Genomic DNA, 105,925 nt, shown 5'->3' with positions numbered 1-105,925 from the left:
TTAATTCGTAAATATTCGTGACTACTCGTGTCATTCCGGGACAATTTAATTTCATTCGTCATCAATCGTTTCTTTCCGTAACATAGAAGAAGTACAGGCAGGCACTAATGGTCCAATGTTTTCACTTGTTGTGGTCAGGACGTCGGTTATTGCTGATTTTGCTTGTAGTAACGATTATCACAGTGGAAAATACTTCACGATCATTAAATGTCATGATGCCTCAAATTGATATTTTCCACAATCGTCAAGAGTAAGGGAAAAAATCCACGTCTCTGTATGTGTTCCGGCATTATGCTATCGAGAAACATTCGTCACCACTCGTATCTTTCCGTAACTTACAAGGCGCCGTTCGGCTTTTCACGGAATGAAACGAGATCGCAATATATGCTCTGTACAACTCATTGGAATAGGCGTTCAAACGTTTGAGTGATAATATTTCTGTGTTGAATTAACAACGCGGACATCGTCTGTGCTACATACATCTCAAGGCGGGTTTGCCTGTGGCAGATCCAAACATGGATTTGTGAAGCAGCATATAGTAACGCGGTATTGAACCAATTCATTTGGTTAACATTTGGTTATCGATGTCTTTCTTCGAACAAAAACCGACTCCGTGGTGTAGTGGATAGAGTGTCTGCCCGGAGAGGTCGGTGGTTCGATCCTCGGACGCATAATGCCAAAAGATGTTAAAAGATGGCACTTCTTGTTATCCTGCCTGGCTCAGAGTCAGAATACCGTGTCCGCGTGGTATATCCATGTACAACTGCGATACAAGCAGCCAGAATGTCGCTGTATAAGTCCAATAATCTTGAACGCGACGTTAACCCCATTTCGCCCCCACCTCTTCAAACACAGACCTGCAGGCATTTCAGCTAGCAGACCTGCTGTACTAAGTTAAAGGTGAATATGGATGGCCCGTTCTTCAAATCAAAACGATGACAAACCTAGATAAATATAAATATAGTCAATAGATCCCATGAAAGTCTATAATAGTTGGCAAGTCTAGATCTCTGCAGTTTCGGGAATAATGTCTCTGGGCTCCTTTTTTATTATACTTCAGGGGCGGTCGGGTAGCCTAGTGGTTAAAGCGTTCGCTCGTCACGTCGAAGACCCGGGTTCGAATCCCGACATGGGTACAATGTGTGAAGCCCATTTCTGGTGCCCCCCGCCGTGATATTGCTGGAATATTGCTAAAAGTGGCGTAAAACCATACTCACTTACTATTATACTTCAGTAAGATAATTTAACAACTGTAAAATATTTTATTTCAGGGACTAGATGTTGGTCTAACATACACGTGGAGACGACGACGATTGTCTCGCTGCTGCAGTATTGTTGAAAACGAATGTCATATTTTACATATTTGTAACTCATATTCTTGGTTAAGATCGGGTTATCTGGAATTATATGTTCCATGTCTTATAAAAATTATGCAGTATGGGCCTTGACGTCAGAATAAACCTTTGAAGGTGTGGACTGGCCAGTCAGGTGACCACCGTACCCCGACAGCGTGGATTGTTGTGCACAATGTCACTCACTGGATTGTCTGGTCAAGACTCGATTAAGTACAGGCTGGACCCTTGAAGATTCGGGGTAGAATAAATCTTCAGCAACCCATGCTTGCCGTAACAGGCGTCTATGCTTGTCGTAAGAGGTGACTAACGGGAGGTTAGGCTCACTGACTTGGTTGATGCATGTCATCGTATCCCAACTGCGTGGATCGATGCTCCTGATGTCAATCACAGGATTGTCTCGTCCAGATTCGATTAATTACAGACCGCCGTCATATAGCTGGAATATTGCTGAGTGTTAAACAACAAACAAACAAACAAACGATTAAAATTTTCAGCCTATTGACAAGAAAGTATACCATACTCTTTTTCGATCAGTATCAGTGTTTACAATGACACTGCTAAATAACACAATATTCACCTCACTTGATCATATCGCTACCAACACAAAACTGCACAGTCATTGTTTCGTATAACGATGTCTTCACGCAGCGACTGATAAGACGAGATCACCTCAGCAAGATTGGTATCAACAACAGATATGTACTACTCGATATATAACCGAAGGCCGTGACCTTTACGACGTTGGCTCTATGTCTTGTGGCGTTCATAGTATTTTTATGACTCCTCTGCTATCGTTTATGAGTAGACGATGATGATATAGGTATATGCACGGCATGTCGGTGCCGTTCAGATAGGTCTCGGGCAATATACACTTCCTCCTGCGTCAGTGGTTTATGACAGATCAGTCGCATGGTTGGGCAGCCCTGTAATCCACCTGCACGCCCGCTGGGGTGGACATGGGACACACTTGGCCTACAAGGTGTGAAAAACGTATTAATATCGGAAAGGTTCAGCGAGTGTGCATTTACAAGACCGGCGACGAAACACATGCAGCGCCAGACAACAAACTTTAATGTTGAAACTGTGAGTGGTGCTGCGGTGGTGTAGGACATGCTTAGTCAGCTTACCCTTTTATCGATGGATGCTACATGCTGCGCCTTTCTCGAACACCTGGTGTCATCACTGTTCATGGGTGGCCCATTCATACAATTCTCACCATTTTTTGTCTTTTAATCCCAATTGAAAATGTTGCGGTAGATAATAGAGATTGGATATTCTCTGGTGTTGTTTTTTTATTTCATTGGTGGGGCTTTAAAATATATGGTTATTTATCTATGGAAATTGGTTTGGACGATCTAGTCGTGGTTGGATCGTGGTTAAAGCATTCGATTCCCCACATGAGTACATTTCTGATGTCCCCCGTGATATTAATTTTGCTAAAAGCCGCTTGAAATCATACTCACTACCTCACTATAATTGGTTTGCCTGCTCCAGGCCGACCTATTTCCCTCACCCCTCTACCTTCTCAATTCATTACTCAAAACAAACAAGCTTACCCAATACACACTCATTCACTCTCGCCAACTCACTTACATGAACGAGTGAGTATTGTTTTACGCCGCATATTCCAGATACATCACAGCGGACAACACCATCATCGTCTTCACACGATGTAAAGAATAATATTCGAACACAAACTCTTTTATCGGAACAGGGACAATCCAGCTGCTTAGTCACTGTTTTCATTTTATGGTCGACTATAATCATTAACTCGAATTCATGAAACCTGTCTGATAAGATCGTTATGCACTCCACAGGTTCAATAATGTCGGCCATGGCATCCAACATCACAGCAGATACGACTACAGCCGGAGACCCGCGATCAATGAGGGATGCTTCTTAATGACGACACAGATGAGAAGGGGGTTGGGGTTGGGGGGTAGATATTTCTCCAGGGAAATACATTACGTAATTCACTCGCTACACAATATGTTTGGAGGTTCAGATTTCTTCGTTGTTATTGGTGCTTCATGAATTAGAAATTTTTATTACGACAAATTGTGATATTTTTTTAAAATTCAAATCACCATTCATGTTTAACTTTGAAGAAAAAACATAACAGTGAGATGAAGAGTGAGAATGATTGAGATGCAAGCAAGTATTTCATCAATGGAGCAGGGTTGAATCAGAACTTTCAGTTGCGCTTTAATTCATCGAGGAAAACGCCCCTGCGGACATCCCATTCTGCCTACAGTCCCAATGTGCCTACATCCCATTCTGCCTACAGAAATATTTGTAGGCGCAATGGGAACTATTTTTTATCCCCATTGGTGTAAATGGTACGGCCCGTTATTATAAATAGTATGACCCGTGTTTATCTAAGAGAGATAACGGTGATGTGAGTATACACGTTAATGTTAGACGCTGTGTGAAAATGATAAACACTTATACTACCAGGACAACCATGTGCAATGATATTGTGTGTGTGTGTGTGTGTGTGTGTGTGTGTGTGTGTGTGTGTGTGTGTGTGTGTGTGTGTGTGTGTGTGTGGCTGCTTGTACTAATTGTACTAATGCCAGCCCACTGAGATACCATGCCGCAGTTTAATATGTATACCCCACTCAGACACAGTATATTAACTCCGAGCCGACCAGTCCTTGTTTTAGCCGCTTTATGCCGAGCGCCAGACAGGGTCACAACAAGTACCACCTTTTAACGTCTTTTGGTATGACGCGGCCGGAGATTGGACCCGCGACCTTCCGTTCTCCGGGCGGACGCTCTACCACTAGACCACGAAGACGGTCTATTTTACACAAAGAAGAGATGTTCACAAATATCCCTATATAAACATAAGCAAGAAACATACCCTAGAATCATATCAATTAATTATTTTGAAGACAAATATATTTTATTCCAAACCTATTGATCACAAGCGAAGCTTCTTTATTCGAAGAAGACGATGTCATCCCATACATTACAACAGTGCTGCAGAGGAAGGTCTGCATCAGTAACCTGCTTCTGATGGAGCTTATGCGTATATGTGTTTAACACATTTGCCAGTTTAACCAGAATGGTTTGATATGCCATGGCGTTTACAGTTACAGGTACTAGATACAGCTACACTTTGTTAATCCGGATGATAAATGTTTTGACTTTTCACCTGTGTTTAAAGGTTTCTCTTTTCACCTGTGTTGAAGGGGTGGAGGCCATATACTTTAAAAGATATGTTGGTGTAACGAAGCCAGCAAGAATATGTTTTATTACAAATAGGAAACATATATGTTTTTATAATGAATAAGAAGCAAATGCGTGGATTTAATTCCAAATGAATTGTAAACTAATCGGAAATACCTTCTCTCAGCCGATGGAGTGAGTGGATTAACGCCGCTTTGAGCAATATTTCGGTTACATCACGGCACAACAGTCTAATGTGGGAGGAAAGCGCAAACAGACGTCAGGATGGATGTTTTTCTGTTTGAGTCCGTATTCCAGTAGAAACTATCATCTATACCCTAAACTATTTATATAGTGAGTGAGTTGGATTTAACGCCGCTTTTAACAGTATTTCAGTTATATCAGCTTGATGTGGGAGGAAAGCCCGAACTGATGCAGGTCTCAGACGTTTACCACTTCGGTGAAACTATTAATATAACGTATGTCTGAGTACGAGAGGGTGATCGTATCTTTACGTCGCTTTAAGCAATATTTCGCAATGTCACGGCGTCGAAAGCCAGAAATGGGCCTCACACACTGTACCCACTGGGACTTAAGTCCGGGCCTTCGGCGTGAGAGCCAACGCTTTAACCACTAGGGTAGGTCTGACTGAAGAAATAAGCCGTGATCATCCACACTGGCATATTTGTCTAAATGCCTCCCAAACTACGACAACCGCACGGTACAACACTGGTTGAGGAGTTACACGTTCATAGTAAAAATGACTTACGTGTTCGTTTTGTATCGCAATACAAATCGCACCGTAGACAACATGGGCTCATTCCACAAAGTGATCTCAGCGCTAAGACGACCGTAACTCCCATACCTTAGCATAGACTTGCGACAATCGTTGTTCTAAGATCACCTTGTAGAACGGGTCCCTTGACCCGTTTTATAAAGATTTCGTCGCCCTAAAACCAGCGTAGCCTCCACAGGTTACCATAGACTCACAACAGTCGTAAGGCTCAGGTGGCCATTTTACGAAGCTGTCTTAGCTAAGACAAATCTTAGCGATTATCGACAAAGATTACGACTGCCAGAAGAGCTGTTCTTAAAGCTGTATTAAACCCATCGCAACGTTATCACAAAGACACAAATCGTAGCTGCGACAATGAGCTCTTTCGTGACGGAGGTAAAATAAGGGGTTTCCCAATGACGTCATCGATTATACAGGGAATTCCTTAGAGGGAAATTAATGTATGCATCCATATCTATAAATGCAAAATAATAATAGATATTTTAATGATAAACAGTCATAAATGATAAACAGTTGACGATGTGATTATGTCGGAGAAAACTATCGTCTTAGCACTAAGATCGCTTTATGAAACCGGGCCCATCAGTATAAAGAAGGGGCAATCATATTAGCCGGGCATCGCTTCACAAAGCAGTCTTACGCTAAGACTACCATACGTCTATCACAACTCATATACTTACAACAGTTTAAATTTCAGCAAGGTTACTTTCATGAACAAAGTTCAGACCCGCCATGCTCACGCTTCCCTCCGTGTACGCATCGGACCCATACTAGACTTGGATTGGATGACAGTATCTAAGCCCAGTAATACTTCTTCATGACATTTCCGTGCACGAAATTACCTTTTAAGCTTTAAGGCACATGCCTTACAGCTCACTAAAACCTTCGCGGTTCTACCATTTGGGAAACTGACCACGCCCTTAATTTAAAGACCATGTACATACAACAATATAATCTTTAATATAAAATGGATACATTACATTATACTCAAAGTCAAAAACAACTGTGAAATTTTGTGACTGTCAAATTTTGTAATAATTAATTAAGATGATTTTAATTACACTTCTGTGTACTTAAACCATTTGTTTGATAACAGTGTAACACTTTGATTCATTGTGGGGGCTTAAAATAGTCGCACCTATTTCCGTTTCCTTTCAAAGTGTTTAGATATTATATACTTTTCATTAATGGTGAGTAAAAGTGACCATCACTTGTCTAAAGGGCACAGACAATGTCAGGAAAGGTTTGTTTTTTTCAATTTTGAGTTTGTTTTAACTGTATATTACTTTGAAAAAAGCTCTTTGAAAACAGTTGACACAATTTATGGATAACATTTGCTTTATTTTACTGTTAAGCAGGGCTGAATATAGAATATGGTCTAGAATATATATAGTAGGTGGAGGATTAACAGTAACAAATGCATGCATGAGGGAGATTTAACATTGGAAAACATTAGTGAATTTCAATTACAGCTCAATATTTCAACGATATCACGCGTGAAATAAAAACAATTCATACGTTGTGTAAAATGTATATGGTTCTATGTGATTGTAATTGGTTCATTTGGGACATATTTTAACTATTGTGTGGATGTCAAAATCGGCAACTGCTTGTTAATTGCAATTGATGGCGTTTATCTGTTATCTTCCTTAAACGTTTATCTATACCCCAAGGTCATGGTGTACGGGAAAACGTTTCAATTTCTCTTACGTAAGACGATGTCACACGTGTTTCCTCATTGAAATTATTTCATCATTATTACTTATATAATATTCACGAGGTAGAATATGACGATAAAACGGATAACACGAATGACATACTAATAACAGCGAAAACGTTGTAATTTCTTTTACGTAAGACGACGTCACACGTGTTTCCGCCTATAAATTATATTGTCATAGTTACTTTTGTAATATTCACGAAGTAGAATATGCAGAAAAAAACGAAGGATGCATATCATCTACATGACGAATAATCCGCCAAAAGAATTTAATGACAATGTCTAGAAACTTAATTGATAACCGATATCTCCTGTAACGAACAGGTTCAAGGTCATTTTGACGTTGCTATATGTCGGGTGTTGATATACAAAGGTATTTTTAGTGTGCCTGTTAAAAGCTGATTATCGCGAATTTCTTACACGACTTGATAATACCAACATTCGACAAATAATCTCCGAATTCATAACACTAGCATGAACCGGCGTATGATTAACCCTTTTCCAAGAAATAAAAGCGTATTTGAGCAAACACTTACAGACTTTTCAAAAACGATTTAAGTAATGCCTAAATATATATACCTACATCCGATTATCCAGTCGCATTTATCCAAGGTTTTACGGGGTCGTTGATCAATGTATTAGAAAGTTCGTAATCTCGTCTTAGAACACCTGCATGTTTGAGAACTTTTAGTGAGGGTCCAGTAATAGCCTGTGACATACCTGTGACCCCGCGTTCTGCTTGGCGCCCCCCTTAACAATGGTCAATTAATCCCTGTAATAAAAGTTACAGCCTAATCACGCTTAAAACCGCTAAGGAGATTATCGCTGGGACACTAATATTTCTTTGGATTTAGTTGATAGCCTACAGGCATTTCCGGTCATTATTTGTTTCGCCATAGTGTACTTCGAGTGAGGTTCTAAACCATATATGGAATGCATAAGACATGATGAATATATTGAGGGATCTTACAGTTGGTACTTTGTAATTGTGACTTTGGGATTTACTTTGGTAACGATTGCGGTTTTTTTTCTACAATTTGTGAAAATGACATCATAATATTTGTTTATACATAAACAGGCCATAGTTAATATATAGTTAACATGTGTTTGTTTGTTGTTTAGCAATATTCCAGCTATATGACGGTTTTCTGTAAATAATCAAGTCTGGACCAGGCTATCAAGTGTTTGACATCATAAGCATCGATCCATGCAATTGGGATACGATGACATGCATCAACCAAGTCAGCGAGCCTGACCACCCAATCCCATTAGTCGCCTTAGTAGCATAGTCGACTCATAGGGCAAGCATGGGTTGCTGAAGACCTATTCAACTCTGGATCTTCACGGGTCTTATAGTTAATATGAGCCCCGAATCGGCATTCGATATTCCAGACGCAATTCGACAGAAAGAGCGTCGTCACAATTTATGAACGCATGACTTCGTGCATCTTAATGTTATTCAATGGGTAGAAAATCCGGATATCGGTTTCCGACCTCTGGTTTACAGGAAAACATCCCCTGACTCACGGAGATGTGTCAAAGTTTGACCTGTGGTTTAGATACAGCCCTGGATCGCATATATCCTTATCATCAGCCCAATCGTTTAGCCTTTAGCCCGAAGAGGGGTATATCGTGCAATATGCGCCGATCATCGCCCACACAACAACACTCTGATTGTCTGAGAGCCATTGTTGAGGGAGACACCGACTGAATGCTACTGTGAGTTCCGCGCGCCACCAGTCATAATGGCCATTATGAAGGAGACAACAAGTAGTTAATGGAGGCGAACTAGAAATGCAAGGTTAAATGGTCGACCCCAAGTGGCATGACGCCAAATAAAAAAAATACTACGCTGAATGATATTTTTCTGTCATTAAAGGGATATTTTCTAGACTTTTGAACTTCTTAACTTGTATTTGCATTCAGATCAAACACGAGCGTTTGACATAGATCCGCGGCAGAATAAGTCGTGAAGTGTTTCCGCTGTTTAAGCATATCCTTCCGCGTGTCACGTGGGTCATTAGCTGAACACGCATTGAGGTTTGCGATAGATGTTAATAAGCGCGCTTATCTGTAGTGATTTTCTGTTATATGGGTTTGAGTTTTTTGGGCGAGCACAAAGGTGAATAATTCATTCATTCAGGACAAACATAAAAAAACTCAAGTCCCTTTCACCACGTTGCCTATTAGTCGTGCACTAACAACGGAGGTAGTTTTTACCAGATCAACGGTTTTAGGAACGTTGCTTGTATTATGATCGTTGTTCAGCTCAGCTGGCGTTGCCCGAGGTTCGATATATGCAACTGAGAGAACGAACAGTGGTTTATGCAATATCAGCAATATATCATTGTAATGGGGCGACCGGCAAATAAACTCCCCGTCAAAGGGAAGAATATACCCATGATGCAACAAATAAGAAATGTTTAGTCGATGTAGTTGATACGGGTATATATCATAGTTTATATTATACTTATATTACCCTGTGCCCATAATTCATTATTACGGTAATTACACTGCCGCGCAAAAGAAAGTATACACTAGGTGGCTAAAAAAAGAAGCAAACAAGAAATTGTTATTCGAAGGTGAAGTATTTCACGCGGGTATCAGAATTGTTCTGCAAATTGCAAACTGTTTTCACCCTAGTGTCGTTTTGATAACGTTTGTAATTTTTTGGTCACATCCAGTTTTCAAGTATACACTTTTGCCCGGTAATTTAAATCTGTCTTGAAGCAGGTACCCATGGGACGCTGTCTACAGGATGCAATGACCACAGATTTGAGAGATGGTCTATCGTCATCAAGCCAGGAACAAGCATCTGCCATTAGAGCCACCCCATCACCAGTTGTATAACTCTGACCGCCTCCGTGGTCTAGTGGTAGAGCGTCCGCCCGGAGAGCGAAAGGTCCGGGTTTCGATCCCCTGCCGCGTCATACCAAAAGACGTTAAAGATGGTACTTGTTGTTACCCTGTCTGGCGCTTGGCATTAAGGGGCTAAAACAAGGACTGGTCGGCTCGGAGTCAGTATACTGTGTCTGAGTGGGGTATTCATGTTAAACTGCGGCATGGTATCTCAGTGAGCTAGCACTATAAATCGGCATCAGTCCGGACTAGTACCAGCAGCCACACACACACACACACACACACACACACACACACGTGCATGCACGTCGCTATATAAGTGCAATAATCTTGGACGCGACGTAAAACTCAATTTCACCTCACCTTGTATAAATCTGTGGACACTTAATTGCGGTACAGAAGCGGCATTCGCCGAGCTGGGTCACATTTTACGAAGCAATCTTACGATTGTCGTATAAGTCTGTTAAATTATGGGAGTTACGACACGTAGCGCTACGATATATTTGTGAAACGGGATCCAGGCTTGTGTCCCTTAGCTGCCAGGATCTGCTGTCCGTTTGAATCTTACATTGGCCCTAAATATGATCCTCGGTCTGTCAGCTTTCACTGGAGTTTGTATAAATGCCTAGGGCCTGTGTAACTGGGTTTTGCTTTCATTTGACCCGACAAACAATGTTGTATTTTACCTGACTCGGACATTCACACACAAATGCCCTCTGGTGACGATTAGGGGCGGTCGGGTAGCCTAGTGGTTAAAGCGTTCGCTCGTCACGCCGAAGACCCGGGTTCGATTCCCGACATGGGTACAATGTGTGAAGCCCATTTCTGGTGTCCTCCGCCGTGATATTGCTGGAATATTGCTAAAAGCGGCGTAAAACCATACTCACTCACTCTGGTAACGATTACCAATACCGCTTTCAGTCTCCCCTGACTGTGCACCGGAAGACAGGGTTATTGGTTCTACAATGGCGGTTCCAGGGCTGTGACCACAAAGTGCATTCCTGATATTGAAATAGTCGTCTGGTGGACCCTCTCCTCCCCTGATGGAGATCATAATGAAAACAATATCTCACACACGCACACGCACACGCACACACACACGCGCACGCGCACGCACGCACACCACCACCAGCACCACCAGCACCCAAAGTGGTCATTTTGAGCTGCTCTCCCCAAAACTGTTGACCATGCCCTTTTCGAGAACACCCGATGTCGTCTCTGATTTGCAGAGATCCAGCCTTTTACGTCCAGTGGAATTTGTTTCGGAAGATAATCGAGACTGCTTATTCTCTGGCGTTGACATTTTGAATATTCAGCAAAACGCCTGATATAACCTTTCATGCATGTTTTTGAAATCTCAAATCAAACAGAGGCATACGGAAAAGTACGCAATGTAGTCACAAAGAAGGCCGAACAACTGTCGGCTTCGACTGACTCACCCATACTGTCCCGAGCAGGGTCCTTGACACTGAGACGGACATGGAACAGGGAAAGTCCCTCCACATCTCCAGACTAACCCATTTCAACATGGCGGTTCTTAGTCAGATGTGATGAAACCTCATCAAACCTTTATCTCCAACCATCCAGACGCTCTCCAATACACTCCGTCTCACCACGCTGTAATCAAATCAAGAGAGTGATGCGGAAACTGCCTGCCCAAGCCTTCTTTCTCACCACCGGACCAGCATGACGTCATGCTAACTCATTCAGATGCATCCCTCATCTTTAACTTCATTGGCTCCATAGTAGCCATCAGGGAAGGTGGCCTTGTGGTTGAAGCGTTCGTCGGCACGCCGAAATCTGGGTTCGGTTTCGAACAGAGGTTTATTTTGTGGAGATTATATACTAATGTTTCATTTTATATTTTCGTTGGGTGGTGGGGTAGTCTAGTCCCGTCAAAGTCCCTGGTTCTATACCCATGAATTGATACAGTTGGAACAGTGTGCCAAGCTGAGTAAAACCTTTATAGCTGTGTGATACTGCCACTGTTTAGGCCTTCATCGTACATTCACTCACTAACAGGCACACCAGCCTTTAAAACATATAGGGGCGGTCGGGTAGCCTAGTGGCGAAAGCGTTCGCTCGTCACGCCGAAGACCCGGTTCGATTCCCGACATGGGTCCATTTCTGGTGTCCCCCGCCGTGATATTGCTGGAGTATTGCTAAAAGCGACGTGAAACGATACTCACTCACTTAACAAATATAATGTGAACCAGGTATACATATGGTTCATAGTAAGAACACCGTCGGTGACGATAGCTAGGTTCATTATGATAGATATCCCGGATCCTTTCGTTACCATCTACTATTTTTAGGCCGAGAGAGAGAGAGAGAGAGAGAGAGAGAGAGAGAGAGAGAGAGAGAGAGAGAGAGAGAGAGAGAGAGAGAGAGAGAGAGAGAATTGAGATATTCAATCAGGAACCGAGTGAGTGAGTGAAAGTTTCGGATTGACCAAGTAATAGATGACAATCCCAGGGACCAAACCCTCATCTGAAACCTGGCTGGTTTAGTGTGTAATCGTACCCCGATGGCATGGTTCTATGCCCACGCTGTAGAAGCGTCTGTCTTTCCTTCCCCAGATAATTATTATCGGCCTATCCACCGCTGTGACACAGTTGGGTAACGTTGCCTACGACTACGTCAAATCCGTTCTTTCGCTTCCCGCAGTATTTCAATCAACCAACCGCTGCTAATTCAATCCACTAATTTTCAAAATTTAAATCCTCGACCCACCCCATCCCAGCCCGCGAAGTCATAATCCCAGAACTCCCAAACACCTTGTCCCAATCTGTTCGCTCTAACTATAGGGCGATCGATTAAGAGGAACAGGCGGTTAGCCATCTGTCCGAGGAGTAATGAAATTCTGTCCGGGGGTCCAGTCGCTCTCCTCTCCCCTCAGACAAAGGTACAGTGAGTGGGAACAACCATCCATTACCTGCGTGGGGTGCAGGCATAACTAGGAGCAACACTTTGTAGGGATGTGCCATGGTCCTTTCACTGCTGTCCTTGGACCGATGTATACTGTTGGTGATGTTCCATTATCCTTTTAGTGTTGTCCTTGGACCGATGTATACTGTTGGTGATGTTCCATTATCCTTTAAGTGTTGTCCTTGGACCGGTGTATACTGTTGGTGATGTTCCATTATCCTTTTAGTGTTGTCCTTGGACCGATGTATACTGTTGGTGATGTTCCATTATCCTTTTAGTGTTGTCCTCGGACCGGTCCATACTGTTGGTAAATAATGGTAAAAGGTTGTTAAAAGTATTTCTCCGTTGGAATTTGAGGCTATATACCTTTTTGTGTTTTGTGTAAAAACTTGGCAGAGAAATTTACAATGAGTGGTTAAAAGATGGTACTTTTTGTTACCTTGCCTGGCGCTCGACATTAAGGATATAAAACAAGGACCCATCGTGAGTATACTGAGTGGGGTATCTATGTTAAACAGTATATGGTATCTCAGTGGGCTTGAACTATAAACCGGCATTAGTCCGAACTAGTGCAAGTACACACACACACACACACACACACACACACACACACACACACACACACACACTATGTAAGCTCAATAATCTGGAACGCGCGACGTTAAACCCCTTTTCACCTCACTTCAAAGATGGTGTAGACGTCATTTGTGACTCTACGACGCCGAACACGAGCGTTAGTTTCTGATCGATATCAATTCTTAACAATACATAATCAAAATACAAAGTATATTTAAAGTTTGGCTCCTAAGAACCAGTATACATACCAGTCTTATTGTAACTCCATGGATATGATATATGTATGCGGACACAGTTAACCTCGTTTCCCACTAAACTGCCATGGCACGTCGGCTAAGTCTCATTTGACATTACAGCAGGAAATACGTAAAAACAAACCCCCAGCCTTTATGTTCCTTTTTTTAATTAAGCAATTGCATTTTCCGCATCAGTTAATTCCATGTGAGGGAACCTAATTGGAAACTATGAGTGAATGGGCAGCATTGCAAAATTGGCACAAGACTCAAAGAGCACGAGCTCTTGGACGTTCAGGCTTCCGGAGTCTGTATTCTAAAGTTATTGTTGACGTGACCTTGTGGAAACTGCATTGAAATCTCGTTAATTCCTGGACACATTCGAACATATATCCAGTTATCCGTAGTCCGAGACAAGAATACCGATATTAAACTGAGATTTGTAAAGTATTACTGTTGAGACCATGGGTGATATTGAGAGTGAGTGAGTGAGTGAGTGAGTGGGTGAGTGAGTGAGTGAGTGAGTGAGTGAGTGAGGGAGGGAGGGAGGGGTGGGTGAGTGGGTGGTTGGTGGGTGGGTGGATGAGTGAGTGAGTGAGTGGGTGGGTGGGTGAGTGAGTGAGTGAATGAGTGACGGACGGACGGATGGATGGATGGATGTTTTACGTCATGTCACAGCACACCATCAGGTCTCATTACAAAGTGATCTGATACAAAACATAATTCGTTATTTCATTTTAAGAATCCGCTTCGCCTTTGTCGTTCAGATTAACTAACAACAACAAACTGACCAGGAGATTGTGTGACAAATCCATTTCGATATGCTCACGTATAAATTCCTAAAACTCTCACGATCTCTTTCCTTTACGTTGTTTTTTTAATATACTGAGTGAGTGAGTGAGTTGGGTTTAACGCCGCTTTTAACAGTATTCCAGTTATATCGCGGCCTGTCAGCTCAATGTGGGAGGAAAGCCCAAAGTGATGGAGGTCTCAGACATTTACCACTTCGATGAAACCCACGAGCACGGGTATGGTGCTGACAAACCTAGAAACATAATCGGGGCGAACCGGGATTCGAACCCATAATCATAGGTTTCTGGCGTGCCCAATGGACGCAACTCTGCACAGCAAATCGCGGTGCCTTAGACGACTGGGCCACACGTGCCCCCTTTAATACAGTGGTTATACCAGAGGATCCACATGGGTGGGTATGGTTTAAGCCGCTTTTAGCAATACCCCAGCAATATGAAAGCGGGGAACACCAGAAACTTGGATTCACACATTGTACATTAATGGAATCGGGTGGTCAGGCTCGCTGACTTGATTCATGCATGTCATCGATTCCAATTGCGTGGATCGATGCTCATGATATTAATCACTGGACTCGATTATTTACAGACCGCCGTCATATAGCTGGAATATTGCCGAGTGCGGCGTTAAACAACCAACCAACCAGCTAACATTGCACCCATGTGGAGAATCGAACCCGGGTCTTCGTCGTGAAGAGCCAACGCCTTAGCCACTAGGCTACCCGACCGCCCCTTTATGTTTTAAAGGCTGGTGTGATATAACGAACTATTTCTAACAGCGGCGTAAAACAACATCAACATTTGCCCACCTGTTGGATTAACAGTGTCACGGTGCCTGTTAGTGAGTGGATGTACGAGGAAGGCCTAAACAGTGGCAGTATCACACAACTATAAAGGTTTTACTCTGTTGTATCCCTGAGTTACCCGAGCCCATTTCTGGTGTCCCCCGCCGTGATATTGCTGGAATATTGCTTAAAGCGACGTAAAACCATACTCACTCACTCACACTGAGTTACCCGAGCCTTTATCCATCCTACCCCTTGCTTCATAAAGTACTGACTTGTAGTTGTATGGAAACTTTGCCGTGAAAGAAAATAATTGAAATCCAAACCCTAGCATATTTTTATTGATTCGAAGGCATCTAAACAATGTTCAACAGCTTCAAGTGATTATTAACATGTTTTCAAATAATTTTCAAAAATATTCATCTGATGAAGGAGCATGAAGTTGACCTGAAACGCCATTACATACAATAAAAGAAGCTGTTATCCGTCAGGTTTCCATGTCAACGTGTTCTTTCCACTTCTAATGTATCTAGACCGCCTCCGTGGTCTAGTGGTAGAGCGTCCGCCCGGAGAGCGGAAGGTCCGGGGTTCGATCACCGACCGCGTCATACCAAAAGACGTTAAAAGATGGTACTTGTTGTTACCCTGTCTGGCGCTCGGCATTAAGGGGCTAAAACAAGGACTGGTTGGCTCGGAGTCAGTATACTGTGTCTGAGTGGGCTATTCATGTTAAACTGCGGCATGGTATCTCAGTGAGCTAGCACTATAAATCGGCATCAGTCCGGACTAGTACAAGCAGCCACACAAACACACACACGTACATGCACGTCGCTATATAAGTGCAATAATCTTGGACGCAACGTTAAACCCCATTTCACTTCACCTAATGTGTCTAAGACTTGATTTTCAACATAATCTATGCTTGAACGTTTGCAATATACTAATTGAAAAAAATGTTTTAAAACACCAGTGGCGACTAGTTGATTCAAGGGAGACCATAACACCTGTTGCCTTTTTTTCTATGACATACCCAGTTCAAAGGGCCAGTATGCATTCATATCGCACGAGAGTATGGCGTATATATTGTATTCCTTTTAATAATACTTTCTTGATTAAATACCGATACAGCTCAATAACTATCGGTAACCGCACAGCGACCTAGAAGACCTTCTCGGTAAACGTTCCTTTTCTTCAACATCCAAAACAATATTCTTTAATCTTCAATTTTATTAGCCACAAAATGACAAAATAGCCATTCATATTGTCAACTCACGAAATAAAACAGACTTGCGGTGGATATAAAAAGTGTAGTGTGTCGTTATAATTCTAAACGAGAGCCGCGATTAGAATAAAAAACTGGAAGAACCCGAGCGCTGTCTATTCATCAGGTCTGTCGGGTGCGATTCAAGGTCGGGCCTCTCGGCGATTTTAATATGAACAATAGGAAAATTCCGATGAATCGCATTTTAAAGGAACAGGTGCATACATTGGCTCGCGCAGAGCACGCGCTCAACTCGTCCGTGATTCTATCGCTTGGCAATAAATCAAACATCAAAGGAGAATATTTTAACAAAGCATCACTGAGGAAAATTTAAATTAGGCAGGGCGAAGCTCGTAACAGTCGCGTGCCTATTGTGTTCGGGGCTTGGATTCCCTCCGTCGTTTATTTTATATAATTATCACCATGATCAATAATTAGTCTAGGGGGCGGGGTCGCCAGTGGAGGATATATAGCGGGTGAGAAGACGGCAGATGTGCCCAATCAGACGACGAGCTCTGGTCAACAAACATTTTTGAATCCAACCGTCAGTTATCAGTGTGATATGACTATATCGGGTGGATGTTATCACCGTGATGTGAGACGAAGATTGTGCTTTTGATTCCATGATACCGATTGTGACTACAGGAAAAGGATATTTAAAATGATAGCAGTTATGAGATCGCCGAGGTAATACTTTCATCTTTTATTATTTATTGCGTAATAATGTATAATGATTATTTTTTATGGATTCTTATTTAATACAGGAATGCTTTTCAGTAAATATCAAAATTGTATATTTGTGTTAAATTTTTTAATCTTTAATTTATTTTGGTGTGTATAGTAACGCTTTAATTCGAGAGCATTTGGTTTATGTTTGTAGATAATAAAATACATTATGAACAGGAAATGTGCACATGAGTTAGATTTGTCGAAATCATGACGATCATGTTCTGCGAGCGGAGCTCGTTTGGTTGAAAAATAGCCAGGGCATTATTACAAAGCGCCAGCGTTACACCAGCTACAGGCAACAACACCACGTGTTTTCGGAAAACGAACTAGTTTTCATCGAATGCTTTTAGAGAAATGTCAGGAGTAATACCGTTCTGCATCGACAGCTAAATTTGTTTACATTCACAATCTCCAACCGGAGATTCTATTGGCTATACCTGCGATCTAATTACGGAGGGGTTCTTTGTGCGAGAGTTTCGCGGGCTTTTTGATAGGTGACTTCCGGGGAGTCCCCGATGTCGATTTCTCTCGGCTCTTACGTCACAGCCTGCCATTCACCGCCATCTTTGAACGATACAGGCATGAAGTAGTCGACTCTCAAGAACTGTGCAATACACTGAGAGTTTTTCGAACAGGGATTAAGGATATTCCTCACGGTAGATGCTGGGTAGGTAAAGTTTTTGCTTCGGTCGCTCTTTGTTAGCGTAAATAGGTCAGCGCCCCCTGTGCATTCCTTTACATGCCGATTCGGGGCACTCGCTCGCCTCGACTGACAAACCTTACCGCTTGGCATCCGATCGGAAAAAAACTCGGGTAAGAATTGTTTTGTGTTCGTATGTCACCTGAATCTATTCACGCGATGTGGGATGTATACAACCTTCGTCCGTGGTATATTTTGCAATAATATGCAACGAAAAAGCAACATTGTTCAGAAGTGTTTGCAAATTGTTACATTGTTGACTTTTGAACGTGTTTGTTCTATCTTCGACACTGACTGCTTGCGGGGCAATCATTTCGACAGATAGGGTTGGTGGGTCACATTTATTCGACATCACAGAACCAGAAACATTTGTTCTCAGTTGTGGGCATTTCAGTACGCCTGTCACAATTTAGAAGACTACGAAGTTATGTGTGTGTACATGACGGCTAGGATCTAGATTCGGCACATGTTTTGGGCAGGTGCAATGCATACTTGCTCCTGAGATTTTGACATTCAACACAGCGTTGAAGCGAGAGGCAAGGGGCCCCCAGACCAGCTTTTTACCCCTTACTAAACCTCTGGCCTGCCAGTGAGAATGCTGTCTATTTTTAGGAAATAATGGAGCTCTGTTTCAACCTTGTTCCCTTCTTTATCTGGGAGGTGAGATTTGTGCTTGAAAGGAATACATTTGTTTGCAACTTTGTTTTCACACATGCAATGTTTCTTCCATATTTCATTTAACGTGATGCTCTGTAAAAGAACTGAAAAGAAAAGTACATATTTCATAGTTTGTAATGTTTCTCTATAATGGTACAACTTAAACATGTTTATAGGTATACAAATTTAATGTTAACCATGTCAAGTTTAAAGCAACATTTATACATAAGTGTTTCCATAAGTTTATTACGTATACTCAGGTTGTTTTTAGAGATAATATCTTGGTTACCAATAATGGTTTGTCTAAAAAATCAAACACAGCAAGCTTATTTTGTGATAGTCATTCTTGATACTTATAAATTATTGGATTATGAGTCATTGATAATGTGCATTTAACTCATAGGTTTGCTCCTATGCAATAAAACTTTACGAGTTTATTGCTCGTCATATAACACACCATACAAATGCTATTTTGAATGTTCTCAGTGTCATAGAAGACTTTTATCTTCATTATTTAATACCCCTTGTGATATCATAGGTGTGTATAAACAAACTACAACGTTGTTGTAGGTAACTTGCTAACATGGTACGGCTGGGTTTATCACTGCAAATAGTTTTAATGTTTATACGACCAACCTGGTATGATTGCGTATTGAAATCTATGGAGTGGTGAATAGTTTTATGTACTTTCTAAGCACCAATAAACATGCTCAACTGTTATTTGTGAAATAACATGATCTAAAAAAAACCCTCTGTTTCTTAAGTGTGCTGTAACCTTTTATCAAATCTACATTGAAGTCATATGGTTTTTCTTAGGTAACCATCACAAGATCATTTAATTTTAGAAAATACAATTTCCTCTTTCTCATAGGAATAACCTTTCCATTTTTGTAAAGGAGCATGTTAAGAAATGACACCTCCGTAGTTAGTGCTGTGTGTCCCCCCACAAGCGTAAAAACTTATGTATGTAATTTCTTGGTTACCCATAACGTTTTGTGAAAAAAAAAAAAACAAACACAGTAAGGCTATATCATGAAAGTCATTCGAGATACAAACTTATGTATTATGAAGTAATTTCAGCTCTGCAGCAAGTATACAATGGCGTTAATTACATTTTGATTATTTCAAAATCAATCAATGCTACCACTTGCACCTCTTGGATGTTGCTTCATTTGTGGTATCAGTCTGACTGATTTTATCTGCATCAATTCCTTTGAACTTTCCCCATGTAATGAAATCTATCCCTGCTTCTAAAGACATCTGTTCTCCCCATAAGGAGGTATTGATTGATATATCTTCCTGATCAGTAGCGTTGGCATGTATGATTGATATTTGTGTTTTCTGTGTCAGTCTTCGATAAAAAACTAATGTTTAACAATCTTTTCCTGTGTTTTTTGGTTTGCTTGTATTACTTTCATTTCATGAGATAATGATTCAAGACACCTAAATGTGAATTGCAGTTTTTATAAATTTCATGCAAGATTTTATTCTGTTATGGTGATAAGAGTTAAAGATGCGAACGCAAGCTGTTTCAACTCGTATTCTTGAAGCCCTGATAGTGTGTAACATGGATAATTTACTCATCCATTCTGACACGCTGTCAATGTTGACTTTATTAAAGTCATTTTCTGTGGACAAATATAAAATTGCAGCAGAATTGTCACATTTTGCATTCTGCAGTATTTGAAACATACAGTTGTTGCAGCCCTTTTTGTCAGAAATTCCTTAGATCGCAAATATCAATTTTTCATGGAAATAATTTTCAAGTATTATTCCACTGTGGAAAGAATATTAAATTTGAACACGCTGACTTTCCAATACTTGATACATTTTATGCACAGTTGTTTTTCTTTCTTCCAAATGTCTTCACGGGTCTCGGCTTCCAAAACCTACAGCTCCCTATCCTGAAATCTACATATAAGTAACGGTGATGTGAAGCCAGCAAGTCTACAACATTTTTGTTTAGATGCACACAAATAGTCCATATATACCATAAAAGTTGATAGCTTTTAAATTTAATACCCAAGAGTTGTTAGCTTGGATGTTTTCATCGCGCAATATCACTCCAGTGAATTGCCATCTAACTTTGTTTGGCCGCGATCTTTTCATGGTTGCATTTTGATGTATTTGTTTTTCAAATTCAACCTAAAAAGTAATGCTCTGCATGAGGAAGCTGTTTTTAAAATTGAGGTATTTTACAGTTCATGTACATCTGTTCAATATACAGTTCTGTCTTCGAAGAAATTTTCCCACACGGCCAAATTTCGTTCTTCTCTTTTGAATTAATCGAGACTACACTGTTGGACAACTGTCATATTCATCATGCATCTTGCTGATGCAGAGCTTGGTGGATATGATGTATGGACTCAGTTCAACAAAGTGATCTCAGCGCTAAGATCTTTGTGAAACATTCCTGATAGAGTAGACACTTTATATCCAACTTCATAGTCCACAGCTTATTTCTGACTAGTGAGTTTTGTAAACTAAGTGGGTATTAGGATAATACAAATACTCCCCTTAGATTTCACAAGTCTTGAACTGGAGGCCATGTCTACCCCCGACTGTACGTTCATCTTAGATTGTTGAAGAATATGATCTTGAAACAACCTTTCCATTGCTTCCTCCATCAGATGAGACAACATCCGTTGCATTGGGTTAGAGGAATGAAAGATGAATCTTTGGTTAGTGATGCTGTGCTTTGAGAAAGCTTCATGGTGTGGATTTGGAGCATTATGAATATGCACATGGTCTGTTTTTGAGTTGATTGTGTGGAAGACTACATTATTTTAATGGTATCTTTTAAACAAGATTCCATCATCAGCTGCCAAGGTTTGGTCTGCAGATTATTCTTTTTCTATGCATCAGGAATGGAGTATCTATAGTTTTAAAGTTCGCTATTGTGGATGAGTGTCTGTCCCTACAAAAACATGGTATTTGTTGTTACCCTGTCAGATACTAGGTATTAATGGCTTAAAACAAGGAATGGTTTGGCTTAGAATCAGTAGGCTGTGTCTCAATTGGGTATCCATGTTAAACTGTGGCATGCTGTCTCAATGGGCAAGCACTATAAAACCTACATAAGTCCGGACTAATACAGCCGGACACGCACACATGCATGCACATTGCTATATAAGTGCAAACACCTTAACAGGATGTTAATCCCCATTTACAATACACATGCATAGTTCCCTTTCTGTGATCCCGAAATCTTGTGTCTGTGAATTACATGCCCAATAACAAAATTTCTATCATAACGAATCCTGCATCGCTTCAGGATTGTCCTCCACATCAAGCTGACGCGCCGTGGTATAACTGAAATACTGTTATAAGCCAAGTTAAACCAAACACACTCCAATATCAATACATGATTGGATTGAATTACGATTAAAAAGATCGGTTTTAAAGATCCGATAATTAAGACATTTTGTAAAATGATCACCTCAGTACAGAATGAAAATTATCACATATCATATTCGGCCTGCCTGCAAGAATCATTTCAGCAATAGCGTTCTGCTGTGGAAGCTCTCCCCGCAATAGGCGTCTGTCTCAATACATGGTTCTGCTTCAACTCTTAACAAGCTCAGCGATAATTACCATGTTGTAAAAGTTGTATAATAACAAGAAGAATCCGGTAATGAGGCTATGCTCTGTTCGTCTCCTACCAGGGGGTTTATGGTCTTTGTGTAATCTTTCAATTTACGACTTTAGCGGTGGACGTTCCAATTTGCAGTTGCTTTTTCTTGGCTCATAGAATCACTCTGATACTGGTTTTATATACGAATCAAAAGAAGTTAAGGGCCACCCAATTCTTTCATATTACTATTGCTAGTCTGTCATCCCAATTCTTTCATATTACTATTGCTTGTCATGCTAAAGATTAACTGAAGTAATATGAAAGAATCAGCTGGTCCTTAACTTCTTTTGAGTGGTATTTTTTGTAAGGATTTCTGTATTGAAGATTCATTTTTGAGGCTGTTTGTTGTCCATGGAATGCCTAACATCAACTTGAAACTGGCTTTCGGGACTTTGACTTATTTTCCAATATCAACTTTGTATGAACTTTTCTATATCAGTTGCCTGAATGTTTCCTTCAGATTGTATGTAAAACTTGCTAGACTTTCCAATGAACTAGATACTGTTGAAATGCTTGCATTTTGAAGGGTCTTCGAGTTATATAACAGTGTCCAATATTAACTTTGTAATGGAGGTTCTTGTTTGAATGCTTCCATTAAGCCACTTTCTATACCTTTGATGTTTTTAGATGAACTGGATACTGTTGATATTCTTCAATTTTGGAGGACATTTGAGATACAGTGATGTCCAGTATCAACCACAGTGATGTCCAGTGTCAACCTTTTATGTGAGGAGTTGTTTGATTTGGTTGTGTGATTCTTTTGAGAGATGGACACTGAAGGTGTTTTTAATTTGGTCTACAGATTCAGTGACGCAAACTGTGAAATGTGTTTGTCACTAGTACTGTGACCTATCTGGTGGAGATTGGATGGGAAGGTGTGGCCTTGTTGGTCTTGGACACTGCTGGCTTCAGACTCCACCAAAAGTGGGGTACCTTTCCAACCTGCCAACTATGGCTTTTCTTGCACAGAACTCATGATATAACTGAATACTGCTCCATATGTCTCAAACCACCTCCTTTAAGTTTACATTGTGTTACATCAATGGTGAATAAATTTTGAAAAATATTTTTTTTTATCGATGGTTGTGCATTTTTTCCATAATCCATGAGATAAGCAATCTTATATTCTCACAATACTGCTGAACCCCCGAGAAGGCAGGCAGATTCACAGCAATGCTGGAACAAGGTGTAAAGGCATGTTTCCATTAAATTTGCTCATTTGATGATCCTATTGATTCTCATGGCTATTCAATCAGTACCTAATCAAGTGGACATTTCTCTGTAAAGGGAAAATACTTGAATCCCCGGTTGAATCCCCGTTTGAATCAGTATGGCAGTTCATATCCTAACCATATAAAGAATGTAGTGCTCTAAAAGGGTTTAAAGACGTGTTACCAAAATGGGTATGAGCTCACTGAATAATCGCTGAGAGCGTTTCATGAATGATTCCGCAGAAACACTCTCCGATTCCTCTTGGCATGGAACGTGGATTAACAGCTTGCTGACCACGTTCTGATTGTCCCACCTCCGTATGAATATTTGATACACTTGTAACAGTTCGATATATTTTTTTCAAGGCTAACCAAACAATTTTTTTTCACTGGGATGAGTTCAACACCCTGATCCATATTTTATTCAACTGCGGATCTTATTTATTGGCTAGAAGAACACGCATCTGCAGAGATTTTTTTGTTCAAGAAATGGCTTCTTTTTGTTGCTGATGTTTATTCAACTTTGTTTGCGGAGTTGAATGTTGTATTTCTTTCTATACACTATCAAAAACATTAGGCTTTAAATTAATCAATATAAATATCAAAAGATGATAGCATTGTAAATAATTTATTGGTACCTAATTATTAAATATCATTAGAAGAGTCATAAGGATGCCAAGTCTGTGGAACAAGTGAAGTTTGAGTTTTGAAAACATTGACATAGGAAGCGCATATATCTCTTCTTACATTCCTAAACCTGTCACATTTATCTTGGTGGAATTATTTATTATTATCTGTTCACGACAAACATAACCTTTTTCTCACCGATTCCCACGGTGGAAAATTCAATAACACCTTGCATGCTTAATTAAAACCAGACTGCTAATCTTGACGCAATTTCATGGTGCATAATCTTATCACAAGTTTCTCCTGACATTGACTACGTAATCAGTCCTACACCTTGCGAACGGTTGTAGAAACAATCTCTGTATAAGCAGAGATTTATCCTGGGACGCACAAAACTCTCTCCATTCATTCTGAGCCCAGTTCAAACATTTTCCATTCCCATGTTATTGGAACAATTCGGCACCTGAGATAAGTTTCAGTGTGTGCCCCGCCTCCGCAGTGCCCTATTGTTTTCATAGTCTTACCTGTTTGTTTGCAGTGTTTGTGTTGCCCGCCCATGTAAACAATCCAGAAGCCCAGAGTGCGAGTCCCCCTCGTGGGGCCAATGGTCATAGAAACCCTCATGTGTTTTTGCTCAACTTGTTTTAGGCATGTCTGGCTTGAGGAGCTTGTTATTGTATTTTTGTTTGAAACGTTTATTAATTCTCACATCTAGCTCCTAGATTAGACACATGCCGTTCATTGGGTTTGCATCCTTAAACAAAAATGTGGGCTATATTGAATTAGAGCCTGGTATTTTAAGTGTGGTTAATCACTGCGGTTCTTTAAGACGCGGCTTTAAAGTCTCCGCCATGAGAGATAAAACTGACAAAATTGTAAGAGTTTTTCAAAATGATTTCTGTTATGTTTGTGTTTGCAGTTTGGAGACAATTTGTTAAATTTTTAATCTTAATTTCATCAATTTCAGGTTTTAAACTTTTGATTTGTAAATTGAAAATCTGAAAAAGTCTTGAAAGATGTATAACTGTTCATTCATCATGTTAACGTGTTGTAAAAACTCAATTCATTTGTATTGCTAGATGCACAAAGCTAGATTCATCTGTTAATGTTACAAATTCCCATTTGTTTGATAGCCTGGGTATTTCATTCAATGAGGTATCATTTTTTTCTTAATAATGTAACAAGTTTGGAATGGAGCCATGCCACTTTGAAATACAATATGCGAGCGTGTTGATCTTATTATGCATGTGTACAAACACATACATTAATTCACATGTATATAAATTGGCCTTCAGAAGACACCTTCATAAATCATTCTGACCATTTCTTATCAAGGTGTTTGTCCATATATGTCAAAACACATTACTTGCATACGTGTGAAATTGTACAAAGCTGAAATACATAAATGGAAAACTTCTTGAAAGGTTTGGTTTCTAAATAAATTGAATTGTGTTTTTTTCCAAAATTTGCACATTTGGTATGCAGCACAAACAGGTTGATATCTCCAATCAAATATTTAGTCTCTGGTCATACCCACATGTGAACGAATTTCTTGTGTCCTCCGATGATATTTCTGGAATGTTGCTTAAAACCACAAAAACCATACTCACTCATTGCTAATAGTATATCATCATGGGTTGTAAATCATTTTTTAACCGCCACAATGTTCAATTTTCGGTTTTGATATGTTTATGAACATGATGAAGGGTGTTGGATACACAAGATTATCACTATAATTTGTTAACAGAAGCAGATTTGCATTGTTAAAACTTCTGAAATTACCGATTTCGGATTTCTGTCTGAGAACTGGATACAGTCTGTTTTCACATAGGTACATTTCGTACACATGTATGGATCTGAAGTAAGACAGATTTATTTCTACATTGCAAGTAGTTTCTCAGCTTTGAAACTCCACATATATTCAACGTTAAAAATGTAGTGAACGAAAAAAGATTCTTAGTCAATAATCCGTTTTGAAAAAAAATGTCATTTGTTTTATGCTAACTTGATAAGATAAGTCTTCTCGTCAATTTCAGTTAACCCAGTGATAGGTAGCTGTCTTACAAACTTTTTGCATCCTTTCAGTCGTGGAAAAATGTCAAAGTTAGACTTTGTCGTGGTGCAAAGTATTGTATATATGGATTTCATATCACATGTGGACAATCGTGGAGAGACTTGAATGATGTTATTGCCGAGCCTTTTGACATCAAATTGATTTCAGCTTACTGATTTACATCTAGCATGTATAACAGGTTTAGGCTGGGAATGGAAGTCATATTATGTCAAATTATGTGTTCGAAGTGAGTCTTTAGTGGGTTTGTGTCTTGTGTATTTGTTTTTAATGAGACTTTTAATGAAAATTACTTTTTTTCACTTATCCGTCTGCTGTGTTTTAGTTGACTAAATATCTGATGCGAAGTAGGTTTTGTTTATTATGGATTGTCTTCATTGTGTTGTGGGTAGAGCGGAAGGTTGGTGGTTGATCCCTGAGCATCTCATGCCAAAATATGTCAAAAGATGGTACTTGTTGTTATCCTGCCTGGCGCTCGGCATTATGGGGTTGACGCGAGAACTGGTTGGATTGGATTTGGTATACTGTATCTGAGGTTCGTATTCATGTGAAACTGTGGCATCGTATCTCAGTGGGCTAGAACGATAAAAACAGCAATAGTCCACACTAGCAGCCACACACACATGCTTGCACACCGTTATATAAGTTCAATTATCTTGAATGTAATGTCAACCTGATTTCACCTCGTCTCACCCACTGTTCGATGTCATGATTGACTTGTCAGTTGACTGTTTCTACTGAGGCCATCATCAGACCACAACAACATTGCTCATGCTATCAACCACTGGTTTGATTTGATTATTTACAAACTGCCTTGCTATTGAATATTGCTGACTAGCATAAAACAACACTCACTCAGAAGTTACGTCGACATATTAACACAAAAAGTCACAGCATCAAAGTACTTATGTTTCACTGAACTTAATTTGGCATCGTTCATTTACCCTCTACCCCACAAAATTGATGTGTTCAGTGGCGAAAGAGTACCGAACTTGTACAAGAAGCCGATAATATCTGCACCTGTCTCCCAATTGAAACTGATGTAGATTAATGCTATCTCGAGGCAGAGCACCTTATGCTGGGCTGTTATCTGTCAGATCATCCTCCCCTCGGGGTCCCTCCAAGTACTCTTTAGGATCTTCTTCTTTCCCTCTGTAAAATGGGAATGGATAATTAAGACCTATATGGTTTTCATGATTGAAGCAATTAACTGTCCTGGTAAAGACAAGAGGATTTATTTTCCTGTTACAGGATTAGAGGGAGCTAGAGTCTGTCCCGAGGCCGTATAGATCTGTGGTAGATAAATAGCCTGGGGTGTTTTCACAGGTATGTCACAGTAGTGTTGGGCAGTTTCACACATTGGGTCGAGTTATAGGCATTTGGCATGGAATTTGGGTAATTTATGTGGACATAAAGGAAGGTTCGGGAATCGGGTGTGCACAGTGAGGTTGGTTGTTTTGAATGGATGTTTCATATCAGTGGATAATGTGTGTGAGTATGATTCTGTAAAGTGTTTTCTGAAATGGGATGTCATTTACGAATATCAACAAAACAGTTTTATGTGAAAGAAGAAACCGCCCTGCCACAAATTCATAGAGGAAATTTTATTTTATTTCTATATTTTTTCATTTTTATTTTAACTTTTTAATTTGTTTTTCATGCCTTCTGGTTCACACAATCTTAAATGTAATCATCTCTGTTTTTTATTGGGTCTGACAGTTTGTGAATAAATTTGCTGGTTTGTTTATATTAACATTAGAAAAGTGTCGACCTCTGAAACAACGAATTTGAAGTGAATACTTAGATATATGTACTCGAAAAAGGGTGATCACGAGGAACATTGATAATGATTACAGCAACATCTCTTCTATCATATCTATTGTATATTGAGCTCACGGCACGATTTATCGCGTGACTTTTTGCTTACTTAATAATCATACTGCCATAAAATGCGGTTCCGCTACATTTACCACGTTGGTTATGATTGCTACACGTAGATCCAGTCTCTTATATTATAAGGATGACTGGTTTTTGACCTGAATGTGGGTTAAGGGGCGGGATGTCGCTAAATAACCCTGCTGCTTTGTCAGTTTTCATAAATCAGGCTTAATAATGATAATAGAGCCATGAATCAAGCCTCTGGTGCGTATGATTTCAGTACAGAGTTTGTAAAGCCAAATTTCAATGCCAATTCTCCTTCTAACATAGCCGTGAAGATGGCGATCACAGGAAATGCTCCCAAACTTTTTTGTTTCCTTTTTCCACCAATTTTTACCCCCTGTAAAGGCCTAATCCTTTCTTTTGTGTTTGAAAATAAGCTCTGTCACTCCCTTGAATTTTTGAACACTCAGAATGAATACTTTGTAGTAATGCTGGTTTGGTAGGCTTGATGGAGGTGTGGATTCAGTAGAAGACAGGTCAGTACTGGTATCAAGCAATTGTTTTAAAAATTTTGTCCCTTGAATTGCCATTTAGTGCCAAATGAAATTCTTCATTGGGATGAGTCTGGGTATCAAATATTCCACAGCCATAGCTTGGGATAGTGTATGCTTGCCTTGTATGCTAGGTGATACACACACATCTCATTTCTTAAGATTTACCTTTTCACCTTTAAATACTGTCAAACAATGTTGTGTCAAAGTGGAAGGGACCTGCGTCAGTACTTCAAGTGAGCCAAGGTTCGAGACAACCAAAATTGATGAATAAGGAAGGAATACACAGGGACTAAGCTTTTACTTCAAGACAACCCTAGGTTTGACACATCAAAGTTCGACACAACAGTGTTTGACTTTTTTTTAATTTTCGAAATTAATATTTTTCAACCATGTTTTAGAGTGTTGATGGTTTGATGATGGTTTTGAATTGATGTAAGTCAGTTATCAAGAATCCTGTACATCACTGATGAAATAACTTCTGCGGAACAGCATCTCCAAATATTCCGGAGTTTCTCACACACTATGAATACTAAAGGGGACACCGTGTGTATTCACTTTGATTTATTCACGCGTTAAATGTTTGAGTAGGACTGGAATTATGGGCTAAATAGGAGATGGAAATGGGTTCATCTAACAATATCTATGTAGCTCATTTGGTAGCAAGCTTTCACTCTGGCATTCAACACTTTGTCAAGAAAATACTCATGTATTTTGGCTGATTGTGCTTATGTATGACAATTTATTGTTTCAATCTTGGTCATCCTCTTCGTGTTCATCCATCCTCTGGTAGGGATATGTAAGCTTCTACCCAGGATGCAACTGCTCCATCAGTGTTAGTCATAACCTTACCCAACCTTCAGAGATGCAACTGAACCACCTCATGTTGGACGGCCTGAAGATTGCACAGGACAGCACAATCCCTTGCATCTTACAACAACAGCTTAATAATTTCCCTTCTATGGAACACAAGTACTCTCGAGACTATTTTAGGGGATATTTTTCTAGCCCTAGGGGTTTGCTTGTGCCTGCCATCAATCATCGAGATTGATGTATTGAGGAAAGACAATAGGCAATCGCCAAAACATCAAGTCTCATTGTTTTACATTGACAAGGGGTCTGCTGCCAGGGCCCTAGGGCATCCCAACCTGCTGTTAAGTCTCACCTTGAGCTGAATGGTATTTTTCAGGGCTTTATGTCCCCTAGGGGTCCTTCTGTGGGTGGTACAGCCGTGTTGAATGTGGTGGAATTCTATTTTGCAAGCAACTCTTTTGTATTCTTGTTTTAGTGGAAAATGGAATTTCTTGAAAACTTATTTGGGTGCATGTTTTGCAACTTTTTGTGTTCAATCAGAAGCTGAAATAATTTTCTTCTTCTGTACTGCAATTTGAATTTTGAATTTTTTTCAGAATTGGTGATTAGGGTTTAGCTGTGTTTGTTCAAATGAGCCACGGCCTGTGATACCTTTTTTGATTGTTGGTCTTAGAAACTGAAAAATACCCAGCCAATATGTCTGCTTGTCTAACATTTAACATCACATCAGATTATGATGAATTTTATGTATATTTGATGGGCTATATACTATAAACATGGAGTCTGCCTGGTGACAATCGACTATCGTCACATTTTGTTACGGATAGAAAGAACAATATACTACAAAATGTTTGACTCTTTGTCTTGCTCATCCCTTATGACCAACAGTTAATTTCAATCAATATCTTACCGAAACACTTATTTTGTACACGTCATGAATTTGGCTTTTGACATGCTCAGTTTTGCAGTGTCGAGAAAGACCCTTCTTTAAAGATAGTGCAACTATCTGATCTGTTCCGAAGAAGCCAGACAGTAAAAACTATATGGGACAGTTGCTTATATTATTATCTTATTGGCTCAGAATTGTCAAAATTATCAGTTTGCTTCTGAGACGTGTAGTCTGATTCAGTGTGGATACAAGATCCACAGAGGCAAATATAATCTAAAGATAAGCATATATTATTGCAGTTTATATTTAACTTGCTGAGTTGGTGCCAAAACAGTCCACAAGATCACTCAAACTTGATTTCATTCCCCCCCGTTTCCATAAAACAAGTTCTAGTGCAACAGATATAAATCTTAAGTCACAAATCACAATGGCCGATAAACATCGCCCAAAACAATTATCTGGAATTCCAATTTCCTATCCAAATAGGGATTGGTATAAATTTCTCTTTTGCATTAAATTGTTCCTCGTTGCATTGAAATGGTCAATGATTCATAGAAACCATGAATATGAAATGGAAAAAAATATTTCCGAATGTTTAACATTTTTATCTCCTTGCGATCACACGATTATTGATTGGTTGACTATTTCTGAGCATTTAGTCGTAAACTTCAACTTTTATTGCAAAAATGATTACTTCTGTCTCACAGCATCTATTGCACCCTTTTGAGGCGATTTGTTTGGACGTGTGAACATTTTAGTCGCCTCAGCTGATCCTTGTTAATTTAATCAATATTTAGTCAGGCCAATTTAGCATGTTTTACGACAGCCCATTTTAAATTTTCCCATGCAAAGTAGAGATCCCTAAAACCCCACTCAGAAATTTCAAAAGCATTAATCAAAGTAGCCCTCATTGGATGTAGCTCCAAGAGATGATAACATTATGCAAAGATATGATATGAATACATTTCAAGTTGGGTTTTGTGATGAATGCATGAATCATCCCACGTTGTTTCTTCCATTGTCTTTCTGGAGATGATACTGTATATTGAAGTGGTAACAAGTTATTTATAAGGTTCCTGTCACTGTCTGAGTCACTTGGGAGGAATTCCCCAGTCGATCATCTCTGAGGGTTCAGTGGTTTTAATTAAATATATACAGTTTACTCTTTCCCCTCGTTCACAAAGTCTTCAAGCTCACTGGCAAGTTGAAGGTCTCCTAGACTTGCTTAGGCTGTTGGGTCATATTTCAGGTTTGAAATGACAACTGTTTATGTTGAATGAGGTTCAATGTTGATTGGCTTCTGTTAAGAATGAAGTTCACTGCTTTCAAGAGCTTTTTGGGCCATGTTGTAGACACATTTCCAAAGTCATCTTTGGATAAGTGATATTGTTTTCATGTTTAGTTCAGTATTGAGCCCTCCTGAAACTGCCTTTTTGTCTTCAAACTTGGAGGAATGGTGAAGCCCAGAGGTTAGGGTGTTTGCTCATCGCATCAGCCCCAGGTTTGATTCCTTTATTGGTACTTTGCATGAAGCATATTCTTGATAAAGAAGCATAAAACAAGACTCTTAATTGGGATCTGTATGTCATTCAATGGTTAGAAAAGGATATGATACCTCTTCAGAAACTTACTGAGCCTTTTGAATACTTGGAGTGATATTTATGTTGGTGGCAAGACTCAAAATACAGCTGAAAGATGTCATTAGTGTTCCTTCAGCATTTCTACAGTCGCATCAGAAGGCAGCTCTACCTTAAAGGTTGCTCCTGCAAGTTGAGAAAGTTTTCTCACCAATTGCCGAATACATAGCTGCCAACTGTTCAGAATATTTAGTATTTGTTACAAATTTGAAACTAAATTACAAATTTATCCAAATGATATGCCAATCTACTAAACAAATCATAAGGACTAAAGACAGGGTCATCATATAGCCTTACACTGTCTACTACGAACACATCTTGTTTATTGGCTTTATTGGTTTATTGGTATAAAGTTTATTTATCGTATTGCATCTGTCCAATCCACTCGTATTATCAGAAGTAGCTGTAGTCTAAATAGAAACTAAGTGAAAACATTATGAAGTTTCAGATCACATAATATATTGTACTGCAGACAAGGTCATTGGACTTCAAGGTCCTGACCAGAAGTTCGTAACTAAATAATAATATTAATTTGGAAAGTTGGCAGCTATGCTAATATCACGTTGATATAAGGGCTGGGATGAATCTGAAACTAGTCCCATGAGCGACAATAAGTTTACTGTTCATCAAAAGCCTGTTTAAAGTCTAAATGCTCCCTGCATGTGGGTGAGTACACTGCCATGCCTCTGTTGAAGGATTGCTGAGGCTCATTATACTCCATTGTTGAGAACCAAACATACCTTAGAAAGGCTGTAGAAATGACCCTTGTTTGGATGCTAGTTTGTGTGTGCCTCTTGCAGGCTTGGTGCAAAGCTGAAAGAAAGTTTTTCTCGTTTTGTAATCGCTGTGGCGAATAGTTAACCCTGTGCGCAAATTTACAGTTTTGACATGTTGACTTTAAAATGAAATCACTTCTGATTACAGCAAAATGGGGAATTATTTTCTGGATGGTTCGATGGAATTTCATGGTTATGAATTGAGAATATTTGCTCATATCGGGATATGTATCGCAAAATGGTTCTTAACGAACTTCTTGGATATGTGGTGGATTTTGTGAAAGGGTGGTTTGACGTAACTCTTTTGTTCAAACTCTTGCTGATGTTTGTATATTTAAATTTGTTTAAGTTATGTTAACAAGCAACCGAGTTAAAAAACAAATTCTTGAAAAATTCCTCACATGTGGTATCTCATTTAAAAGGCCATTTTCATCTGGAGCTGAAGAAAAGGCACACTTATATGCTCATTAAAAATGTTATCTGAACATTTTGAAATTCTATCACCACCCATCCTCAACCACCTCTGGCTAAAGAAGCAGTAAGCAGTCACGCTTGGCCACCCCTGCTGTGTATAATCGCACACATCTGGAGGTCAGGCAGTCCCTCACAGCTAAGCAAGGGAGTGGGGTGGCCTTTGTGTCGGTGAGAGTTGACCCCTGGGAGGTCAGTAAGGAGGTCAACTTCCTGTGATTAGTCAAGCTGTTAATTGAATTATAAACCCAAGCATGCTGCCTACCCTTAATTGTCAATTGATGAAGGTAGGCGATGTGTTAAGCTATCCTGAATGGGGACTTCCTTGTCTCCTTGAGAACTGATAGTTTCCTGATGAAAGGTAAATGGCTCGCATTGGCTGAGGGAGCCGTAAATTTGCTGTATGACAGAATGTTCCACACTGGTGTAGATGCTTCAAATTAAGGATGTGATGTATCTTCCCATTAACCAGAGTTGCTGTCATTGCAGTTTGTGCATGGGTTCTGATTTGTAAGGAATATATGGGCTAAGTACTGTCCTGATGGTTTTGTTGATGCCTCCAGAGGCGACTTTGTTCACTGAAGGGTCCAGTGACTGAACATTTCAGCATTCAGATGCTGGCTCGATGCTCCAGATTGCCCTAGAGATTTTGAGAATGTTCACACATTTTCGACAGTCCAGAACAGTTTACAGACTATTGACAGAGAATTTATGGGGTTTAACTGAGGAAAACATTGATTTGAAGGGTCTGTCGTGTTGCATGGACCAACTTGATAGGCTATCACTCAGAATAGAATTTCCAAATCTGACACATCTAACAGATGAATTTTGATAAAAAGGTTTAAGCTTCAGATCGAAGGAAGTGGTTGTATCAACAAGAGTAACACTTGTTCCACAGTTCTAATGATGTTGTCCACTTGTTGATTTCTTCGTGGCATCATTCACTGGTTATATTTAAGGATTCTGTTCCAGAATTGGCAGAAATTGATGTACTAGAAACTGACTGTTGTTGATCTTGTTGTTGAACATAGCAACTTCTTCAGTTTCTGATATAGTATGTGTGTTGAAATGAAGGGTACCTCTCCCATACAGTGGGATTGCAGAACTTGAAGGTTTTCCCTGAAATGATTTGTCAAGTACTCCAACAAAGTATGTTCTGCAAAGTTTTGTGAAAGTGCAGAGTGCAGGAACATACAGCCCTTTGCAAACACAGGTTGATCGTATACAGAAGGAAGGATGGTTGTTAAATTGTAAATTTCTCTACCAGGTGAGATGGACTGGGGCTGAAGGTCCCGTTAAAGATTATTGTATATATAACGTGTATGCATGTGTGTGTGGCTGCTTGTACTATCCCGAATAATGCCAGTTTTATAGTGCTAGTTAAAACCAAGCTGTAGTTTAACATGAATACCTCACCCAGACACAGTATACAGACTTCGAGCCGACCAGTCCTTGTTTTAGCCCCTTAATGCCGAGATCCAGACAGGGTAACAACAAGTGCAATCTTTTAAAGTCTTTTGGGAAATTGTGATGCTGAACAAGTCCACCCTGTGTGTACTGGCTTGTCTGTCTGTATCGTGTGGTGATGGTAACTGATGTTTACAAGATGTTGACCTTGTGACAGGAGAAGTAGACACTCGTCATGGCAGCTGTATGCTTGATGTAACCTACAGCCCGAAACAGTTCATGATGAAAGTAGACCTATGTCCTGTATTTTTTGTTATGCGAACGATTTAATGCAGTTGGGATAACAATGATGACCCATGCTCTGTAGGCTGTAGGGGTAGCCATGATAACCTGTGTGCGTAATACAGAGGGGATAACAATATGTCTTCAGCAACCCATACTTGCTATAACAGGCGACTATGCATGTCGTAAGACTATCAGGATCGGGTGGTCAGGCTTGCTGACTTGGTTGAGGCATGTCATTGTATCCCAATTGTGTGGATTGATGCTCATGACATCAATAACTGGATGTCTTTTCTAGACTTGATTGTTCACAGACCGCTGTCATATAGCTGGAATATTGCTTAGTGTGGGGATAACCCATGGTATCCCATGTAGTAGATGTAGTAGATAACCTATCATAACCCATTCTCCACATGCAGTAGATAACTAATGATAACCCATCTCAACATGCAGGTAACCCATGATAACCATGCTCTATATGCAGTAGATAACCCATGATATCCCATGCTCTACATGCAGTAGATAACCCGCGATAACCCATGCTCTACATGCAGAAGATAACCCATGATGACCCTGTGTTTCAGTGTGCATAATGCAGTAGGGATAACCCATGATGACCCTGTGTTTCAGTGTGCATAATGCAGTAGGGATAACCCATGATGACCCTGTGTTTCAGTGTGCATAATGCAGTAGAAATAACCCATGATGACCCTGTGTTTCAGTGTGCATAATGCAGTAGAAATAACCCATGATGACCCTGTGTTTCAGTGTGCATAATGCAGTAGAAATAACCCATGATGACCCTGTGTTTCAGTGTGCATAATGCAGTAGAAATAACCCATGATGACCCTGTGTTTCAGTGTGCATAATGCAGTAGAAATAACCCATGATGACCCTGTGTTTCAGTGTGCATAATGCAGTAGAAATAACCCATGATGACCCTGTGTTTCAGTGTGCATAATGCAGTAGAAATAACCCATGATGACCCTGTGTTTCAGTGTGCATAATGCAGTAGGGATGGCGGTGAGGACAAACAAGGAAACCACCAGCTTCAAGCTGCTGGAGGAGGACAGCCTGGAGGAGAAGCCCACCCCTCACATGAAAAAGGTTGTGGGACTTGTACTGGAGAAGAAGGACCTGAAGGATGAGGATGTTACCAACAGTTTTCGCAATGTTAGTGCATTTTCACCTTTCAAACGCAATAAAAACAAAACAATTTAATGTTGCTTCCCAAAAGATATATCCCCAGATATAATTGTTACTAAGTTTTCCGGTGGCATCCAACCAATGAAGGTCCAGAAGAATTGGCTTTCAACATCAAATGCTTGTCAAAAGCTGACTAAGGGGATCGGATGGTCAGACTCACTGACTTGGTTGATGCATGTCATCGTATCATAATTGTGTAGGTCAATGCTCATGATGTTAATCACTGGATTGTCTGGTCCAGTCTCGATTATGTACAGACTGTGGTCATGTAGTTATATGTAATTTTTGCTGAGTCTGGCACCGAACAAGAAACAAACTAATGACACCCAAAAGCCATGAGCTGATTCCACTGTTCCCTGTTGCACTTGAGTGGCAGTTTGTTTTCTTCATACTGAAGGGGTGGTCGGGTAGCCTAGTGGTTAAAGCGTTCCCTATCACGCCTAAGACCCGGGTTCGATTCTCGACATGGGTACCATGTGTGAAGCCCATGTCTGGTGTCCCCTTCTGTGATATTGCTGGAATATTGCTAAAAGTGGCGTAAAACCATACTCACTCACTCACTCTTCATACTGTAACTATGAAAGATATACTTATGAGTAATGACTTGGATAAAGATTCATGGTTTGTCAGCAGCATTCCCATTTACTTTTGGGTCTAGCCAATGTGGTCAACAATATAAAACCTGTATGACAGAATTTTCTTCCACATAAAGCTGAATAGACGAGTAAATGAATGAATAAATGAATGCATAAATATTGTTCAAAGCATGCCTAACAAAACTCACTCACTAATTACTCCAGACTTAATATGATGAACCAAATTCTGAATTCTGAATCGTGTTTGAGAATACTAAATTTGTCTAAGTTTTGAATTAACCTCTGTCTGTTTTTTGGAAGGACTGTAAATCTTGAAAGTGTGAAATTAATGTAAGTGGTCTTTATTTCAATGTATTCATCTTCAGTTGTTAAGGCTCTTAGGATAGCTAGATTTGTGATTTTGTGGAAATTAGTAGAAGCAGTTTTTAGTTTCTTTTTTCAAAATAGTGAACACATAGTGGCATCATCTTGATGTATAGGTCAAGACAATGTGACTTTATTTTGACATGATCCTTATCAACATATACGATATCAGTTCAGTTTGATTTAAGTGGGTGAGTGAGTATCGTTTTATGCCACTTTTGGCAGTATCACAGCAGTGTCACTGCAGAACATCAGAAATTAGCTTCACATTGTTTCCATGTGGGGAATCAAACCTGGGCCTTTGGCACTCAGCAAACACTTTAACCACTTACCTTGTTTTGAGCAAGGGATGACTCGACATATATCATGTGGTGCGCCTGAGTTAAAGTATTTTTGTAAAAATTCAACTTCATTTTACCACCATACAGAAATGTTGAATAGTTAGAGTAAAGACATTAATAGCTGGAGTCCCTAAGTCTAAATGCTATTGTTGATGCTAAATGAGCATGTCTACAGATGAGGCAAGAGGCATGATGGCCTCCACTCCAGGTAAACACAAGCCTTTATATCCCCTTTAGACATTTCATGAAAGCAAGTGTTGTAGCCCTTTCTCCATTGTATGGCTTTCCCCGAAGTATGTGGAGCCTACAGCACTGGTCGTCAGTTGGGGTGAGTTTTGAAATTCCATATGTGGCCAGAGAAAGCAGCCCTTAATCAGATAAGTTGGCGCACCTGAGGGGGCCTTCTTACCTGGCTGACTCTACAGCCTTAACGAGGGACAGATACCTATACAGAGGCAGGGCCCCGAAGCGTTGCCCACCTGTACTGTAAACTAACCTGGCTGCTTACATTAGGAGGAATAAGAGTCTGAACCATATGGTTTATATATGTGTATGGTGCACAGTCTCTTTGTTTCTGCTCTGTGAGCAATTGTTCATCTTGTGAGTTTGTATCACTGAAACCTTTTGGTCAACTTATACATTACCAGTCAGCTTTTCAAAGCATGCAATAATCTTTGCCTACTTGTATAACTTCTTTTTTTATTGTTAATGATTATTATTGCATTTTGTGAAATCTGGACTTTGTGCAACATTTACACAAGGTTGCACATTTAACATTTCTAGAAACGTTATATATTGTTTTTTGAACATAAAATTTAATACATTTATACACTACACTCTATTCATAGTGACAATCCAGTATGTCATTCTATTCAAATATACTCTTGACATTTGAGAATCAGGTTTGTGTGATGGAAAGATAAAAGATGTATCTATGAAAAATTTTGTATATATATTAAATGATATTTTTCATTCTCTTTAATTGTTTGAAAATATATACAAACTTGTTTGAATAGTTTTAACCTTTGAGCTCAATGTTATCAAGGGGAATGAAACACTAGATCTGCTGTTTTCAAAGGCATATGTATTCTGTTCCAAACCCAATCCTTTCAGTCGACTTGCTGCGTCACCCAAGACGAAACTATACACTTAAACAAAAAACCAAAGCTGTCTTACTCAACCAACTGCAAATCTGTGCAATAACTTTCACCAAAATAAAACCCCTGTTGCTTTTCGGTGGAGAAAAACTATAAATCGGGAAAGAAAAAAACTTTGAAAAACGACTTCTACTGTAGGGCAATTTGGTAATTTATTGTTTATGAGTTCCAATAATAGATTATGAGAATAATGATACCAGGATGTTAGAAAAATCTATAAAAAGGGAGTAATATTAAGTTTGTGGTTGTGTTTTATCTCTTAAAAAGCGGATTCCCTGGGGAAAGCATTAGTGATAAATGTGTGTTTGGTGTAAAACAGTGGTGGCAGAGCCTATGGCTGTTCCCTTTGTCCTGGAAGCCTCTGATAGGAAAGGTCAGGGCCTGTGCTATCTACTGCTCTGCTCAAATAGCATGGGCCTGCATAGACTTGGCGAAGGGAGCATTTTTTGGTAAACATATGTCTCGAGGATCTGATAAATGGACTCAATTTCACCAGAACTACTAAAATAATTTTCTTTATTGTTGCCTGATAATGATAGGATTATGTTTGAAGCGAGATTAGGAGCTTGAGGTTTTTCCTAACCTGTGGTTAAGTTTCTGACTTTCTTGTGTTGAATTGATCAAGTTTAGATATTGACAACAATTGGGAGAATAAACCATTTTTTTAAAGACAGACATTTTTCAAGCTAACAGAAAACATGTGATTTACATGAATGAACAATTTTTTATCTATCTTCTGAAAGAAAGTTGTCAGTTTTGAAATTCTTCTATAAGTTTAACCATTGATGTTGCCATATTGGTGCTGTTAAAAACCCTATTCTGTAACTGCAAAATAGTGGATAAATCTAATGCCATGTTTTAAATCCTATTTTTTTACGAATTACTTTTCTCTTCTGGTAGAACACAAAAACATGTTAAAAAAGGACTTGGCCGATCTAAATTGTTCCGTCATGTTAATAATGTGTTTATATTAGAAAAGAAATCCGCCCGATCTAAATTGTTAGTTGTGTTTTCGAAACCTTAATAATGTGTTTAGTTTCTTTCTGTTCCAACCCTGCAGTCTTGTTTCATTAACGTAGCTTACGAGGCTGTAAGACTGGCCGTATCAAGTCTAGCTCCCTTCCACACAGCAAGGCCAAGCAACACAAGATAATGGGGGTTTAACTTACACTTGCTGTACAGGGGCAATGAAAAGTTGCCTGCGTCTAATCACAGGATGGACATTATGATGGCGACTTCCACAGACACCACAGACACCCGGAGCAGGGAGTCGATAACACACCCACGGAAAGTGCTATGTCAGCATAAATTCACTATAGGGCCGGGGAGGTCTTTTTACCAGACCAGTTTGGTATATTTGTGAACTCGTTATTAAATCTTGAAATGTTATCACTATTTTGCCTAGATGGACGTACTTGTTTGTTTTAAGAGCAAGTCTCGCACCAAAACCCTTATCGTGGGGATTGTGTGTACTGAGGCATCGTTGCGTTATCATTGTGTATCAGTTATATTGTTTTTCTATTCATTAGAATACAGTTTCAGGGCTCCAGATCATTTTTTAGCCATGAAGTATTTACGCTCAAGTTATCATTCATAGTGGGCATTGATAGGTTTCTTTAGGTATTCACTACAAATATATCTAGTCTATTGTGTATTTTTACAACAACAAAAAAATAATTAGATATTATTGTTTGAAATGTTGTTACAAGTGACTTAAAATGTTTCGATTCAAGTGCTGCCTCAATTATAGAACATGTTGCGTAAACTTCCAACAGCGATCCTTATGTCTAATTATCAATAAGCCTGAGGTGCATGTTTTTGTGCATTATTCACAGCTGTAGAGGTGATCTATGTGTGAAGCCTGCATCGATCAGTAGATAAGGTCTACCAAGACACAGTTGAAAAGGATACGTTGGTTGATTATGTTGTACTATTGGGTTTTGAATTTTTCCATGTGTATTTGAATGAAAGCAGCGCAAAATTAATTGGGTTATGGTGATTTATATTGCATATTTGATGAAAATAAGCAGGTTATCTGGAGTTTGAGCTGTGACTGGATTCATTATGTCTTCTGCCTTAGAAATGCAGTTTTTTTTCCTAAAGACTAGTCCAGTGGACGAGTATAAACCTTATTTCACTAGTCCTCAGAGTTTGTACCTTGTCCTTCTTGAACAAGGTAATAATTTTATCTGTTTACAGTTTTATTCTGGGTGGTTGGGTAGCCTAATGGTTAAAGCGTTTGCTCGTCACACCGAATACCCAGGTTCGATTTCCGACGTGTACAATTTGTGAGGCCCATTTCTGGTGTCCCCAACCGATATTGCTTGAATATGGCTTAAAGCAGCGTAAAACAATACTCACTCAGAGTTTTCAGTTTTATTGAGTTCCAACTGTAGCAAAATTGAAACAATGATCTGGTTCAGAATTCTATCCCTCATGTCAGTTAGGACTACAAACCTTGGATTCTTGCTTGTCTTCATCACATATTAGTAGTCAGAGCTAGTGAACAAACATAAATTTCAAAGGCTGAATATCGTATTGATATATTTACTTGTAGATCACTCGGAAACGACAATATTGACAACCTCCTCACTTTTGATTGTCATCCTGCCCTCGACTAACACAAATGACCAAAATACCAACATTAACCTCAACTCACCCAAAATATTATACTGACAAGAAAAGGTTAGGGATCCCGAACATTGTAGGGGATATATGTTTTGTAGTAAAGACTGAGCTCCCAATTTCAAAAATATTATCCCCAAAAATATTCAGGATCCTTAATTTTTTTTGTTCAGTATATGATGTTTATCTCACCAAATGCAAATTTTGTAAGTGTTGAAAATCAATTGATAACAATGTTTCTAATCAGGATACAGATTCATATATCAACCAGTCATTTTCTGTATATTGATTTGTATAGTAGAATGCGAATTTCACGATTTGAAACAATACAATAATAAATCTTTGTTCAAAGAAAACGTGGGAACATTATGTAAAAGGTTACCAGGTACTCTTAACTCGTTTATGATGCAACTATCAATGTTTTAGTCCACACATACGGACACTTTCCTCTTTAATTAAGTACAACTATACAATATACTGAGTATTTCCTTTTAGACCTCACAAAACTAACAGGCCAGGCACACCGAGGGGGATGGTGTAGAAATGTACGCCCATTTTTGAGGTCGGGTTACTTCAACCAAAGATTCATTTCAGCTAATTGCTCCCTCAAACAATGCTAATGCTTTAAAGAATGGGTTTGCACCTGTCGAAGACTGGCTATCAATGTGAAATGCTGCCCTGAGAACAGATATTGTCCTTGGGCAGAGTCGTGTTCACGGTTCTGATTGGCTGGTTTTGAATTGTTTCTCACCTTATATGGCCAATGAGCATGTGTTATGGTTGTTTAAAGGGGAAATATGTGAAATTGATGAAGAATTTGATCTTCTGGAAGGCAATTGACAATAGTGTAAAATGCTGTAATGACCTTTGTGGTTAAAAAGACTCGAATGCTTTTTGTGAACTAATTGACCTGAAAAAATAAGGTGTTAAAACTGTAAGTTTTACAGCCATTAAGAGTACACGACTTGCACCGTCTTGCATGCTGCCTCTGACTGCAGTGGAATGATAATTTTAAGAATATATGATTGAACAATTTAAATTTACTATGTAGAGGCACAAAATGGTGTTTAAGCAGTAAGGTTATATTTGCCTTATTTGGGAGGAATCAGTGAAATTGAAAATAAAAAAGTTTTGTGAGTGGAGTTATTTTATCATTAGGTTGGTCGTAATACCTTTAGTGTAAGTTTATGTCCTAAAAAGTAATACATTGATGAAATTATACAATCAGAGAAGTACAGAAGAAATCGCAATATATGTCGATTTTCGGAATTAGAATCAACAAACGAGTTGTATCTATTTTCCAGAATTAAGAGATTCAAGTGATTTCTCCAACTTAGACCTTGTTATGTTTGATATGATTTCTCTATAATTTTGCGTAATGACTTTCAGTTGCGTCAGTTATACTTAGCCAGAACGATTGGCCAGTGAATTCCTGGCTCAGAATCAACTGCAACAATAGCAAGACGTTACCATAATGCTTTAAATATACTATTCAACGTTTGCTGAAGACCACACCTTTAACTCAAGATGACTATTTTGGTCCTTAGCAGATGTTGAATAGTGTATTAAAGAAACAAATACGGCTATCACTGCTTTAGTGATCAGCAAATAGTCGGACAATATAACCAAGCTTGCAATGAATAGCACAAAATGTGGTCATTATTTCTTCACAAAACTTTGCACACACATTGTCCTTGCAGGCAAGTGGTGCCATATGTTATTTGGTCAATCTTTTTATTATTTTCATTTGGGCATTTTCATGAAACCAAGCTGGACTTGGACTGGCAGATTTAACTGATGGTTGAGTTCTCTCCCGGAGCATAACTCAAGATCTGTTCAATACTTCATCAGAATAGTCTCCACACATATCAGCTTGCGGTGAAGTGTATAATCAATGAAAGTTACTCTGTTTCTGGAAATTTTCTAAACTGTTGAATAATACTTCACAAACTTTCAACATGCCAGGGGATATGATCCTGATGATTCTTGTAGAAATAAGTGGTTAAAACAGTATGCATGTCGAAACCTGGGTTTCCATACTCATCAAGCAAACATTTCAAAAATTGTAACAATACGATGGAGTTTTAACCTCGGCGAAAGAAAATAAGCTTTCATATATTTGTGTGTCCTATAACATCGAAGTCGGTCTGAGGAGGGTTTCTACAGTCAGTGAACTTCCATTGCTATTCTGCCTCTTAGACAACTGTTGCCGTAGGAACTAACACCTGATTGTACTTGCTCCTGACAGGTTTTCCTAGGACCTTGCCAAGTTTGCCAGAGGGTACAAATAGCTCTGCCCAGCTGTCATCTCTCAGAATCTTTTACAGGGTTGTCGATTAAATCTATGAGTTATCAATAACAGTGAGAGCTTTGTTATGTCATTTGGGTACTTCAAGATGTGTGTTTGCTGTAAACAGGGATGAAGCCCACACAAGGATTCTATGGCATCCGTCACCGATCATGCATTGATTCTGGAAGCTATATAGTTTATATCAATCACCCATGGCTTGTCCTGAACGGGAAGGTCTCGGCGAAGTCTCTTCCCTCCCTCGGGAAGACCAAACACCATCTTCTCTCTCAAATTACATGACGTGAAAACTCTACAAATCCTTATTGAAAAGTCATGTTTCTAAACACGACAAGCAAGCCTTAGTCAAATAATGTTTAGAAATACAAATAGAAAATACACTGTAGGAATACAAGGAGAGAGGACTCGAATTGAAGGAATTGTGTGATTCTGTTTGCTCACTTTTGGGCCTGTCTTAGAGCTGCTTGCTAAGTTCAGTCTCTCGTCATTGTAATTATAATGTTTATATAAGAGTGTTTCTGCCTGTGTGGCGAACTCATCTCTCACTGTATGTTTGATTGGAAGCCTGATCTTGCTTGTTGCCAATAGATTAAAATGATGAAATATTCCCGAAGGTTTAAATGCGAGTATTGTTTCTTAAGCCATATCTGGCGGCCATCTTCTCGCCTCTTCATTGGGTTTGTGTGAACGGTTACAGAAGCGTCCTGGGAAAGTTGGCTGAAATTATCAATTGACGTAACCAGGGTTATACAACTTGGGGGTAATCTGAAATTATTTCATTAAATCGGTTTGAACAGCTAACTACATGTTGAAATTGATTCGCCTCAATTTAAAAGATGGCTAAAACGAGTCTAGGTTCATGATCACATTCTGAATGCAGCTTGAATGTTTGTTATTTGAATAATGTAATAACGTTTGGATTTCTGCTAATCATCAAATTTAGACAAGTGGAGACAAAGGAATATTATTCTGGATCTCAACCAAACATTTTTCATAAATAAATGTCAAGCAGGACCTAGTCTGATGGGTTAAGATACGCCGTAAATTCTCTTCTTATGGTTGCAACCGTAGTGGTTATAGAAAACTGGGCACATTTGCACAAAGCGAACTTTGGGCTACAGCAATAACTTCCTTAACATAGACCTGTGAACATCCATGTTAGAATAGGTCTTCAGCAACCCATGCTTGCAGTAAAAAATGACTGTGCTTGTCGTAAGAGGCAACTGACGGGATCGGGTGGTCTGGCTCGCTGACTTGGTTGATGCATGTCATCGTATTCCAATTGCGTGGATCGAAGCTCATGATGTAACAAATGTTATATAACAGAGGGGTACTCAAAGTATGTGATCTAGACTACCAGTTGTCGGACTTTCATTTTTGTGGAAGCCTCGGTGGCTGAGTGGGTTAGATCGCTGACTTTGTGTGCAGGCGATTAGGTGCCTCACACTGGCAAGTGTGGGTTCGAATCCCGGATGGGACTCAACCCAAAAGAAGTACTAGAATCTGTATTTTACTAAGGAAGTGTTATCCCAAATATAACATTTGTTACATTTGTTACATTTGACCACTTTCTAAATGGCACTGTGTATTCGATGCTCATGATGTCAATCACTGGATTGTCTTTTCCAGATTCGATATTTTACAGAACGCCGTCATATAACTAGAGTGCAGCTTTTAACAATAAACAAACAAAACAAACAAATATATATATATATATTAGACATGCTGATACCCAAGAAGCATGTTTTAACCAAAGAGAACCATAAATCATCCCATGTTGTCTAAACATGGCGGTAATGAACCATACAAAGGTGAATAGGCTCGCATGTATGTGCAACGTAGGGAAGGTGAGCTTCTGAATCTGTTTTTGTTGCATTAATGTTTCAATGACTGTGCATTCAGTTTTCCAGTATGTGTCAGATAGATACTGAACTCTCTCAAGTGTACTACAGAAAACCTTTGTAATTTGAGGTCAGGATAGGGTTAAGAAAAAATATGAAGATTATGCAAAGTTATCTTGGCTCCTAATCTGAGCAAAGTCAAGTGCTCTTGACCCAAAAGCTTTCAATGTAATGTTTGGTCCTGTTTGCATACTTGAGTACTTATAGAAGTCTCAAACAATCACTCGGGCAGGGTTGTCATTGTATTGAACTATTCAGGATGTACTTAATATTTCAGAAACATATTCAGGGCATTAAGTGTTTACCAGGTCCAGTATTCAGGTCAACCAAACTAAGGTGCTGATACAAGAAAGACATTTTACATGGCATTTGGTACTCTTTTATTCTGTCTCGGTGACCATTCATTTACAGACAGTCATGCTCCCTGTACTTTAAATGGCAAGATCTTTGTTAAATTACTTATCAAATAGAAAGTATTTTCACAAATTTGTTCCCTTATCAGGAAAAAGGTAACCAATTTCACATACCTGCATTGCACTTGATGCTTTTATATCACTCAAAAGAAGTAAAGGAACTCCTGATTTTTTCCCATGACGTATTAACTATAGTAATGTGAAAAAATCAGGTGTTCTTTAACTGCTTTTGAGTTGTAGAAATGAAAAGCTGGAGTATTATGTAACAAATGTTATATTTGGGATAAAACTTTCTCAGTAAAGTACAGATTCTTGTACTAAGAAAGTGTTATCCCAAATATAACATTTGTTACATAATACTTTTACCAGCTTTTCATGGTGAAAAAATGATTGACAATGGCCTTGAATATACTAATCAAACATCATTCTTTTTCTGTACTTTATGGGGCGGTCGAGTAGTCTAGTGGTTAAAACATTCGCTCGTGGCGCGGAAGGCCTGTGTTCGATTCCCGACATGGGTACAATGTGTGAAGCCCATTTCTGGTGTGCCCCGCCGTGATATTGCTGGAATATTGCTAAAAGCGGCGTTAAACCATACTCACTCACTCACTCACTCACTCACTCACTCACTCTATTATAATTAAATGCCACAGAACATTCTCTTTGAACATGAGATTACAATTTGACCGCTGAGTAGGTGCAGTCTGGTTTGGATATGTCAGAGGTTGTGTCCAACTACAGTCTTCAGTGTTTATCAACTTATTGATCCACGCCATTTGTTTCTTTTAGTGGAGATACCTCTTGCTTCTTTCGTCTGAAGACTTGCTGCTGCATGAATGAATATTCTGTGAACCGGTCATCTTTCTTGATGGTTCTTTGCATTTAATTCACATCCGGCATTTTCTCATACTGTTGTTTATCACCAACCCGTGATGGTGTATGATTAGCCTGTTTATTAGGCATACTTGTCTCATCAACAGTCCGTCCAGTAGCGAATTCTTTATGACTCTTAAGAACACTAACTTTTCATGCATATCTTTACAGCAATGTACATCATGTAGAATGAGTCAGGAATGGCTATATATGTGTTTCTCCACAGACAAGTAGATTCCAAGTTGACCGTGAATGAATTATGTCCCTTCCTTCCATTTCATATGGAAGATATGCTCTAGACAATTTATGAATGCATTTCTCGTTACTGAAGCAGGTCAGGGACTTTGATGTGTGAGAAGGTCCTCATCCCCCTCCTCCCCTGACCCTGTGTCCCCCCTCCGACCCTGTATCCCCTCCTGTGTCTGCTTCCTGCCCCACCCCCCTGTCTCCCCTGTCTCCCCCTGCTATAGTGTCAGGGGTCTCCGCCCAATGGACTGGTGAATGAATCGTGCTGATCCCATGAATCCGGCTTTACTTGAGGGTAACAAGATATTCATAATCTTGTAATGAGGCAAAGCCCTCTCCTGAAATCAGACTTAGCTCCTTTTCCTGAGTATAGACCATTTCACTCTCCACCAAGATGTCAAGGCCTGTATCCCCCTGGTGTACCCAGACTCTTGGGTCAAACTGATGAGGACTTCTTTGTGATGTTGACTGAATAAACTTACCCTTGTTCACAAAGTAGGCTATCCTACGTCCCTTTCCACCTCACCTCATCTCACCTTGCCTCACCCACCCCATGCTTTCCCACCCCATGCTTTCCCACCTCACTAGACCACGCCACTCTTTACCCCATTCCAACCAAATAAGGGGTGGTCGGGTAGCCTAGAGGTTTAAGTGTTCAATTGTCACACGGAAAATCTGGGTTTGATAACCGACATGGGTACATTGTGTGAAGCCCATTTCTGGTGTGCCCCGCCATGATATTGCTGGAATATTGCTCAAAGCTGCATTAAACCATACTCACTCACTCCAACTAAATAATGTAAGTGACTACTCGAACAGTATCTACTCCAGCCTGTGTCCAAATTTCAATTTTCTCATTCCCTTTATAAGTAACTGACTTTTGTTAAAAGTGAATGGACAGTCCTGTCTTCCTGTCAAGTCTTCAGCTGATACCTCACCCCCTTCCAACCTCACCCCTTCCAACCTCACCCCAAACCCACTCCACAACACCCCTCAAGCCCCACCCTGAGTTTTAAACAGATTCATTCATCCAGTGTCTCAACCTCAATATTTCATTCCTTTAAAAAAAGCTGACTCATCAGAAATGGAATCACAGACTCCTCTGTCCCATCCGCTGCCCCCTCCCCCCTCCCCCTCAGTCTGTGAATGACCCTGACAGCCACTGTGAGTGTAGGGTTACAGTAGGAATGTAGACCCCCTCTCCACTAGTAGTCACATATTTCAGAGGCCATTAACAAAGGTCAGACTCTTGTAACCCCTCGAGTGAGTTTCCTGTATTGCCCCTTATTAACCTCCTCCCTGATTCAGAGGGACAGTAACTGCTTCACAGTATCTGTTTTAAAGCTCCACGCCCCACCTGCTGTGCAACATACATACTGCCGAGTAGCTTCTGAATGGCCACAATAAATTAAACATTCAGTTTTCATCCAAAGATTTCAAGGTTAAGAAATGTGAGTTGGGAGGCATTTTATATTTTCCTTTCATTTTTTATTTTAAGAAACCTTTCGAGTGATCTGTTTGTTAACTGTTGAGGGATGTTATTAACGGGAAACAACATATTCAACTTGTATATTTCTGTAACGCCACGTTAAATTAACAATAAGATTTTCATCAGAATTATTTAGAAATAGGAGACTGGAGTGAGACATTTTAACATTTTAACTGAAGAAACCTTTCAAGGGAGCTGTGTTCATTAGTTGTCAATTGATGTTATTACCATAAAGCAACATACATTCCATAGGTTTATTTCTGTAAGGCTTCAATAGATTAACAAGCAGATTTTCACCCTAATTCTTTAAAAATGAGACGGATAGATGTTTTACTTTTTTTTTATCTGAAATGTCTTAAGCCATCTGTCTTCGTTAATTTCCGAAAGATGCTATTTACTTGAAAACTTGAAAGTTATGTGGGACAATGTTGATAGTTTTTGCCATCAAACAAGGAAAAAGGGAACAGTCAGTTGCTTATCAATAAAATGTGTCTTCGAGGGTGATGAATATCTAATGAATTTATCATGGGTCAATAATATATATATGTGCATATTTTTAAAAATGTACGCAAAACAGATTTCATTTTATGCACATGCTATTTTTACATATACTTGTACTGGGTACAGGTGTTTGGCTGTTCACTCCATCTAGCTTAATGTTTCTTTGTTTTTAAGCTTGATAATTTATGAAAGCTCTTGTTAAATGTGAAACAATGAAGAGAATAATGTAGCTACTCTATCACTAGTTTTTTCAAGAATCTGAACAACTTGCAAAAAATTAGGCTTCTAAGCTGAATGAATGTATTTTTTTTCTTGAATCTTATATGAAGTCTGGTTACTGTTATTGTGTTACAGGAATAATAATTTAGATAATTTATTACAGAAACAAGCTTCAGTGTCTGACACTGACACTTGCCTTGAAAGCTAACCCAAATCAAGTCTGCTGCAACAATAGAAACAGTTGTTCAACCAGCAGCATCCCCTGTTCCAGTCACTCTTCCCCTCTTCCCTTCGCTCTTCCCCTTGCTCCCATGTGGGAAGTAACCAGAAACAAGAAAAACTTCACCAGTTTCTTGAATTTCTTATTCTGATGGAAATCAGTGTTGTGCACGGTGATTGGAAGCAGCTGTAGGGAAACAGTTTTTGCTGGCACTCACACTGAGGCTCACAAGGGAGGGGAGACATTTTTGTTGGTGTCCAAAAAAATATTGACTATTTTCTATTCTTTTGTGTCGTTATGAAATTTATTTTTGTAATTTGTTTTCTAATGTGAGAATATTTTGAAATATATTGGGATAAAATCTGGCCAGGGGATCAATATTGAACTTTTAGTTGTAATTGCAAGATTTGAAACATTTTTTTTGTGAATATTAAAGTTTTATTTTTCATAATAGTGTATGTTTTCTGTCACATGTTGTTTACTCACTTTGTAAAAGTTTCTTTGGTTTGGAAGGAGTAATATCTGAATTTGGTCACGACTTTGGGTAGCTTCATATATCTTGGTTAGCAGCATGTAATGTCTTTGTTAGCAGCATATAATATCTTGTTTAGGAGCTTCTGGAATCGTGGTTAGCAACATGTGATGCCTTGATTAGCAGCATATAATATCTTGGTTAGCAGCAAGTAATATCTTAAGGGTGGTCGTGTAGCCTAGTGGTTAAAGCGTTTGCTCGTCACGTCGAAGACCCGGGTTCGATTCCCGACATGGGTACAATGTGTGAAGCCCATTTCTGGTGTCCCCCGAAAATTGCTAAAAGACGCGTAAAACCATACTCACTCACTCACTGTAATATCTTGGTTAGCAGCATATAATATCTTGGTTAGCAGCATGTGATGCCTTGGTTTCTTATTATATACCTGTTCAACAAGGAATAAGATCATTAGGTTCCAGGAACTTATAAAAAGACAACTCGATTCTTGTGGCAGAAATGTTTTAAAAATTGGATTAGGAGTGGGTGAACATATCACAAGTACATAAAAAAATGACTGTTTTCAAAGCTTTACTATGTGTTTTATGTCTCAATCAATCATATACACAACTCATATTGACATTAAACATTACAGAATTACTAGTGACAGACTACTAATACTATTATAGCCCTCCTACCCTCAGCACTGTGTTTTAATTACTGCAGCATGATGAAAAGCCCATTGTTGAAGAGCCTCACAATTTGCCAGTTTACCACTAGCATTAAAGGTTAAGGTTGAAAATGTAAGCCAGAATAAACTCCTTTGTTCAGTGATGTGTAAACTTGGAAGACTATTTGTTTACTAAGTTTGTTCAACAAACTACAAACTCATTTGATGTAAAACAGAGCAGATCCTGAGTGCCTGGATGGGACTTTTTTCACTTTCCACCAGTTTTTGTAGATGTCAGAGTGAAATAAGACACTATTTCTTGATTGATATGTTTACAAGTTCAGTCACACTGAGTTTGGTAGTAGATGCCAACTTTTTCAGGGTTATCAGACTTCTTGCACAAGGGAAGTAAAACGAACATTTACAACTTGGGACAGTAAATGTACCTGTGAATATTTCTGAGTAAATACTTTCCAGGCTTTTTCCATACATACACATTTTTATTATGGGTACAATCAGCATTTATTTCTTGTTTGTGAAACTACCATCTTCAGAAGGGAACGTTATGTGAAGGGAAACCTGTCCGCATGAAGAAATCCAAGATGGCCGAAGGCTACGTCTGGTGATTCAAACTGTGATATGCTATAAGACTGATCCAAATACAATGACAGGCAACAATAGAAGGATGTTTGCTAGCCACCATTGCATAACATATATCCACCCATTAATGCTTCTTTTCCCCCTTGTCAAAAGAAATTTATCTTGACAAAACCACAGGAATCCTGACAATTGTTGAAAAGGGGGACTTACTTGGTGGAGCTTTTGGGAAACGGAGTATTCTTGTATGTAGCCTTCTTAGTGTAACGAGGGAGTTTTTGTGATAAATAGGGATTTGATGATCAGGAAATGATCTTGTCTGCCATTAGGGTTAACCTTTCACACATTATTTTGGAGCATAAGTGATTAAGTGATTCTTACGTGGCAGTTAAGGTGATGCCGAGATTTAGCTGGGCTGAAATTTGGTAATAGAGAATTAAGCTTGTCAATGAATGAAATTGGACATGAAGTTTAATGGGTGTCTGTAATCCACTTTCCTGTATGCTTTGTGCCAAGTGGATGTGTTGTGAAATAACAGATGGATTTTATTCCGAGAATATTTCACAAAATGTATGTTTAGATATGTTGTGACATGGCTTGCTACAGACACAAGGAATAGATCATAAATGTGTGCTTTTATGTGCTTGAAGCTATACCATCTGTGACATTTTTAGTGCAGAAGAAAGGAGATTTTTTTGGAATTGCTTCCTGTTGTACTGCAGTTTGCAATCCATCATGTTATGACAGCAAAACAAGTGCAAATGTTGGCGAAGAAACTTTATGTAAATTTGTTTGTCCATTTGGCATTTCAGTCCATGAACAGGTATGAAAATCTTGGCGTTGTGGTGATTTAATAAACCGTAAAGCTTTTTGTTGTTTTTAAAAAAAAAATGGCTATCCAAATAGTGTTAAACTGTGAAACCCTGTTAATCTGGACAGTGCAGTTTCCTGTGGAATTGTCTGGATTATGAAGTGTCCAGATTAATAAATCACTGGTATAGTCAGGCTCTACCAGGGCTTTCTGACCATTACTAGCATGTGACTGTTCATATTGGGTGTTGATAGTTTTCTTTGGGCACTGAATGTTTCTACTCCCTAGGGTTCAGTCTATAATGGGTATTTTTACATTGAGTCTAATTTTTTTTAAATATGTCTAATTAACAATCAGTGAGATCATTTATGCATTATTCGCTGCAGTTGAGTTCATGTATGTGCTATGTGATGCCTGTCAATAAAGATCCATTAAGAAATACAAGAAAGCAAATTGAAAAGGATAAATAGGATAATCAGTGTTACAGAAGCAACTCAAAATGAATTGGGTAATGGTGATTTATTTTGCGTATTTTACGCAGATAAGCTTACCTGGAGCTCTGTAGCGTGATGTTCCTTTGCATGTAAACCGTTCAAACAGTGATCACTTGAAAGGCAAGTTTCTTTATATACCATTTGGTGTAATATTTCCATACATTAACTTAGTTTTCAATACATGAACTTTGAAAAGTTCACATGTCAGCCAACGTAAACATGGCCATTAAAACAAAAGAAGTTGAGGTGAAAATGGTAATTTTGAGCGAAAAAGATAGACCTGTAAAACGGTGAAATGAGCGTGTTGGTTATCAGCTGATACTGGGCAGGTGTGGATGACAGCGAACCAGGTACCAGAGACGGACAGGGCCTGGAGGGACTGGCAGAGTTAACCTGGTGATATCACCAGTGCCTCCTGGCCCAGTCTGCACCAGATGGAACTTCCGGAATTGATTTCCCCGACAAATGAATAAGCTGTTAGATTTTATTATTTGCCATGCAAATGTAATATTGAGGGTGGTGATATGGTTTAATGAAATGATGGTTTGAAAATTTGGGACTGAAATTTGATTTGTTTTATTATATTAGTTTGAATTTCGTACTGCTGGTAGTATCATGAATATTGTTTGGAATCTGGAATTGTATTTTAGATGGTCTCTTACCTTCTGGAATATTGGTCACACAGGAATGGTCGTAGATGTGTCATGGAATGTAGGATAATGCCAAGTAGCCTGGAAATATTTTTGCAAACAAAATGGTGGTCTGTCTTACTGTCCCTGAATCATATTATTTCCCCTTCTGCCCCCGCCCTTACTGGGATGCTACAGTCTTAAGTGAAGCAAGTCTAGATCTCACTGGTACCTGGTGAAGATCCAGGTTACAATAGGTCTTCAGCAACCCATGCTTATCGTAAAAGGCGACAAACGGGATCAGGTGGTCAGACTCACTGACTTGGTTGATGCATGTCATCGTATCCAAATTGTGTAGATCAATGCTCATGATGTCAATCACTGGGTTGTCTGGTCCAGACTCAATTTTTTACAGACCACCATCATATAATGGGAATATTGCGGTCTTAAACAACAAACAAATAAAAACCTGTCTTACTGGAGATTTGTTTAAATTTAAATGTAGTTATTTTGAGTTTTCGAGACTAAGTGTTTGTCAACAACAGATGGCTAAAGAGGTTGTTAGTACTACACTGGTATTGCAAATGTGAAAAGCAACAAACATCCACAGGTACAATGAATGCGGCAGTTTGACAGGCACCTCCACTGTCTTACAAGGCAGTTTACCTGGAATTATTTGTGGACCATGGTGGTGGGCTCAGTCTCAAGTGCCACAATTTGATGTGCAGAGTTATGTCCCTTAGGCATGCCAGGAACCTATGATCATGTGTTCCCCCAATTTGCCTGTCATGTTCAGCAGATTCAAGTTTCCTGTCACTGAAATTTTTATTCCAAAGAATATGTGCAAATACTTTCAATTAAAAAACCGTAAATTAAGTTAGTTTTCCTTTAACTTATTTCTATGCCAAACAGTCAAGATTTCAGAGGCAAAAACAATAATTCAAATGTCACCACTAATTTGATTTCAATTTTAAAGAAAAGCGATGTAAAGTTAAAAACAGGAATTCTGAAAGTTACTTTGAAACTGTTTTTGACTTAAAGTTAGCTCTTAAGAGATAATAATACTTTTAACAAAGGTAGTATCTAGGAAAATAACTTTTGTAAAGTTGTATTTTTTATCTTAAAATGATGTTGGCCAGGGCTGCATTCTACAGAGTGACCTCAGCTCTACCACGATCGAAAGACTGTGATAAAGCTATAGGAGTTACGATCACCTTAATGCTAAGATTGCTTTATGGAATTGGGCCCTGGCTGTACAAAAAGATTCATCATTGATTGGGAAAGTTGAGTCAAGTAGGAAAGTTTCTTCTCATGACAATAGTCTGTTTCATCTTGACACTGACATGGCAGAATGATGTAATGTTTGTCAGTTACATCTCCGCTGTTCAAACCACATTATCTGTCCACAGGGCTTGTGACCGCGAATCACATTGCCTATATCTGGAGTGGTGGTGAACGAGGTCTGATTATGGAAACCTATGCAATAATGCAGCAGCTGATCACTCAACACACTTGTACCATTCATTCAAACCTTGTCATCTCATGGCCTCGCAACAAACGGGTCGCTGTCTGTTAGGCTGACTTGAAGTATTTAGCTTGTTTTGGCCATAATCCTGAATTTGTTGGGAAACATACACAATAGTCTTGTTCGTGTCAGCTTAGAATCTCAGATTATGACTGACATTAACATTTGTCAATTTCAGTAGGGGATTTAATCTGTGGGAATAGAGCTTGCTCTGTCTTGTGGGAGTGAAATGGATTGGGCTTTGAAACTCATGTCGATTTCTAGATTATGATGTATATACAAACTATGAATTATCATGGAAAGCGGCTGCTGTTTATTTATACTACTTTAAAAAGTTGGGGACCACCCATTTCTTTCATATTGCTATAGTTAATCTGTCATTACAGAATAACTATAGCAATGGGAAAGTATCAGGTGGTTGTAAGTTGTTTTTAAAGTAGAAGCATTTCTTTCAAATTTGTGTTGGGTTTATGGGACATTGCTGTTTTAATGTATGTTACAAAGTGTATTTCTTTGGCTTTTTTATTATTAGTTTTATCTTTTTACAATATGACTGTTGGGCAGATGGGTAGCCTGGTGGTTAAAGCATTCGCTCGTTGGATTCCCAACATGGGCACAATGTCTGAAGCCCATTTCAGGTGTCCCCCACTGTGATATTGCTGGAATATTGCTAAAAGCGGCGTAAAACATACTCCCTCAATTTCACCAGATCAACACCTATTCAAAATACCACAGACGTTTTCTGAAATCTTCGACATCTCATTGAAATACTCAGTAGATGATATCAGAACAACCTAGTAGAGAACTATCCTTTCAGCATAAATGAATTTGCCTGAACTGACAAATGTAATTTGGCGTACAAAAAGCACGCCTAAAAGGTTAAACAAAAATTAAACATTCATACTGCTTCCCTGCATTTCAAGGTAATTTACAAATTTCTACATAGTTGCGTTAATTCTGCACCTTGGACTTGTCGAATTTAAAATTCTGTGTTACCTGATTAAAATTTAATTTGACTTTGTTCTTGACTTGAAATTTGAGTAATTGGAACCCTCCAATTCTTTTGGACTGCTAATAGAAACCTCCCTGACAAACTAGTGTTCATTAATGATTTAGGAGGCATTAGTTGATAATTGAAAGAATTGAAGTGTGACGTTTTCAGAAGGAGAAAATCATGTATTGTGTTTTCGACAAATATTTATTTGTAAGGTATGGCTTTAAATCATTTTTTATTTCATTAAAATTGATTCAAAATATCAAACATTGCAGTTACAGTTCTTCACATGTTATAACAACTGGTGAATTAATCAGAATTTGTTCCGAAATTTCAAGAATCTAATCAAGAACTGCATGAACTCGTCGTTTCACTGAATAAACTTTTAAGAAGATTTATGAATTCTCACACCACATGTGCTCGTTTTGCACACAAGGCTGAATGTATGAATAGCAAAACATGCCTTTTAATGGTCAAACATACAACATGGCCAGGATGCTCGTAAATAATTCCTGGCCCCGCCTGAAAAGTGACCGTTCACCGGGCAAGTTTTCCGACAAACATGTTTCAAGAACACATAACATGCGAAACAGGAGGAAGCTCATTAATTATGAGGAAAATATAATTTTGAGACTTCTTTTAATATGAGGGCGAGGTCAAGAGATGTTAAAATGTACAATGTTTTCTGTCAGCCATTTTGACAGATGTTGAGGAGGAAACAGCTCTCCAATTTGAAATATGATTTTTAGTTAGCCGATAGCACAATATTATCTAGACAATGAAAGAATCGGAGGTGTTCTGTCTCGAGGTATTTGCATTTCATTTTGAATTTATTCTTATAGGGATAAATATCTCTTTATTTATTTTCTTTTTGTTGACATGTCTGTAGTTTGCTATATGCATTTGGAATATATTTATTGGCAATGACTGTCATATTTATTTTGTCAATTTGTCAGTGCACATTCTCAATATGTTAACATTTTTAGGTTTTCAGATTGGATACGTAATTTTGATCATATTTTCTCATATTCTGCTTGGTTTGAAAATTGGGATGAGGGAAATCCATGTTAATCAATCAACTTTATTTTTGTCCCAGAAAGTTTCAAAATTTGTAGCTGAAAGGTTCATGGTGTTGTGCCTTATCTGTACGCTGTGTTAATTTCAATCAAGTCAGTACCATTAGTTCTTGGGTTAGTTAGCTGTTTTATCTGAACATGGAGCCGAGCCTGACGCCGCTGTGGTTCAGTTAGTGTACTGAATCAAGTGTCTCCTTCGTATTAATTGTGCCAATTATTTTCATTGCCGTAATCAATTATATATTTTACACACTTTTTTGTTGTGGTAAGTAAGTCAATAGGCACTCTCTCCTGTTGTTGAAGTACATAAAGGTTTGGCGTGTGTGATGGTTGCGGAGGGGAATGATTGATGTTTGTTTTAGTGGGCTGTTTGGAGGTATGATTTGTAGTTTGGGTTCATAATCTGAGTCTTAGCAAGTGAGTGACTTTTGTTTAACTGCTTATTCAACACTATCTGAGCCGCATGGACTATATCCTCATGAAGATCTGGGTTGGAATAGGTCTATAGCAACCCATGCTTCCTGTAAGAGGCAACTATCAGGAGCAGGTGGTTAGGCTGGCTGACTTCGTCGATGCATGACATCGTATCCTCAATGAGAAGATCAATGCACATGGTGTTAATCACTGGATTGTCTGGTCCAGACTTGATTATTTACAGACTGCCATCATGAAGCTGGAATATGCTGAGTGCAGCATTAAACAACATACAACAAAACATTGACTATCGAACACATTAATACATACTAAATAGAATGTGCATTTGGTTTTAGTATGAAAAATATTTCTTATTTTGGAGCGCCTTTGATGATTCAGTTGCTTATTCAGTTATTTATTGTTGCAGCTCATGGAGTACCGAGAGGCTCCCCCAAGTCCGTCGGCATCCAGTGCCTCAGCGCTGGAACCGGAAGGACTGGGGTCTCCAACCACCCCGTCATCCCCTGTCCCCCAACCTGTGGATGACGAGAGACTCCCCAACGAACTGCTGGATGAGATCTGTGAGGACATCGGAATGAAGGAAGGGATGGAGCTGGACTTTGTGGAGTTCCTCATGGAACAGGACATGCCCGACCCACATTCATATATGACCCCAGAAGCCATCATGAACAGTAGTAGCTTCAGCTCTGGATCTCAGACCTCGATCTCGACAGTCAAACAGGTCTCAAGTGGTATGAGAATGGAGAACTGGGGACGGCCCCTGAGCAGTCCGGTGGTGATGTCCTCGACTGTGACGTCTGGAACATCAACCGTTGTGTCCAGCGGTGCCAACTCGCCAGTCAGTAAACGCTTCCATCCATCTACCTCGGGAGAGTCGAGTCCCACCAAGTCCACTGCTCCTCCTCTTCCACAATCACCACATGTTCTGCCCTCTCAAGTGTTCAAAATGCCACAGACCCCCCCAACGCCAAAACGTCCGTTATCGTCTGGTAATGCTGGTCGCCAGTCTCCCAGCGTCCTGCCACCGTCCAATCATTGTGATGATTCTTCAAGTCGAGACACGGTGCCCTTGTCACATTGTCCCATGACACCAAGCAAAACTAGGTGCTACTCCCCCAAACCAAATCTGCCTTCATGTAGTCAGCAGTCCCCACTGCATCAAAAACATATTCCTCAGTCACCGAACTCACTTCCCTGCCATCAGCCCGGTACTTTGCACTATGGCCAGTCACATCAAATAGGCTCAAATAGGGCTCCCTCTATGCAAAAGTCTGCAACGGCTACAAACTACCAAAGATTGGGCAAACCAGCCCCACCTGTTGTGAATGTGCAGAATATGCAACACCTAAGAATGATGAACCCAAAGGCTTCACACACAAATGTTCAAGGTTGTGACTCTTTGACAGTTCAAACAAACACTCAGTATGGTCGGTCGCTGGATTCTCTGGACCAAGGCTACTTCTCCGGTGACACCGGTAGTGTGAGGAGCTATGGTTCCAACATGTCCATGGGTAGTGCTGATCAAATGCATGTAAAGACTGAGGATGTGTCGTCAATGATCCCATCTATACAACAATCAAACTCTGTGCAGCCGCCTCGTGTGGCAACGGTCGGACATGTTCAAATGCCACCAATGCCAGCCATACCACAGAAATCGGTTCACTTTGCTGACATACCCGGGTCTGAGACTGGGTCTGAGTGCCAAAACCAGCAAGGTGTGGACTATAACGGTGGTTTTAATTCCGAATGTGGTTTCGACCTCGATCAGGAGTTCCGAGAAAATTCACAAAAATCCAAAATTCTTCCTCGTATCTCAGCAAGCATGAAGTCTGAAGTAGCTCCGTACACTGTTCCGGGAGGAAGCCCTTATGATTTCTCCAATAGGAGTAGTTGTGGAGTTAACCCGGGCAGTCGGCCAGGCAGTGGGGGGAGCCCTGCTGTCAACATTCAGCAGTTTGACTTTTCTGGCAAGGGTCAAGAGAATAACATGTACTATGTAGACAATAATCAAAACATGTTGAGGGTGGAGACAGGTGACTTTAACCAAATGGGGGCGTACCAGCAGAACCAAACGTATGCACAGCAGATGAACGCATACCGGGGGATGTCTGTGACTGACTCCATGAAGGCTTCATCAATGGCACAACTTCAACAGCAAAACGAAATGTACCGAAACCAGATGTCTTTGCAGTCTGGTAACTATGACAATAGCTGCTCTGTGGCAGGCATGAACCAAGGAGCTAACCGTATGATGGGGGCAAACCAGGTTGCTGGAACATACAACCAGCAACAAGCACAGCAAGGTTCTTCTAGCAACCAGCAACAGTTCAATCAACCTCCTAGTTCTTGTAGCACACCGAGAATACACACCCAAGCCAATAGCACAGTCACGGGACCTTATGGCACAATGCCCTCAACGTCGGGGTATGAACATGGCATGTACAACAATGGCAGTCAGACACCGTCACGGAACATGCATCCACAAATGTACCAAGGACAACAACAACAGCAGCAGCAGCAGCATGCTGGAAACATAGGACCGGGGACACCTCAGCCCTGGTCAAACCAGGGAACCGCTGCTCCCCAGACCCCCCAGAACATGCAGGATCTCTCCCACATGAAACAGACTCCCCAAAACCCCATGCAACAAATGATGCCCCCATCGACACCCCAGAACCCACAGTGCTCTCAAAACATGCAATCTGGGGCGTCACCAATGGTACCCTGCACTATACCAAATTGCCAGAGTTGCAAGACGGGTTCGCCGCACAGGCCGCCCATGCTTGCCTCTCAACAGACTTTTATACAGCATCTTATAACGGATCGCTCAAATGCGTTCCGGTCACATCCGCTCTTCCCTCTATTGCGGGACCTGATAATTGCTGACATGAACTTTGCTTCTCCTTCGTTCCCATATCAGCTAATTAGCAACTTGCCAGCCGAGTTTGACAAACTTTTACAGAACTTTTTACATCGGAATCCCCCCACTGGAAATTATCAGGGCAACTTTGCCGTAGAAAGTGTCATAATGGATGCCCTCCGATATGCTCACCAGTGCTTAATAGGTAAGTCAAAAGAAGAATTTCTGAAACTATCATGGACTTTTTGCATTTTGGTAGCTTTTTTGTTGTTGAAAGAACAAGCTCAAAATTTATCAACAAGTAGTTTTCATATGAAATGCTAATTGAAAAGAAATTACTATTTGATCGGCTTACAATAACTTACATAAACTGCTTGTTTTTTTCTACACATTCGTAGCAGTGTACTTTGAAATAAAACAGTAAGGTCAAATGATAATTCTTTGTTTGGAGCAGAATTTTTGAAGAATACATCATTTAGATGAGTTTTTTAACAATTGAGTACCACATCTTGTAGCATATGTGAAAAACAAATGGATAACTTTCAGGATTTATGGGTCCTGATTATCATATCTATAATAACGAAACAGTTTGAAACATGTATCTTGTAACAGTTATTTCCATCGTTTTCAGAGAAAATCCGTGTTCGCCAGGAACAAGACAAGCACACCAAAGCCACATCCAAATCACTCAGTGCTATTGAAGAGTTTTGTGAGAAGTTTGATCGAGCTGTTCGCAACAGTATTGTAAGTTCATTCATAATTAACAACTTAGTAACAGGCACAGTCTCCGATTTTTCACCATTTAAAAAAAAAAAAAGCCATGGAGCGACTGTAAACACCTAGTGTGAAAGAGTGGAAATTGGAATTCCATGTGGCCATTTTTTCTCTCAACAGATCTTAACTGACAGGGCTTTTTGAGAAATGCTAGTGCAGTCTTATATCAGATTCTTCATCAAAAACCCAAAACGTGAAGCATGATACTGTATGAATGGAATGATAAGCCGTCCATGTGGTGTACATAGTTGAGTTAAAAATTAGGAATAGGATTTCAATAAGATTGGAATCGGATTCTTGAGTGCGAAATATTTCCCGGGTGAGACTTTATTCGCTCATTGCTGTCAATTTGAAGTTAACCTAGTGGATCTCCTATCTCTGACACTGCTAGGGAACAAGTATATTTATGACTCAGTGATTGTACCAGTGTACAGGAAGGTCTGAAGAATGATTTATTGTCCAACTTCCTGAGCCGTTTACTTCATCACAACATTTTAAAGTATTCAAAGCGCAAAGATTATTTGGAATTTTGTTAATATGAAATATGATGAAAAAAAAAAGGGATCATGAATTTTTTAGGGGATATAATTGTGTGCAGTTTTCACAACAAAATCCCACATATTCATGATCCTTAACTTTTTTTTATCAGTATGTAAGTCATGGATTTATACAATATTGCACTTATCTCTGAACCATATTAAGTTTGGTCACTGTAGTGCTTGGTGTGAGTTATCTCACGGTCGCCAAGAGTGACTGCCATTAGCTGTCTGTCGCCAAGTTAAAATTGAGTTGTGGCAAGCTCAGTCAAGATGATTGCAAACATAGTCAAGTAACCATACACTGTTACCTATGAACGCTGATAAACTGTAATCAGATTAGGTGAGTGGGCGGATTAACGGAAGGTAATCATAGACGGGCCCTTAATCTCCCCTTGGGTACAACATGATCGCCCCACCCCCACAGGGGGCCAGCCACCTCGTGTTTTCATGCTTATCAGGGGTAGAAGAAAGTGTAGATTAAATGTAGACTGTTGCTTGAACTGTAATGCCCTTAAAATCATATCACACCCAAGTGTCCTAACACTTAACCTGGCTGGATCTGGTTTGGTCCTGTTGTTGGGTTGTTAACGCTACATCCGCTGTCCCAAATGTGATTTGCCTTTTCTGTTCATGTTGCTAATCTGTCCCTTGTTTTTTTTTTTTGTGATGATGGGAAAAAAGCTTTGAATTTTCTAATTTTATGTTAATTTGATTTGATTGGAGGTAGTTGACTTTGTAGAAAACAGGTCATAGTTAACATTCCATGATTTATTCAAAAATGTTGAGAAATGCTATTTCCCTGTTGGATATGGATACATTGTGTGAAAAATCTGGCAACTTTTCATTATATAACTAGGATAAGTTTATTTTTCTTCAATTTTATGGTGTACAGTTGTCTAAGGCGCTGCATTTTGCTGTGTGGAGTTCGAATCCCGGTTCGCCCAAATTATGTTTCTTGGTCTATCAGCACCATACACGTGCTCGTGGGTTCCGCCAAAGCAGTAAACACCTGATCATGATGATAAGCTGCAAATTGATATAACTGGAATACAGCTCACTTGTTTGTTTTTTCTTCTGTCATTTGTTAGCCTTGATGAAAATGATTTTTGATTTTTATAGTACTACTTTTATTTTGATTATGAATATTATTTATTTACAGCCAGAACAATCAGCATCTGTAAACCATGGCAATCCCATGATGCTCAGCTCTGGGCAAATGGGCGGGACTCAAATGGCAGCTGGGCCAATGGGCTCGCTCGGTGTAGGCCAGGTAGTCAAAGATCCCAAATATGGCATGATGGATCCATCAATGGTAAGCAGAAATTGAAACCGAATTGTTCTTTTTGACTTGTTACCTGTTGTTTAGGTATTGAATGTGGATAATTTGCCAACAAGGTGTTGATGGTGATGATCATGAATGGATGAAGAGTATATGACCTTTCAGAATTGCAGTTGTCGTGAATTAAAGGGCAAATTGATACTGTGAACTTTTGGGGCAAATTGAAAAGGTGAACTTCGCCACAGGGTGAAGACGTAAAGGGCATCTGCAGTGTTAAAAGGGCTAGTTCCATCTGGCAGAAAAATCATGGTTTATCTCCTTGGTGATATGACTGTGGACTGATGTTGTTCAGTTAATCCATTCAGTTACTTCTTATTCTCCACACACAAGGATTGAACACATTCCTTCGTCTCTTTCCTCCTCCTCCCTCTTCCTCCTCCCTCTACCTCCTCCTCCTCTTCCTCCTCCTCCTCCCTCTACCTCCTCCTCCTCCTCCTCCTCCTCCCTCTACCTCCTCCTCTTCCTCTTTTTCCTCCTCCTCCTCCCTCTACTTCCTCCTCCCTCTACCTCCTCCTCTTCCTCCTCCCTCTACCTCCTCCTCTTCCTCTTTTTCCTCCTCCTCCCTCCTCCTCCCTCTACCTCCTCCTCCTCCTCCCTCTACTTCCTCCTCCTCTTTTTCCTCCTCCTCCCTCCTCCTCTTCCTCCTCCTCCTCCCTCTACCTCCTCCTCCTCCTCTTCCTCTTTTTCCTCCTCCTCCCTCCTCCTCCCTCTACCTCCTCCCTCTACCTCCTCCTCTTCCTCCTCCTCCTCCCTCTACCTCCTCCTCCTTCTCTTCCTCTTCCTCCCTCTACCTCCTCCTCCCTCTACCTCCTCCTCTTCCTCCTCCCTCTTCCTCCTCCCTCTACCTCCTCCTCCTCCTCCTCCCTCTACCTCCTCCCTCTTCCTCCTCCTCCTCCTTCTCTTCCTCTTCCTCCCTCTACCTCCTCCCTCTACCTCCTCCTCCTCTTCCTCCTCCCTCTTCCTCCTCCCTCTACCTCCTCCTCCTCCTCCTCCCTCTACCTCCTCCTCCTCCTCCCCCCTCCCATGTGCCAGGACACTCAGAATATCCCTTTCAAATGTTGAGTAGTATAGTATATATGGGAGTTGTGGTACAGGGTGGGAGACTCAATGAAGTCAGGTCTCATCAAGTCCGGGTTGGACTACGTGCCACCATCACTGATCGTATATACCTATCTGGAACAATACCTGTATATACCCAAGCCTCTCCAACATAGAATGGAACACCAAATCCCCATTGCATATACAAATAAGTGTGTTATCATAATCCCTTTCGCATATATGTCTGACACAGTGGCTGTGACAGGTCCGTGGACCAGGAAACCATAGACTAGGTCCTGGGGAGGCAGTTGTCTTTAAGGCATCCAACATTTCATAGTAATATTGATACATTTCAGTAATATTGCTACATGTCAATAATATTGCTACAGGTCCGTTATATTGCTACAGGTCCGTTATATTGCTATGTGTCATAGTAATATTGCTGCATGTCATAGTAATATTGCTGCATGTCAGTAATATTGCTACAGATCAGTAATATTACTACATGTTATAGTAATATTGCTGCATGTCAGTAATATTGCTACTTGTCATTGTAATTCCTAAACGCCATGTTAATATTTATGCACATAACAGCATTACCGAGGCATCGAAGCTTATCTCGCAAATACTCCTTAACTAAAAAAATGCTCAGTATTTTAAAGCAAAGCCACACATTTTTTATTTGAAGTTTCATCATCATATTCAACAATAAAACTTTTTTTAAAATCTGCAACTATTTTGGAGATGCCCCCCAATATCTTGCCAAGCCCCCTGGCAGGCCTTTGTTTAATCTTGGCTTTGTGCACAACAAAAATGTTCCTGTCAGTTTCCTAAATGTGTCGAATATTGACCCCTACTGAACATGTCAACACAGTTTGTCTTGTTGCGTTGGCAAATAAGTTCTATTTTCATCCCCCACATAATGTTCACAGTTCACTGTTGGCTGTGTTTTCTGACTGGATAAATAACTGGTTTGTTGCAACCTTGCTCCCTTAAATATCTTGGAGAGGTCCATTTGGAAGCTGTGTGCCTTCTAATGATGAAAGAATTCCAATCTCCCGTCTATTTTAAACACTTTTGTTTGTCCCTTTCCCACGCATTTTCTCATAACAATTTTGTCATATCTATTTCACTAAATTACTTGAGGATTATTTATTTTAAAGTTGGTTATATTTAAAATGTATTCTGACTCATGAATAATCATTGCTATTTCTTTCTAAGAAGTGACACTTTATTCTCATACACTTGCGGAGTTTGAAATACATTCTCATTAAGACTGTTTGCAAAGTCAACCCTACTGACAAAACTGTTTTAACCTTGTTAGAGTTCAAATCAGATTTTTTTTTAGATGCTCTTTTTCAGCATAGGAATTTTCCTTAATTATTCTACTTAAGGTTTACAATTTGAAGATATCTTTTCACTCCATCCAGACATTGTCATTTTGTAAATACAGATTAGAGAGTAGGGTCAGTCTTTTCTAGCCCAACCTCCAGGCTAGCCACCCTTGGTCTAGCCAGGCACTAGTCCTATCATAACCCTCTCCCTGTCTATTGTCCCCAGTGAAATACAGGAGGTGGGCTTTGTATGTGAACAAAACCTGTTGAGCTTTATTCAGTGCTCTACACCTATGAATGGGATTTATAGATCCCAATTTGTCAAGGGTTAGGAGTGTCTCGCTGCCCAGGCAAAAGTATCCCATTATCCAGAGTCTGGGGCCCTCCATTCATGAGGTTGACCTCCCTCACAATAGGCCCCCCACCCCATCAACCCTAACTGTTAAGGTATTATGTTATGCTTCTTTCTTACTGTCTTTCTTTCTTTCTATCTTTGTATCACAGCCCTTTCTTTCTTTGCTTCCCACCTGTCTCCCTTTTTCCATCTTTCTTCCTCTTTCCTTCTCTCCCTGAATCCCTGTTTCTTTCCATTTTTGTCTTCCCTTTTTCCTTACCTTCTTTCCCCATCTTCATATTCTTTCCTCTATCCCTCCCCTCTTTCCCTCCCTCTCTGAATCCCTGTTTACCTCTCAATTTTTTCCTTCCTTTGTTCCCTTTCCTTCTATCCCCATCGATCCCATCTTCATATACCTCCTTCTGTTCCTTCTCTCTTTCCTTGCTCTCTCCCTGAATCCCTATTTATCTTCCCTCTCTCCTTCCCCTCTTCCCTTTTCCTTACCTTCTTTTCCTTGCTCTCTCTGAATTCCAGTTTTATCTTTCCCTCTCTCGAATCCCCTTTTCCTTCCCTCTTTCCCCTCCCATCTATATATTCCTCCCCTTCTTCCCTTCAATGCTTTCTCTGAATCCCTATTTCACCTGTCCATTTTCCTTCCTTCGACATCCATTTCTCCCACCTTTGTTTCATTAGTATGAGTCTAATTCATCCGAAATACCCCCACACAACAGATTGCTACACAGAATGCCCAACATTTAGCAGTTCATGCCTCAACACCAAGCTTTAGTTATTTTACCCAACAAAACCAGTTTTTACACTGACACCTCATCAAGCCATGGCAATTTTAATTTGAAATAGGAGGGGGAGCTTATGCAAAGAGGGAGACCTGTCAAAGTCAGGCTTAATACCGAAGTTGAGGAGGGCTGTTATCTCAGACCAAATCACCTCTGTAAGAGTTTGTATGGAAGGTAGCCTGGGGTTTGAAGACAAGGAGAGGGGACAGTTGGCTTAGCTTCGTGTGGGCGAGTGCAGAGCGTAACTACATCCCCATACATCCATGACAGGTTCCAGCCATGTGTGGGGAGTGCGTTATTATAACTGAGAGAACAGTGAAGTAATAAAGTAGAATCTTTGGTTCTTAGTGGATAGATTTAAGTTTCAGTGTTGTATTAGGTTTAGAATTCAGTAGCTATGGACTTGAATGGTTGGTTGGTTTGTTGTTTAATGCCACACTCAGCAATATTTCAAATATATGACGGCGGTCTGTAAATAATCGAGTCTGGACCAGAAAATCCAGTGATTAATATCATGAGCATCGATCCACGCAATTGGGATCGATGACATGCAACAACCAAGTCAGCGAGTCTGACCACCCGATCCCGTTAGTCGCCTTTTACGACAAGCATAGTCACCTTTTACGGCAAGCATGGGTTGCTGAAGACCTATTCTACCCCGGAATCTTCACGGGTCCTATGGACTTGAAACTTGTGTAAATGAAGTAATAGTAACAGGATTAATCAGTGACTTGGTTGGTAATGTAACGTTCCCCGACATCGTGGATTGTTGCTCACAATATCAGTCACTGGATTGTCTGGTTCAGATTGGGTATCACATGCCGCCATCATAAAGCTGGAATTTGTGTGACATTAAAAAAACAAAGAAAATTTTGCCCTAAATATGTTCAGTGGGATATTGTTTGACAAAAAAAAACTTTGCCAAACAATAACCATCCATAGCTGGGATATTACTGAGTTTGGCTTTAAACAGCATGCATGCTCGCACTGACACACAAACTGATGTAACATAACTTCATTGTGGACCAACAGAAAGAAGGTTAGAGGACTTTTCATGTTAAGCATTCAATGCAGATGTGTGAATCAGTATGTATTTAATAATCAAACGGAAGTCTTTCAACATGGCACTCTAGTTTGCAAAGATATCTAAGAAATGGTTTACCTACTATCAGACCCGTGAAGATCCGTGTTAGAATAGGTCTTCAGCAACCCATGCTTGTTGTAAGGGGGGTGAACGGTATCGAATGGTCAGGCTTGCTAACTTGGTTGATGCGTGTCATCATATCCCAAATGCATGGATCGATGCTCATGATGTCAATGACTGTATTGTCTTTTCCAGACTTTATTATTTACTGACCAACGTCATATAGCTGGAATATTGCTGAGTGTGGTGTTTAACAACAAACAAAGAAACAAACCTACCTACTATCAAACAGAAGAACATGATTCTCAGCATTCACGATTCTGTCATTTGGAGATTTTCGTACACATCAAGTAAATGTGAAACAATTAATGTAGGTGTTGTCGCTTCCTTTTGATTTTTTTGTCTGGTCGGAAATGGGGCTACGGTTGACATGAAGGACACGCTGTATTTGTCATTGTGTCTGTACTTGTTTTCATTCTTAACCAATTATGTCCCAAGTTTGCCATTTCACTTTTTACAAGGGAATTCTGTACAAGTCATAAAGTGTCATGAGGGTTGGTATTTCTGCATTTCTGGTCCATAAATCAGCAAGTGTTACAGGCATCCTATGAGTGGAACTGGTGCTTTTTTCCCCCCGCAATTGAGCCTCTTCATTTATTTAGAAAACACTTAAACACTGACACAGTGACAGTTTTAATGGTCCAACTGTCATGAAAGAAGCTAAAAGTAACAAAGCTTGGGCATATGTGGTTGAAATTGCTGTAGAAACAGTTAAAAACAAGTTGTGCGTCATACATGGAGATGGTAAACTGCTAGAGGCAAGGAAGCCAGAGACACTTATATCATTAGTTCATGCATTTGGAACGGGCTTTATGGAATCATTGAGAGAAGTACATGCATCCCAACATGCTGGATTGGTTTATGTTTAGCTTACTGAGACACTTACGAGTCTATGCTTTGTAGTACATCAGATGAATTATTCATCAGGATACACCCCTTGTTTTGAAATCTTACAAAGAAACGTGAATATGAACTATGTATAATAGGACTAGACACAATAATCCGTCAGCCCAAAACTAGTGAAAATCCAGAGCAAGACTAGTGAAAATCCAGAGTGATTGTTTTCTCAAAAATCTTGGTTTACATAACTACTTTTTGAAATGATCTGCGAACTAGCTTGTGACCACTGGGGTTTACCTCTGTTTAAAACGACGAAATAGCCACTTCATGTTCAGTTAACTATTAATTTCACATTCAAGATATGTTGCAACCTTGATATGTCGCTTCAGATTTTTATTGAGTTGTGATTTTTATATCACATTGGGAAAGTCTTTTGTATTTTCGATGATCAAATTGCCAAAAATAGAAGTGTGAAATTAGGTGAGCACATCTCAAGACGTTTTCTCTATTCAATCCGATCTGAACCCCTTTCCTTTACCAGAAGAAATTATCTTCCTTTCTAATGCTCTCACTTCCTAGGAACTAGAGATTTTATTGTAATTAACTTAGAAATAAAACGCTGTAAAATTCCAGTTTTTTTCCTGAATTGCTCAACAAGCAATGTGGAAAGGAAGGAAAGAAATACCTGGTTCGAATTTAATCATTTTAAGAACGTAGGAGACTGGGGTTTTAAGTTGATGATAATTCAATTAAAAATTTACGATCTCTGAATCAATATTTTCGCAGACTCAGGAAGGATTTATCCCCGCTATGGGTAAAGGGATCGGACTTCCAACTCTTGCGTCACCGCAATTTCGCTCCATTAAGGAGGCCCAAGATGCCCTCAGCGAGGCTGGCAGTGCCATCAGCAACAACAGTAACCATAGCAACAAATCGGAGTCAAAGAAACATCCAAGTCTCCCCAAAGAGGTAATTTTCCAAACTCCCTCATCCAAAAGTTTGAAATTTGTTCGTCGATTGAAACAGAACATTTTCATAGATTGGAAACTCGTAAAGTTTCCATTGTAATTGATTGCCTACGTGAATAGGTTTGTTGATAGTCTGTTTTTATACATTTTTTTAAATGCGACCTTTACATGTTTGTTCTGTAATCTAATTGATAACTTTATTAAGTATGCTTGCTACATTCATGGAATCTACTGAAGCATGGCCTTTGTTAGACATTTTGTCCTATGGGCTGTTTAGTTACAGTTATAATTGGATTGTCGCCTTCATTGATATTACAAGGGAATTTGCTTCTGTGTTTATCACAAAGATGTGTCACGCACAATGTTGACATGTTTCCCTTCGAGGGTTGAACGGAGATCTCCCAGTTTACATTGTGGACATCAAAGATGTCTTTCGAAAAATGTCTTGAGGACACAAAATGAATTGTAGAAATTGTTTTGAAATAAAAGAAATGAATAGATTTGTTTATGAATATGTTCAAAATTAAATTGATTATTAATTATTATTTTTTCAGGCTGTGGCAATTATGTTGGAATGGCTCCGAAACCACAAAGACAATCCCTATCCCAATGATGATGAAAAGGCCATGCTAATTAAGCAAACTGGATTGACAATAAACCAGATAAACTATTGGTTCACGAACGCAAGAAGACGCATCTTGCCGAAATGGGCCCAGTGCAAATAGCCCAAACGTCTATGCAAGTGCTGATTCATATGTGCTTTTTGACTTTGGGAAAAAATAGCTATTTTGTGTGATGAAAACTTTCCCTTTTGTGTGGGGAGTGAAGGAACAAAGGTCAACAACGCTGACACTAGAAACTGTTCTCCTGTGGATTAGAAAGTGCTTAAAGGGAGATAACTCTTGACTTTTACTCATGTGCCTTACCAAGGAATTACTGTATGATTCTGTTGTGAGCTGTTTATATGTGCCAAGCTAAAGTTATTAGTTTTAAGCAAACATGCCTTACTCGCTACAACCATGATAACAAAAACTGGCCCTAAAAAAGGATTTTAATCATAATTACAAATTCAAAAAAACAGTGACATGTTAATGATTTTATTAGCATTTTTAATCTGTTGCTATTTTTGGCAAAATCATTCATATTCAGATAAAACTAAAAAATATATACTTAGTCTGGCAGTGATTTTGCTCAGATCAAACAACTTGCAAACAGTTTTTTAACTGCAAAAATATATACCTCGATGAATGAAAAAAATTAACCACAATCTGTAAGCATGTTTACATATATTTTTGCAAATTATTAGTTAGGACATATATATATTTTGTCAGCTTTATCTGTATGAAGATGCATGCACAAGCACCTACAAGTTGATCACTGTGTGTTGTGTCCGACAAATGAATGTGTGTATTTCTGTAATATACGACGTGTAGAATAGCATTATACATATGTATATAGGTATAAATAGTTGACAGTGATGTGACCACGCATTGTCACTGTCGTGTTGACTACTTACTATTCATGTATTGTTATGTATGTATGTACTGCGTTGTGGAATCTATGTACATATCATATTTTATTGTGGAACAAATGTACCAAAAAGAGCTTGAAACAAACCGAACTCTCATCTCATTCTTTTTTAAAAAGGTTGTTCTTTTGTTTGCATACATACTGGTTACTTTTGCATCACCGGAGTATTTTCTTTACTTTTTTCATATTTGCTTTTTTTTACATTTCGACCCCTTATGTTCTAGAATTCATATTTAGAAATACTGTTTCTAGTTGAAACTATACTGTCATTAAGCATCGGTATGAAGTAGGGTTAAGTATTTGACCGAAAATCAACCCTGTGAATATTTTGGGGTTATTTTTTTCTTTTGTCCATTGATCATGAGAATGTGTCTGGCCGTGTACGTCAAACTTTTGGGAATTTTATGCGATATGAAAAAAGCCATTATCGATAACTAATGTAAATTTTCAGATATGGATTGGAATAAGGAATTATGTATTTTGTTCTAGAATTTACCAATATTGGAGGATATTTCCAAAACTGATTATCAGTATGTATGTAAATAACTTTGGTGACAAAGGCGACGACGATGGCGGCGTCCTGCCAGTTCTGTGAGGATTGTTTGCAAACTGTCCGCTATTCTTCTCTTGTCTTTCGTTTCTTTCTACTGTAGATGACACTACACGCTCCACCCACCCACCCACACTGGTTGTTATGTTAATTAGTGACAGGCAAATAGTATCTTGTAATACCAGGCACTTCCATAGATAAGGACGACAGTATTGAAAGGTTGAAAGTAAATTCTTGTATGGTAATGTATGCTAATGATTGTTGAAGACAGTTTTCAATGCATTTCTTCATAGGTTTCTTTGTTACCTAGTATTACAAGATGGTATATTGCTGTGTTTTAATCTTTACAAGATTGTTATTTATTTATTGGAAAATCTTTAAGTGACTGTATGTCATAAAGGTGAATGTTGTGAAAGTGAGCCTTATATTTATTTTTAAACTGTGCATGGTTTTTTAGCTCAAAGAGTATGGAGTTGCTTAGCATACCATGTGACATTTATGTCAATCACTTCTGTGAAATCAACGAAAAGTATACTGCTGACCCCCACAATGCATTTATTGTTCTATGCAAGTAGTATCTCCTTTAAGAGAATGCCAATAACATCACTTATGAAGTCAAAATGATAGGGGGATATGTCATAAGTATTTTGGATACTTTTGTTTTAATCAACGGAAATTATCACTGTAACGAAGCAATTGAAAATCAACGTCTTGTGTCATTTGATATTTTCATCACAGCCGAAAAATGACAAAATAATTTTGACACATCCTCAATAAATGATGTTTGAAGCAGAATGTATATGCTGTGGAAATGTCTTAGTTTGGATCGAGTCAATACTCATTGTTAGATATCACTTTTGTTAGACATTTTTTTTACAGTTGCACATTTAAACCAATTACAAGCTTTAAGCAAACTCAACTGCTGTTTAGAAGTCTGTGACTGAATGTCAATTGTATTGCAGCAAGTAGTTGAAGGTGCTGGCTCGCTATGCAAAGAACTTTGTTTGTCTTCCACTAAGATCTTGTTTTATCTTAGATCAATTGTCAACATTATTGCGACACTATATTGTTTTTATTTATTCCGACACAAGTGTTTGGAGAAATTTTTTTCAGTTAACCACCTCCATAGGAGTCACATTTCAGAGAGAAAAAATGTGGTTTGGTTTTTTGGAGCCAGTTTGAACAAAAAACTGTTATATGGCAGTGGTTTAAAAGACGATGACACAATTGTCCATGGGTATAAAGAAATAGCTCTGGTGCCATAAAATCGCACCCTCTAATAGAGTTGCATCAACTCTGCTGGGGTTAACTTGAAAAGTTTAACCCTTCAGAGGGTAGGATTTTGTTGCGAAATTATTAAAACCATCTTAAATATGCATTGACCATAAAAATGGTGTGCATTATATAAATGGAGTGAAGAACATTCTTGATGCAAACATGATCTTGTAAACAAAATGATCCATCTTAACTGCTCAACAGACAAACACACAGGGTGTATTTTGATATATTTTTTTTTCAAAAACCCCATTTTATGAAAACCACTGTATGAAGCATGAGCCATGTCTGTGTCTTATAAGGAACAATGTCTGAGGATCATTAGCATATTGTTTCATATGTTTCTTATGTGTACATTTTTATAATAAAGGTATATTTTTAAACCTTTACATTAGTTCTTGATGCTTTATCTATATACAGGGTGCATTTCCACCATTCCATGTGGTATCTGGGTGATGAGTGACCTAGTCGGTTAAGGCAGCAGAAATTCTTGTGCAGAGTTTGGCCACTTTGTTGTGCCAGGATCTGCCGAGCATCCTAATTGTGATCCTTACTCTGTTAGCACCCTGCTCACCATCTTCACCTAGGTGGCACTTCCTACAAATACTAGTAGCTGCAATATTGCTGATATGGTATTACACATAATGTGCATGTTTTTGATGCGCCAAATCAATATATTACCCATGCTGCTTGTGGGTACTTGGTTAGCAGTCACATTACCATCCTACCAGGTACCCATTCACTGCTAGGTGAACAAAGGTATATTCCGATGTATCTTTTTCTAAGGACACGCCACATGTGCTTCAGGAACTAAGCTCCGGAAACTCCCGAGTCCAAGGACTCTCTGCCATGATTGAGCTCACCTGATTTGTGACTTACTCACTCACTGAAACATCTAGGACGTTTTCTTTTTTTTGGACAATTTTTATTCCTTTCGAAGAGTTGTACATCAGGTTCAGAGGTTACACAGTAGGTTTAGTCAATTGTAGTGACAATACGTTACATAGATGTACATTTCTTGTGATATAAATATAGTATGCATAATTGAAACACGCACGCACACACACACACACACGATATGCCTCAAGAAGAGCATGAAAAGTTGTATCGATAGTCAGATATAACTAAAACAATTATGGTAGTATTGCTATTTGAGGCATAGCTGATCTATAGCCTTATTGTACAGGGCTTTATTATTATATTAATTTCTGAAGGAATTTTCCCCATTTTCGTTCAAATTGTAATAGACCATTGTTTTTGGTGGCAATGAATTTTTCAATCATCGCTGTCTCTTTTAGTATTTTTCTAAAATTATCAAAAATTGGTTTCTCACCCTTAATACTTGATATATATATATATATCTTTTACTGGATATTATAATATGATTAAGTAAAAGTTTATTTTTGTCGAATCCAAAAATAACTGAGTATTTGGTAAGTGAGATCCTAGTATTTGTGTCAAGGTTTAAAAAGGTTTCCAGTTTGCTCCAAAAGTGTTTAACATATTCACATTCCCAATCTAGGACTTGCTTAAATTATGAAGCTGACAGGGTGAAATATTGTTAAAAGTGGAATTATCAACACATCTCACTCACTCACTCACTTTGGTAACATCTTGCAGGACCATTTGTGTTCTTGGGTTTCCACTACGGTGACCTGCTAACCACATGGGAATTGTAGGAGGGATTTTGTCCCAAGTAAGGTTTGCTGTTAGTAAGCGGGTGGTCATGGATCAGGTAGTAGGTTACTTGTGTCAGTGTACCATGTACCATGTAGCACAGGACACTGCTGATAGTATTAAGGATTGGTTTGCCTTGACCACACCGGATATATTTACATGCTGCTGTGATACAGCTGAAATGTTGTTGACTGGGGTGTTTATCAACTATGAAAATAGCCACAACTCTCTCACTCTAATATTCCTGTGGCAAAAGAATATTCATTTACGAACTGTCACCTGAAAGAACATTTGTTACCTAGATCCCCCAAAAATGCTTGTTTAGTGTTCTGAGTATATGACTGCAACATTAATGTACACACATAGAAATAATAATTATTTCATCAGGAGGGAATGGCAGCTCTGTATTGAATTTAAAAATAGCATGAGATCTACGACCGTGCATTGAACTTGCTCCACATCCAGAGCTTGGGGACAGGCCACCCTCAGATGGTAATCGGTTGGCTATTTTGTGTGAGCGAGGATGGTTTTACGCCGCTTTTAACAATATTCCAGCAATATCACGATGGGGGACACCAGAAACGGTCTTCACACAGTGGTCCCATGTGGGGAATCGAATCGGGCCGTCAGCGTGACGTGCGTACGCTTTAACTACAAGGCTACCCCAACTCCCCTTTGAGTGACCACGCTGAGTGTGGTTACCTCAGAATGTGCAATGTTGCTCCTGTTATCGTCCCTTGGTTTCACTCACCTTACGGAGGTACAGAGCTCGGGATAATTTGGAATTAACAAAGAATACTCCAAAACAGATTCCACTGAGCGTAAAAGGAAAAATAGCGGTGAAAATAAGATGAATGGATCACTGAAAATCATTGATTTTGTCTAGGTGTTTTCCCAAAGTGTAAGCATGACCTGTCCTGCCCAACTCAATGCTTGTGATGTCAACCAAGCAGATAATAAGTACCCAAATAAGAGATAACGTCCGTTTCTCGCACTGACCTCCAGATCTACACCCTAATGCACAACATGCCTTGAGTTAAGTCATTCACAGAATCGTAAGTTTGTATCTCACTTTCAGCCTTGTTCTTGGCTGTGGCAGCATGGCCCAGTCTTTCGGACCGCCTCTATGGACTAGTAGATAGAGCGGAAGGTCCGGGGTTCGACCCCCGGCTGTGCCATACCAAAAGACGTAAAAAGATGGTACTTGTTCTTACCCTGCCTGGCGCTCGGTATTATAGGGATAAAAGCATCAATGTAGCCTACACCTAGCTAACAATGATTCTTCCCTTAAAGTTCAAACAAACCAAGATGTGCATTTATGACTGCTGCCGTTAACGCTCAATTCTGTCCTATCGAGTGGCCGTGGTTCTACGCAATGTCCCAGCAGGCAAGGGAGACAACTCATTCTGTATCCGACTCGGCTATCGATACCGGTCGTAAACCACCAAAACGACCAGTGCGAGTAATCCTCAACATACGGGGTCATCAACTTCATTAATACTGGCTCAAATCGACACACAACCATGACGTGAAGCAAGAGATATGGTGGTTCATCAGACACTCAAGATGAGCCCTTGCCATCATTGCATTGGCACTGTGCAGTTTATGAGGGTCCTTTGACAGGGAATGTCAAAGTGATCGTTGTTTAAATACAGGATTATGTTAGGGTGAACCTGGTTGTATTAAGTCTCCGTGTATAATCCTGTGACCTGATTCTACTTGTTCAGACATGAAACTCGGCGTTTCATTATTTTGAACCTGAACTCACAGTCCTGTTCTAGTGTTACCGACAATAGCTGCAATCGGAAGAAAACCCATTCTGTTTTCAATTTAGAGTTGCATAAACTGTATATTTGATAGCTCCAAACTCTCATTCCATTAAAACATAGGAGTACTAGAATGGGTGAATTCAAATTACTTATCTTTAATTCAAGTTTAAAAGCAGTGTCGTCGATAAACGAATGAATATTGTTACGGGGGGAACCTTTAAATGTATCGTCTGTTCCTATGTCTGTCTCAACGTGTATGTAAATAATCTCACCTAAGAAATACCCTTAGATAGAAATATGTCAAATGCGAATCCAAATCTGATAATATTGGCTGTAAAAGAACTGGATAATTTCCTGGATAATTCCAAGAACAGCTGGGTGAGTGAATACACGATGTTGAACAGCAATACAGTAAACTACGGTTATAACGAACTCAAAGGGACTACCAATTTTAGTTCGTTATAACCGTAGTTCGTTATAAGCATATATACAGCAGAACTACAGCATATAGTCGGGACTAAACAGTTAGTTCGTTATATCCGTAGGTTCCTTATAACCGTGTTCGTTATAACCGTAGTGAACTGTATTCCAGTTCCAGTTGATATTGGCTCAAACCGAACTTAGTAATCCCAGGAACAGCTCAATGTGTGAATACATAATGGAGAATAGCAACCATGCTTGCCGCTAAAGGTGACAATGCTTGTCGTAAGAGGCGACTAACGTTATCGGGTGGTCAGGCTCGCTGACTTTGTTGATGCTGGTCATCGTATCCCAATTGCGTGGATCGATGTTCATGATGTCAATCACTGGATTGTATTTTCCAGACTCGATTATTTACAGACCGCTGTCATATAGCAGGAGTGCGGCGTTAAACAACAAACAAACAACACGATGTTGAACACAGCAATATCCCAGTTCCACCACGGCCACCTGCACAATATCGAATCGGAAACCGGTGACTGTTCAACGATCACCGCCATAGGGACACGATAAAACCAATCAACCAATTTAGTCCCTTTGCACATTGCTTCTTCCACCCTATCCATTTTAGTCGACTCTTTTGTCAAGTGTGGGCAACTGTGAACCCTGAGCTGGGCCCCGCCTCTATATCACGCAAGTTGACGACGCGCATAGAGAGCCGGGAACCAGCTTATTGTTGTGGACCACTTCTTCCCGGAATTCTACAACCCCATGTTTTTATTGTATAATAATAATGAATGGCAATCATTATTTTATATGACTTTAACCATCTTAACATCAATGTAGCATGCGTTGTGGGGTGATACATTTGATTTAAATACGAAAACAATAAAACAAAATAACAATGTATTATCACTCTGCAATAGCCTAATTCCATTGCGACAGTAGCAATTTCCGAGTTATGTCAAATTGCAAAGCCAGCATCATACTGGAAGACCGGACCTTTCTCAAAACAGAAATAAGCAGCTCAAATGTTCCTGGTGTGTGGATGAGAGACTATATGGTCGAGCCAAAGCATCTGTCAAATGCCTGGTCGATGTGTTTGTAACATTCCGACTAGACGGTTGGCTTCGTGCGGCATCTGGAAATATCTTCTGGATGAAATGACATTTTAAGGGGACAGAATATATTTTCGGTCCCTTTTACAAGTGTTTTCTCGGAAAAGAGGAGTCGAAGATGCTTTCTTTACAACTCCTTTTATGTCCAGCGAACTATCATTTTTGGGTAAAAAAAGAGACCAAATGCGTTTTCCAATATATTCTGAACAAAATATACTTTGTCAAAAGTAAATCAAATGGTTTGCCCTCAACAAAATGGTTGGGGCTACAACCCTGGCTTCAAGTTAGAGGGAGAGATAACTTTCGAGCTCCTGGTATTTGTCGACAAATCGCATCTTGAACCAGCTCCAGTGTACCCTAATGAACACATTGTTCTACCCTACTCCGCGATCTGCAAACCAACTAGAACTCGTATTGCCACCAGCCAGAACGACAACAACGATCGCGTTGTTCTGCTGATGACACCAAGCGTCCTAAAGCAGCACATTTATCGGTTTGGAATAAACTATATTTTTATTTATTCACAGAGAAGCTACAGAATGTCCACTGCACATGATGCCGCCCTACATTCCTTGACACCACCTTGTCTGGACAGGAAGAACCAGGATGGTTCCTACAATGTCCGTCACCATCCTGTCTGAATAAGAAGCCACACTATGACCTCTACAATGTCCGACACCGTCCTGTCTGGCCACGAAGCCACACGATGACCCCTACAATGTCCGACACCATCATGTCTGGACAAGAAGCCACACGGTGACCTCTACAATGTCCGACACCATCCTGTCTGGACGAAGACCCTTACAATGTCCGACACCGTCCTGTCTGGCCAAGAAGCCACACGATGACCTCTACAATGTCCGACACCACCCTGTCTGAATAAGAAGCCACACGATGACCTCTACAATGTCCGACACCATCCTGTCTGGACAGGAAGCCACACGATGACCTCTACAATGTCCGACACCATCCTGTCTGGACAGGAAGCCACACGATGACCTCTACAATGTCCGACACCATCATGTCTGGCCAAGAAGCCACACGATGACCTCTACAATGTCCGACACCATCCTGTCTGGACAGGAAGCCACTCGATGACCTCTACAATGTCCGACACCATCATGTCTGAATAAGAAGCCACACCATGACCTCTACAATGTCCGACACCATCATGTCTGGACAAGAAGCCACACGATGACCTCTACAATGTCCGACACCATCATGTCTGAATAAGAAGCCACACCATGACCTCTACAATGTCCGTCACCATCCTGTCTGCACAGGAAGCCACTCGATGACCTCTACAATGTCCGACACAAATCCTGTCTGAATAAGAAGCCACACGATGACCTCTACAATGTCCGACACCATCCTGTCTGGACAGGAAGCCACTCGATGACCCCTCCAACGTCCGACCTCATCCCGTGTCACTATGTAGCACTACGTAACAGATCGTGTCAGCTCAAACCCGGCTTTATCAGTGTAGGTTAAACCCCAGACAAAGCGGACGGACGGTCACCTTGGCTTTACTGAATTAGTACTGACTCTCCCTGTAGCGTCAAGATACTCTTGCCCCCCACCCCCAACCCCCACCCCACAACTCCCACCCACCCTCACACATAGAGAGAAGGTGAACGACCCGTGAAGATCCGGGTCAGAATTGATCTTCAGCAACCCGTTTGCCGTGAAAGGCGGCTATGCTTGTCGTGAAAGGCGACTAAAGGGGCCTGGTGCTCAGACTCGCTGACTTGGTTGATGCATGTCATCGTATCCTAATTGCGTGGATTGATGCTCATGAGGTTATTCACTGGATAGTCTAGTCCAGACTCGATTAGTTACAGACCGCCGTATAGCTGGAATATATGTGTGCGGCGTTAAACAAAAAAAAAATGAAAGTAATACAATTACAATTTGGACAATATAAACTCCCGCCCCACCCCATCTACGATCACACTCCCCCTTTGAAACACCTTACTATACTTTCACTCCATCAGGGAATGGCCAGTGGGTCAATGTACACCTTGAGGTGACCAAGCCTACTGGTGCAAGAATGGATTGGACTGGTGAACGGGCCTCCAAGTTCATCCTATATCTCCCATGGCACACCCACAAGCCCTTTTAGCAGGACATCCATGTTTAGCACCAGTGTTGATTAGAGCCCACGGAGAGCGGAATCTCATCCCGAAACTTCATCGACACACGTTGCGTATAATACCACTACCTCAACCCACTGCAATCTCGACGCACAGTTGGATGTTCGTTCGCTAATCCATTTCATGGCGCAGTGCGCAAGAGGTGTTTTAGCTCCAACACGCGACTGAAAATAATTAAAGTACTCGCAATGAAAATTGATCGCTTTAGAGCTTTTTCGATTGCTCATTTTTATTACAATTGTAAAACACCATTCGTCAATACCAGTTTGACTAGTAATAACACACGGAATAAAACTAAACACGATTGGTCAAGCATATTGGACACGCGGGTTTAGCGTGCTCGCTCCTTTCCTTTCGTTGTCAACAGCTCCGGGGACAACGAAATGAATATTTAAGGGGCGCTTCATTCACTAATGAAGAATAATGGCGCTCTATCGATCTCGCTCCATTCGATAGTCGACGTGAGCTCTTGTCACCTTTTCAAACACAATAAATGCATTACTGGTTTTAACCCAGGGTCTTCGCGTAATCTTCGAAGGAAAATTACATCTCTCTGTCTGTTCATTAAGCGAGGGTAATCATGGAGCCTTCAATTATTGTTGTCAATTAAATTTCACCCCGACCAAAATTATCAAAATATCTTGTAATAGCACTAATGCATGGAGGTTATCACGCGAGTGTGTTTTGGGATGGTAATTATCATGTATTGGGAATAAAAGTCGTATTTGGAAAGCCTTGGCGAGCTATATGCATCGTGTGATATCCTCTTTTTCAAATAATGAACCCTGAAATAATATATAACTATCCTCGTCGTGATATGGCGGACGTGTTGCGGACACGCACACTGACTCGTAATTTAACAAAAGTGATTAAGTACCGATTGTGAGAGATGAGAATACGTATGTGTATGTGTGTCTGTGTGTATGCTCGCTTGCGTGTGTGTGTGTGTGTGTGTGTAGGTTGAATGAACTCTGAAGCTTACGCAAATATTCTGGTACTGCCGTGTCTTTTAAACACAGGATTCTATTGGACTGTATCATCCGTTATACACGTCGGGACAACAACAATTATGTATCATGAAACGTGTATAACTGCTATGTTAAAAAGTTTATCTGTACAGTGAAACCCACGTTGAACGGATCCCTTCAAATAGGAAAACCTCCAAATCCGACCATCTCATTAATTTCGTCATCAAATTAGCATCGGGACAATATTGAATACTATTTTATCGTTCATCTGAAAAGTTGTCAATCCGGACGATTCCAACTGAAACTGAAATCTGACTAGAGGGTTAACTCTCTCTCTCTCTCTCTCTCTCTGAAAATCAATTTTGATGCATCGTAGAGATACTACACTGGTCAGATTAGAGACCCTTGTTCGTAATGAGGAAGCACGCCTGTCAAAGAGCAGCACGCCATACAAGACACTGTCCCAACTAGTAGGGATTAGTTCAGTTTAGTCCATACCATCATGGAGAGAGAAGCTTTGTGCTCCTGCCACTCAGCCATAACATTGTATTGTATGTGTACCGTGACGAAATCATCAGTCGCCATTTCCATTTTCACTCTGACCTCGGACTCGACTACTCTCTGCTCATGTTGTATCCACTGGTCAAAATATTGACTTATACCATACCCGACTCATACGTGTTGAAATCAGAGAATGTAATTACACTGGACGTTGCTCTTTATTCTAATGCAAAAAATGTGCTCTTTCCGAAAATAGAAGTGGCAGCAATGTTGCTGTTTTGAGCAATAAAAACGTCCGGGCAAAATAAATATACACCCGTGTTTAATGGTGGCTAAAAATTAAACAATAAGAAATAGTTATTTGATGGTGATGTATTTGACAGGGGTTTCATAGTTATGTTTTGGACCTCACGTTTGCAGTGTTTCGACGACTGTTTTCACCATGGTAACGTTATGATAACTTTTGTAATTGGTAAATTTGGTGATGTATTTGACACTGGTTTCATAGTTGTGTTTTGGACCTCACGTTTGCAGTGTTTCGGCGACTATTTTCACCATGGTAACGTTATGATAACTTTTGAAATTGGTAAATTTGGTGATGTATTTGACACGGGTGTCATAGTTGTGTTTTGGACCTCACGTTTGCAGTGTTTCGGCGACTATTTTCACCATGGTAACGTTATGATAACTTTTGAAATTGGTAAATTTGGTGATGTATTTGACACGGGTTTCATAGTTGTGTTTTGGACCTCACGTTTGCAGTGTTTCGGCGACTGTTTTCACCATGGTAACGTTATGATAACTTTTGTTATTGTTACATTTCAAGTGTATACTTTCTTTTGCCGGGCACTTTATTTTAACTTTACATGGTAATTCTCTCATAACTTATCGGATCCGTTTATTTCTCCTGAGCATACTAGTTGGTGGACCATGCCTTGTCTATTTATTACTACAGCAGACTGAAGGGACGATATTAATGATTTAACGAGCGCTTCCAGTGGAACCCGACTCCATAGTTGGGCCCCCAATAGCCCACCATGTTCATTTACGAGTCAGTGTGCGTGTTGATACTGGGGATACAAAGAATGGACTTCATACAGTTTGGGGAATCGAACCTTGGTCTTCACCGTGACGAGCCAACGCTCTACCCACGATGCCAACACCCTGCCTCGCCTCATGAATAAGGTGAGCGAATGACTTCTTGTTTTACGCCGCATCTCTAACAATATAGCTTTGAAAGATTTAAGGTATGTAAATAATTGAACCTGGGTCAAACAAATTCATGTTTGCTAGCCAATTTGTTTGATACTTATAATTCGGACTTTTAGAAAAGACTGCGAAGTCAAACAATGACCATCACAGAACGATTTTTATTTCAAAATTTACAGATCGTAGATGGAACATTTTCAGTCACAAAGGCGGTTTGAACTCGTATATTTGTTTCATACACACTGGAGCTGAATCACCCTTCACATCACCTCACTATAGCGCGATTGCAGGTATAATATAATACTGGCGTGGTCCAATCGTCATGCATCACAATAAATAGGAAAATAACAACATTGCAAACAACACATCATTCGTGGGAATAATACACAATGATAAACAACCGTAATAATTTAAACAACAAGAAATCGTCTTTGTTTAAAGGAAATCATAGCTCGATGACGAAAAATAGCATTAACCGAAAATGAATAAATTTCTTTCGGTAACGTGAAAAACTTTTGTAGCAACCGCCATTATCACAATTTCTTCGTGCTAAAACACCCCCTTTGGTATTGCTAATCTCTCCCATTAAAAATAATTACATTTTTGGAAGGCATTTTTGCTTTAGTAACCAAAGGTAGCAACTATGAACAGAAATTTGCATTTGTAAAAATACGACAAAAAACATTTCAGTAATAAGAGAGCTGTACTAAAAGTAGAGATCATTGTACGATTCTAACCACATGAGTGTATGTGTTTATGAATCACGCTCATTACGGTATTTAAGTAAACAAATTGTTTTTAACAACAGGGGTCTCATAAGTAACCATTTCTGGTCGTCATCAGTTAGTCAGAAAGAATTACAAGAAATATCCTTAATAATGAACAAAGTAAACAACATGAGACAGCTGTCATCGGGAGTAATATTGAAACGATCTCATTCACAATCTTACCCGACAGAAAAGTATGACTACATATGTCCATTATGGAAAAATGAAATGATTTTAATCATCTGATAATACTGCTGGTGATACTTTTAAAAGAAACGTTGAGTAAATGCAATTGATAGTTTGATTCATTGATAATCAAATAACTGATTTACAACCCTGGGCAGACTTTTAAGACCTCGGTCTGTTTTCTTGTCGTTTTGTTCTTTCCACATTACTTTTTCACTTACATCGAAAAAAGACTTGTGATAAGTGAAAAAATGGAAAGCTTACAAACATGACCTATTTGCAAAATTGGGTCGCGAAAAAAACGCATTTAGCACATTAATACTGAAGGCATGATACTAAATACTGTGAAAATTGCATGAATGAGTGAGTGAGTTGGGTTTAACGCTGCTTTGAACAGTATACCAGTGGCGTCTCTGATTAACGTGGTAAGAAAGCCCGAAGTGATTCACGTCTTAGATGTTTACCACTTTGGTTTAACCCAGGAGCACGGCATGGAGCTGAGAAGCCACGAAACAAATTCGGGACAAAATCTGCAATAATGAACTGATGCAGGTCTTTGTACATCCCTTCATTAACCTCCAGATTGTAGTGCTGAAAACCTTGACAAAGTCGTATCACCATCTTCACCATGTCTTGTATGGCTTTCGCCTTCTCCAAACCAGCAGTTATGACACTAGATACATGTTGATTCGTGTCCGAGATCCTATGCCGATGAATGTTTTATTCAAAAAGTTGTGATTATTTACATGTCCCCGTAAATCAACGTATTGACGGCGCCATCATTATAGTACACGTTGACCATACATACTGCCACAGATGTACAGAGGGGACGTTTTAACACTGTTTGTAGAAATCACCACCACACGTCAATCAACCATGAAGAACCTGAGTATTGAAGCCGGAGAAATTATGTTTCTTCCCACTGGAAATGTTTTTCCTCAGATCCGGAGCTTCTTCTCTGAAGTCTCCATGGAAGCTGCGCCTAACAGCCGACCTGTTAAACCGGTTCTGTATATTCAGAAGCGAGGTTTGTGGGCGTGGCACCCCACATCCGGGCTCCCAGCTAAATCTGGAATCGTCTTTGAAGTCCAGGTTGAAGGTCGGGAACTGACTTTCGTATGATGTTCTAAAAGCCATGGTAGTTTTCAGATTCGATGGCATAAAATTCGTGGACAGACTCCCAAACTCATCTTTGTACTCCGACAGGGATGAAGCGTTGGGTCTCCTCTTAAAGCTTCTATCTGGAACGGAAATGTCCTGTTTGGTCGTCGTCAGTTCTTTCAAAGGTTCAAATTCGGCCCGGAAGGTGACCTTGTGTCTCGGTGTCTGAGACTGGTCCATAGGGTTCTCGTTCTCCTTACTGTACAGAGCGTGGCGACTGACATACTGGGTCGTGTTTGTCACATCGCTGTCCAGCATCTGACTCCTGCCCCTAGGCCGTGTAGCGCCTGCAGGTGCAGTCTCCACCCTGATTGGCTGGTCAGGAACGACAGTTCTTATAGTAACGTTATCCGAGAACTGAACGCTCTTGGAAGTCCTAGTGCCCGACCTGCTTCTAACATTGCTAAGTCTCTGGTTTTCTCGAGACATGACCTGTTGGGGATCGTTCCTAGCGTGCCTTGGCAGTTCATTCTCCTGAAGGAACTTGTGGACGTTATAGCTGTCTCCCATTGTGCTCTCCTTCAGTAGAAAATCACCCTCTTGTACCAGCGGCCTCGCTGTCACTTCATTAGGCTGGATCATTTGCTTCTGGTTTTCCTTCCTGAACTGGTACGGCTGAAGAACCTCCTCAGTACTCCTTCTGTCGCCACTGAGATTGGCCTGTGCTGTACACAGTGTCCTGCTTGTCCTCAAAGCTTCATCGTTGTCGTGACTTAGTCTTGTTGGCATTCGCTCAGCCCCGACGTGGGAGTGCAGCGTGTTCATTATCTCCGGTCCTGACTCTGTAAGGTTGTTCATGGAGTATGCCAGCCTCTGAGGATTGTAGCTTGTCTTGTACAACCCAGCTCTTTCTTCATTGTATTTGCCTTCGTGGCCATAGAATGTCTGAGGCTTCTCCTTATCCGTAGCATGTTGATACTTCACGTTCAGCAAGGTGATGTCATTGCTTGGTTTCTGCAACTCCAATAGGTGCCATCTGTTCTCAGCCTCCATCTGCTGTATTTCGTCATCCCGATCACCCTTTGTCTTCTTTAAGTAGCTCTCCTCGGGATCGGGAGGGGCACCTGTCGGGGGGTAGGGCACATCCTGGCCCTCTTGGGTCGCCTTAAGATCCTCCAGTTTCTTAAGGGCTGGTTCGGGTTTGAAGCTCATGTCCATCTCCTTCCACAGAGTATCACTTTGAAAAGTGTCATTGTCAGGCATGTTTGTATAAGCCTGGCCATTCAACAAGCGATGTTCTTCCTTCTCGGTCAAAGTCATCTTTCTGTAAAATCGAAAGGCGTTGTTATAGATCTCAAAATTGCCGTCCTCTCTGATTCAAATAAATCAAATCCAGACGTATGTATTTGAATTTAGGTTTTTCAAGGAGATAGCATATTCAAAGTCATGTAGGCTACAGATATGGATTATCAACACTTTTCATCCTTTCATTTCACGCAAATGATGATTTTGCAACTCATCATATGCTGACTTACCTTTGATAGTTGGGATTAACGGGTGTTCCACTCTCTATCATCTTCTGATTGGCCGGTTTTGGAGTCAACATCCGAGCTATACGGCCTTCCATTGGCCGCGGGGGATCAAAGGTATTGCTGGATCGTGGATACTGCAACAAACAGATTCAGTGTACAGTATGATCGCTTTCATAGAGATCGGTGGCATACTATACGTCAGGCTTTAACAGAATATATAAAAATATTGCAATCATTATTCTTTTCCAAATTAGTAGAAACATATTAACTATAATAGCCTTTATATTTCCGTATTTGCTTAACAAGAAAAACACTTACAAACTTTCGAATATTACCTAGCGCATAAACAGTACTAGTGAATAGCCAGGAGAAAATGAAACATATCTGAGGTGATTTATTAGTCTTAAAGATAACATTGTGGCTCGTTCTACGAAGCGAATTCAGCATTAGCCCTTCCATAACGATGTGACCGTTTTTGGTTGACCATGTGCTTAATGAAGGAGTAAGCATATACTCCGTTGTGTTCCTCATTATAAAGAAGTTGACATCCATATATTCTCTTCCTTGCCTGTATCACTTCTAAATGCTTTTCATAGAACTTGCTTATGAATAGATAAGTAATAGGTAGTGACATCCGGGTACTATGCCACTGGCCAGATCATAGATGAGCATTGGTCATCACTTAGGTCACCCAGGGGCTTGCCCCCGCTGTATATTTGTGTCACGTTATACATATATTAGTTTACGCAACAGCTTTTTACTCACCAGTTTATCGTCTTCGAGGCCGGTGTCAAGGAAACGGACTCGCTTGTCGTCTAGATTTTCCAGTTTCTTGGGATTGCTTGGCCCTAATCCTGTATAATCTAGACTGTGACTAGTTGTCCAATGAGATCGTTCGACATTTCTCAGTGTGTTAGCCGTACGGTCTGAAACCTTCATGTCCATTGGTCGATCCTGGAGGTTTGGCGCAATGACTTTGGGAGGGGTCGGATAATATGGTTGTCGGTTCCCGTGAGTCTTGACTAGCTGGAAACATAAAGCCGTGAATGCATATTTAATGCCACAGTCAGGAAAATAGCAAGGTGGCCTGTAAACAATAGTCCTGAACAAACACAAATCATTGTAGGAGAAACGTCCGCGCTGTCGGGTTCGATAACGTATATACGTCAATATTTAATTAAGAAAGCATTTACTGTGTCACCATGATTTATCATTTCGGAAATTTGGTAATCCTGACAAAAGGAACGTTATTGTCCGTACTAATTCGGGATGATATTATATGTGTAGTGTGTTGATATGAGGATGACAGTTTTATTGTAAATGTTGGTATCTACAGTTGGAATAATTCGACATTTCAGCTGTAGGTGTGGTCAATTTGAAAGGAAAGACATTGTGACATCAATCTGATATGTTTCTAAGTTGACAAACAGACGGAAACTGAGACATATTAGTAAACTGGCGGGCAAAAGAAGGAATACACCAATGTTTTATGGTGGCTAAAAACGAAACAAACAAGAAATAGTTTATGTATTTGCTACTGGTATCATTGCTGTGTTTTGGGCCTTAAGTATGCAGTGTTTCAGCGACTGTTGTGAGCCTGTTTTCATAACATTTATAAATTTGTGGTCAAAACCAATTTTCAAGAGTATACAATTTTTTCCAGCAGTTTATTAACCTCTTTAACAGTTTCTTGAAATATATTACCTGATCAAAAAAATCTTCACCGCGCCAGTAGAGAGCTTTCTTCTCCGATTCCTTAGGCAGCGCCTGTATCTCGTACCGGTCTCCATAACCTGCAATTACAAACATGCCACGATATAGGTACATACGACGTACATGTAAATAGTAGCCTTAACTCCTTGTTTCTCGGGGGGACGGGTGGCCCAGTCGTCTAAGGCGCCGCGACTCGCTGTGCAGAGTTGCGTCCCTTGGGCACGCCAGAAACCTATGATTGTTGGTTCGAGTCCCGGTTCGCCCCGATTATGTTTCTAGGTTTGTCAGCACCATACCCGTGCTCGTGGGTTTCACCGAAGTGGTAAGTGACCTGCGTCACTTCGGGCTTACCTCCTACATTAAGCTGACACGCTGTGATATAACTGGAATACTGTTAAAAGCGGCGTTAAACCCAACTCACTCACTCACACCTTGTTTCTCGAGCCTTGTATCTCCAACATGCAAAAACAACCAACTTCGAAAACAACAAGTGAGTGATTATTGCACTCATATGATTCACCAAAGTGGTAAACGTCTGAGACCTGCATCACAACGGACTTTCCTTCCACATTAAGCTGACAAACTGGGATGATTACTGTTGAAAGTGGCGTTAAACTCACTCACTCGTGCGCACTCACGCACTAGGTTCAAGTACAGGCTGAGAGCTATATTCCCGCCCATTCATGGCGAAGTGACACCGAAAAGGGGCTTCAAACGTCATACCTCTGTCGGGACTCGAACCCGGATTTCTGCATTGCGGCCAACGCTTTAACAACTAGGCTACCCTACCGTCACTGGGACCGTAGTATCCCTAATAATTAACAATCTATAAGAATGATGAACACACTACCACAGACGATCATTGTTTCTCCCGATGCTTCATTCTATTGTGATTCATCATCTCTCGCAGGTGTTTAGAAATCGATGTTTTATGTCTTAAATCAAAGGATATTGATCACAACGAAATTTTATGAGTAATCAAATCTCCATGTTACAATATAAACAAACATTAATGAGATTCTGCCCAAAATCGATTTCTCCTAAATACCACGAAGTGTATGAGCGAAAGATAAACGCACTCTTAAGCCTCGGATGACGTCTACAGAACGATTGCCGCCATTCTTAATGAAGATCTGACAAAGAACTACATTATGTTCTTAAGGCCTTATTAGAATCTCTTGTTGTTGGAGGGCGGTTAGCCTAGCGGTTAAAGCGTTCCCTCGTCAAGCCTAAGGCCCGGGTTCTATTCCCTATTTGAATACAATGGGTGAAGCCCATCTCTGTGTCCCCCGCTGTGATATTGCTGTAATACTGATAGGTGCTGGCTCCCTGACCACCACTACACCACCCCATCCCCCACCCCACCCCACCCCACACACACGCACCCACCCCCACCCCCACCCCCACCCCAAACTCGGACCAAGCCTAAATATCCACGTAAAGATACAGACAGATTGCTGACAAATAGCGATTGATTTCTGCATTGGCCAGTGTGCACTAACTGGTGGTCACACATTTGACCAGTGGTCTTGTCATTCTGAATCCAAAATTTTGTGTAATCGCATTTGCTTAAAATACATCCATCAACAGTCAATGCTCTAACAAATGATACTACATTTACTCGAGAATTATACCTTTCGTTTTATGTTTAATTTTGACGTCATACGCGGAAGCTGGCATCTCGGAGTTGATTGGCTGTTGACTCCTGGCAGCCACGCCCCTTTTGGGATCTTCCGGGGAGTCAAATTTGGGAAACACGGCAAATTGGGACATGTGTGACGTGTAGGGGTGTTCCGCGGGGAAGGGGAGGTTGATGAGTTCCTTCCTGGAAATAAAAACACAGATATTAATGGTATTATTGAATTTTATTTCTCCTTTTGTTCTATGATTATTCTGACATTTAGATTTTTTGGTTTTCTTTGTTTGTTGTTTAACGCTGCACTCAGCAATATTCCAGCTATATGGCGGCGGTCTGTAAGAAATCGAGTCCTGTCCAGACATTGGCATTGGCGTCAATTCTAACCCCAATCTTCACGGGTTTCTATGTGAACTGCAATCGTTGGATTTTATCAACACGACGTCTTTTGTTTCATATGTATGTTCATGTACTTTTAGATGGACAACTGAAAATATGGTTTAACGTTAGATATGCCGCAACATCTTTCTTTTTCTGAATTCAGAGCCATTGTGGTATATGCTTACCCCATGTCTGAGTCTTGAGGGCGAGGAATGCTGAAAAATAACAAAAATAAAAATGCTGAAAAATATTCACAAAACAAAAAACATATTCAGACTTAGTGAGTGAGTGATACGTATACTGATACCTACACAGTATTTCTAATTATAGAATTCTATTCCTGAACATCTGGATTATCTAGAATGCAACAGATACAGAAAATAGCTGTTATGGTGATGCAACGATTGAAAACTATCAAATAATATGTCAACTAATTGCCAACTACAATATATATACAATGAATGTTGAATTTTCCAGCCAGTACGTCAATAAATAGGAGTAAATTGCATATCTATATAAATTAAAAATATAAATAAATGCAAAATTGACTGGGGGTCATGCCCCCAACTCCCCACCCCCTAGTTAACGCCCCAGCGCTTTGCACTCTCCCTTCAGCCTACAACTGTATTTAGTCGTAGCAACGCCCCTGGTAATAAGGTTGTCCCCATGTATACCTGGTGGTTAGAGTGTTATAATAGAGTGGGCGGTTTATGTCACAACGCCATGCAATAATCAGCCTGGAAGTCACACCAGGGTTCACGTTATCAGCTGATTGCACAATATCATCCAATACTTACAGCTGATCATCTTTCCTCAAGTTGCTCCGTTTCAGCTGAGTCAAGGTATAAAACTGCTCTCTTGGTTGACCACTGGAACACAAAAACAACAACGTGATTACTTGGAGGATGACAGACGCTAAAATGTTTACGAAAAGCAAGGGCGGGTAATCTGGGGAACCAGGGGTGAGGTGAGGTGAAATTGGGTTTAACGTCGCGTCCAAGATTATTGCAATTATATAGCGACGTGCATGCACGTGTGTGTGTGTGTGTGTGTGTGTGTGTGTGTGTGTGTGTGTGTGTGTGTGTGTGTGGCTGCTTGTACAAGTCCTGACTGATGCCGATTTATAGTGCTAGCTCACTATGAGGGGGCAAGGGCTGTGCCAGGATCACCCAAACCCGATTTTAAAGTGCTAGCACGCTGAGATACCATGCCGCAGTTTAACATGAATACCCCACTCAGACACAGTATACTGACTCCGAGCCGACAAGTCCTTGTTTTAGCCCCTTAATGCCGAGCGCAGACAGGGTAACAGCAAGTACCATCTTTTAACGTCTTTTGGTATGACGCGGCCGGGAATCAAACCCCGGACCTTCCGCTCTCCGGGCGGACGCTCTACCACTAGACGACGGAGGCGGTCTAGGGAACCAGGAATGGATCCAGGGGTTAGTGTTGGTTTTACCGAGCCCTGGATATATCGAGGCAATTCTTCTAATGCGTCAATGCATAATCCAATCAAAATCGCGTAACGAAATCGACATCCGGTTCGTAAACAACATGGATTTCAGTGCAGATGTTTGTCGACTGAAGCATTTGTAAAACATGTGTACCGCCAACTGGGTGACTACAGATATTTCGCAAATCTTTTCATGTTTTTAATCAAGGTGATCAAGTGATTTGATGCACTTTGTGGGATAAGGTCCGTTTTATTACAATGTAGATCTTGACTATCGACAAGATGGTCTTGACTAGGCGCCGCCATTTGTTTTGAGGCATATGCAAGTGATAGAAGAGGTGGAATCTCATTGGTCAATAGGAGGGACATAGAAGGGATATAACTCGTAATAGCCACTGGTGGCGCTACGATCGAGCCTGGAAATTCAAGCTTTTTTTCGGCAAGGGTGGAAACTGGACTCTTATAGTTAGTGAACTCCTTGCCTCGGGAAGATGCGCGTATGTGTAAGTCGCTCGTGTGAACACAAGAAACTGTCGCCAATATGTTACAGATCTTCATGCAGAGAGATATCCTATTGGGAAAATGATCGGATTTTAACGAGATGGTTACAGACAGTCATGTGACAGTAGCTTTCGACGAAACTTATCCAAGGTCATTTAAGCACGATGTTAAGGAGATGAGGTGAGTATGTTTTACGCCGCCTTTAGAGATATTCCAGCAGTATCACGGCGCGGGACACCAGAAATGGGCTTCACATGTTGTACCCATGTGGGGAATCGAACCGGATCCTTCGGGGTGTCGTGCGAGCGCTTTAACCACCAGGCTACCCCACCGCCCCCTTGTTGGAGGTTCCACAACAAAATCTAGCGGGTGTAATAGGCTGCCACGGCTGCAGTAACCTGTCACGTGTTATTCCTTAATACCACCCTCGGTTCTTCTACTAGTCCGAACAAGAATTTTGCGAGAAACGCATCAATGTCAGTTTCTCTTTGTAATCATTCGTTTTGTTATATCAAATCTGATAAAAAAATAGTTTCAGGCTCAATGTATTTGTTAAATAATATACTATATCTTATGACGCTGAAAACGTGGTATGTGCAAGTAAAATAGCCCAAACCGGACAAATCTTACACTACGACTACCTGGGAAGATATATTAGCTAAGGTCAACCATTAGCAGCCCAGCGGAAATCACCATTCGTGACCACTCGTGTCATTCCGGGGCAAGGTCTTCTTACAGCATTCCATTCGTGACCAACTCGTGTTATTCCGGGACAAGCCGAATAGCGACTCGTGCCCATCTCGTGGCCATGTTAGCGACCGGGTTCCGACTTAGCGCAAACGGGCATACCTAAAACAATTGTCAACTCGTTGCGTAATGGTTCACATTTATTTCCCCATATATTATATATATTTCAGATGCAACTTAGAGCACATCGGGACTTGCGGAAGTATGCAGTATGATTGAACACATTTAACTGTGTCGTTGGTATATTTTTAGATGAAAGACATATATAAAATCAAAAATTATTTCTGAGGGATTCTTTGACGAAGAACTTGAAATCATACGCGCATTCTGATTGGTTTGTCGTATTCTGGCACATAACATTCATCGATAGGGGGACGAGTCTTCTTGCAGGTTACGGAAAGGGGCGAGTGGTGACGAATGACAGCATTCGTGACCAACTCGTGTTATTCCGGAACAAGCCGAATAGCGCTCGTGCCCCTGTAGTGGCCATTTTTGCGACCGGATTCCGTCTTAGCGCAAAGGGACATAGCTAAAGGAATAGTCAACTCGTTTCGTAATGATTCACGTATATTTCCGCATATATTTTATATATTTCAGATGAAATTTAAAGCATATCGGGACATGCGGTACTACACAGTATGATTGAACACATTTAACTGTATCTTGGGTATATATTTTATGCGAGACATGTGTACAATCAAAAATTAATCCTGAGGGATTCTTTGACAGAAGAACATGAAGTCATACGCGCATTCTGATTGGTTTGTCGTATTTTCGCACATAACATTGATCGAAAGGGGGACGAGTCTTCTTGCAGGTCACGTAAAGGGGCGAGTGGTGACGAATGCTTCTTACAGGTCACGTAAAGGGGCGAGTGGTTCCGAATGCGGTAACCCCGTTGTCATGTGCCACAATCAGCCTTGAATTAGGCCAAACAGTTTATTGCTTTAGAATATATTATTTATTATAAGACCCCTTATATCGCCTTATACGTAGTGTTGTAATTCATTTTTGACATTTCGGTTTAGCTTCATTCGTATAATGATGTATTAGCTCTTACAGTGTCCGCGATCAATACATGCGTTACATGTGTTTAATTTATCAAAGGTAAATATTGCGGAGGAGGGCCAGTAGAGGTACTTGACTGTTCTTTAGCAGGGAGAAAAGGCCTCCCACGATGTGCGTCTTCTGATAACAAGGTGTCAACATCGAATGATAATAATAATAATAAGAAGAAGAAGAAGAAGAAGAATCGCTTATATTTACCAATTATGATGGGCGGGCGTGGTTTGATTAATGTGGAGACTCTTCATGAAAGAATTGTTTTGCGCACTTTTGCACACATTTGTCTGATGATCCTCGTTTGAAGCATGCCAAGACTCTTGATGAAAACAAGGCATTCCACAGTTTTCTAAACGAGCCAAGGATGTGGGGCATATTCTCAATGTCGGTGTTGAATTTGTTGATGGTTCTGTACTGCTGGACGGTACAGAAATGAGTGTCAACCAAGCGAAGTGCCATATCAAATCGGCCCAGACTCAGTTTTTCAAGGAGAGGCTTTCTGAACGACCACTGCAACGAGTCTATGTGCAGTATGTTAAGAATATCAGCAATCCTGCAGATTCCTTCACTAGGATGAAGTTGTCTGGCCTGAAAAGTGAAACAGAGGGCTTTCTGTTTTCTGCTAAGGACCAGTCACTTCCAACTCGAATCCGTCAATGTGTGATTTTGCATCAAAAGGAGAATATGAAATGTAGATTATGTTATGAATTTAATGAGACTGTCCAACACATTGTGAGTGGATGCCAAGCTTTGGCACAAACACAGTATCTTACGCGACATGATGGAGTGGCTCGATCGTTTTATTACCGTCTTCGCCATGCTTGTGGTTTTGACACAGAGGTCGATCCATGGTACGACCCGGAATATGTAGAGGGCGTCATGGAAAATGATAAATACAAAATCCTTTGGAATAGGCCCGCATACAGCCTCAGACATATCCAGGCCAACAAACCTGATCTTGTCCTTTTTGATAAATCCAATGAAATCATTTATATTATTGAATTTTCTGTCCCTTTTGACAGTAATGTGATTGACAACATTGAGGAAAAACATAGCAAATATGCAGACCTCGCTTTCGAAATGTCACGCTTGCATCCCAAGTACCACGTTGTCCGACTCCCCACTGCCTTATGTTTGGTACCTCCCAATCTGTTGATTGACATCGGGAGAGTACCCGGGTTTGCTACCAGGAATACAGCCCTTCTGGCAATCTGGGTAATGCAGAGGGCTGCAGTGTTGTTGAGTCTTCACATTCTCCGAAACGTTCTGGGTGGGTTTGCCTAGGAAGTGCTTCCTGGGAGAAGTCCCATTCGCCGTCTGTAGAGGGGGCAAGGGCTGTGCCAGGATCACCCAAACCCGATTTTAAAGTGCTAGCACGCTGAGATACCATGCCGCAGTTTAACATGAATACCCCACCCAGACACAGTATACCGACTCCGAGTCGACCAGTCCTTGTTTCAGCTCTTTAATGCCGAGCGCCAGTAAGGGTAACAAGAAGTACCGATATTCAACGTCTTTTGGTATGACGCGGCCGGGAATCGAACCAACGACCTTCCGCTCTCAAGGCAGACGCTCTACCACTAGACCACGGTCCTATTCTCACAAAAGAAACAAACAAACAAATGGATGTAAATATACATACATACCAATGCGTGCTCCGAACCGCACGCTCAAGCCCAGGCCAGTGTATTGTATCCATTCTGTCTATGTAACTATACAAATGTGTTTGAGGTTGCGAATAAGATTATCTGATATTGACTAGAAATTAAAACTCAATAATTATTAAAAATAAGCCAATTACAGAAACACCTTACTGTCTAACCTGACAGGTTGCACATGTTGAGAAATACTGACGCATTCCGCTCTTCCTTTATCCTCCCCATACGCGGATCCAGAGTTTGCGGTACACATGCACCCACCATTTTTAAGTATAATACTCATATTGATGTATAAAGAAACAAGTTATCAGATCATTTAAAAATATATCGATTAATATTTTGCTAACTAATGCAAAGTGTTTCTCGAATCATAAGGTAACATAAATTAAATATTTCAATATTTTTAACGCACATCAAGCTGCGCCCAACTCAACCCTCTCTCCCCCAATAAAGCTGCCTCGCGCTTACTCCTTGTTACGTAACTGTCCATGAACGCGCTTAGGTTAGGAGAAACATGTTGTAGTTTCAATTGCTTTTTAAAATTGAATTTTACATTTGCTCTCTGTACAATGTTATGAGTGATGTATTTGACAGCATTTAAAATCGGATTTAGCAGACTGAATCATCGCTCGCTCTCTCTGCGACAGACATTTCTTTTGTGACGTTGCTTGTTGCTGCTTGGCAACAAATCAATAATTAAACAGATCAAAGAATGAACCCGATCGGATGTGAGAGAGAAACAAAATGAAACATTGAGATCGATATTTTTTGTACGCAGGGATTCCCAATCAAGCACAAACAACGTTATCTCACGTGGGCATTAATTAACGACACGAGATCGAAAGTAAATATCGTAACCATGGATACAGCCTGGGTCAATGACGATGAAAGAAATGAATGTCAAAAGGGGGAATTACACCTCACCACTTAGCGTTGAATTCAAGGCGGAATGTGATAGTTAATTCATAATTATATCTGCATTTAAAGTGCACATAATATCCATATTAAGAATTGGTTTTCATGGAGACATGACCAGAATGCTAGGTACCGGTGTCTATTATCCCTGAAAAAACAATTTTCTCTGCTTAAGAGGCCCCCAAGACAAATTAACACATACATTAAGTATTCCTCTCTCACCACTTTTGTATTCAAACACACAAATTTAAAAGTCCTATTTCCCCCGACTTTTGGAGAGTGAGTGAGTATGGTTTTACGCCGCTAAAATTTAGCAATATTTCAGCAATATCATGGCGGGGGACTACCAGAAATGGGCTTCACACATTGTACCCATGTCGGGAATCGAACCCGGGTCTTCGGCGTGACGAGCGAACGCTTTAACCACTAGGCTACCCGACCGCCCCCCTCACCTTTGGGGCAAATGTGGCCGAGAAACACTTTTTAGGCATGTATGTACGACCCTGAAGCTCTCCAGTGCTTGTACGTTTCAACAGATCCGTGGGTAGTGGGTAGTGAGTGAGTGAGTATGGATATACGCCGCTTTTGGCAATATTCCAGCAATATCACGGCGGGGGACACCAGAAATGGGCTTCACACATTGTGCCAATGTCGGGATTCGAACCCGGGTCTTCAGCATGACTAGCGAACTAGGCTACCCGACCGCCCCTAGTGGGTAGTACGTGAGTGAATTGCTTTACTTCGCGTATTTCAGTTTAACGCGACGTGTCAGCTTAATGCTAGAGAAATGTAACGCGGGTCTTACAAGTTTAACACCTCAGTGGAACCCATGAGATCGGATATGGTGCTGACAAACCAAGAATCATAATCAGGGCGAAATTGAGAACCAATGGTCATAGGATTCTGCCATTGCGAAGGGACGTAACTCTGTACAGCGAATTACGGCGCCAAAGCTACTAATATAGATGGATGATAATAGATAGATGATGGAAAAATGGATGATAAATAAATATATATAGATGGATGGATAGATAGATATATCCTAAAGCAGACAGAAAGGTGAAGCTGTTTCATTGATACAGTTTCTATTGAGAACGAAGACCAAATCAAACTGATGAGAACATTAAGAAATTCTCGCGATTTTACAGAACTTAATCTGACACACTCTGTCGCGATAACAAAAAATATCAAACTGCTGAATCCAGCCATGTTGGCTTAGCCAAGCATTAAGCTAACCATACGCCACGAGATTCGTTTTGACAGCCTCAACACCCACGCATTCTTTCCAAATCTCGAGGGCACAAACAAGTCACCAAACCAACACAAGGTGATAACACAATGTGTTTGTTGACAGGTTATGTCGTGTTATCCAATTCCCTCCCGTGTACCCCGATTCACGTCTCTAGGCCACCGCTTTTAACCTTTCCAATTATATTCTCTTCAATAAAACCAGCTTGAAGTTGTCACAGGAGATTCGGCATTTGTATCGACCGCCTGTCGTCAATAAAAACCCCGCTGTTAACCCCTTACTGCAGGTGTCGCCTCGCACGGGGGCTGACCACGTTGCCAACGTCGGCCTTAGCAATCTCGTGGCTGGGGATTAAGATGAATTTGGATAGAATGATATATCATATATGCTGCTATTTTTGTTTCACAGATGTTCAAAACCCTATGGGTTGTCCATGTTTGTGACTAACAGCAGCTACACATGCATCAGCGCTATACGTTCGCATTGTTAAGTGTTCTTTAAGAAATAAGTTTCATTTCAATGCTATGATAGGGGTAGCCTTTATATAGCGTCGTAGATCCGGGATCGAATCCCCACAATGTGCAAAACCTATTTCTTGGGTCCTTCTCCGAGATAGGGCGGGATATCACGAAAATTGGCATAAAACCCTCCTCACTCACTCAATGGAATGGTATTCAGTATTCTACGTCTTTTAACAAAAATTATTGGTTAATTCCTAAACACCGTCATCCTAACCACGCCCTGTGTAATATCTAATCAGTTGTCTGACACGAAGCAGACCTTTTCAATCGGCCACAAACACCTCTAACTCGAATATATGCTTTTCTCGAAGTAACAAGCCGTTTTGCAAGAAATGTCCACCAGAAATATAGGTCTACGAACTTCGAGATAAAAGGAGTGTATTTATTCATTCTGCGATATGTTCGAAATATGCAAAGTTTGTCACAGTTCAAATATTTTTTAATAACACCGTATTAATAAAACAATTAATTATACTGAACATTATAAAGATAGAAATATTTAAAAGCTTTCTTGTCGGATACTTGGAAACTGGTTAACTCGATATGTCGTTTTAGGCGTCGTGACAACGCGATTCTGACAGTGCGCTCACCGGTGCTTAGTTGTTTTTTTGAAAACCTGGATTGCTATTTTTTTCAGTGTTCGTGTTTAATTAAATAATATATATTTATAGATCTTCCTTATTTAGCTATCACAGACTGCGTTAGGAGGGTGGCAAACAAACGATGTGGTGGGCGATCCATTACATGGTATTTGTAAAAGATAATTTGTATTTGTAGTGACTGACACGCCTTCAGGTGATCTTTTCTTATAATTCGAATCAAACTCAGTGACTGATAAATGCACAGTACATTATAACACTAGATAAATACGCCCTGCATTGGAGGGTCGCCGTTACTCAAAATGTTATAACACACAGTTGATCAATGATCCCTTATCAATCCACGCATCTACAATTGCCATATATAACATGCACCGCGGATAGTCGATCGAGATAGTATTGACTGCACAAAGGTTTTGGCCACAGTGACATTTACCTCAGTGACGTTCTTTGCGCTTGGGTACGTGATCGTTGACAACGGATGACATGTGTGCACGAAGTGTTCATTATAAGTATATTAAATTCAACGTTTTAATCCAGCGGCACTTAAAGGGGTTAGGCGGAATGTAACGGTGAATGGAAGGCGGGCTGGGATAGACTCTGGCCTTGCAATATACATGTTGGTTGATATTAACAACGTTTTGACATATTGCTCTCTGTAGATATGTGTTAATCGCATGACATGTATACCTGTCATTCATTCTTTAAGGTCAGTCTTTTCATATACGAGCTATATAGTCCGGGGTTAATCTTATTTTTTAATGGAGACATTACTGACATGTCAAATTTCAGCACTAAAGTTTGAAAAGCTATACTTTCAACAATCCAGATGAACTTTAAAGATAAGACTGCATTTGCAATGAAAGAATTGTAAAAACCTAGAGGTGACGTAATGAATGATTAAATGTGAATCTTTGAGTATTTACACGCAGTAAGCATTAATGCACCATAGGTTTAGACAGTACTGATTTGGCATAGGTGTTTTTTTCAGACAGGTTCACACTATACGTCATATATACAATTGTGTTTTACGCCGTTTTGAACAGTATTTGGGTTATGTAACGCTGTGTCAGTTGAATCGGGAGGAAAGCCCGAAGTGATGAAGATGAACACGTACTGGGTACGGTGCTGACAGACCAAGGTTCACAATCGTGTTTGTTTGTTGTTTAACGCCGCATTCAGCATTATTCCAGCTATATGACGGCGGTCTAACAGCGTCTCGCGTCTACTTCATCGGACAAATAGAGCACCTGAGCACAAGCTGGAATATTTGTGTGCTTATGGAGAACACCGCCCTTGATTGAAGGAAGCAAGCAATTGGAAAACACTTGTAGCTCAATGGGACCAGTTGGTAACAGATTGCGCTCTGTATAACAAGGTTGGAGCGCTGATAGGCCTTTCTCTGTCTTACTCTAAAGGACCACCCACTTTGCCCTGTAAGTCACTCTCTCCTACATAGATAAGATGGACGTGTGAAGAATATTACAGAAAAATAATGTTTGTTTGTTTGTTGTTTGACGCCGCACTCTGCAATATTACAGCTATATGACGGTTGTTTGTAAATAATCGAGTCCAGACCAGACAATCATCATCATGATCATCGATCCACGCAATTGGGATACGATAACATGCATCAACCAAGTCAGCGAACCTGACCACCCGATCCCGCTAGTTGCCTCTTACGACAAGCATGGGTTGCTGAAGACCTATTCTAACCCGGATGTTCACGGATCGATCTTAATCGGGGCAAATATGGGATTCAAACCAACGATCAGCGAATCCTGTGCGACTAAGGGAGAAGATGTATATAAGTGAGTCTTCCCAATAAAACCTAGAATGAGGACACCATGATCTGCACCAAATGCCCCAAATGTATGTAATTGATAAGAGGTTGATAGTATACCTTATACGTTCAGCTTACAGAGAGATAATAGTACGTTGGCGTGACGTAGACCCTAAGCTTCAAAGACAGACTTAGGTTAACATGTCTGTTAATGTAACTGATAGATACATGCCCACTGATATGTAACTGTCAGAGCTACTGTAGCAAGAGACGCATTGTATAATAGCCGAAGTGTTGGAGACAGTTATAAAACGATCTGGCCAATACAAAGGGGTTCTAGCATTGGTCGTTCTGCCTTGGTAGGCATGCTTGAGAGCTATAGGATTTGGCGTCACCTTTGGCGTTATCGATTACTTTAAATGTAACAATCTGTTCCGTCAGGTGGAACGTCTTGTCTACCTGCTGATTACCGTTAATTGTATGAGGCTTAGGTACATATACGTAGCGGTCTTTTTGTAAAGGTATGAATTTGTTATCAGAAGTGGTACATAACATGCTTATAAAGGTGTGTGGATTGCTGTCCTCACTATCTTGATTTTCTTCATCTTCTTCCTCTTCTTCTTCTGCTTCTTAGTCAAGTCTTCTCCGTAATCGGTGATTAGATTGTCGAGGACGCAAGACAACGTATTCAAGTGTTGATTTGATGATATTTGGTTTGTTGACATTGTTTAGCGTAAACAAGGATTGAGTTTATTGTATTTGGTTTGTTGACAATATTTAGCGTAAACGAGGATTGAGTTGATGGTATTTGGTTTGTTGACAATATTTAGCGTAAACAAGGATTGAGTTGATGGTATTTGGATAGTTGACATTTTTTTAACATAAACAAAGATTGAACTGATGGTATTGGGATAGTTGACGATCTGTCTCTCATGAGACATGAGAAAATTTGAAAGGATAGTATTTTACAGTCTTACAATATATGCTATTTCTATATATTTCTGATGTTTTTTATGTATGTATTTTCTTTTATGTATAGCACGAGCATCTACTGTAACGTGAACATTAACGTCAAGATATGAAGTAAACATCCGCGCCATGTTAAGTATTATTGGTTATAACACTGTCATCACTGGATACGCATGAATCATCAGCCTCCTGTTTATCTAGAACGATGGAAACCATTACATAAACACTGCCTTCATTCCAACAACACCATTAATCACATATCACCAATCATCGCGGTATGTAGCTATCTAAGTATCCTCGTATCTCATGTTAAACATGGAGTACCATAAATAATTCATACCCTCACTCCACTGAATAGCCCAAACCTCCTCAATGTTAGTTGTTGTATGCCGGTGTTAAATATTAATCTTTCTTCGTATGGATAATATCAAATGAAGGTGACTGTGAAATCATATGACCAAGAATAAGATTATCTCTAATACTCGAATACTGATCTGAAGCATTTTTTTCCACATGGGTTATCCTGATATGACAACTGGGTGTACATGGAACTTACCAAGTTTATCGACCATGACAGTAAACAGAACATATTGTCTGTATCAACATTGTTATGATCGATCGCATCTTCATCAACGTGTACCATACGGGTTGCTTTCGATTGACATACTGCGTATAACTGTACAAAGTACATGATGGTATGGGATACATTTATAAATGTATATATGTAATTAGTTAAAGTTTGATATATGCATTTATTTAAAATAATTGGATACTAGAATATACCGCGAACATCTAAAATCGTATCATACTCGTCTCTATTTAAAGCAAAATGTGTTTATGATCATATATATCAAGACCATATAAATGGTATATGCATACGTTTGTCATGATTTACGAAGGGGTATACACGATCAAAGCTTTGTGAACAAATACTAAGATCATTATTGAGTACATAGCTACTCATTGAAGATAATCCAGCATGAACACACTGATAAAAATACCACTCAGTCGGGTGGGTCCTTTCTCTACCGCAATACTTACGAATAATGCCAAGTTGGAGTTCGGGGTATCCACGGGTCTACATGCTCCTTAGCCTTCCCTGTTCCCCATTCTGGTGGTTCTCTTCGGCTGAGATCGCGAGCTGGTCGAATTTCAAGCGATGTCATTTTCACTGTCTGAAACTTTCCCCTTTCTGACACAAGTGTCCTCGCTAACCGACTGCATCCGGGCACTAGCGTCCTTAGTTACTTGGTTGGCATGCTCCGATCTCGCGAGTTGGGTTGGTAGCGAGACTCGCACACCTTAGCGCCCGTTTCAGTGCATGCTATACGATAGCGATTATGATCGGAGATTTCCGTAACCCATACAATGCTAAGTAGGGCGTGTGAGCGGTTTAACCCGCATATCCTGTCCGACAAGTGATATTAATTTTCGAAGCATTTGATTCGCTCGAGGTACAGTTTTCTGTCTGCAATATTATCCTCTCATGTATTTTTTCCCCGGAGAAAATATCGATCCGGAAAAAATGTTATACAAAAGGTTTGCTCCACGTGAATCATTCGAGTTTAAAAAAATAAAAGTATTAGATGAAGGAAATTCAATTGTTGGACAAAGGAATAGTGAATAACTGATGTCAAATTTCTCAGCCCCTCTAAAAACGTAGAAAAAATATTTTAAATCTTATTGTCTAAAATAAAACAGACATATTGTTCCCGTATGTAAGAGTGACGAATGACTTGTCATGCTATATATTTTTATTTCTAATTGCCTCCTAAGAATTTTATATAATATCTTCATTTTCAGACTTAAGCCGAAAAGATCTAGACTTGCCAAAATATTGTAGACATGCTTGGAAGTTTTTGTGTTCATGTACTTCAGGATCTGTACGATAGACTACTTGTGTTATATCGCTTGTGGTATTGACGCTTGTGGCGAGCGTTTAAGTGGTTACACAACACACAGTCAGATTTACCCTTCGTCAGGAACCCAGTCTTGATGACACCAATATGCACTACCACTGTGGAAGTAGTCCCCTTGTACGCAGTATTCCGGACCCTGTTAAGTGGTATTCAGAATACGCAGCGCAGTACGCAGTGCCATGAAATGTTTATCTCATACGCAATATTTCAAAGTAAAATTGTATTTTTCGCCCTTAATATCTAGAAAAGAGCGAAAATCAATAAAATAATTAGCCCTAAGCGTATGAGCATGCATTTACTTGCACAAGCAGTGTACACCGATATGATTCAAGAGGTCTTAAATCGGATGCCAAGTCAAATTAAGTGGTATGCCGGATGCCTAGAGAGGGGATGGGGGTGGGGTTGGCCATCGTCAGTGAGCTTGAAAGTGTGTGCGTCTTCTTGTTTTGAGGTCTGTCAACATTGGAAGGGTGAGTTGGGCTTTGAGTCGCTTCGAACAATATTTCTAGGTCAAATTGGAACAAGGCTAGTGGGGACTGTCAATCAAGCAAGTTTTATTCAAGTCGTGCAAAACCATTTGGTCTGACTGCACTTGCACTAATTACAACGCCTAGATTTAAACTGGTGACGGAATGTTGTGAATACAGTAAACTACGGTTATAACGAACACGCTTATAACGAACTGACGGATATAACGAACTTACTTTTTAGTCCCGACTGTAGTTATGCTGTATATATATATATATTTATGCTTATAACGAACTACGGTTATAACGAACTTACTTTTTAGTCCCGACTATTTGCTGTAGTTATGCTGTATATATATGCTTATAACGAACTACGGTTATAACGAACTAAAAATAGTAGTCCCTTTGAGTTCGTTATAACTGTAGTTTACTGTAGTTCCCTTTTAATGTGGAGGAAAGCCATATGCAACAAAACAAAGCCATAAGGTCTTAAAAGCTAACCACCTTGGTGAAATCAAGAACGATTATCGGTACGAATCCGACAATACTCCCTACCCATGAATAGTTGTTTGTTTGTTGTTTAACGCCGCACTCAACAATATTCCAGGTATATGACGACGGTCTGTAAATTATCGGGTCTGGACCAGACAATCCAGTGATTGATATCATGAGCATCGATCCACGCAATTGGGATACGATGACATGCATCAACCAAGTCAGCGAGTCTGACCACCCGATCCCGTTAGTCGCCTCTTACGACAAGCATAGTCGTCTTTTACGTCAAGCATGGGTTGCTGAAGACCTATTCTACCCCGGATCTTCACGGGTCCCATGATTAGTAAATTCGGAAATATGTAAATCTGGAAATTCTGTTAGGACTGGTACTGCCTGTATTGCCAAGGCACTTTGTGTTTTGAGTTCATGCATTCTTGTGACGGATTCATATCACTTGCTATTGCGCTAACCGTGCGGGGAGTGCTCCTATATTTGATGTCCGTATGTGCGATATTTTTACACTTTATAGCAAAGGTTCTACATACGTATTTCTGTTCCCATATGAACATATTTAAAACAAGAATGTGCAAATTAGCGTTGTCACTGTCCTTTAACGCCACTAGAACAATATCTAAATTATGGAATTATAAACTGACCAATGACCAGAGGAATATGGTTTATGAATTTCTGTTCCTTGTCATTTACTTGCAGTGCCGTTTCGGTGTGATTTCTTATAGGTTGCCAGGACAACGATATGAAGAACCATGACAGAGCCGAATTCTGCTTAAATGGAAATCAATGAATTACTAACCTGCATGCTTTGCAATGTCGATTATCAATATACAACATTAATGAATCCTAGGACACAAACAAATCAGTTTAATTAAACGCCCAACATGTATAACAAGGAAACTAGCGAGACAGTGCATCAGTATTGATGTAAAACATTTTTTTAAAGATAATATCATGTCCATGAAAACTTACGGCTGTTTGAACTTATTTAAACGTGCAAATCAATTGGCGGGATAATAGCCATTAGCAGAGCTGTGGTTATGATGCATTGTGCCAATCAAGAAACAACTCAATAATTTTGTTTTATATGAAGTTATTTAGTTTGTCTGCAGAGGAAATTGATTAACCATGTAATGATTATTTTGTTATCAAGGACAGTGTCGACAGATTGCTTCGGCTACATGGATGTAATGAGTGAAATATTTATTCAAAAGATAATTTTAGCTTTAAACAAATACACTGAGCGTTTGTGGGATCAATAGGATTGGTTAAATGCCATTAAGGCATTTATACAAAGAAATCTTTCCATTTCAGGTAACCGTTCAATGTTTGAAGGCCGAATACGTTTATTTCAACTTTCAATATTTATTCTAAAATCGATAACCATATATTAATGACCACCCCTGTTATCATCATCATCATACTCATCATCATCATCATCATCATCCGTTACATCAACATTGTTTATCATTATCATTATCCATTACATCAGCATTTTTTATCATCATCATCATCATCATCATCATCCATTACCATCAGCCTTCTTTATCATCATCATCATTCATTACATCAGCATTCTTTATCATCATCATCCATTACATCAGCATTCATCGTCATCATCCATTACCATCATCATCCTCCATAATCACCATCATTAACGTGCACCAACTGTCACTTGGTCATTTACAAAAGCTGGGCTTCGTTATTAATCAGTTTAAGTACTTTTGACTAAGGGGTTGTAGATATTTCCGACAAAGGGTTACTTTCCTTCATATCTTCACCCACTTTAAAGGTTTCGCTGACTCAGCGTTTATGAAATACGAGACTTGGCTGAAAATGTAGAAAAAGGTATGAGCTTAACTACGAAGGATGCGATACACCCTTAACAGTTGCATGTTTTATGAGCAATACAGGCTTTATTTGAACCAACTACTTTACCAGGCAGCATATGTCCGCAGGCATCAAAGTGACTAGGTATTCTCTGTTGATGAAAATGGACAGACTTGGCTCCGGATTTGTCATGATGTATTCCAACTGAAGGTCATCCAACAGCCATCCTTGCGAATGATGGTGTT

At 40.0% G+C, this 105,925-nt stretch overlaps 2 protein-coding genes across 2 annotated transcripts; one reads left to right on the top strand and one right to left on the bottom strand.

Annotated features, from left to right (window-relative positions):
• The first annotated feature begins 17,719 nt into the window (after nt 1-17,719).
• LOC139463909 (uncharacterized) lies at nt 17,720-72,714 on the top strand. Its single transcript, XM_071245329.1, has 7 exons — nt 17,720-17,892; nt 35,831-36,005; nt 57,397-60,055; nt 60,482-60,594; nt 62,323-62,475; nt 68,833-69,015; nt 69,569-72,714. The coding sequence occupies exons 2-7, from the start codon at nt 35,850-35,852 to the stop codon at nt 69,737-69,739; spliced, it is 3,435 nt and encodes a 1,144-aa protein (XP_071101430.1). The 5' UTR covers nt 17,720-17,892; nt 35,831-35,849; the 3' UTR covers nt 69,740-72,714.
• A 10,256-nt stretch (nt 72,715-82,970) lies between these two features.
• LOC139463453 (uncharacterized) lies at nt 82,971-102,146 on the bottom strand. The gene is made up of 8 exons (XM_071244719.1): nt 101,999-102,146; nt 90,298-90,369; nt 89,686-89,715; nt 89,118-89,308; nt 87,475-87,563; nt 86,536-86,796; nt 85,774-85,904; nt 82,971-85,562 (listed from the first exon to the last, which is right to left on the bottom strand). Exons 1-8 carry the CDS (start codon nt 102,121-102,123, stop codon nt 84,008-84,010), a joined length of 2,454 nt encoding a protein of 817 aa, XP_071100820.1. The 5' UTR covers nt 102,124-102,146; the 3' UTR covers nt 82,971-84,007.
• Nucleotides 102,147-105,925: the final 3,779 nt, after the last annotated feature.

Source organism: Haliotis cracherodii, unplaced genomic scaffold (assembly GCF_022045235.1).
Source record: "Haliotis cracherodii isolate W230 unplaced genomic scaffold, xgHalCrac1.p SCAF_16, whole genome shotgun sequence".
In the NCBI taxonomy this organism is placed as follows: Eukaryota; Metazoa; Mollusca; class Gastropoda; order Lepetellida; family Haliotidae; genus Haliotis; species Haliotis cracherodii.
This window is presented reverse-complemented; position numbering and strand designations above follow the sequence as displayed.

Bases quoted from the DNA above. Each gene is read 5' to 3' on its own strand.
- LOC139463909 (XM_071245329.1), top strand. From the start codon at position 35,850: ATGGCGGTGAGGACAAACAAGGAAACCACCAGCTTCAAGCTGCTGGAG. The intron at 60,056-60,481 runs GTAAGTCAAAAG...CATCGTTTTCAG, and splicing joins TGCTCACCAGTGCTTAATAG to AGAAAATCCGTGTTCGCCAG. The intron at 60,595-62,322 runs GTAAGTTCATTC...ATTTATTTACAG, and splicing joins GAGCTGTTCGCAACAGTATT to CCAGAACAATCAGCATCTGT.
- LOC139463453 (XM_071244719.1), bottom strand. From the start codon at position 102,123: ATGACATCGCTTGAAATTCGACCAGCTCGCGATCTCAGCCGAAGAGAA. The intron at 90,370-101,998 runs GTAAGTATTGCG...TTTGTGTTCCAG, and splicing joins ACTCCAACTTGGCATTATTC to TGGTCAACCAAGAGAGCAGT. The intron at 89,716-90,297 runs GTAAGTATTGGA...GTTATTTTTCAG, and splicing joins TTGAGGAAAGATGATCAGCT to CATTCCTCGCCCTCAAGACT.